Raw genomic sequence first — 115,132 nt, 5'->3', positions numbered from 1 at the left:
AAAGAAATTATCTCAACACAATAAAAGCCATATAGGACAAACCAATATTCAATATCATGCTGAATGGGGAAAAGCAGCTTTTCCCTTGAGAACAGAAACAAGACAAAGATGCCTACTCTCACCACTCCTATTTAACATAGTACTGGAAGTACTAGCCAAAGCAATTGAGAAAGAAATAAAGGGCATCCAGATTGGAAAAGATGAAGTCAAACTGTCCCTGTTTGCAGATGACATGATCTTATATATAGAAAAACCTAAAGACTCAATCAGCTCTAAGAGTTTTTTGATAAACAATTTCAGTAATGCTGCAGGACACAAAATCAACACCCAAAAATCAACAACATTTTTATACCCCAATAACATACTAGCAGAAAAAGAAATCAAGAAAGCAAGCCCATTTACAAAAGTTGCCAAAAAAAAAAATAAAATACCTAGGAATCAATTTAACCAAGGAGGTGAAAGATTGCTACAATTAGAACTATAAAACACTACTGAAAGAAATTAAAGAGGACACAAAAAGGTGGAAAGACACACCATGCTCTTAGATTGGAAGAATTAACATCATGAAAATGTCCATTCTACCCCAAACAATCTACAGATTCAGTGCAATACCCATCAAAATACCAATGGCATTCTTCATAGAAATAGAAAAAGCAATCCTAACATTCATATGGAACAACAAAAGACCCCCAATAGCCAAAGCAGTCCTGAGCAAAAAAAATAAAGCTAGAGGCATAACGCTTCCCAACTTCAAATTATATTACAAAGCTACTGTAACAAAAACAGCATGGTACTGGCATAAAAACAAAATTGTTAACTCATAATTTTAAGACTAGAACTAAATTATTTAATGGAGAATAGAAGAAAAAGTCATTTACTTAAAAAATGCATATATTTTCATCTTACACTTCTCATAGCAGAAAATATAACATTTAGATTCATTTTTCCATATTACCTAACAAGAGGAAATGTTTATTTCTTTTAAAATACTTAGCCTACTCACTAAAATCAGTACTTGAAAAACTTTCAATATTTGTTAATAATGAAAAAAATGTTCACGTTTGTCTTGAGAATAAGGAAGACCTGATTTCCTGTTTCTGTTGGTGATCTGCATCATGTTAGAAAGAAGGAACAGTCAGGGGTTCCAGAAAGGTGTGATGTCTCTGTATTCGGTTTAGTAGCTGCTGTGCCACAGGTTTGAATTCTGTTTCCCAATGGAGTTTGTGATAGTTTTTTAGGTCTTGGTCAAAACTGCCATCCAGTGCTAGTTCCTCATCTGTATCAGAAAAATTAAAATAATAGCAATTATTTGGAAATACAATTCTGTTGAATAGTTTAATTTTTGATGACATGAGTTAAACTCATCCTAGCTCATCTTTAATACCGATACAACACAAGATAGGATTGGGGGGTTAAAATGCTTTTCAATGAGAGAAGATCTTTATTCTTTTCTATTCTTCACAAATATTTTTAAATAAGTATATTTTAGTATCTTAATTTAAAAGTGCAGTAATTTTTTCAGAAAAACCTAGATTAAATTGAGCTCTTATTTCAGCTAATCTCTTAGTTTTGTACATGTAAGTTTGCATCCAAAAGTCCATGGAGGCTGGAGCCAGAAGCCCCCAGGGTCCTGAGGCAGGGGGCAGAGGGCCTCAGCCCCACCCACTGCCAACCACAACCAGCCAGCAACAGAGCCAGCTGTGTGCCAGCCCTGGCCCCTTTTTCCCCCTTACCCCACCAACAACACCTTAGAATGTACTTATTATTTTTTTTAAAAAGTCAGATCATGGAAATACTAGCAGCAGCCAGCCTTCAGACATGAACTGCAACATGGCTCTTCCTGGATCTCCAGCCTGCTGGCCTACCCTGTAGATATTAGACTTGCCAGCCTCCATAACTGCATGAGCCAATTCTTTAAATAAATACACACACACACACACACACACACACACACACACACACACACACACACACACCTATTGGCTCTGTTTCTCTGGAGAAAGAATCCTAACTAATACATCTTCCCTATACTCATAAAAAAAAAGTCAGATCATAATTTCTCAGAATAAACAAAGTATTAATAGTTCTATTTTCTTAGATGAACATTAGAAAAGTTAATTATTTCAGTGGTTGACAGATATAAAAGGAGTCAGGAAATCTTTTGGGAAAGCAGCTTGGTTAAATTTGACACTTTAAACATTACTGAAAATCAGAACTTTGCTGGCTTCAAAGAAACCAGGATATACTTCTTTGAAAAGACAACCCCTTATCCCCACACTCTCCAATAACTGTGAAACTGGGATATTTTGAGAATCCCAAGGAGTATTAGAATCCCAAATTAGTCCATAGATAATTCAGAAAAGCACTTGTAAAATCAAAAATATTAATTACAACTTTAATTTGATTCTTAATCTAAGGGCACCCTGAATTCCATGAACACCGAAAGTATATGCAACCCTAGTAGGAAGATAAATCGCCACTGAGGTTTCTGTGCTGACTTGCCACCAAATTTTTACTTGTTTATATTGGGCCTCATACCCTGTGAGGTGCACTTTCAGGGAAGTGCACTGGCCTGACATTCAGAAGATTGGCTCTGTCTCTTCCTAAGTCTGTGGCCTAAGGCAGACTTCTTAAATGGTAACCACTAAGTCCTGAAACAACCACAAATGTTTCTACTTAAGTAATTTGCAAACATTTTTTCATAGGGCCAATTAAAATCCTATTATAAAACGCTTCATTACTCTTTTTACATCAGATTTTCTACACTGAATATTTGTGTACACTGATATGTACTTCCATACCATGGATATTATTGTCTCTGTCCAGAATAAGATAAGGGAGTCTGGGATCCGGTTTGTACCTTCCCCTCCACTGCTCACAACTAAGTGGACAGCTATGCAGCTCTGAGATAAGTTCCAGGCAGACACAAACACTTCAGCAAAGTGCTCCATGGAGATCCTGTAAGCAAACCTGGATCTCACCACCCACAAGATAACCAGGGCCTTGATGGGAGGAGAACGCATATAGTGTTTTCTGCCTTCAAAGCCCTTCATAAGGAATCTGCTAGACTCTGATTTCAGATTCTAGATCATCTTCCTGTTCACCCTTTTCCAGATTTTCTGAGTACTGAACTCTTTGTTAAAAAAATGAATTATCTTGTTTTATGCCCTTCTTTTCCAAGCTGCTTAGTACTGGCACAAGCATTTCGCAGTCCTTCCCACTGCCCACGGCTTTGGTTGGATATGGTGGTTTTAGCAAAATTTCTTTTGTCTTGCTTTGTTTCTTAAGCTAATGTCAAGACTATGTTACTCTTCTTGAGTCCCAGCCAATATTTAGTTAATTCACACTTGGACCATATTAATTCTAAATTGGATTAGACAACATAACAAGGGTAGCCAAATAGCCACAGGTAAAAGAAATGTAGTCTGAAGTTTCAAAGTAAATACAGAAAATGCATTTAAAGTGCCATATTACACTGGGTGTTATACTTAGATACTTATATGCAAATAACAAACAAATGTTTCACAATAGAATACTTAGCCTTACTACATGTAATATATTCTGATATTTTCTTTCTTCGCTACTTCATTTTTTTAAAGATAGTGGTCACAACCAACTAAACTGATTTTATAACCCACAGTGTGAAAAGCACTGATTTAGATAACCAATCATTCTTAAGCTTTCTTTGTGCACAGCACACTTCCCAATACTAAAATTTGGACAAGGCATAGAAAGGATTAAAAGACTCAAAACAATAAATTTGTCAGTGACCATTATAGCACAGTCACGATTACAGTTGAAGTGTCCTGCAGATCAATAAAATCTTCTCCTATTCACTGCACTATTTCCTAGTTTGCTGTTCAGCATCAGGTAGCTGTTTGAGGAATCTACTATTGCCCTGACTATTTTATAAGGCAGAGCCTCACATGTTCCAGAAGTGCCTGAGAGTTTTTTGGCATAGGCTTGATGATGTGATTCTCCAACTTGAACACTGGGCCCCACTCTAGTCTTGTCACAAAACATAGGTACCAAGTTATTGTACATTCATCATCATGTACCTTATGATGAACGTACAATAACTTACTCTATGTTTGCAATAAATTGCACACACCAACCACTAGTTGCCAGCTCCTCTGAGAGGGGCTCATCGTAGACTAGAATGCCAGGCACACCACTTACAAACTAATGAGTTTATAAGAAGTGACTGCAGTACACCAGAAAGTTTCAGACAACATTCTTTTTAAGCCACTTTCCAGAAAGACTGTCAACATCCCAACCATGTTGAAAACCATTAAGTTCTCCTTTTTTCTCTAGTCACCCAGCAAAAAAAGTTAGGTAACTTATATTATGTATCAATTGCCTTGCCATTACTTCCAAAAACAGTGCTCATACTTCAACTTGGACCTTTGTGAATTAACAGCTCATCCTGTTTTCAAAATGGCCTGTTTTTTTAGCTATTTTTGTAAAATAATTGAATTCAAGTACATTGTCACCTGCATGTCCATTTCACTCGCTGCTGCCCGACTGGCCAGACACAGCCACAGGCCTGTCAAAAGTAAGGATCTGAGTGCCCACGCTGCTGAGAGAGAAGCCAGGAAGCAGCACAGACCATACAGCCCATGAGGCCCATCCTCACGGCTCATAAGGAGGAGCTCTTGATCACGTGAGAAATTTGTGATGCCTTCTATGGTGACTTGACTCCCTGATTGAACTGTGTTTATTTTTATGATCCATGCCACAGTCCCTTTCCGTGGGGTAGGGTGGAGTAAGGATGTACTACGTAATGGAACAGCAGAAAAACACAGGCCAGATGTTTATTTTCTAATGAAAAGTTCTGGCTTTGGTGCACTGTAACCTTAGGCAAGTCACTTAACCCTCCTAGACCTATTTTCCTCATCTGTCCCCTAGCCACTGACCTCAGAGAGATCTTGTGAAGATAGAATGAATGTACTTTTAAAAGTATATAACACTATTAAAATAAAGGTATTACTATCATTAGCCAATCCACAAGAAAAGACCTTTGTACAAGGCAATATCCTTTCCCTAAAGTAGCTCATAACAAATATGTATAATCAATTATTTTTTCAATAAAAAATAAAGTGGCTCAGTTGGAGTGGAAAAATAAGATAAAACTTAACTAAACAACAATACAGGAGAAGTTACAGTAAATGATTAATTGCTACATAAGAAGTATAGATTTCATCAGGCTATGACTATGGGCTTGAAGAGCTATATGAGAAGGGCCTGAAAGGACAGGCAGCATTTGGATAGTCAGATAGGGAACCTGGCATGTGCAAAGGCACAGAGGTTGGAGAAGCACAAGTAGAAGCCCAATCTGGCTATAAGGGAAAGTTGGGAGTGGAGCAGCAGACAATAGGCCTGCTACAGCGAAGTGCCTGCCAGGTATACTGCCCCTGCTGAGAAGCTGCCATGCCCATACCACCTTCTGATCAGTCCTGTGCCACATAGCCCACCATCTTTATTATTGATGACTGATTGCCTGAGACTTAGGTAACAAAGCCACAGATAGCCTGTCACAGAGGCAGCTGCTGCCTTTGCAGGAAAGCCCAACACCACGGGAGAGTGGCTCACTGAGTGAGCTCACATCCTCTGCCTGAATGAGACACAGAAAAAGTGCACCACAACAGAGGACACACAGAGACACACTAAGTGCAGCCAGTGGAAGCCTCCAGGTGGCTGAAGCCATGACCAAGCAAGAGCCTAGAGGGAGACGGGGAGAGAAGAGAACTTTTTCCAAAATAGCAGAGACAGAGCAGGACTGGGTCTCCCTCTCCCCCCACCTGCGTCCCAGGGACAGGGGGGCACAGTGGATCAGAGCCGTTCCTCCTTTACAATTAAGTCAGAACCCAGAAACACCCGGGTGGTGTCAGACAACCAAAGGATACCTGGGCACATATGTGCAATTACATTAGACAATAACCAAGAACACTTGGGTGTGTGTGCATATTTATATCAAATGCTTGGCAAGATTCTGAACATCTGAGGGGCCGTGACCGTTTACTTTCACTTTCCTGAAAGATTCTCTTGACTGAGAGTTTCTCTTGTCTGAATCACACCACCAGTGAGAGCCAGGAGGATTTGAACCCATGGCACCTAAGCCTTTCTACACAGCCCTGCTGACTCAACGCAGTGGCTAGGTAATGATTGGGACATCTCCTCCATTGTGGGAAAAGGATTATTGAAAACACTCATTTACTGACCCAAATCATTGTTTTTAGACCTAACCCAGAATGAAAAAAAATAATCCTAAAATAAAAAATTTTGTAAATGTAAGAAACAATCCTCTTTCCTTTGGTTTGTATCAGTGATTTCCTACCTTTCAAGGATATATGGACCCCATTGTAATGCCAAATAGTTTCACAGACCCTCCCCCACATGATAATTAACATAGCTAATTCATTAAAATGCATAGATTCACTTAAAAGCATGACTTAATTCAGAGTAGCTTTTGGCCATATTTCCTCAATTACAACAGTGTCTATATAATTTTTTTTTTTTTTCAGTGGCTGGCCAGTATGGGGATCCAAAGCCTTCATCATAGTGTTACAACACCAAGCTCTAACCAGATGAACTAACTAATCAGTGTCTATATACTTTTAAACCACAGAAACACATTTATGCTGAGATCTTGTATTTAATGTAGTCTATAGAAAATGTAGGGGCTTCCAGTCAAGATGGTGGAATAGACGGTCCCCAGTGTCACTCTCTCCCACAAATCAACATATTTACAACTATAAAAACGTAACATCAGCCAAGCTGGGGCCACTGGAGCTCAGGTGAAGAGGAGGAGAGACGTATGGAGCTCATGAAGGCGGGAAAAACCACAATGAGAGAAAGAAAAAACTCTCAGCATTTTGGGCTGTGGCCACTTTAATGCTGGAGCGCATGGAGCAGGAGCCTGCAGAAGCCGCAGCTGTGCCCTTTAGATGGAGGTACTTGGAGGCGGCAGGGGAGAAGAGGACTTTGGTGGCCCCCAGGATAGCAAGACCACTAATAGGGCTTCCGTGGACCCATGCAGGAGCGAGGAGCCAGAATAGCTGAAAAAGGGGAGCCATTCAGAGGCCAGTGAGTCATCTCAAGGGACCTACACAGGACCCGCCCTATGGGAACTATTTGGAGCATGGGCAGTGGGGGAGATGGGCCCACCAGGAGAAAACTGGGACACAGAAAGGACAACCAATCTCCCACCAATCAGTGCAAGACCACTCAGAGACTGGTCGGGAATGCAGAATTGCACGGGGTGCAATCTGATGAAAAAACTCAGGCCCAGATCAGAATGTTTACACAACCCAGGTGCACTGGATGTCTGGAGAGCCAGAAGTACCTATAAGGTCAACCATTGAACACTGAGCTGCACAAAAAGCCTTCCCTAGGGAAACAGTAGCAAAGCAACAATTTACTCAACCACACAGTTCAAGTACTGGTTCCCATAGGAAGTTCCTCCATGTTAGAAGTAAGCATAGGACAAACAGTTGGTTCCGGCCCAGGCACACCAGCAATGCCTTGGGGCCCACCACAGGACATGAGGCATGGAGCCAGGGGCAGGACCGCCACCCACAACCACTCACATGACCAGCACCTTGGGGCCCTGCCCAGGAACCCGAGGATTGGAGCCAGGGACCAGACCCCCTTCCCACAACCAGACACATTGCACCAGCACCTCAGGGCCCACCCAGAGTCTCGGGGCATAAAGAAGGGAACTGGACCCCCCTCCAACAACCAGGCACACTGTGCCAGTACCCCAGGGACCCGGGGCATGGAGAAGGGGATCAGACCCCACTCCCACAACCAGGCACATCTCGCCAGTGCCTCAGGGCCCACCCAGAGACCTGGCGCATGGAGAAGGGGACCAGACCCCCATTCCCATAACCAGGCACACCACGCCAGAGCCTTGGGGCCCACCCAAGTTCCTGGGGTATGGAGCCAAGGACCAGACCCCCCCTTCCCACAACCAGGCTCACTGCGCCAGCACCTCAGGGCCCCACCTAGGGGCCTGAGGCATGGAGAAGGGGACCAGACCCCCCCCCTCCAACAACCAGGCTCACTGCACCAGTGCCTTGGGACCTACCCAGGGACCTGGGGCATGGAGAAAGGGACCAGACCCCTCTCCCACAACCAGGTACATCTCACCAGTGCCTCGGGGCCTGCCTGGGGACCTGGGGCATGGAGAAGGGGAACAGATCCCCCTCCTGCAACCAGGCTCACCACACCAGCACCTCGGGTCCTGCCTGGGGACTCAGGGTATGGAGCCGGGGATCAGACACTCTCCACAACCAGGCACACCACCAGCACCAAGGAGCATGCCAAAATCATCTCCTCCACGTGGGTGGCCCATCAGAGCCACCATGATATCCATGACTGCTGCGAAGGCGGCTAGATGCCACAACCACCACACAAATGGTCCACCAGCCACTGGAGTGCATTGACACAAGAGTCAACAGCAGAGATAAAGAAAGGAGGAGGATGTCTCTCTCCACAAAGCTCATTTCAGAGGGACAGAAGAGGCATCTGCTCTATGATTGTATTGGGAGACCTGATCACACCTCTCAGTATTAGACAGATCATTTGGGCAGCAAATCAACAGAGTAACCATTACTCTTTCAGAGGGAGAGAAGAAATCTAGGGTGACTAGAGGGGGGAGGAGGGAGTGAAAGGGGGATGGGGAGGGATTGGACAAGGGGCATAAAGAATAATTACGATTTGTAACAATAAATATGCTAGTAATATTGATTTGATCAACATATCTCAATGTTGAACCCCCAAAATATGTATAATCAATTTTGATTCAATAAAAATTTTTTAAAAAAAGAAAATGTAAACCATTGAAGAAATCATAACAATATCCAATGAGTTAAAAGTCCTCCTGTCCCCATCATAAATAACATTCAGCCTCTTCAAGATAGTTCCAAATTATAATAATATTTAAAACACTCTTGTTGCTTATAGAAATATAGCCACCCAAATGCATACCAATATTTATACATATGGGTCACAGGAAAAAACTTTATCTCAGTCTGAAAAAACTTTCAGAGTCATCATAGTCAGGAGTCTTACCTAAAAATGATGACAACAGGACTAAGAGTGTGTTGGTGTCTTCATCTCCAAAACATGACGAAGCATTAGTTATATTTTCACTGAAATTCCATAAAGTTTTGCAAACCAAGCAGGCCAGCTGCCAATCAGTAGGACCAAAATCTCTTAAACAATCCACTAACCTGAGTTAATAAAAGTCAAATTGAAAAGTTATCAGGTCAGAATCTGTCTGTAATTTCTATATTTTTAGCATGATGATTATCTTTCTATGATATTTAATATGTATTATATATAACTCAGTGAGCATGTTAAATAACTTCATATCTGCAAATTTTACTGGCTCTAAAGTAGCAATAATCTACTTTTGAATTATTTTAAATGTTCAGTGGAACTTAAATCCCCTCTTTAGCCCTAGCTTGGTGCATCCAAATATTAAAATACATCTGCCCCACAGGAACGAGAGAGGGGCCCAAGCTCCCTAGAAAACTGTGTCTTCTGAATCCTGAGGGCCAGACTCCGTGCCTTGAAACTTACTTTTTAATGCCTCCTCCTTCTTTTAGGATGACACGTTTCTCTTTATCCACTGTGAGATTTAGGAGAACACCACAGGCAGAAAAGCAAATATCCTGATGCTTAGCATCCAGCAGTGCAATCATGAACTTGTGTACTGGGAGGGCAGAGAACAAATGTAAACCAGTGAAACTCATGGTTCCCAGCTGTACCTTGTTTTATAAATGGCAGTGGGGAAATGGGAATTAGCTTGCAAAACTGGAACTTCTGTTAGGGGACTTAACCCCTTCTTCCTAAGGCTTTATCCATCGCTAGGCAGTGGGTTCCCCAACATCCATTACTCCCAAAAGTCAGCTCCCCCACTCCTCACGTCCTCTGACCCAGGCAGCAGCCCCCTCTGTAGGGCAATGATAGAGCTCCTGCTGGTGGGAAGGAGGGAACACAGGTGACATTCATCTCTAATTTCTAGTTGTTCTCAAGAGCCTTTTGAACCTCCAGCAGCAACTCTCTTTAAATACACAGTCCTGGGGAGGGGAGTCGGCTCCTGGTGAAATCATCCCTGAAGTCTCCCAGGGCCACTAGAAGAGAAGACTGGTTCAGGCTGCTGGGAATCAATCTGTGGCAAAGCAGGTCTTCCAGCGTAGGGATGTCTCAGGGCGTAAGAGGCTCCCACCTGGGGAATCATTTTCCCTTACTCCTAGAAATGAAACTGGGAACTATATTTGTCCTGTTTTCCCACCCCCCAGCAGGGGCTGAGCAAAGGGTTGGGGGTGAGTGGATAAGGTGTGTGCTCTGTCTCCTCCCGTTACTGACTGGGGTGGGAGGTGAGCTTGGCAAAGGCTACCTCATATGTATGTATTCTTATGAGTGTAAAGAATGCACACCAAAATGTGAACAATTATCTCTGGGGTAGTGAGACAACAGGTGACAGTTTACTTCTGCTGCTGCTGCTGCTTTGTATATCTGTATCATCTAAATTTTCTATCATGAACATAAATAATTACTTTTTAAAAATTATTATTCTTATATAAAATATCTGAAGCATACAAAGAATATGGTTAGTAAAAACACTTGAGCACCTGCCACCCAGTTTAAGAAATAAAACATTACATTTAAAACAACACATTGTACACAATAAATATACAAGTCTAAGTATACCTTATATGAAATGCTTGGGACCAGAAGTGTTCAGCTTTCAAATTTTTTTTGGAATATTTCAAATATTTTTGGATTTTGGAATATTTACATTATACTTACTGATTCAGCATCCCTAATCTGGAAGTCCAAAATCCAGAATGCTCCAATGAGCATTTCCTTGGAGAGTCATGTCAGCACTCAAGAAGTTTCAGATTTGGGAGTATTTCAGATTTCAGATTTTCAGACTAGGGATACTTAACCTGTATACAATTCTTATTTTTCAGTTAAGTAAATAACTAAAACATTACAGATCCTGTTTTATGTCTTTGGACATTGCTGTAGATTGAATATCCCCCTAAGACTCATTGAAAATTGATCTCCATTGTAACAGTGTTTAGAGGGTGGGAAATCCAATTATGGTATTTGAAAGGTGGGGCCTTAAAAAGGTGATTAGATTGTGAGGACTGTGTCCTCATGAACAGAATGACTCATTCACAGAGTAATGGGTATGGTTCTGATGGTTTTATAAGGAGGGCAATTGAAAAGGTTAGCTTTCTCTTGCTTAACCCATTCTAACCATATGACACCCTCCATTGCTGTGGAGAGTCACCACCAAGAAAAAGGCCCTCACCAGATGTGTTCCTTTGACCTTGGACTTCCCAGCCTCCAAAACAATAAGAAATAAACTTCATTTCTTCATAAATTACCCAGTTTCGGGTATTCTGTTATAAGCAACAAAAATGGACTAATACAGACATACCTTCCCCTCCAAAGGTAAACTCTGTCTTAAATGTGGAGTTTTATCATTTCCAAATATCATTTATACTTTATGCCATTACTACATGAATACCTATACATAAATACCCAAGGGAGTTTTGCATGTTTTAAAACTTATATTGGTAGCATTATTCTGTATATATCCTCCTATCACTAGCTTTTTTGCTCCTACATTATATGTTTGGGGTTGATCCATGTTGATACATGAATGTCTAATTCATTAATTTTAACTGTTATAGGACATTTTGTTGCATGAATATGCTGTAATGTATTTATCCTCTTGCCTGCTGATGGACATTTAGGTTGTTTCCACTTTTCACTATTACAAGCAAAATGTAACAATTCTAGTACATAAAGGAAAATGTCTCTTGAGTCCATTCCCATGAGCAGAAATGATGAATGCAGATTATTTGTTTCTGTTAAACACACACACACCATTTCAGAACCCTGAAAGCCATTCATGAGGGAGAGGGGGACGCTGCTAGGTCCACCTTGGATCCTGAGCTGGGAGCCTTAGGAGCCTTATACAGGGAAACCACGTAAAGCACTACCTACCCATTTCAAAGCAGAATCAAAGTATCACATTGTAATGACCCAAGCTCCAAAACCACTTAGCTAATTATTGGCAAGAATTGAATGTTTATGAATGTTAAGTGTCATTACTCACCATTGTTCTGCACAATGAAATCGCAGATGTCATGGTCCTGGGAGAGATTTCCAAAAACTCGTACAGCCTCTAGGATTCCATCCATGTTGTTACTCACAAGAAGCTTTAAAAGCACTGAATTTGGTATCCAGAAAAAATCAGTGAATATGTTTTAATTTAAAGGCTAATGGAAACCAATATTATACTAAATAATGATAATTTAAAAATTAAAAATGATAATAAAATATAAATTGTAGGGGACAAACTGCAAGAACTAAGAAAATAATTTTTCTCCCTTACTCTAATTTCTTAGAATCAGATCAGGCTCTAAAATATTTTTATTAAAATATCTTAATTATTTCAGAAAATATTGTCTACAGTTCTGTGTTTAATTAATGAAATCAAGACCTTAAACGAGCATTTATCCAAACCCAACTTTGAAACTTACATTCAGCAATATATAGCCTTTTGTCTTGAATTATGGAATTCTTCACTTGGTAGTAAGACAAATTGTTGATTGTTGCTGTAGTGTTGATCACCAGCTCCTCACAATCATCAAGTGACTTGTATTCTAAAACAAAGTGAGAATAAGGCAGTCGAAAACTCATTTCAGGGGTAGAACCTATGACATCATAACTGCAGCAACAGCAGTGCCAGGGACAAGCCACTGTTCTTAGCAAGGTCTGCACAAGGGCACTGGAGGCACCATTTGCTGCTTTATTTCTTGTGACTCTTCCTTCAGGGAAATGCACCAAATGCAAGGGACCGCTCCTGGCCAGGGCAGGGAGAACACCCTAAGCTCAATCCCTGTGGCCAAAGGGTCTGGAAAAGTCAGGTTGATCTATGCTGTGTTTCCATAGTAAAACAAAGGGGCCAACACACCAATGAGCTGAGACGTCTCTAACCCCACATTTGCCCTGTCCTCAGGCTCTCCCAGGGGCTCCCCTCATGGAGTCCTACTCTATCCCCCACACCCCCACCTCCCTCCCAACAGAATGATCCTTAGGTCATGCTCCACCCATGACTGCCAACTCTGCCTTCCAAACCCAGAATCTGATCACTTCGCAACTTCTCTACTAGCACCCCAGTCCATCTCTCACCTCGTACTGGTTTCTCTTCTTCCACTTTTGCCTCCGTACATCTATTCTCACCTCAACACGGTGAACTTTAAAAGTAAGTCACACAACTTGACTCACCTCACAACCCCCTGATGGCTCCACCTAGCTTGGCCCACAGGCCCTACCTGGGCTGCCCAGTCTTCACTTCTCCCAACAAGGCCACTTCAGCCTCCAATGCCACCCACACTGGTCTCCTTGCTTTTCTGAACATGTCAGCAGGACCTGCCTGAGAGCCTCTGCCCTGCTGTTCCTTCTGTCTGGAGTATACTCTCCTTCCAGTTACCCACTTGGCTCACTCATGTCCTTCAAGTGGTTGCTTAGATGTCACCTTGTTCGACATACTTTCCTCAATCTTTCTACATAAAATCGCATCTGTTATTCTCTTTTCATCCTTAACCTGCTTTAATTTTTCTCCACAGTGCACAGGACCACTATAGGACGTTGTATATGTTTAATGTGTGTCTTCCAGCCCTGCCACGTTAGCTCCATGAGGACTAGGGATGTGTCTGTTTTATTCATTGCTGCATTCCCAGCACCTATAACAGTGTCTGGCACACATTAGGTGCTCAATAAATAGTTGCTAAATGCAAGAATGAACAAACAAATGAATGAATGAACCCTTTAGCTCAGCATTATAAAACCCTTAGTGATTTTGCACCTGCCTCCCACTCAGTCTCAGGCTCATCTCCTGATTGCTCTGGCCACAGTGCAGAGAAGGGCAGATACGGGCGTGCCAGTCTGGAATCTTCTGCAGTATTCCAAACGACAACAGAGCTTAGATGTGGGGGAACGGTGGAGATGGAGCAGAGTGGACAGATTGGATTTGATGAGGACTGGATTGGGGGCGAGGGAGAGGAATCACCCTGGATGATTTCTGGGTTTCTGGCTTACATAATTGGGTATATGTCTACCACATTCTCTGAATTAAGGGCACAGGAAGAGGGCCAAGTTTGGGGAGAGGTCATGATGTCAGCTTTAGATATCTCGAGGTACTTCTGAAGCACCCATGGGAAAGGAGGGGTAGGCAGTTGGATATAAGGGCCTGGTGATCAGAGGAAGAGTCCCTAGCTTGGAGATACTGATCTAGTTAAAGCAGTTTGAATGGGCCTCTGCCTCTCACCTCCCACCTCCCACACGTCCCCCAGTATCTGGATTGCCCTCTCTCCACTCTCCACCTGGCCATGCGGAAGCCCTGCCCAGCCTGGGCCGGAACCCCCAGTGCACACTCTTGGCCGTGACTTGCCCACTGTGTTTTATTGGATAGGAAGTGCCTTTTACCTTTGTATGAAACCAGAGTTCCTCACGGAACAAGTAGGGGCTATGAGCTGAGTAACAGGACTGTGCTAGTTCCTAAATTCTCTGATTTAATGATCACCTTTTTGTCCTTCTTTTACTTTTCATTAATCATTTCTGTTTCCCTCCATCCCCCAACTGATCACACTAGATCATGGGCAGTGTTTGGGGATCTGTTTTTTCTTTTGCCTTGGTAGGAGAATTAATTAGCTTGCCCAGAAAATGCAAGATGAATGTTATGTGTTCCCACCTCCTGTAGAACCACAGGTTTGACCAGCAGGAATGGCATCCGGTGTCTGGGGCAAGACGGTGGCACCCACAGCTATTAAGCATCTGTCACAAACAGCACCAAGCACTTTACACACATTTAACCCCACAAAAGTTCATTACTAATAATGCTTTAAATGCACTCACAAGCATTTAAACTCACAATAATTAATTCTCTAAAGGTGCATCTATCTCAGTCATCTCGGACTGCCATAACAAAGTACCATAAACTGGATGGTTTAAACCAACAGAAATTTATTTTCTCACAGTTCCGGATGCTGGAAGTCCAAGATCAGGGTGCCAGAACAGTCAGGTTCTGGCGAGGGCTCTCTTCCTGGCTTGTAGATGGCCACCTTCTCTCTGTATCTTTGAATGGCAAAAAAAGATGGAAAATTCTGGTGCCTCTTCTTATAAGGGCATTAATCCCATCATGAGGGCCTCACTAATCCCATCACCTCATGACCTCACCTAAACCCAGTTATCTCCCAAAGGCCCTATCTCCAAGTACCACCACATTGCGGGGTTGGGACTTCAACAAATAAATTTGCAGGGGACACAATTAAGTCCATAGCAGCATCCTAATAACCCATTTTTCAGATAAGAATGTCAAGGCTTAGAGAATACCTTGCCTGACTTCACAGAGCAGACATCTGAATCCAGGTTTGTCTGACTCAACTGTCCTGCTCTTTTGATAGCACCCTGCTGAGGCCAAAGACTGTGTTGCTGAGAGTTCCCATTAGAGCTGGCTGGGGCCATAATCTGCTTCCAAAAGCGTGAGAACCATGCCGCCCTCTGTATCTGACTCATGCATATAAAAGAATCAGAATTTGCTGGCTGCCACTCAGCAAATCTGAGTCTGGGGGCTCACCAAGAGGGCTAGTTCTTACTAGAAACATTTTTTTTTTTTTTCCTTTGCTGGCTGGCCAGTACCAGGATCTGAACCCTTGACCTTGCTTGGCGTTACAACACCACGCTCTAACCAACTGAGCTAACTAGCCAACCATTTTTTATTTTTAAGAGACCCTCTCCAATGACACTGGCATATAAAGGCGAGTCCTGGGATCCAAGCAACTCATCTGTGAGGGGAGCAGGGCTCTGGAGAGGCAGAAGGTGACAACCCCAAGGGATGCCACCTTTGCCATGCGACTGTGTGAGGAGGCCATGCAGCAAGAGCAGTCAGGCTGGGGGAGTGCTCAGCCCTCAGGATAAATCAGTGGCAGCTGCTCTGGCCTCAGGTAAGTAGGTGCAACTAGACCAGAGGGTGGGTACTTTCTGCAGCCACAGACTCAAAGCCTGCACTGGCCTTGGGCTGCCCTAAGCTGCTGGCCTGTCAGAGGTGGGCGGAGCTTTGAAGACCAGCTTCTTCCTCCTGGAATCTGATCTCCATCCTACTCGGATGCAGATAAACAACAGGGACCAGTGTAGGAGGGCTTTGGAGGGTCAGGAATTCACCCTGGCAGTTGAACTTCATAAGGGGAAGGTAGAGGTGGATGGTCCTCTGTCAAGAGTGACTTTTGCCCTCCTAGAAGTGTTTTGGGGGAGATAAAATCTTTCTGGACATAGAATAGACAAGGGATCACCTGCTCTCCCAAACAGTTGCCCGAGGCAGGGCAGGCTGGAGAGGCCTGAGCAGTCATGGTGGAGAGCAGGGTTCCTTCGTTTTGCTAACCTCATACGGGATCGGGCCCCTCCTCTGCAGAGACTGAAGCCTTTCTCACAGGAGGCCCTCAGCCACCTGAATCAGGATCAGCCAGGGTGCTTTTTAAAGTGCAGGTCACAAATTGTGAGGGTAGGGCCAAAAATCTGTGTTCTTAATAAGTTCCCACAAGTCTTACATGCAAGTAAGTTTGAAAGCCACTGGATTAGAGTTTCTTTGGTCATTTAAGAGCAAAAGAAGAAAAGTAGTCTGTTCCTGAGGTCCAGTAACCTCAAGGGGGTACCCCGGAGAAACCTCACGTAGGCATCCCCCAGATGACCAAAGCAGAGCACCTACCCTCCCAGAGGACTTGCTGATGGAGGCATGGAGGGGACAGGTGAAGGATGCTAGCCAGAGGACCTGAACTAGGTCCCCCTGGGTTAACCCTTTTATCTCAGGTCAAATCAGCTTCCCAGATTCCTCCTGCTGCCCAAAAGCATCACCTTCTTTTGAGTCAAAAGCAAGTTGTTCATTCAATCTTTAGTTTATAGGTAAAAATGTAATGTCTAAACTCATAAAATACATAAGACAAGGAATTTTCCCACTTTATGTGTGAGTACTAACAACTGTGGGGAAATGAATCCTGCGTAACTCTTCTCCTTAACAATCCAGGTGTCTGAGGTCTGGTCCTCAGACCCTTCGCAGGTAAAAGATTGAGCCTGCAACAGATGAGAGTTCGCGAGTGGGTTTCAGGCTTCTGTTAGTTCCTCAGGAGCCAGAGGGATAACGTGCTTCCCTGAAACACTGGGTCTCAATATTTAAGGGGCAGAAGAATCACCTGGGGGCAGGGGAAGGCTTGAAATGCAGATTTTAAGACACGAAAGGCATCCTACAGAGTCAGTTTCTGGGCCTTATTAGGGTATTTTAATGAGTCCCACAGCTGATTCTGAAGCAGTGTATTTCTAAGGATTGATCCTCTGGAAGGGGAAGGAGCTTCAGCAGACAGGGAAATGTTACAATCCAAATGCAAGAGGTCTGAGGTTGGTACAGAAACTGAATTTCTGTAACAGCTGGATGCATATTCTCCCGGATGGTTTAATGTGCAGTCAGCAGCTTGGAAGAGCATTCAGGACTAAATATGTAGATTTCTGAGTCACTGCGTGGAAGTGTTAAGTCATGGGGGCAAATCTCAGTTGGAATTTAGGAATCCTTTCTTGAGACAGGCGACTTGTAGAGCAAAAGAGCACAGGTTTGGGGCTTAGTGACTCTGCCACTCACTAACATTGTGACCTGTAAGTCACTATACTTACTGAGCCTCTTTCCTCATCTGTAAAATGATGAAAATAACAAAACCTTGCCTTCACATTGCTGTGAGGTAATAGATGTTGTAAAGCTACACAACTTATGCCAGCTGTCAGGTTGAGGCAATAGCTACACTAATTGTATGGCTAGGCATTTCATAACTAAAGCCAAAATGTTTCATTATTTTAGTTATACTGAGTTTCCATTTGCATTGTCAGGGCTAGGGCTCAGACCCTTCAAATCCATTGTACAGGCTGGGTCACCAGACCCCTCACACGCCAGGCTTGGTCACCAGACCTCTCACACGCAGGTCCACACCAGGTAATTGGGAAAGATCCCAGGAGCCATTGGCAGATGACATGAGCTCAGTCCTCAGCAGTAGCAGCAGCAGCAGTAGTAGAAGCAGTGGCGGGGCATCCCGGGGGCACTGGCAGCAACAGCCTCCAGCAGCAGTAGCAGCCTCCCGTGGCCCCCACCAGGGCATCCCGGGTGTGGGGGGGCCCGTAGATCAGCGCAACTTATCCTTTATACTTAAGTCATAACCCAGGACACCTGGGTGCACATGCGCAATTATATTAGACAATAACCAAGGAACACCTGGGCACACATGCATATTTACATCAAATGCTCAGCAAGATTCTGAACATCTGAGGGGCCCTGACCATTTTCCTATATTTTCCCTATAGATGGAAAGTGCTTTTTAAACTATAAAGCCCCATAATAAAGTAAGGCATTGTCACCCAAAAATCCAAAGCTGGGCCCTGGTTCCATCCCCTCAGCCCTCAAGCCCCATGTACACTTCACTTTTGGTACTTTTGCTTATTTTTTGGTGGCTGACCAGTACACTGAACCTGTGACCTTCGTGTTATAAGGCTGCATGCTAACCAACTGAGCTAACAAGCCAGCCCACTTCTGGTACTTTTTGTAAACTGTGTGGTTCCTTCAGATCCCCATACTGGCCAGCTGCCAAAAAAAAACAAAAACAAAAACAAAACTGTGTGGTTCTTGTCGACGCACCTGTTATTCCTCCACTGCACATGCTGAGTTCCTTGAAAGCAGCTACAACCAAACATTTTTAAACTTTGTCATAGACTAAGTATCTGTGTCCACCCCACCCTCCACCCAAATTCATATCTTGGAGCCCTAAACCCCAATGTGACTGTATTTGGAGATAGGTCCTGTAAGGAGGTGATCATAAGGGTGGGGCCCTAATCCAATAGAGTTGGTGACTTTATAAGAAGAGGAAGAGACACCGGAGTGTGGTCTCTTTGCCATATGAGGACACAGAGAGAAGGTGGCCATCTATAAGCCAGGAAGAGAGCCCTCACCAGACACCAACCCTGCTGGCAACTTGATCTTGAACCTCCAGTCTTCAGAACTGTGAGAAAATAATAAATTTCTGTTGTTTGAGCTTCCCAGTCTATTTTGTTTTGGCATTCTGAGCAAACTAAAACAAACCTGCAACACATAGCATGGGACTGATTATTCAGTAAGGACTCAATAAATGGTTCTTAAATTGAATAGCAGCAGGGATAGTTCACAGATTACTATAAAACATTATTTTTGTCAGGCATTAACCTTCCACAACAACGAAATCTTTCACGAGTCTGGTTAGTAGTGGCTAAATTGATTACCCTGGATTGCAGTTAATTTTCCTACACACCTGAAGGCAGAGGTGCCTGTGGGAAATGACAGGCCTAAAAAGTAGAAAGAAGGTGCTTTGCATTGAATTGTGTCTCTCTAAAATTCATATGTTGAAGCCATACCCTGAACATGATTGTATTTGGAGATGAGGCTTTTAGGAGTTATACAAGGTTAAATGAGGTCATAAGGGTAAACTCTTAATCCAATAGGACTGCTGACATTATAAAAAGAGGATGAGAGAGGGAGAGAGAGAGAGACAGAGAGACCCAATCCTCCCAGCCAAGTGATTGCACCAAGGAAAGGCCATGTGACCACACATCAAGTAGGCAGCTGTCTGCAAGCCAAGAAGAAGAGCCCTCACCAGGAACAGAATTGAGAATTGGCTGGCACCTTGATCTTATACTTCCCAGCTTCCAGAAGTGTGAGAAATAAACCTCTATTGTTTAAGTCACCCAATCTATGGTATTTTGTTATGGTGGCCTGAGCTACCATACAGGAGGAAAGGAGGAAAGATGGGGCCTGAGTGATTCGGGGCTGTTATTACAGATAATGTAAGAACCTGAAGAAAAAAATACATAAATTAACTTTAAACATGTGGATTGCCACAAAGGAATTTGGGATTTTGAACTCCTTGTGCTTAGTTTGGTCAATTTCTGTTCATTTGATACGTGTAATTTTTTTTAATTGTGCTATAATACATAAACCATAAAATTTTACCCTTTTAAAGTGTACAATTCAGTGGGTTTCAGAAATGATCTATGGAACAATGTTTTGTGTTTTCTCTTTCTTTCCTTTTTTAAAAAAAATCTGGATTACTTTTAAGGCAGTTCTGAACAGAAGAGGAATTTTCCTTCACAAATTATACTAATAAAGTCCTAATAAAACTATACCAATAAAATCCTCACCACACCCCAGCCATAGGACTGTCTTTGTGGCTGTAGCCAGCGAGGGGCGGTTCTCACCCAGCATTGTCAGCAGCAGGCCCACAACCCGACGGTTGGTGGCCAGGGCCGGGCCAACACCTGGGTGGATGGCGAGGTTGGCCAGCACACGGGTCAGCTTGATAAGCATGTCTTCCACCTCTGACGGTGGCCTCTGCACCTTGGGCTGCTCGGCTCTGTCCCCCGCCTGCTTCTGGGAATGCAGATCAAGTTGGTAAGACATGTGGAACAAGGACAGCAGGGTCTGGATGCTCCCTTTCTCTTTAGAAAATTGTTCCCGAGCCTGGTTATTTTTTGCTGTCAGGTTGCCAAGAATAAAAACAATACGAATGACTAAATCCTGCAAAAAATGGAAGACAAAGAGTTACAAATGAGAAGAGGCTGAAACAAGTTGCTGGAGAGAATACAGTGCTTAATTTATTTGTGATTTAATTAACAGTAAAACGGAACATGTCTGCTTTCTACTAACTTGTACAGTATTTGATTCCCAAGATTAGTGTGAACTGACAGAGGAGATGAAAGCACTTGGAGACTATGAAGGAATCCAAACAATTAATGCAATCAGCAAGGCCTGTTAACTTCAGACCCTTCATCTGCAGTTCTGGCTGGGCTTTTTTTATTCTTCAGAGAACAATTAGTTGAGTGGGATAGCATTACTAATAATGTGTCATGTGAATCTAAGTTTCGACACCAACAGGTTTGTTTCTTGAGCATCCAAATCTTTTTCTAAAAATTCACCTCCTGCTGAAGCATAGTGTTTCTAAAACCAGATGTTTCTGAATAGTGGATTGTGTTACAACAGGGTTTCTTAATTTTGGCACTATTGGTATTTGGGGCCAGATAATATTTTATTGTGAGGGGCTGTCCTGTGCATTTTAGGGTGTATAGCAGCATCTCTGGTGTCTACTTACTAGAGGGAGGACAGCAGCCCTCTCCAGATGTGACAACCAAAAATGTCCTACTATCTCCTGAGGGCAAAATCACCCCCAGGTGAGAACCAGTGTGTTTCGTGTACCACTTTATAGCAGTACCTGACAATTTTTTTTTTTTAAGAGAATGGTTGTTTGTTGTTGTTGTTAATTTAGTTTAACCTTTTTGGCAGCTTTATCTTTTTGGCCAGTACAGGGATTGAATCCTGGACCCTGGTATTATGAGCACCATGCTCTAACCACCTGAGCTAACTGGCCAGCCCACCTGCCAATTCTTGACCAAGGTGGTAGTTACATGAGTGACACCTTCATAACTATTTGCTAAATTGTACATGTGGGTTTTGTGCACTTTTCTGCATATAAGCTACATTTCACAACAGAAAAAAAATTTTAAAGCTCAAGCTGAGAACATTTTAAAATTTAAAAAGATTTTTCAAAAATGATGTTTTTAATTGGACAACAATGCACAAACCTATGAGTTAAGATCAGCCTTACCCATGGGTGGTGAAGGAGGTCATCTGGGAGGAGAAGACTTTAAAGGAATACTTAGTGGGGGGCTACAACGAGCCAAGGGGCTAATATTTATTGTGCCAGGCACTGTGCCATTTTACGACAAGAAATGTCTGGAGAAGCTGCCCAGGTCACATGGCTGGCGAAGGGTGGTGTCAGGATTTGAACCCAGGATTACCCACACTTTGGAGTCTTTTCTACAACCATGCCCTGCCTCCCACAAAGGGTGTGCATTTAGTTTATCTCCTACTTTGCCTTGCCTTCTTGCAGAACAGTTAAGGAATTATCTCCTTTTAAAATGCAAATATATTACCAGATGGATTACTAAAATCCTGACTTTGTTTATCCTTTAGTGGTTATCAGCAGCCTTAAGGAAAGGGGACAAAGGGCAAAAGGCTGGGCTCATTCTTTTTCACCAAGGAGCAGCAGGTCCAGGTGGGACCCCAGGGGCCCAGTACAAGGTACTGGGTGTGGTAGAGACAGCAGAAGATAAAGGACAAAGGACAACTTTTGGACTAGGACTACTCTGCCAATACCAACTTGTTCCTGCTTGTTCTGACCAAAAATAAGTTTTCCCTGCCACTCACTGGCAGAGAAGCAGAGAGGCTTGGGAACCATTTGCCAACGTTAAGAAAGGACAGAGCCTAAACTATGGCAAAAACTGGAGATGGTCCAGGAGAAAGTGCATTTTGGAAAACATTTCAACTCACGGCATTCTACCAATCCTAGCAGTTGTCCCATCAAGAGAACCTACTCCTGGCTCCACCCTGGGAATAGAATGTTAGTCCTTAAGATAATTGTTTAATGCCAGGGGCTGGGGAGACACACACACATAAACAAGCAAGAGATGCAGTGCTCTGAAGGGCAAAGACTAAAATGGATAAGCGAGGAGCTAGACATGCAAGGGGGACTATGAATTCCTGCTCCAGAGCCAGACAGTCTGGGTTCACACTTGTGACCTCACTTAGCCTCTCTGAGGTTCTATTAACTCTTCTGCAAAATGGGAAAAATATTATATTGTGAGATTAAGTGAGATAAAACAGGCAAAGCACAAATTGTATTGAGTAATGATTCAGATATTGTTCTGAACTCTTTTCGTGTATTATCAATAAAATGTTAACTAATTAATGCTCTGTGGGACAGATGTGATAGTCTTAGAAGAGTTCAGGAGAGAGGGATGCTCAGTGACTGGTGGAGGGGGCAGCAGAGTTACAAATGAAGACTGTGTGAAATGCGGATGTGTGCGGAGGTGAGGATCACGGCACACCAGCAGGGGGAAAGGAGTCTTGAGAAGAGTATCTGGGACAATGTCCTTCCTGGGGCCTGGGGTCTCCTTGTCAGTCTTTAATCATCTGACTGTTCCCTAAAGAAGCCAAAGCCTGTGGGCCTTACAGCTAAAACTAGCACATACAATTTGGCTATAATACTCAAATTCCACTTTGCATAAAACCAATGGGTACTTCAAGTAATTCCTGATGGCAAAGGCTCCTCTCTGGGCTCTGGAAATACAGCACCAAGCTAGTAGCTTTTCCCACACCCTGGCCAGACCCCACAGAAAAGCAGCTTTCCAACCAGGACAGAGTGTTTCTAAGAATTAAGCCCCCTGAAGGGAAATTACATTTTATATTTTCTAAACTGAGGACTATGAGTAAAATTTTCCTGTAAACTTCAATTCATGTTTTCTGATTAAAGACACACTGAACGAGTTGTACTTGGGAAAATCGTAACAATTAATTATAATAGTAGTAGCAGCAACTAACACACAGTACTTAGGATGTGCCAGGCATGATTTTAAGCATTTCTATATACCAACTAACTAATTTACTAAAAAACGATAACTTCCACTGTAATTTGAACAAAGCTATTCACAATCTCTTTTACAATCTGGATAGCAATCTCCACATACATGACAGCAGTACTGTGAACAATTTTTGGACTTTGGCATGCTCCCTGGATTGTGCTCTCCTATTTCCACAAAAGCATGTTAAATGACATTATGATTGATTTTAAATGACTTCTTTTTTTCTTTTTCTGGCACCTGGCCGGTAAAAGGATCCGAACCTTTGACCTTGGTGTTATACCAACACCACGCTGTAACCAACTGAGCCAACCGGCCAGCCCCTTAAGTGACTTCTTAAGGAATTTAATAAATAGTTGCATTCTGTTCCTAAATCATTCCAGGGACTAAGCAATTTACCTCCTGAAATGTCACTGCCATATTCTGAAGGATGTTCGACTGTTTTTTCCGCCCTTCGCCCTCTTCCTAGGCCTCGCTGCTTCCCCTCCATCTGCTTGTGCTTGTTTTTCTCTCAGCCGTACTCAGTAGGCTTCACTGGCCTCGCACCACCACCACCTATCACTGTTAATTTGCCAGGAGTATTGAGACCAATCCCTGGCTGTTAGTAAAGCAGGTTTCCTTAGTGACCGTCATTCTTCAAAATTCGTGTTACAGATGCTCCTCGACCTTCAATGGGGATATATCCCAGTAAACCCATTGTAAGTCGAAAATATCATAAGTCAAAAATGCATTTAATACACCTAACCTACTGAAAACCATAGCTTAGCCTACCTACATGTTCAGAACACTTCCATGAGCCTACAGTTGGGCAAAATCATCTACCGCAAAGCCTATCTTATAAAAAAGTGTTGAATATCTCACGGAATTTATTGAATACTGTACTAAAAGTGAAAAACAGAATGCAATCTCTATTATTTTAAGCCAAAACCATTGTCAGTTTTTTGAAAAAACAAACCAAAAAAACCAAATGGCAGCCCACAGCATCACAGAGTCAAAAAATCATAAGTCGAACCACCATTAGTTGGGGACCATCTGTACCACTACCCACTGTCACACGGGGCCTAATCTGAGAATACTAAGTGCCGTTTTTCTCTTTCTAAAAATTCCCTCAGGCCCGTTGCACTTCTAAACTTCTTGATTCTAATATCTGTGTGTCCTCGCGTGGAACAGATTCTTAAGCCTGAAGGGGAAGCAGAAACTCTAGGCTGCAGGGCAGGAAGAGTTAACACTGTCACAATAGCTCTTTCCCAGCCTTCAGATGGAAAAAGGAGGGGGTGGTTCTGGCAGCAGCGGTGCCAACTGAAGGATGGCGTGCGAGATCAACAAATGGGGTGGCAGATTGCGCCGTCTGCAGCACCAAACTTCCAGCAGCTGCCACACTCACTGTTTCTGGCCTCTTTCTCAGGGTTGGCTAAGGCAGCTTTTCTTTTCACCTTTCTCAAATATATTCTCCACGGATCTAGGGAGCATGGAATAGCCAAAATAGAAGCAGTCTCACAGGAGGTTGGCAGAGGTGGTGTTTCCTTATTCCCTTGCCAGCACTTGTCCTGACTCATCTGGAATGCCGGAGGGGGAGGCTGTGCACGAGGCCCTGTGAGGCCCCTGACCTCCCAAGTCGTGCACTCCAAAACTCTCCTAACTGAGCCCAGGTCGGAGTCGGGCAGTCTCGTGAACAGATTATCTGTTGTTCCACAGCCCAACCTATCGCAAGTCAACAAAATCTCACTTAATTAAATATCCTATTGAGCTGTGTAAAAATTAAACCAAGGCCCAAATCATCAATGTGTAGAGACCACCAATTCCACTGGAGAAAACAATTTCATCAATATGCAGCTCTCCTTTGAGGCACAGTCTCTTGCCCTTATTCTTAGACAATATCTGAGAATCATTTATAAATCAACGCTCCACTTTTATGGCATTTTTATTAAATTTAACACAAAGTTGCATATTCATACCAAAACTATGTGGTTTTGAAACGGCAAAGTGAAGATGAACCAGGAGAGAGAATATTTTTTTCCTGAAGAAGGCAGTCTAGTATAACCTGTTCATATAAAACAGAATCAGTCTAGCAACAGCTATGGCCAACCAGAGCTTAGACAAACAGATACACCTATTGTGAAAAGCCTGACTTCAACAGAGCACTCCAGTTATAGCCTATGGGATATATTCCTTAGTTTAGCATATGTGTACCCTAATGAGCAAGCAAGTTACTCAATCTAAATGGGCCCCACAAACCCCTAAATAAAATTACTTTAACTGGAACAAAACACAGAGCAGGACACTGCTGAACAGAACGAACTATGTCAAGTTCCAACAGCAGCAGCAGCTGCTGAATGTTACTTTCCATGTGAGAGACAATAGCCTAAAGCGAATGGAAGAGATTTTACCCATGCTCAGAGATGTTGAAACTGAGGCTTCAAGAGATTCACTTAACCCCAAAGACAACACTGGGAAGAGAAGAGGCAGGACCTGAACAATCACCTCTGTGCACAGATAGTTTCCAAAACTGCCTTCAGCCCACCTGCCCATTCCCAGTGACCCTCAACTTCCTAATCCCCCAGCCCTAGAGGCATCTGGTTCTTCTCTATCTCACTCCCCTCACCAACTCTGTCATCTCGAAATGTCCCCCAAGTCCCTCCTTTCCAAGGCCACTCTGGCTAATCTGTCTGTAGACTATTGTCAGAGATTCTGTACAGGCTCCTCCCTCTGTGATCAACATCAACACCACTCCTAGAAGCACAGCTCTTACATCATCCCTTTGCTCAAAAACATCCAGAGCCTATTAAATAAATGTCAATGCCAGCATCTAATGCACCGTCTGGCCCCTGCGACCACTTCTGCATTACCTCACCTTGCTCCCTGCCCACGGCCAGCCAAAGTGAACGCATTCCTCCCCGACTCCCACACCCTTCCTATCCTACCTTAAAATAACCGACGTGCATAATATTGACCGTGGGGAAGGAACCATATCAAGCTGTCACAGAATAAACTATGTTCAGCAGACTGCACTTACTTAGGAGAGGACTACTTCTACTAAATAAAGGAAAACATTTCAGAAAGATTTTCAAGAATGGGTTGAAACTGAAGGGGGTGTAAATGTGCTTAAAATCTGAACCCTCTCTCAACCAGAAAATTAAAATAATCAAAATGCCCTGTTTATAATTTGGTTAGAAAATTCTCATGCCTGAGAGCTGAACAGGATTTGCAATTTGCATCATTTGTCCAACTTCACAACCTTAAATGAAACCTAAACATTAATTGAGCTTATAGGTAGATTGAAGAACAGATAAATTTTACAGACAGACTGTGTACTACTGCAAAAATGGTAACTCACTCCAGGGCACTGAAAGTCAACAGTTTGCATAAGTGTCTAAGTACAAAAATGGAAGAATCTGAAATGCTGGAGACTCAAACCTAAAAATCTAAGTAGAAAATCATTTTGAAACCAGAAGAGATTGCACTTGATTCCTCCACCCATCTATCCATTGTGTTAGCAATCATTTATTGAGCACCCACTTTATTCCCTGAATGTGGCTGTCGTTCAGAAGGACCAGGGCCATGCTAGAGTTTCACTGTGCTCCTTTCTTTTTTAAGCCAGCAGACACAAATCAGGTATTTGGGTTCTGTGAAGAGCCAGGGAAGAGCCCGTTCCATAAGGGCAAAGTGGCAGGAGCTGGAAAGAATGAACAAGCTAAGGGCTTATTGTGCAGACCGCCTGGTCAGGGGTGCAGACCAAGGCCAAGGCTGAAAAACGGATCAAGCTCAGCCAAACGTTCTGGGCACCCACTGGGAACGTGCCTGCCGAGGGACAGGGAAGACAGCCACAGGGCACACTCCTGCCTGGGAGGGGGCAGAGGGTCGGCTAGAGCCAAGTCGCCGTACAAAGGCACCAGAAGAAGGGGTGGAGGCGCCTTCCCAACCAATCCTCAGTGGCCCCAAAGAAGACAGAGAAGGAGAGGTCACGTTATCTCTGCACTGCTGAACGGCTGTGGCTGCACTGGAGATGAACGGCTAGAAAATGGCGGATGTTTTTGCTTTCAACCCACACTGTCCGGACACTCCAGGTCTCATTTCCGACGCCACACACAATGCCTAAGCGTTCCGAATCCGTGTTCACTGTGCACACACGGCCGAAGACAACCGCTCACGCTAAGAGGCCTAGTGGAATGAGAGGAAGGACCTAAAAGCGGCACAAGCAAGGACAAGCATGGTGGTTCCCGGACAGCGTTTGGAAGGGGACGTACCATGGCCCTGCACTCGGAAGTGCTGTTCTAAAAACACCAAGAAATCAACCATATCTAAAAGTGGAGGGGGTTAAATAGACAATAGACCGATGTGTACATACGAGGGGGATGCAGATAAAGGTTGTTCTTTTTGGACTGTGACCTTTGCAAACTATTGCCAGTCTTATAAGTCTTACTTGAGGCATTTTACCAGATCTCTTGCCTAGTAGATATTTATGGAAGAAGTGAGGAAAATCCCTTCATGTTCTTCCAAACAACAAACCTAAACGTATGTTGCTGAGATGCTAAACGTAGCAACGCTGATGTCAGAGGCACCTCCTAGGCAGGCGCCGCTTCACAAAGGCTGACAGCAACCCTACCCATTCCTTCCTCATAAAGCCCATCTGTTTGCACATTTGGTTTGTACCAAATGCAGTTCATGCCATAAAGCAGACAATATGTGCATATTTCTTAAATAAGATTTGTCATTTAATTGAATTTTGGTCAGCATTTTTAGGAGATACTTTACCGAACTCAAGTTTAGCTTTCAAACTGCATTAAGCCGACTGAAATGCTGTTTCTGTCTGTTTTTGGGTGTGTGGGAACAGGAGTTATTAGTTGTACCATGGATCTTGGACAAATTAACTGCACGGATATGAGCCAAAGAAGTTTCCCTTGTTCTCCCTGTGGAAGTCCTTTTTGAGAACTGGGAGGAGTGGATTCCTTCTCCTTGAGACTGTTGATGAACCAGGAACCCCTGGCTGTATTCCACACCATCACATACAGACCAGGGCCACTTCGATGAGGGCCATGTGCAAAGAGAGGTAGTGTAAACCAGACCATGTTTTATTTTAAATGAACTAATCACTCTCAAATTTATCTGTTGCAAACTTAAAAAGTTTAGAAATGGGTATATACTGAATCCATTTGGGGTTTTTTTGGTGGCTGGCCAGTACAAGGATCTGAACCCTTGACCTTGGTATTATAACACCATGATCTAACCACCTGAGTTAACTGGAGAGCCCGTAGTGACTATTTTAACAATAAGATTTGGTGATCGTTTCACTAACAAACAAAATAACAACTCAACAACCTGTGTCAGGTAGGGTCCTGAGGAGAAGGCCCTGAGCTCATTCCTCCTGAGTGGCCTACTCTGACCGGTGCCTGTGCTCATCAAAGCAATGCCCGCCTTATCAAATTAGGTTTGGTCCCAGGACCACGTCTTTTAATTAATTATTTATTTATTTTCTAGCGGCTGACCAGTACAGGGATAGAACGATGGACATCGGTGTTATCAGTACCATGCTCTAACCGACTGAGCTAACTGGCCAGCCCAGGACAACTTGTTTTGACACAAGTTTGGCAGAGGAAATTCATGAAAGAGACTAACATCCCATCCCATTTTCTCCAGCTAAGAAATCACCCTTCAGATGCTGGTGCATAAAACAAGAGCCAGGTGGCTACAACCCTTACTGAGTGAACCTACATCAACACCTAGCCCGTGTCGCCAATTGGTTCCTACTTTGTCAGGGAGGTTCACTGTCAGCCACGCTCCTGTAGAGAAATACTGACCCTATGTGGCTGATTTGATTAATCACTTTAAAATCTCTTGAGGTTTTGTGGGAAACCCTCTGCAGTCAATGAAAAACAAACAGCATTTTATACCATAGGTTCCCAAGCCTGCTGTTCATCTGAAGCACTTCACGAGCCTCTTAACAACAGGTTCTTGGGCCCCATGCCAGACCTGACTCAGAATCTCCCAGGGTGTGGCCTGAGAACCTGTATTTTTAAAGCTCCCCAGGTGATTCTGATGATAAGCCAAGTTTGAGAGACACTGATTTAAATCAAGAAAAGATATAGAAATCTCACCACTTTAATACCCACTATCTATTTTTATAATTATTGCTTTTTAAAAAATAACATAAATCCATGTTCCTTGTAAATAATTCCCACAACACAGATTTGTAGAAAATAAAAGTGAAAACCTTAGAGCACAGCTTTATAACACCAAGGTCACAGATTCAGATCCCCATACTAGCCAGCCACAAAAAAAAAAGACAGAGAGTAAAAACCTCTCCCCAACCCTTCATTATTAACGGACTTGATACAGGTTAAGTACATTCAAAAAGACTCACTCCTATATGCCAAAGTCAGACTTTACCTTGACAAGAGATAAAAAATGTAAAAATAATGGGAAATTTCTTTACTTTTGGTATTTTCTCATATAATTTCCATTTTTCCCCCTTTAATGGAAAACAACCGCAGATGGGGAAGGAAAGAGTCTCCTTCCAACAGCAAGAAGCCCTGCTGCTACCTGGTTCAAAGCAGGATTTCCCCCTTGCTGAACTGTGGAAGCAACTGGCACAGTTTCCCGTGAAGCTCCCTTCCCACCTGATAAGATCACTTAAAGAGGTGTGTGTAGGTGACATTTCATTTATCACTATGAAGAGGTTTTTTTTCCTTTTCTTTCTTCCTTTTTTTTTTTTTTTTTTTTTTAGATTTCTGTTTCTATCTTCTTTGAAAGAAGAAGTTAGCCATAAACATGATTTAATTTAAAAATGAAACTTAGAAAAATGAAACCTATCCTGATTCTAAATGTAGTCCTCAGGCATATAAGACAGAATCAATACTAACCTCTCGGAACAAAGATAAGGTACACTGACTGTTCAACCACTTGGTGACAACTATGTATATTAACAGACTACAAAGTTTCCAAAATATATTTCTCCAACTCAAGTTAGTCTTACAGAAATGTTTCCTAGAGCTGAAACAAAAATAACTATAGGAAGTAATAATTCTATTTAAGTTGCTGGAGGGCTGATTTACATTTCGAAGATCAGTTCTAAGCCTCAAAGTCTAAGTAAATCTCAGGTCTAGCAAAGTTTTTAACCACTGCAGATCAGTATACTCACATCAAAACATGGTGTAGGATTTCTGGAAATTATTTTTATTTCTAAGGAAAGAGAAAAACAAATTGTATTTAACTGGCCACCTGAGCCAAGGGAAACATGAACTTAAGATGTTGTGCTGGTCTGAAGTAATTTAGAATCCATCGTTTCTGTTTTGCTGTTGTTTATGGCAGCCCACCAATGTGAAAATTGTGGGGAAAAAATCTTATTATTTCCTCCTCCACAGTAGGAAGAGGAAAGTAAATATTTAAAGAAGTACTTGATTATAAAAAAAAATTAATAACATTTTACAGATTCCAAAGCATTTCACATATTCAAAACTCATTCTTTTAGCATTTATCATGAGCCTGCTAAGCCAAGCATCATCTCAGTTTTACGAAGACAAAAGTCTGTGTCCTGTAGGAACTCTTAGTAGTGGGAATGGCAGCTACATAAATGATCATCATTTGGAGACCCACAAAAGAAATATTTACAAAGACTTATGGGAGCTTTTAGTTGGGAAGTAGTTGGGACTCATAACTACTTCCTTGTAGCCTGAACTCTTATCCTGCTCTTCTATAATATTTTAGTTTTGAGGAAAATATAAATTAGGTACAGTCTTTTTCCTGCTAGAAAAAAAATCAGCGATGGCTCAAAACTTTAACATTTTACTTTTTAATATAGGTAAAAGACAGTATCGAGTCAAAGTATAATTTTTAAAAGGTTAAAAACATGATTCATACAAATATAAAACTAACACATTTAAAAGTTATATATCTAATTAATGAGGGAGCCAATATGATAGTAAAGCTGGTTCCAAGAACAATTGGAGAACTGGGAATTTACAAGCATTTAAAAGAATGTTACAATAAGATTTCTAGGCTAGATATACACGCTGGCTAATATCCTACCAGGTAATAAAACTATAACTTTTGAGGTGATCCTGTCTGCCAGACAGAAATCTACAAACTAATGTGTAACTTCGTAGTGTCTGGGTTCTAATCAAATAGTAAATAGCAAAATCAAACACGGATACATTCTCCTAGAGAATTAAGCCCTGGGTGGGCCATTACACAGTGCTCCAGCGTAACTTGGTTAGGACATGCTTCCTCTCCCCCCACACCTTATTTCTAAGTTTTCGATAGTTTTTCTTAGTAATAGTGAAGTGGTTAAGATCACAGACATACTGCTTGGGTTCTTAGCTCTGGGTGTACTAGCTGGGTGTACTAGCTGTTAAAGTCATCAAAATAATATACCAATGGGGGAGGAATTGACTAGTCTTGGGAGGTTTCACAGAGAAGGAGAAATAGGAGCTACATCTTAAGATATAAATTGGCTCTTGAAGATAAGTGACATGAGAAATTTCATCGAAGAGTCACTCGGCCCTTTTATTTCAGACTTTTTAGGTGTTACTTTTAATAAGCTTTGTTATGAGGTTCCTCAGCTAATTGTAATCTAATAATTGCAACAGGGCAGGTAAAGATTGCCAAAGGCAGAGGTAGCAACCAAGAGAAAGGGAAGAGAGAGAAAATGTACAGAAACAAGACACAGACATTTTAAAAACCTCATCAATAAATGCAAACTCCCAATGTGGAACAATTATCATCTAGAGCAATAATTAATGCTTATAGTAATGACTTCTGGCATCAGTAAGAGGTTAAATTATTTTTAATATCTTCTAAGAAGGAAAGGAAATATGTAATATAGTGTAATATAGTTTTCACCACAATGATTAAAATAAGTTTTGTGATTAAAGGGAGAAATTATGCATTTCTTTGATGGTTCTGAATAAATATGTTACTGTACATAATTTGTGATGTGCTCTTTATTCTTTGGATATTAGAATAATTTTACTAGGAACACAAAATTATAATATAAATCAATACAGAAAAATGTGGATTTTAAACACCAATTTTGCTTTATAGATAACTATTGGTATAAAGTGAAAAGTAGTTTAGTGAACAATATGGTAAAATTTTATGCCAATTAAACTTTAGTACATTTAGTCCCTCAAACCAGAAGAAGCATACCATTAACCGCACTGACATCTCAAGTCTCTCATATTGGCAAGATACCAGTCTGTTTATTAAACATGGCCATCATCTACCACCGGGGGAACACTGGGGCACAGCAAGGACAGCCAATCTGCCCCCCAATCAGTGCAGGACCATTCAGAGGAGACTGGTCAAGAATACAGAATTGCATGGGATGCAGTTTGATGAAAAGACTCAGGCCCCAACCAGAGTTTCTACACAACTCAGGTGCACCAGATCTCACTAGAACTGGAAATACCTATAAAGTCAACCATTAAAACCTGTTCTGCACAAAAAAGGCTTTCCTAGGGAATAAGCAGCAATTTAGCTCAACCACAGAGCTCAAGTACTGGTCTCCACAGGAAGTTCCCCCATTTTAGAAGTAAGCAAAGGACAACAAATTAGTTCCAGCACAGAGTTTAAGTGGTGGGAACAGCAAATAGTCTAACAAAGAACTGAAAGAAAAAACAAAGTACCCACAACCAGAGACAAAATTTGATATTAACTAGTAAAGGTCTCATTTCACCAAAGAACACCTATAACACCTAGAAGGACTGGAAGTCCCCTGAGCTACCAAGTCAGAAAGGGGGGAGGGCTGGGGGCCTCAGCCATGCCCCCTGACACCCACAACCAGTCCCAATGGTGGGAGTCTCGGGCCTTGGCCACACACACCCCCACATGTGCAACCACCCCAGCGTCAACCACTGAGCTACTGCAGGAGCACCCAGGCTCTCCCAAGCTGGGGTAGTGGGGGACCGAAGCCCTCAGCCACACCTCCTTGACACACACAACCAGCCCAGCAATGACCACCGAGCTGCAGCAAGAAGGGCCCTGGGTTCCCAAGCTGGGGTGTTGGGGGGTGAGGACTTTTGCCACATACCCCTGACATCTACACCCAGCCCGGCAACGACCAAGCCACTGCTGGAAGCCCCCTGGTCTCTCCTGTGGGAATGAGGGGGGTGCCACAGGCTTCTATCCCGCCCCTCCTCCTCCCTCCTCCTCCCATCCCATTTCCTTCCCCTTTTCCCTCTCCCCCTCCCCCCCAATTGCTCCACAACATCATCATAGAATGTAAAAAAAATAATAATATTAATAAAATAAATAGAATAAAATAAACATGGCTATCATCTAAGCTACAATCAGAGAAACAAAACAGTATCTACTCGTAATGCCATAAAACAATAGGGTTCAATTGATGGATTTTCTTCCTTTTAAGAAAATTATAGGTTATGACATAACTTGAAATCAAACTGTTAAACAAAAGTATTCTATTTTATCCACAATTGAAAATTCCAGTGCAAGGCAGAGAGGTCTTCTAGGTCATCCAAGATCAAAATACCAAAGCAAAAAGAATAATGACGGTAAAATAAAATTATAATTAATATCCATAAAATTAAATTACAAAATAAAATATACAAATAAATCTTTTAAAAATATAACACCTAAAATAATTATTTTAAAGCTGTAATAAACAATTTTTTCTATCATTTAGATTTCTTTCCTTAAAAAAGAAAATCAGGAATAGGAGTGGATAAGTTTTTCATAAGGTTAATTCATTTGTCCAGAGAGTACAGTCCTGATAATACATTGTACCAAAATCCAAATTAATAAATGTTTAATGGACACTTAAATGAATAGCATATTGTGAATACCTTAAGGTAGACTAATCAAATTCATTCTCTCTTTTTTTTTTTTTTTTTTTTTTTTGTCTTTTTTCGTGACCGGCACTCAGCCAGTGAGTGCACCGCCATTCCTATACAGGATCCGAACCCGCGGCGGGAGCGTCACCGCGCTCCCAGCGCCGCACTCTCCCGAGTGCACCACGGGCTCGGCCCTCAAATTCATTCTTTAAGTGACATGGCAAATTCTTGCATCTTGAATTCTTTCAGTCAAAGTATGTAATTTACTAATTTACAGAAAATACAAAATACATAGGGGAAGGCATTTGTAATCTAAATACCCAGAATCAAAAATAAGATGCATATTTGTAAATCACTTTCTAAAAACTAAATAAACAAAGCCTTATTAACCCTTTAAGCAAGGTCTTATCTATAAAATGTAGTAATGATATATAATATGACCACAGAAATTTCCCTGTTATCTATATAACTAAATATAGACTGGTAACCTTCTGTAAATAGCTAAAATAGTGTAAAATTTGACAAGTTTAGTCATTCTCAGCAGAAGTACTTGGCTGGGTAAAAATAAGTGTAATACTATTTGGTGGCACGCAGGGATTATGTTTTGAGGTGGTCTTAATATGGCTAATATAAACAAACAAGTTTTAGATTAAAATATCCTTAGTATACACATAACTTGAATTACTTGGCCTTAAACTGGTGAAATTTATTATGTGACTTTGAAAATTTACCATTTTTGAAATTAATATATATTGTATTCATGTGTAAAATGTCTCAGTAAAGAACTGATGTCACTCTAATCATTTATAAAGGTGAATAATCATTTAATGAATGTTCAAAAACATAATAAAAATTAATATTTGTACTAAGTATTATAATTTTATCTTTATTTATTTATTTATTTTGGGTGGCTGGCTGGTACAGGGATCAAACCCTGGACTTTGGTGTTATCAGCATCATGCTCTAACCAACTGAGCTAACCAGCCAACCCAGTATTATAATTTATTATGGGGAAGTCATCTGTGAGTTCTTACCTTTTTTGTTTGTTTGTTTTTCGTGTTTTGTTTGGTTTGGTTTGGTGGCTGGCTGGTACGGAGGATTCTTCCTTTTTCTCAAACAACTATATACATTTTTGCCCCAAACAATTAAAACTAAATTATTTCATTTAAATACTTTATCTAGAAATTTCATCTTCTAAATACAACAGGGTTAATGAATTAGAGAATTTAAGGACTAACAATCTTCAGGGTACATCAAGTACTGGGGGATCCCAAACTTAAGTTTGCATCAGAGGTCCCTGTGGTTCTTGTTAAAATGAGGATGGCCAGGCCCCACCCCACCACCTGACTCGGCAGGCCTGGGGTGGAGCCTGGAAATAACCAGCACATTCCCAGCGCCACCCCAAGATGTCTCTCACGTTGGTGGTCTACAGATCACTAGGAGGAACAGCACTGTTGTAGTTTGCCACCCTCCTCCCTAAATCAGGAATCCTCCTGGGACATCGACATCCTATTGATGCAGTTTCTGCCTCAGACTCTTCCCTCCTCAACCCTTATAGGTAACTCACTGCCTGCGGGGGCAGCATGTTATACATATATTGAAAACTTCTAAAAGAAACTTATACATTCAAAACATGAAATCACTCAACATGGGCTTACACAAATACACCATTGTGAAGACTCATTGAGGAATTAAATGCATGAAGAACTGACCTGCTTCGTCTGGTATTTATTTATCAGGTTCAAAAACAAGGCATAACATCTGGAATAGTTGGCCAAGGCTGCACAGCAATCATGGTAAGAAGTAAGTTTGCTGCAGAAATGCCAAATGGGAAAATAAAAATAAACTTTGTTTTTCTATAAAATTCAAGTATACATAGTATCACTTTAAATGCACACCTTCAAATTGCTGTCCAGTTCATGAAAAGAAGTCTAGAAATATTCCACACACCAGTCCAGACTCTGGAGGGATGGAGCAGGGAAATAAAAAAAAAGGTCCTTTGAAAAATACAAACCTGAAGGCTGTAACACATGTATGTGGGTGTAAATCTACACTACCCACATGGTTAAGAAAACACAAGCTTTCTTAGATTTCTTACATGAAATCTGGTTGGATACGAGTGAATCCCCTGGGACCCCATCAGAAGCAAATGTAAAACTGCTCTAATATACTAGACTGGTAGTGCTATACTAATATCAGGTAAAATAGACCTTAAGGCCAAAAGCCTTAAAAATATCTTCAAAATTTCTAAGCAAGCAAGAAAACTAACAAAACCACAAGGCAATATTGACAAACCTACATCAAATTAGAAGATGTTTATAAATTTCTCATTAATGATAGATCAATAGGTAAAATGTCATTAATATTTTAAAAACTTGACCATGTACCAGGCCATAAACAAGTCTTAGTAAATTTTCAGAGCACTGGTATCTCACAGACCACATTTTCTTTTCAAAATGTAATTAAGTTAGAAACATTTTTAAAGATATATTTTTAAAAACCTATACTATTGGAAATTTAAAAACATTTATGGGTCAAAGAAACATGAAAATCAAAAAAATACTTAGATCTGAATAATAACAAAAGTACTACAAATCAAAATTTGTAGGAGGCAGCTAAAGCAGTATTAAGGGAAATTGATAGCCTTAAGAAGGCCGAAAAGAAGGAAGTTGAGTTTCTAACTATAACAGGAGAAAAATATATCCATGAAGAGAAGAAAAAAGGGATTAATAAGGATAAGAGCAGAGGGAATAAGATAGGAAACAAACATACAATAAACTGGATAAATAAATTTGTTGGTTCTTTGCAAAAACCAATAAAATTGGCAAATCTTTGGCAAGACTGATCAAGATATAAAGAGAGACATCATAAATAATCAAAATTAGGGGAAAAACCAATGTTAAATGCAATTTTAATTTGCACATTAAAAATCAATAAAGGACCGGCCCATGGCTCACTCGGGAGAGTGTGGTGCTGATAACACCAAGGCCACGCGTTTGGATCCTGTATAGCGATGGCCAGTTGGCTCACTTGGGAGAGCGCGGTGTTGATAACACCAAGTCAAGGGTTAAGATCCCCTTATTGGTCATCTTATTAAAAAAAAAATCAATAAAGAGGCAGTGTAATATAGTGGTTAAAAGTATGAATTCTAGAGCCAGACTACCTGGTTTGAATTGCAGCTCTATGACTCTCTACCTGTGTGATCTTGGGGAAACTACTGAACTTCTCTATGCTTCGGTTTCCTCATATGTAAAATGAAGATAATAATAATAGTCTGTATCTTAAAAAGTTGTTATAAGGATTAAATTAATTAGTACTTGGAAAGTACTTAGAATATTGCCTGGTATATAACAAGTATTACACAAGTATTTGCTAAAAAATAAAATAAATAAAAAGGGAAATAATTAGAGATGAAACAGATTAAAAAGATAATAAGAGATTATATGGAACAACTTTATATTGTTTGAAAACTTAGAAAAAAATAGACAAATTCCTATAAAAATATAACATTTTGAAACTGAACCAAATAGAAATAAGAAATATGACCAGATCTATAACCATATATAAAGAAATTGAATCAGTAGTCAACAGTATTCACCCACATGTGTGGGCACACATGCACATACACACACACCCCCAAAGATAAAAATAGCTTATTGAGCAAGCTCAAGAAACAGATAAGTTTAATTTTCACAAATCTTTTAGAAAAGAGAAAAAGTTAGAATATTCCCCAACTTATTTTATGAGGCTGGTATAAATTTAACACTAAAACCTGACAAGGACAATATGAGAAAAGAAAAGAATAGGTCAATCTAACTAACTCATGACCACAGATGAAAATCCTAAACAAAATATTAGTTAACCAAACCCAGCAATACTAGTATATAAAGGCTCAACATGAGAAAATCTATTAATGTGATTTACTATACTAATGGATTAAAAAAGAAAAATTCAAATAATCAAAATAGATTCATGTCAAGCATATTAGAAAAATTAACATCCATTAGTGAGAAAAAACCCTTCCTTAACCTTCTAAAGGGTATCTAAAAAAACCTACAACAAATATTCTTTCCAACTAATGAAACCATAAAAATATTTTCTTTAAAGTCAGAAGAAAGGCAGCAGACCCAACACTTTCACAATGTTGAACTGTACTCCTAAGGAATGCGATAAAGAGGATGTAGGATCGGGGAAAGGGTTGCAATGATTGGAGGGAAAAAAAGCCAAAAAATTATTCTTATTTGCAAGCAATTTGTACAGAAAATCCAAGAGAATCTATAGACAAACACTTGGACCTAATGTTTATCAAGATTCCTGTGTACAAGATTAATAAGAAAACATCAATACTATTCATATACAATAGCAACAACCTATGAGAAAATAATTTTTTTATTATCACATTCATAATTGCAGCAAAAGCCATGAAGGACCTAGGAATAAACCTAGCAAAAGATGTGCAAAATCTTTAGAGAAAAAATTATAAAATTTTATTGAAGGACATAAAAGAAGATGTTATAAATTTTATGGATGAAAGACTCAAATATCATAAAGATGTCAATTCTCCCCATCCCCACCCAGTTATTCTATATACTCAGTATGTTCCATTAAAATTCCAAAGTTCCTACCATGGATCTTAGCTGATTTCCCAATTCCCAAGGAAGAGAAAAGAACAAGAGTCTGGATCTTAAAAGAGGAAAAAAGTGAGGGATTCATTCAATATTAGAGCAAGACTTAAATGAAATCTATAATAGTAAAAACAGTGTGAGAGTGGTCTGAGTATGGACTAAATAGAATGCCCAGAAACAGACCTTAAGTATGGAAACTTGTGTGTGACTGGCAAAATCAGTGAGAAAACGATGGGTATTCAATAAAAGGTATTGGAACAATTGATTATCCACGTGGAAAAAATTTTCAATTGGACCTCTATGTGCTACCATACGCACAAATGAATTCTTTGTGATTTTACAATGCTTCAAAATGGGAGTATTGAAGTATCCAGAACAAAGCTCAGGAAAGTGCAGCACTAAAAGATCAAATCTGGATCACATCTTCATGCTGGCTTTGATTACCAACTCAGTCTTCAGGAATTTTGTATTTCTTTAAACAACTACAATATTATAGTTCAAGAAAGACCCAGGTCTCTTGAGAAGGATCATTATGTAAAAGTATGGGCAAAGAGCAGCAAGGAAAGAAATAAAAATGCATAATTTAAAGACAGTTCTGAAATTTAACATCTCACTTTGAGGCAACCTGAATTTAAATGACTCATAAGTATTGTTTCCAAGTATACCAGAAAGTTTGCCATGATTTTTCATACAGGATTTTTTTGTTTTGTTTTTTGCAGCTGGCTGGTACAGGGATCAAACCCTGGACCTTGGTATTATCAGCACCACGCTCTAACCAAGTGAGCTAACCAGCCTGCTGGTCTAGTTCTTTATCTCTAATAAGCTGAGCGCAAATTTAAAATACACAAACAAACAAAAACAGTAGGATAGTTCACAACTCACCAAAGACCTGAAGTGACTTACAATTAATGAGTTTAGAATCACATAGGAAATGGAGTCATTTGTTTAAATTATATATTCTAAACTTGGGCCACTAGATTTACCTTTTCTCCTAGATGAAGTAAAAAGCAAAAAAGAGAGGATTCCTTGCCAGTCACACACATAAATTTTAAAGATAACCCAAAATCTAAGCGTTAGCATTTTTGTAAGTCTACTTTATTTTCTTAGCCTACCTACCTGAATATTCTGGCAATATTCGTACAGACGTCCTTGTCACCCACATACTGTTCCATCACTGTGCAGAGCTGGGGAAGGGCATCAATGTTCAGGAACTTACTTCTTGCTAGTGGCGAATCAACCAAGTTTCTCAATGTAGCAGTCATCTAGGATAAACGCATGTTTGTGCCATTTTTTAAAACTGGAAAATATAGCCATGCTAAACAGCATGGTACAATTCATCCCATAAATGTCATTATACTAGTTGCTACATTAAGCCAGTTATCCATCGTCCCACCAGATAAGATGTGCCTACACACAAGTAGCAAGAAATGAAAACACCCCCCCCCAAAAAAAAATCTCAAAAAACAACCCTAGTTTGATTCAAAGGTAAATAGTGGAATATTAATACTAATAAGCAATGGTATACCAAAATCCAGGGTTAAACAAATCATCATCTGGTTTTATTAAAAGTCTTAAGATCTTCAATTAACCCTGCGATAACCACATCAGTTCCAAATCCCAGCCCCACCACTCAGTTATCATTCAGCCTCCCAGGGCACACTTTTCATGGGAGTAAAGGTTGGGTGGTGATAACTGCCCCAGAGTTGTGAGGATTCAATAAGATAAGAGACATGAATGGCACTGCCAGTGCCTACCTAAGGGAGCTCAAAGTCGTGTCTCCCCACCTTTCCTGTGGGACTCCACACCCAAAATGCACAAGAAGAGAGAACACTGGTCTTAGAGTCAAATGATGGGGACCCAAGTCCCAAACCTGTTCCTAGGCATGTGACAGGGGGCAGTCACTCACTCTTCAACTTCCCTATTTCCTCATCCGTGAAAAGGGGGTTACAGTCCCTCCTCCCTTCTCAGGGTGTATCAAATGGAAAACATGTAGCCATGTTTTGGTACACTGTAAAGCAGCGTGCAAATATAAAGCATTATTATAGCCACAGTTAAACTTTTAAAAACAATGATTAAGATGATATGTATCTTTGATTAGTTTTCCCTTGTAACAACAGCAACAAAAACATTTGAAGTTAAAATATAGCTGACTATCTTGAAAGCAAAGAAAATTTTAAAATGCTTCAAATAAATGTGTACTAGGCTTCTGTAATCAATTCAATTGTACAACAATTCAGTAAATTTTTCCTTGAAAGTTGCAGTATCCTAAACACTGGAGGAGAAACAAACTACTCAAGCTTTTCACTTAACCATGGATCTACAATGTAGACTTCTAAGCTAAGGAATGGGTCTTGTGTGAAGACTGATGAAACATTCTAGGAACTCCAGGCCAATGCTGCCATAAAATGGAAACTTCTCATCCTCTCAGCCTGGCTGTACCTGTTCTCCTTCTTCTGACACAGTCAGGCACTCAAGCACTGGTGGTTTACATCAATCCAAAGAATGACTCACGAGCTGTCTGTCCTCCATGGAGACCAAAGAGCACAGATGTCGTGTGAGACTCCTAGGCAGACAGAGACCACGGGAAACTGTAGAACACCCATTCCTGTCATGCACACAAAAAGTTCCTTTTCTCTGGCCCCCAAGGCATCCAAGATTGAGCGCCCTGATCCATAGTCTTCTTGCTCCACACATCTAACCTCTAGCAAGGGATGTTGTCAATAGAAAGGACCATCATTTTTTTAGGAGGTTTTTATTTTCTTGTTTCAACCTCAATTTTTTTCTCCCTTTCAACCCTTTTTCTCCCAAGACAGTTCAAGGTTCTTCTGCCCCAAATACACAACTATTATAAATGGCCCAGATCTGGAGTGGGAGCATACATCTATATGAGATACACCATCTGATTGAAGTCCCTATACATTTACTGCACATATTACATTGTGTGGAGTGCCCACAGTTAAGTGAATGAGGTATGATAACTTTGAATATTTCCAAATTTGTCAGTCATGGTGCTAGTAGAAATAACATTCATGAAACATATATCACACATTTGAAACATACATAGTAACACCTCAATATGTGACACCACCATCGACCTAGTAGCTCCAGCCCCAAACCTCAGAGACATCCTGAATCCTGCCTTTCTGCTCTCTGTTACTCTCAGTCCTACTGGCTTTTTGTCCACAGCTCCCAGGATAAGAGTCAGTTCCCTGACCATGGTCTACAAGGTCCATGCGATCTGGTTCTTATCTAACCCTCAGACTTCATCTCATACCATATTATGCCCCCCCAAACTCTACTTGATGTTAGATTGCTTAATATTTATTATGTTTTACTGTCTATCTACTCCTCGAGACTAGAAGCTTCAATGAAGGCATAAGCCTAGTTTGTCCTTTACCATTGGACTTGGTACCCCAAGTCCAAGTCCACTGCCTGGCACACGGTGGGCCCTCAATAAACATTTATTGATGGAATGAATGATATAAAGGAAAAACTGGGTGTGAACAGAAAACCACGAGTTAATCAGACAGAATCTCTGAGATACATTGATTTTAGGATGATTTTAACGGAGCCCAGGAATAAAAACTAATGGATGACAGAACAGAAAAGCAGACTCTGCAGGGGGACTGGCTCCTTGTGCATTCCCCATCCTGTCATTCATGACAGCAGCTCTTCCCAGGCTCCTAAACTCTGCTCTCCCCCCTTTCCACACCTGATTGACCACATGTCCCACCTCTCCTCCCCATCACCGGGGTCACTGGCTCTCATCTCTCAGCCGAACTCTACAGCCCCCTCAATGGGCTCCTTCCACAGTCTCCCTGTCTGGCTCATCTCCCCACAGACACTCACTGCGGCCAGCGGGAGCAGCGTCTCAAAACCCCAGCTTCCCTGCTCAAAGACGACTCCGACTTCTTGAGGCCTAGCAGGCAAGTCCACATCCTAAAGGCTCTTCACCCTGAAGTCCAGCCCACCCCTCCGAGCTAGCTCCTCCGCCCCCTGTCCTCCCTCTCCCCCGACACCGGCCATCTCTCTCCACACGCTGTCCTTGCGGGTTCACAATCCCATGCCTTCGAACAGGCCATGTCCTCCGCTCAGAATGTCCTACCCCATCTCCCAGCTCAGGCTCACTTGTCCTCTGTGAAGACTGTTCAGTGGCCAAGCAATCGCTTCCTCTTCCCTGTTAGGAAATCATTCCTTCCGTGCCTCCACCCGTCACAGAATCATCCCCACTTGTTTCCTGCACCTGCTCTCCCACCATGAGCTCCTCTAGCGTTCAACCCATTGCTTAGTCCTCTTTCTACTCGGAGGACAGTAGGTGTGCCCATGATGTTCAGCTGCTGGGTGGCTGGGTGGATGGGAGGGGGAAGGAGCAGGGAGTGGCAAGGAGAAGGGAAAGGGAGCTCTTGCCCTTTAAGAAGACCCTGGCAAGAAAGTGCAGGGATCAGCGGAGGCCTGGGTGGACCAGAGCTTACAGCCCTGAGACCCCCATTTTGAGAGACTGCCACCAATTTCTCTGCAGGGTGGGGGTGGGGGGTGCTGGATGCTCAGGCCAGTGGGTTTTTCTGGGAAAAATGTAAAAAGATGGGTGGGAGGAGAGTCTAGTTAAACAATGTAATAACAGTAAAGGTGAGTTCCAAGTCAACCCACTTAACTCTGAACTTTGCTTGAACTTTTGAGCTCACTGTATATGAGTGAAAATTAAAAATCAAATAACTCTTAGTTGAGTAGGGATATATTTGCACAATTATAAATGAGTCCTGGGCCGAGCCCATGGCGCACTCGGGAGAGGGCGACGCTCCCGCCGCGGGTTCGGATCCTATATAGGAATGGCCGGTGCACACACTGGCTGAGTGCTGGTCACGAAAAGGACAATAAATAAATAAATGAGTCCTGCCCTTTGCAGCAGAGTCTTTGTTTTCTACCCACCAGGCCTGCCCCCAAAGCAGGAATTAAACAAAGTCTAAGCTTTATGCTTGGAGAAATGTATCCATTTCTTTCTTAACTGTCTAATTTATGTTGTTCCTAATTCTACTTAGACACATATTTTTCTTTTTTATTGTATATAATCTTTTAAGGCATCTCAAATCCTTTACTTTAAAAAAAGTATAAGTTACGGCCAACCACCAAAAAATAAAAATAAAAAATATGTAAGTGAAATGAACACAGAGATTTATGTTTACTGTTTAGCTTCTAAAGTATTTACTAGAACAAATTCCCAACCTCTTAAGTGTCATTACACCAAGAAATAGAAAACTGAAAAACATGAGTTTTATTTCTTATTTTTCCAATCTCCTAATTTGCAATAAGGCAACCAGTGGGAAGAAGAAAAAAGAGAAGAAAATGGAACTGATAATCCACAAAGAGGATTTTAAAAAAATGTGTGTCCTTGCTTATTCACAGTTGTTAGATGATGTCTGGGACAAAAGGGGGACCTAAATTTTTGGTATATATCAAGAAAGAAATATTCTATTGTGATTCTAGTTAATAACTTACTACTGGAAAGTACCTGAGTTATACTCTATCACCTTATGGTGCCCACTTTTTCTGAGGCAGCTTCTCCTCTGTGTGTTCCCCAAATTCCTCGATCATGGAGGTACCACACTCAATCAGGTAAAATGCCTAGTGAGTGTGACAAAGCTGCCTACCTCACATTGAGTTAGTTTGACCTCAAAGTTCTCATTGTGCACTCAACACTGGGAGACCCATTTTAAAGGGAAAAATTATATTAGGGAGAAATCTAATTTGTAAAGGTTCAAACATCATTTTAATACAGCAAAATTACGACTCAAAAAAGTTACCATCTATTTTTCCAAATTGACTTAGGTACTCATTATCATTTTAAAATTGTGTTTTCAACTATTAATTAATTGAAAAACCTTAGCAGACATATGAAATCTTTGCCTTAAAATATGAGGCCCTCCTGACTTAGATCTGATGACACAGGCCCAGCAACTGCGGCCCCTTCCCCTGAAGTTACTGCAGTGGGGCGGGTGCAAGGTGGGGAGGGCTGCTGAGTCGACCTCAGCCTCCGTACACTGCTTATTTCCAGACTGGATGGTCCTCTCTCTCCCTTTTGCACTCTTCCTCCATGACAGGCCTCAGTTCCCACAGTACTCACCAGATTCTGCCCTAGAAGAAAACCAGCCACAAGAGTTGACCCAGGATCAGAGGGGCTCGTGGCTCATAGCCCACCACAGAACTCCTGTTTAGGTGCATCAGAAGTTAAACACATTTTTTAGCTAACCCAGGAACTTCACCGTCAATCATGACATTGTTCTTTGGAAAAACATTTTCCCAATTAAAAAAAAAAAAAAATAGCTTTCAAAGAAACCTTCGGAACATAATGCAATTGAAAAATACACCAGTAATAGTTTGAAAGTTTTTACACATCCTCAACCAAAATTAGCATCAAGATTCAGTTTTATTTATTTTTATATATCGAATGCTATTATGGAAAGGATCAGAGCAGCTACTTTATGGGTTATAAAGCTATCTCATTAGTTTTATCTCATTTGCGCCCTAAAACAACCCCATGAGGCAGACAGGAAAGGTATTATGTGCCCCATTTCAGATGAGAAAACCGAAGCTCAGAAAGTCTAATTTCCAGTCTAACTGCCAGGTAGGCTGGCATCCTGGGCCTCTGAATCCTCGTCTGTTGCCTTCACAACTGTATTTGGAGTTTGTCTGTAAAAGCATTCATTTTATTTCTCAGTCATCTGGAATATCCATAACCAAGATCCCTCGAGTTTTATCTCAACTTAACTGCCAACTGCAAAATGGTTCACTTCCCACTGATGATGTGAAAGAATAAATACAGCTGCCAGAGACCGCAAACAGTATCAAATGATTTAAGACCAAAGCCACACCATTTTCCAACCTCAACTAAACCATTTCCCTCTTATTAATAAAAGCACATTCATTTTTCGGATTTGTGCGCAATTGTGACCACATATATGCCAAAACCAGATCAGCGGAGGTAACCCAAGAAGTTTCATATTGTCTCATATATGATTAGTACAGTCTGGCTGAGACAAAAGAAACCAATGGAACTACTGGTACCAAAAATTTCTAAGCATTTTACTGGAGTTTTTTAAAAAAGATATATGCCTATGAAAGTAATACTAATTCATAATCCTTGATAACATTTGATATCTGGCCATGGAGGCCTGTTTGGACATTCCTACCATGGGTGTCGTACTTCAGCAAGAAGTGGTTCTGTCCTCCTCAAATTCCCAATGCCCTACTTTATCACTGTTTCTCCATTTACTGCCTCTGTGTCAGTTACCTTGGCAAAATGAGTAGGCTATTATATAGGAGGGCACTTCAAAAGGTTCATGGAACAATTTGTACTCTCTTTTATTTTTCCATGAACTTCGTGAAATACCTTCATATGTCAGTATAGGAGAAATTTTGAATGTCATATAAAGTAGATAGAATGCCAAATGTGGCAAAATAAGGAAAAGGAGTCTGAGAAAGATAATGCATTAAGAACCACCAAGCAATGACAATGGTTTTTATAATTACATGTTAAAGTTAGTGACATTTCTTTGTTGCCACAACTGATGCACCTACAGTGAAGAGACGAGGCTGAGCAGACATGGCAGTAATTGAAAGTGAATGGCTCTCCTGAAAACAGTAGCCCTGGATATTTACTTCCCACCCTTGATCTTCCTTGCTGCTGAGGAGACAGCCATTAGCCTGGTGCTCCTGGCCACATGCCTCCCCTCGCTTCCTGATTGGTGAGCCTGGGATATGGAAGCAGGTATCCGCAGCCCAGCCCCTTCCTGGTCCCTCTCCTCGTTTAGAAGAAGCTGCCATCAGAACACAGGGTGTGCCCCTTTGCTTCACCAGGGACAGATGTGGCCTGGGACTGGGTGGGCAAATCTAACTGGAGGGTTCAGGATTAGAAAGCATGCCTGCCTCAGCTATAAGCCACATCTTCCAATCACAGTGACAACCTTCTCCCCAACCACATCCTCCTTAGTCTCTTATTTCCAAGTTCAAAACACAAGGCATTCCATGTTTGGGGTCTCTGAGTTTTCCCAAGTCTTCAGATCTGCTCTCCTTGGGGAATCAGAGGAGAACATGATCACCTGCAGACATCTCCTTCCCAAGAAATAGAAGAGAAGGGAAGAAGGGTCCAGGCTCTGAATGCCAACTGTCATGCCAATTGGGCAGGTGAGTGCTGAGTTACACCACTGGGTATTCCTTTATGGGAAGCAAACCTCACAAGCTGAAAATTGCTGTCCCCTTCATCATTTTCTGAACCCTCCAGGGTCAATTTGTCTGAGTCATCCTTCTTTAGTTCACTTTTTTTTCCCCCACAAACTCTAAAAACAAAGTGAAGAATGGAGCCTGGACTGAAGAGGTGAAAGGATCAACATTCCTGGGAAACTTCCACTTAGAAAAGAGGAAGAACATGACACTGGTGGGGTACTGAAAAGGGAGAAAGAATTTGGATTTGAAGGAGGCTCTGGTGAGATGCTTGCAGGCTTAGAGGCCAGAAAAGTGGAACAGCGGCAGGAGGAGGGTCGGGAAGGCAAATCATGTTACCTGGGGTACTGCAGAACAGTTCTGACTTCAAAAATAGTGTGTCTAAAGCAGGGAAAGAATACATTCCTCTAAGGATTGAATTCAAAATCAGGGTCAGGCTATAAAGAAAAAAAGGTTGGAAATACAATGAATCCAAAAAAGCAGGAATGCAAGTTCAAGTCAATCTGGGTTTTAATAGTTACATTATATACCTATAAATTACCTAGCTATACATGGGAGTATATTGAGATTTTCTTCAGTTATAGCAAAGCAGCTTCATACATGATGTTCTCAAGACACAGAGGACAAACGAGATAGCAGGGGAATTTTGCCTGGTTGTGATTATGACGCAGACAGAAGACTCTTTGCTATTCCCAGGAAGCAGACATGAAGACCAAAACAGGCTTCTGACAGAGGTGACTCTAGGAATTGTCCTCAGCTCCTGCATCATGCCTCCCTGATTGCTGGCCTTTAAAGGTCAAAGATGAAGCCCAGCACTTCCTGAGACTCCACTACCGATCAGCACTGACAAACCCCTATTTCTGTCTGTGTCACCTCTGCAGGGGTGCAATTTACTACTGGCATTCTGGGGCCTTGCCTTCTAGCCAGCCCATATTTTTCCTTTCCCAAGTTTCAGGGAGATCTCTCTAACTTCTAGAATTCTAGAATTTAGTGAATATGCACAATTTAACTTGCTTTACTCATAATTTTACATGCAAACTCACGTCACCAGTTTTGCCAGCTTGGAGTATGCATACTTTGACTCAGTGCACAGGTGGTGGCCCCACAGTTACTCTGAACATCTCAACCTTCTCAAAATGCTATTATGTGTCTGATGTATAGAACTGAATGCAACGTTGACCATGAGGAAGTACCACGGTTTTGGAGAAGAATAAGGCATTGGATTTCTATTATCTGGACACAGGGATCAGCAAAAAGTAGGTCTTACTGGCAGCTATCTTGTTGACCACTGTCTTCCTCACCACCCAGGGCATGCCTGGCACAGAGCAGCCACTCCACAAATACTCGTGAGATGAATGTCTCTTGATTTCAGCTGTGCAGTGATAAACATATATGCAAGTGTACACATAGACACATACATATACATACACATGACAAACAATACAAAGAAAACCTTCAAAAGCTCAACACTTTAGTATTTTTTCCTCTAAGCCACGTTAGTCCATTTGCTATGAAGGAGCTTTTCTTTCCCACCCACTCCTTTATCTCCATTATAATCAGTCTTCAATCTAACTGCAGGAACACCTCTTAACTGGGGCTACTGTGTCTGAGATCTTAACCCTCCCATCTGTCATATGCCATGGACATCTCCTCCTCCCACCGTTTTCCAGCTTTTTGGCCTTTATCAGTTTTATATCTTACGCACATTCATTTTTCTCCCACTCTGATCTCATCTCATCCTCCCCATGCCCTGAGCTCCAAGTGCTCCCTGTTGTCCCAAATTCATACTCTGCAGCCTGGTACTCGAGACCCCTGACTGTACCCTCTGCATCTCATCTCCCATGCCTCCCCCAGAATCCTTCTGCCCTGGAGAGCCCTATCTCCTCAGCATTCCCCAAACATACCTTATTTATTTCCAACTTGAGTATTCAACATCCTTTTCCCTTTGTTCCAGTTTCCCAAATCCTATACAACCTTCAGGGTCCAGCTTCAGAAGATGCATAACTAATGAATCTACAGTGAAGAGATGAGGCTGAGCAGACATGGCAGTAACTGAAAGCGAATGGCTCTCAATTACCACTCATTCAATGGGCTCCAGCTCATTCACTGGGTTCCAACAGGGCTGCTTTGGGGAAACAGGATGGCTCTAGCACTGTGCCAGATGCTAAATTGTACAAGGTTTGTAATAAGAGGTCCCCAAAATGTGTGCTAGAGCTACTAAGATTCTCCAGGTTGAAAGTCATAAAGAAGACGCAATCGCACCACCCAGCATTGCCTGCTTTTAACTTTTTTGCCCTTGTCATGTTCTCTCTGGCTTGCAGATACTATTTTATTATCATTACAGCCACCACAAGTAATTTATTTATTTTTTCAACTGAACGAAGTTGCTTTAAAAAATGCCTCATGATCAGGGGATCAAGGGTGCAAATCCTTGTACCGGCCAGCCAGGAGGAAAAAAAAAAAAAGCCTCATGAACTGGAGGTACCAGGTTCTGAAAGCTGGAGTAAACAAGCAATTGTACTTGTGGCAGGTCTGTCTGGCTGAATTTGCACTTGAACTGGCTGGTGAAGAGTCAGTCAGTGTTACATATTCATAAGAATAGAGGTTTTCATCTGCTCTTGTAGTGAAGTCATGTTGCTTACATTTTATCATTCATACGATACAAAATAGATTTTCTTGGTCTTAATTAAGTGTGAGGGAATGTGCAGTTCAGGGGATTCTGCAAGTGACAAAGCCTCAAATAGTGTGTCCTTCCTCCCCAAATCTGTAAACACACACACAGTGATACGGTTAATACAAATAGCATTTGGTGACCAAATCAGGAGCACATTCTCAAGTAGTGCCGGTAGTGGGCTCCACTTTCTCCTGCTGGACAAGGGTGTGGGTGCTGTGGCCCAGGCGGAGGCCTGCCCAGGTGAGATCCTACGCAGTTCAAAGGAAAGCTTTGGAGACGACACAGAACCGACTGTCATCAGGAGGTGGTAAGTTGTATTGGACGTTCTCCAGCGCCCCTCTAGGGAGAGCTAAAGGGGATCTGACCTGGTGAGTCAGTCTGCACCTGAGGATGTTGAATCCAGGAAAAGAGGAAAGAAAAGAGGAACACAGAGAGGAATGCACCATAGCTAATGGCACACCAGAGGTCCCATTTCTTGATGTGATATGTTTTTTGGTCACAATAACACTCAACACTCCTCTATACAAACAGATAGTGTGTGTATATATGTACATATGAGGGTACTTCAAAAAGTTTATGGTAAGGGCTGGCCAATCAGCTCAATTTGTGAGAGCGTGGTGTTGGTAACACCAAGGTCCAGGGTTCGATCTCTATACCAGCTAGCCGCAAAAGAAAAAATAGTTCATGGAAAATTTTGTATTATCTTTAAATTCTATTTTTCCACAAACTTTTTGAAGCATCTTCATGTGTGTGTGTGTATACATATGATTACCAAAATGTCAAAGGTATATTAGTGTGCTATCTCAGAGTGAGAACATTTCAGGTGATTTTTATATTCTTCTTTATACTTTTCTGCATTTTAACAGTAAATATAATCGGTATATAATCAGAAATAACTGTTTTCATTGAGGAAAAAATTTGAATGATTCAATAACACTGGTAGAATGAAAATAATGTTTCTTAAGTCTTCCTAGCTAAAACATACCATACTAGAAGTTTGCATCATTCATGACTAAAAGAGGTTTTCACAATCTCTTCAAAATGGAGACAGACCACAAAGTCCAAAATTAATAATCATCATAAATATTTTAAGCATCTTGTAGGCAGGGCCTAAATCTAATTTTTAACACACTTTCCCAATGGCATAGAGCACTCAGAGTGCTCAATGGATCTTCATTAATTGACAAGCATATTTCAAATCTTATGAATTATTATATCAAAGATGCTATTATTTGATATACAAAGGCTATTAAAGAGTAAAAATCTCATCTAAAAAAGAAAATGAGAGGTAGAGCAGCTCCAATGAAAATAATTTAACTATGAAATTTAATCTGCCATAAAAGAAGTAATAAAACTCTAACAATAACAAAATTTTTCTTCCTGCTTTGGTCATATTAAAGGTATCCAGTTTTGTTACCTGCATTCCTATAGTCTCATGACTCCGTGTTATATACAGGCCCTGCTCACCACAATGACTATCCACTCAATATCATTAACTTCTGTGTATTATTGTAGATACAAGAGTCCTGACATTAGCTACCCATCATCATAAGCAATCTCCAGTCCAGGCATGTCCTCAAAATTATAAACTGCCTGTTAAAATTCTGATGAAAATGTATAGTTGTTTGCAAAGAAGTGCAACTTTGTCTTTCTTCTGGGCCTACCTTCTCTGTAGGGCAGTGAAAGCCCACGTGTGTCAGCTGCATGGAGAGCTTCTCTATGAAGAGCCCTGGAATAGCCTTTCCAGGGAAAATGGGCACCAGGCACACACAGCGGGGGAGGGGAAGAGGAGAGGAGGTGGGCAGAGGTTATTGCCCTTGATCCCTGAGGCCAGACACAACCACCTGTCTGATGGGCTGAACTGGTATTAGGTAACATGAAAACTAATTTTACATATCTCACCTTTCAAATAAAATACTCACCTGGACTAACAAGTGGCACGAATTAAGCAAACATGTACCACATTTCTTGGTGTTTTCATTTATCTGCTTTATCAAATTCATCAGTATTTCCAAAGCACCTTTGCTGATCATTTCACTGAGAAATCCTGGATTTCCAGAAATAAATTTTATAGTACCCATACAGTATAAAAAAGCTTCAATGTTAGTTTGCAAGTCTTCACTTCTCAGTACATCTAATAATGAGTCTGTCAAAAAGATGAATTATTATAAATATATGAGTATAACAGCTGGAGAGAAATATATTAAAGTGCTTGTATGCGAACATCAAATACAATTTGTGAACTATGTTTGTCAAAATCTACATTCAAATGCTTGTTAAGGATTACTCACATGGTATATAAAGAGAAAAGCTTACTTTTAGTTAAGGCAAATCTTTACAACAGTTAATGACAGAAAAATGATGGGATTATTAATATATAAACAAGAAAGTATTCTTTTAATTAAATGTCATTCCTTGCCTCTTATTATTATTGTTTACCAGCCTTTATTTTTAGTTACAAAATTCTGAGTTGTGTAGAACACTAATAATTTAAAGCAATTTAAGAGTTAGAGTTCATCAAACCTTTAAGAATACATTTGTTGCTGTATTAATGGGAAACTAATCAAGAGATAGGAATTTTCTTTTTAAAATCTCAATCAGCATAGAAAGGAATAGTTTCAGTATAACATCCACCCTTTCCTGTCAACTTCAGAACATTCATCCCAATAACATACAACTACTAGGTTTTAGAAGTAAACCAGGCAATGCTGATAAGGTTGATAGTGCATATCTCACATTTAATTTTATTAATGTCATCATTTTCCAGAATCTTTCTTTGTTTTCAGTCTACAATTCTCAATTAGCTGATTCAATGTTAGACATTTCTTTCAGTACTGGATTTGTCCCTGTCTGCTGGGGTTAAAAAAAGACGAAGAGATCATTATCCTATCTTGCAAAAAGAGGACTCAAAACATTTTACATTATGCTGCCTTCTCTGTATCAGCAATACTAATTCATAAAAGATTTCCATTTAGGTAACTATTTAAGCATCTTAATTACTTAGGAGTATGACAAGAATTAGGCATTATTAGCTAGGTAGTTAAAATGTAATAAAACTTTTCTACCTACATATTTGAAACATTTTGATGTCAGATTTCTGGAAGAGTTATAGACGTCTTTCAGTTTTTACCCATTCCTATTATATCAAAAGACTAAAAATGTCAATTACATCAAATACATTTTTCTAATAACAAGTCCAAGTCCAGGAAATGAATTTTTTAAAAGGAAACACTTTGTAAAGTCAGATGTTACTATAGACACTGGGGAAAAATAATAATAACAATAAGCAGACTATCCTACTAGCATCCAAAAGGAGACATTAAACTGAATGTGAAAACACAGAGGACAGAGCAAAAGTAAGCATCACGCAACTTCTGCATTTTACTGGAATATATAATATTCCCACTGTCATTAACTATAAATTTAATCCCCAAACTTTTCACTTGTATTCAAGTGCAGCATTTGGTCAGTGGTGTCACTGAATAATACTCACCCAGAATGCTGTCGTTTCGAATCACAGAATCATACTTCTCGCTCCTGCTAATTTTAAATATAAGTTTGCAGATATTAAGGAGATTCTTTCTACTTACTTTAAGCTGCAGAAAAAGAAAACACATTTCTATTGCAGAGGGAAATAAAGACATACCATAACTTTTTACACTAACATATATTTTAAAAGCAAATGCAGGCTGGTCGGTTAGCTCAGTTGGTTAGAGTGTGGTGCTAATAACACCATGGTCCAGGGTTCAATCCCTGTACCGGCCAGCAAAAATAAGTAAATAAATAAAAGTGAATGCTAAATTCAACTTGTATAACAACAACAAAGTACAACAATAGTATTTTAAAACAGTATTTTTAAACATAAGAAAAAGTTTTAAAGACATCAGCTTTGAAAAGTTTAGCCATATATTTGCCAACTATGGTATCTATTAATTCAATTTTAGTAAATATAAGATAAATGTTCTTTAGAGTAAAAACAATTTAATGACAAGCATTTATTTCTTACTTCATAAAGTCTCCCATTTATATGTGAGATTATTAGTTACTTTTAAAAGAGTATATGAGGAAGAAAGGGGGCAGGACAACATTAATAAATTTAATTATATGGAGCAATTGCTTTAAAACACAAAAGTAAAGGAAGATGGATACCAAAATTTCAGATCAAACTAATCTAGAAAACGATACATAGTGGAGGTGAAGGTAAGAAAATAAAAAGGGAAAGTATAATCCTCTTTACTATTTACATAAAAGAAAATTAAAAATAATACTGTTTTATTAGATAATACATATATTATTTTAAGACTACTTCTACAATGCTTTGAGATAATCACAAGTAACATCCAAAGTTTAAAATTACCTTCTAAATCATATAAAAATATCTAAGTAAATTAAACATAGGGGCTATTGAGGAAGTACACTTTTTAAAAAAGCACAGTATAGGAAGACTAACTGAATGAAATGGTCTAAACTAGCTGAGTATTTATCTAAAGGTAGTAAAAATAAAAATAAAAAATATCCTAGATGTCCAATATTAGAGAATAAATAGTTTAATAAATTGTGGAACATCAATAATATTCATATTAAGCAGTCATAAAAAAGTAAAATTGTGAACACTGTTTAAAGAGAAAAACTTAGACAGAAACATTGTGTGCCATCATTGCAACAGTGTAAAAATATGTTTACAGGAATGAGGTCATCTGAACAAATAAATGTTCCTGTGTGAAAAGAATGGCATATAGCTTGTTATTTTTTTATTAAAAACTATCTTTAAAATTATCTTTAATACTATTTATTAATGAGTTTTCAGTTAGTTTTAAGAAAAGAATTTGTCAGACATATTTGTTAGGAATTCATTCTGTGTTCGATCCACACTTATTTACTGAGCACTTATTGTGTGCCAGGCACTGTGCTGTTCACTGCAGAAGATCCCAAGACAGATATGGTCAGCCCCATTGCAGGGGCAAAGGGAGAACCGTCCATGGAGCAGCTTCTGTGTGCTCCTCCTGCCTTCTGCACTGGGCCCTTCACATCAGTTATATCAGAGCAACCCTACAAAGTCTCAGACAGGTCACAGAACCCTCTGGGCATCACCTGGGCCTGTATGCAGAATCTCAGGCCCCACCCAACCCTACTGACTCAGAATCTGCATTTTAACAAGATCCCCAGGGATTCATGTGCACATTGAAGTCTGAGAAGCACTGGTGTGGAAGCCTTGGAAACTGTTAACACATGGCAGAATGGAGATTCCTTCTGTTCTCAGGAGGAAAAAAGGAAATGAGAACTTAAATTTTTTTTTTTTTTTAATGATTAAGTGCTTAAAACAATATTGTTTAAAAACCCAGAAGATAAGCTGACTTTAAAAAAACAAAAAACATTTCTATATCAATGGAAATACATATTGTTCTTAGGATTTGGGGATGTATTTGAATCAGTTGACTATCTTCCACTAGACTGTGAGTCCTTGAGGTCAAAACCATGTATGGTATGTAACATGTGCTTCATACTGAAGAAAATTTGTTGAGGCTGGCTGGGTAGCTCAGTTGGTTACAGTGTAGTGCTGACAACACCAAGGTCTAGGGTTTGATCCCTGTGCCGGCCAGCTCCCCTGCCCCCAAAACAAAACAAAACAAAACTACCACAGAGAGAAAAGATAACCATACATTTAAGAAAGAAATAAAAAAAGAAAGAAAAAAAGAAAACTTGAATAAATGAATGAATACAAGTCATTTCACCCCTCCCCCACCCAAGTCTTACATTTTTAGCAAGAAGTCACAACAACAACAACAACAAAAAACTGGTGTCAGAGTTTTTATCAAAACAGAACAAAAAAAGAAAAGGAAAAAAGAAAGTTAAAAGAACGACACCCACAATTTTCAGGCCCACTATAAAGTCAGTTTACATTCAAAGCAAATTCCTATAACTTCCCCATTGACAACTATAAATGATGACTTTAAGGCATGAAAATAAAATATTATATGGAAGGAATATAGACAAATACAACCCTTCCCCCATCACTCTGCACTCCCTTTACCCTGCTTTATTTTCTTCCCACAGTGCCTGCCACCCTATTTGGCACTTGTGTTTCCTGTCTCTCCTGCTGCAGTGCCAGCCCAGGGGACGGGGTCAAGAAGAGTCCCCGGACAAAGCAGGTTCTCGTGGTAGGGTAATTTTCTTATTAGGTTAAAAAGAGCAGTTTATTCTATTTAAAGCAAATCTGGCAAATTAAAGTATGAGTTTAAAAATCACTCATAATACTACCACTATATATAATCAAAGCTGACATACTAGTATTTCTTTTCTGTTTTTTTCCCCTGTGCATAGGGTGCTAGATTTTTTCCCCTCCTGAATATAGTTGCATTAATACTGTATATATGTTTGTGTTCTTTAAAAAAAAAATCTTAATATAGGGCTGGCCCATGGCTCACATGGGAGAGTGTGGTGCTGATAACACCAAGGCCACGGGTTCGGATCCCTATATAGGGATGGCTGGTTAGCTCACTTGGGAGAGCTGACAACACCAAGTCAAGAGTTAAGATCCCCTTACCAGTCATTTAAAAAAAAAAAAAATCTTAATATAGACTGATATATTTTTGTAAGATTTTTTGATACAAAGGCTAAAATTAAAATGGCTGCCTGGCAACCACCCTTTAACCAGAGTGTAGGAAATCAGAACAACTAACATGCTCACTGAATGTTTTTAACATAGAAAGAATTTTAAATGTCTGAATTATAATACTAATCTGGTAGATGGGATAAATATTGGCAGAAAGAGGAGAAATTGTGAAAAGCTTCTTAGTCTCATGTATCTTTAGTTTTTGCTGATTTTTCTTCTTCAACAGTTCTTAAGATGTGGTCCTTTTAAAATTAACATAAAGCCCCATCACCAAGGCCTAAACTAAATAGGATCTTGCCTAGAATGTTGTAAAAGATTCAGGCAGTGAATGGAAACTTGGGTTTGATGGCTTTGAAAGCCTCTTTTGACCTTGTGGTTTCATAGTTAATCAGAAGGCAAACCTACCCCATTCTGGATTTTAGACTTTAGCCTGGAGAATCTTGCCCTGATTCAGCAAGGCAGTCAATATCACAAAGATGGCTTTATCTAATCACATGTTCAACTCAGAATGTGTTCACTGCCTAGCAGATCACTTAGCATTTTGCCCTAAAATAGTTAAATTGTGCCATGTACATAATTAATTTGAATGACACCATTAATAACCAAGATAATATAACCTCTGCAAAGCATTATGAATTCATTCATTTCTCTTTCTTCTTTTTTCGGCTTGGTATAAAACAAAATGTCTAGGATACAGATGAAAAAACAAAGGCAATCCTGGGGCAGCTAGCAGTCTGGGTCCTGCCAGGGAAGCTACACCAGTAGAGCCCTGGAATGAAATACAGGGAAATCACTATTTCAAAGAAATATTGCAGGGGCCAGCCTGTGGTTCACTTGGGAAAGTGTGATGCCGATAACACCCAGGTCACAGGTTCAGATCCCTATATAGGGTTGGCCGGTTAGCTCACTTGGGAGAGCGTGGTGGTGACAACACCAAGTCAAAGGTTAAGATCCCCTTACCCTTAAAAAAAAAAAATATTCCTTTCTGAGTCACATATCACAATTTCTAAAAAGAGAGTAAATAGTTTAGGATGACAGCTAAATAAGAAAGTATCTTCCCCCCAAAATTATACAATATATATAGTCAGAATATTCTGCTTTGTGAAAGATTTCATTATCAAAAGAAATGGTGGACACTCTTATTAAATTATTGGTAAGTACGCAAGGTTTACCTTCACTGTGTACTTTAAGATTTTTATATTATATGAATTGTGGCGTGTCAACCTAAGGCTTTTACTTTTGTGAAACCAGGTAAACAAAGCTTCGTTCATTTGTTTTAGCAGCTCTCTTAGAATGAACTATAATAATTGTGGCTTATCTTTTGGGTACAACTGTTTATGGCTGTGACAACAAAGTGTTCCCTGCAAACAATGGTATCATTTTGTTCAAGAGATTTTCTGCAAACTTTTATTTGGTGTCTGGCCTTTTCTTCTCACATCTTATGAGAACCTTCTGTGACCACTGAGGTACCTTCCCATGACCAAATGCAGCCATTTTTCTGTTTCACACTGGTTCATAAAGCACTTGGCCATTGTATCCATAGCCTAAATGACTTTAAGTTATTTATTAAATCATATGACAGAATCAAGCAGAAACCACAGGGCAGAAATCGCAGCCTGCACGGTGTGACACTGATCTCCAACCAGGTTAATTGAGCAACTGTTTTGAACATATTTGCCTATTATTACCTTTTTCTTTTTCTTTTCTTTTTTTTTTTTTTACACAGTCAGTCCAAATGTAACAGTCTGTTTGAACATGGTTTATGTACTTAGCCTTAGTTCCTTAGATAATACTTTCTAGTCAAATTCTGGAATGTCAGTTTATTACCTTAATTTTTTTTCAAAATTCTAAACAAATACACTTCATTTCTAATTTTCTTTGTAATATTTACAAGTAAAGCATTAAACAAAAGTTTTATGTGCTATATAGTCTACTAGACCGGAGGAAAGAAAAACTTACTGCTAGAATAATTTTTGCGAGTTTAAGGCTGAGCAAGTCTGAACCAACATCAACTAGTTTATATAGAGTCTTCAGGAGAATACTTCTTCTCTTAAATTTGTTTCCAAGCATGTTTCCTTGTTCTAAAGCATGATGAAGTTGTGTGCAAGCAGCATAAATCGTTTCAATGTTTTCTTCTGTCAGAGCAAAGAGAGTAAAGTAACACTTATTAAGGTCATTATTTCTCTGGATATCTTCAAATTCCTGAACTATATTTTTCCCTTCTCTTATCACTTCCATCCACCCAACTTTTTTCATCTCTTTGATCCATCTCCTCCATGTTGACTTATTTACCATCAGTCAGTTAGCTTATCTAGAATACACAGTCCTACAGAGAGTGCATGAAAGAACGGAATTGCCACCTGTTTCAGTTGGTTTCTTATATTCCAAATGCCCTCCACCTCCACCTGTGCTTTGTTCAGTCTCACTTGCATTTGACCTTCAACCCTTTTTGGCACAGTGCCACTGGCCTAGAATATTCTTCTTGCCCTCATTCCTACAGTTTTTCGTCCTTCAAGGCTCTGGCTCCTCCAGAAAAGATGCACTATTCAAGATTCAACAAATGCTACCTTGTACTGTTATTTATTTATTTATTTTTCCTCTTTTTTTGGGGGGGGGGGGCTCCTGGCCAGTATAGGGATCTGAACCCTTGATCTTGCTGTTTATTGCTAATTTTTCACATACATACATGTGTGTGTTGTGGTATATGCCCAGAGTCCTCAAACAGATGTCATGCTAAGTGAGTAGGACCCATGTCTTACACATCTCTGTATCAACAGCTCATGGTACAGTGAGAATACTATACAGACAACCTGTAACAAATTTCATACATATTCATTTTCTAATATATCTATTGCTGGAAACAATTACCAATATTTTTCTATGAGAACATTGCTCATCATCTGAGAAAAGAGGTCTCTAATAAAACAAAAGCTTAAAATGTCACTAAACCCACCATTATTTAGAGGTGGTTATTAGGAAAGAAGAGAATAAAAAGAAGACTTTAGTTAGGAAACAGGGAGACCTAGAACATCTTATCTGTAATTATGATTTGGAGGAAGGTAATAGCCATACTAATGGGCATACGATGAAGTAAAGTAGCACGCACAATGGAACACGCGGGGAAATAAAAGAACCCAAGGCATAAGGCATTCTGTTGGAAAATATTATCTCTGATAGATTCCATCACAAAATTTAAAAGTAGGAAACCAATCTTAAATAAATACCATAACATGCTCTTAGAAGCCCGCATAGAGGAAGTGTGTGCCGGCAGAAGGAAATGACTCAGGCCATTTTTAGCTCTTTTCAACAATAACATCTAAGAAAAAATTTTAAACCTGAATAGCTAAGTAACCTTCAATATCTTTCAGTTATGCCCTTAAATAAATGAATTGATGGGAAATGACTTAGACTAACTTTAAATAAAGGGAAAAACCTGAATTCTATTGTATGAAACACTGGTTTTGTTTTATTTTCTGTGACTGGCAGTTTCTCCACAAACCCTAAGTCCAGTCCCTGGGCCGCTCATTGGCAGTGGGTGGTCCTCAAGATGTTTTTCTAACACTTCCCTCCATAAACTCTTCAGCCTGGTGGGAATGACTCAAGAGTAGTTGTTTTAGCTTTAAGAGAAATTAAAAAGGAAGGCTCAAGCATCAAATTTTAAACTATTGATCAAATTAACCCTTTATACCAATTAGTTTGTTATAAATGCCATATAACCTCAAAAGACAACTCGAATCTAAGCACTTTCAAGATTCCCAAGGGGCTAAAGCTAGTGGGTAAAACTTTCATTAGAACTGAAGAGTGACATAATCTCAAAGTAACTTCTCCCCACAAGATACTTATTAATTACAAAAGGAATATTAGCAACTTTACAGTGGATAAACCTGGCAGATACCACCCTCCCTAAGTGACCGACGTTCACATCCAGGGCTGGCTGGTCAGCTCACTTGATTTGAGCACACCGTGATAACACCAAGGTTAAGGGTTTGGATCCCCAGACCAGCTAGCCATCCCCACCCTGACCCTGGCCAAAAAAAAAAAGAGAGGAAAAAACAAAGTTCACATCCCCAGCAACCAAACAAATCAGTGTCATGTGCCTCTTGACACAGGCATTGCAAAGGACACAGCATCACTTAGGTGATATACCTGCCCAAAATGCCTAACCTGGATCTCTGTAGGAAAACACAACAAACCCAAGTAAGTCAAGAGCATAAAAGAGACATGACAAATGATTGGAACCTGTGATCCAGGATTTTTTTTTTTTTCTATAAAGGAAATTATTGGGACAATTGGCAAAATCTGAGTAGGATTTGTATAGTATTGTATGGTAATTTCCTGGTATATAAGAGAATGCCCTTGTTTCTAAAAATACATGCCAAAGTACTTAGGGATATGGGACATCATGTTGACAATTTGTTCCCAAATGGTTCAAAAAAGAAGAAAACAATGTGTGCATATGGAGGGGTGGGGGCACGTAGGGAAAGAGAGGGAGAGGAAGGGAGGGAAAGAGAAAAAGGCAGGGAGAGATTAATAAAGCAAATCTGGTGAAACAGTAATGTCGGGGGGGGATGTGGGTGAAGCATACACAGGATTTTTTGTACTACTCTTGCAACATTTCTGCAAGTCTGAAATTACGTCAAAAGAAAAGGTTAAAAAAAGGAAAAGAATCTCAAGGGGTCAACTAATGCAGCCTGGGCAGCATCTGCTGTTCTTCAAGTTTTCTAGGGAGAGAGATGCCACACTTCAGTGCTTACTAATCCTTCTGAGAAGGGAGAGCCATCCATATTTCAAATCCCCTGTTTGAATGTACATGGTGGATGGAGCTACATTCTCTGTTGATGTACATGGTGGATGGAGCCTTCAGAGCCCTCTTAAATCCTTGAGGCTGAATGAAGACTTCTTCCATGACAGGCCTTTGCAATAGATACTGACTTATTCCCCATTGAATGTTTCCTAATACGCTTTCTCTTTAAACCTTTACCCAGACTCATTGTTCTTCTGACTAGTTTTTGCACACATCTCCTAAAATAAAGGGCCCAAAGTTAACTGGCACACAACGTGAGGGTGAAAATGAGTAATTCTAGACGAGAAAAAGTCACCACATCCACGTTCTTAAGATTTTGAGCTGCAGAGGACTTTGGAGATGATCTAGTCTCATCCACCTACTCATCTGGCAGGTGAGGATATTACTGTGCTTAGAGATTAGGTGATTCCCCACAGCCCCCACATGTTTAGTTAACAGCAGCACCAGGACCAGAAACCCTGCCCAGGGCTCCCCTATTAACCATGACCACAGCCAAGCACCAACAGAGAGCCAAGGAGGGATGAGGTCATTTGAAACTTTTAGGAGTTAGACCTTTTGCACAACTCCCTATTTGGTTTCCCAGGAGGATTTATTTACCCTGCTTCTCCTAGAACGCTTTCTGTGGCCATCATGCTGGTTTGCTCATCCACAGTTCCTAGTAAGGGCCTACTGTGCATTGTGTGCCAGGCAGTGGGCTTAGCCCCAAGGCTGTGATCACAGATCCAGAGAAGCCTGATTCAGCTTCAGAAATGGAATCCCCAAGGAGCTGCAAAGGGGGAGAAAGTTGGGGTGGAGTGGGGTCATCCCCTGACAAGCTTGCCACATCCTGCCAGGGACCCATCAATTGTAGACATTCACTTCTGGAGCTCTTCAGAGTGCAAGGGCTGGGCACGTCCCAGGCTACTTCCCATGCTGTGAGTAGCGTTCCTGACAGATGTCCTCGACCTCAGGAGACTAGGACATGCACACAGTTGGACCGGGAAAACCATGACACACCTGCCAAGGAGGCCAGTCTATGAGACTCAGTTTCAGAGGACTGAAATTTGTTTTAATATTTTTCTTTCTTGAGTATGAACAGCTACCCTAGAGAGGTAAACCAGCATTTCCTCAGGTAGAGGAAATGAAAATTAATCTACATCACAAGGGGAATTTTTAGAAGTCAGCTCTCTTGGTGCATTTAAAGTATAATTTTACTCACTAAAGATTTGTTTTACAAAATGTAATATTTAACAAACACATTACTGGGTAAATAATTAGATGACTTTGTTTTTGAACATGTTCAGAAAAATGTCAAAGTGTACTAAAAATATCAGGGCAATGGGGAACATATAAATAACTGCAAATATTTTTGATTAAAACAGAAACTGCTTTTTTTTTTTTTTTTTACCCTTTTCTAATTCATGCAAAAGCGGTACAATCCTTGTATTCCAAAAGACTTCATCTACTTCTATTTCGGTATCCTTTTCTTGCAAGTTGGCTTTTGAGACTGCAAAAGAAATTCAGAGCAGAAGAGCCATGAAAGAATTGTAATGGAAAAGTCTTTACTATTCATCACTAAAATGAATAAACAATAGAATTAAACTATGCTTTGCCCCCAAGCATGACTAATTCTAATTAGAATTTCAGGTCTTCTGATCAAATCTCCCCAAATTAAACTCAGATAAGATAATGTAAAGAAATCACAACTTTAAAATATGATTGGGACACTTCATAAAATATTAAGCTTTGTAATATGTTGATGACTATCAGTAAGGCAAACCATTTTGAGTTATTTTTTACTTAAATGTATCCCTCTTTAATGTGGAATAGAAAACTATAGATGTGTAAAGAATAAGGATTTTGAAAATGTTTAATGAAAAATTTTCTAAAAGAGAGGCCAAGAAGGACCTTCTTTTCTACAGAAAATAAAATGTCCACACCATTATGGGGCCAGTGGCTTTAATGCCAAGTGACTTTGAGTTGTGTGATGGGAAAAGTCTGTGCTTTGGGGGCTGACAAATCTTGACTCAAATATCAAACCCATTATTGACCCACTGGGGGTCTAGTTTTCTACCCTTTCTGAACCTCAGTTTCCTCATCAGCAAAACAGAGATAGGAATATATGCCCTAAGAGTTGTGAGAATTAAGACATGATTTAGGGAAAGCTCTGAGCCCAGTGCCATGCACCTCGCAACATTCGATATATATGAATTTCAGTTCCCTGATTTAAAAAACAAACAGGTAATGCCTGTCTGTAAGGTATCACAGCTGGTGATACCACCAAATCATCAAGCAGATGCTGCCCGTGAACCTAGGCTATAGAGTAACAGCTACCCTTGACTGTGTGCTTCAGATGCAGCAGGTGTGTATTTCATTTTTGTAACAACACTACAAGGAGGTCTCCAAATTGTTCCTATTTTGCAGATGAAGAAAGTGGAGCCCAGGGGTACTGAGTTCTCTTCCCAAGGTTGTGTAGCTCCACTGCCCTTGTACTCATCCTCTACGCTGTTCTGCCCTACAGCAACCAGCAGACTAGAAGTTAACACTGAGGGGAAATAGAAATCATACTAGGAACTGCAAACCATGATTACATTCTACACAGGCAGTATCTCAAGATCTTTTTTTTTTTTTTTTTTCTGAGAAGCTGAGCTGTTTAATCCTCTCCTTGGCCAAACTCAAGGCTGTGGTTGCCCCTGAACAACGCACACCTGGAAGCCATTCAGAGCAGCTGGAGACGTTATGGCCTTGAGTCAGAGGATGAGGATGAGCAGGAGAGCTTTGGTGCCTCTGACTTGTCATCCTGTATCTCAAGATCTAAAACACTGTCTGTGCAGCTGGAAGAGGCACCGCTGTACAGAGGCATTCCTGAGCACTGTTAGAGACCTATCCCTCTGTCTCCCTTCTCTGAAGTCTACCCCTTAAACCCTCACCTGGCACTCAGTCTATATTGGGTCAGGGAGTCCATGCCCTCTCAGGGTAGACCCAGTACCACTTAAGTGCCCACACAGTGGATGCCTGTACCCTAAAAATGTCACATAAAATGTTAGAAATCATAGGGGTAATCAGTAAGTTCAAGAAGGTGGGGGAGATGGAGAGAGAAGCAAAAGGGTATATGGTATATTTTCAGGTTGTTTTAACTAAAAAAAAAAAAGTGTTGACCAGGGAGGCCTGTTAAGTACACAGTGCTAATGTCACCCAGGAGGAGCAGGGAAGCCGTGTAATTTATAATTTACCATTCGCACCCAACACGCCCTCTTCTCCTACTGCATTATATGCTAGAAAGAGCCACTCCCACTGGACTTGCCATTTACCGTTGATGTGGTGTAAACAGTCTTCACAGCAAGGTTTCAGATAATCTGTCTAGCCCATAAACAAGCCTTCACCACAAAATACTAAATTGAATTGTCTTTAGGACACCATCAGGTCAGTACAGGTTCATAATCCCTTATGTGTGACCAGATGTGGTTTGAGATTTAGAAATGTTTGAATCTTAGAAAGGCGATGTGATACTCACACTGTATATTACATACCATCCCAGCAGGGTCTCCTGGGGCAGCACCCTGAAGCAAAATATATGAATATTCACACTAACAAAGACTATAATTGGCTTCCCATCCCCTCGTCAGGCATTTTTCAACTTTCAGAGCTTTGGGGATTTCAGAACTGCAGATAAAGGATTTTAGACCACCATCTCAATCTTTTGTATCATTGCTTTTACAAATCTGCTTTAACTTTGATAAATTATGGATACGGATTCTAAAAGTAAACATGAATATTCAAGCAGTGTAAAACACAGTTGCTCTATTCCCAGATAACTAACCTATTCAAAGTTCAAAGTATATAAATAAAATCAATATTTATCAAGGCAAATGAAAAGCCAGAATATTATAAGTCAGAGAAATCAATTTAGTTAACACATATTTATGGCATACTTAAATTTACTAGAAATACAGACTTCGAGCCCAATAAATCAGCATTTTTACCTTCTAGGCAATATGCTCTTTAATACAATAGCTCTATGAGAAACCGTGATTATCAACCTGTTTCTCAGGAAAACAAAATCAATAACATGGTCACTCCAGGAAGAGTGCAATTACAGGGGTGAGCCAGAAATCAGAGGACAGCTTATTTAACCTCACGGGCTCTGCTGAACGTTTCTAAGACTTCTCTCTTCTCAGAACAGAAGTTAGCCAGCCAGACATTGTGGTGTAAGGGTTTCCTTCCAACCCTCTCACAGGAACCCCTGTGTGCGCAGCTGTGTCTGGCTATGGCCTTTCCACCTCTTCATCCCCACAGGCCTCCCCCCACCTCCATTTTATACCCTATCCCTGAGTTACTCTAGAAAGCACAGAATTATGTTATTGCTTTTTAAAATCCACACAAAAAAATAATAATAAAATTTCTCTCAGTCTTGGTCAGCAACCTAATATTTTAGAAAGCACTTTCATCTAGGTTCACAGTTTGCTAAATATAAAAAATTATGATTCAACAGGAAATTGGGTAAGTCAAGCAAGAATTTCAGCATGTTTTTGAAGATTTTGCTGTCTCAGTGGTTATAGCTGTTAACCACAGCTTTGAGTTCTGGACCCAACAACCTGAAACAATGTTTGGATTGGCTGGTGTTTTTAGCATGTAAATGTAAAATCCTTAGCAACAATGCTGACTCGGAAATTAGAATATCTAAGACTTCCTGAGTATTACAGAAATTCCCATGTGCCACAAAGGTCATTTCACTGATAAGAAATAAGTTTTGAAGATAAAGATTTTTCTAACCTAATATTAGTTTGATGTTATAAAATTTCATGTGTACACAAAAAAAAAAAAAAGAGAGAGAGAGAACAAACAACTGTGTACCCACAACTAGTTTGGTCAAATATTAATATTTTGCCTCATTTTTATCCTTTCCTTTATTTAATTAATTTATTTATTTGGCAGCTGGCCAGTACAGGGATCCAAACCCTTGACCTTAGTGTTACTCTTTATTTTAAAGAAATAAAACATTACAGACATAGTTGAAGCCCTCTGCCCATCTACTCGCCTCTTCCCTTTCTCTCTGGGGGTTACCCTCACTCTAAATCGGGTGGTTTCTGTTATCAGGCCTCACTCTCCATGTCTGCCACATAGATCTGTATCCATAAACAATATGTTGTTGTTTTTGCAACTTAGTTTGTTCATCTAATTTATGTTTGTACTTATTCCACTCAATATTATAAATGTACATTAGTACATTTTTCTTACTGCAATATCCTATTGCATAAATATATTTTGTATCATTTCTAGGCTGTGGTTTATATTGTTATATGTTTTCTCAAACAGTTTAAAGTCCCAAAGAGCTGTCTTAATATAGTTAGTTTTACTTAAGTGATCAATGATTTTTGAACTCAAATTTTGAACCCAAGATCTATGTTGATGTCAAGTTTTGCAACTTTCCACACGCTTTTAATTTCTGTTAAAATCATTAAGACTGTAACCTATAGATGTTTGAAGCATTAGAGCTGGGCAATGGTAAGAATAGGAAGACCGTTGTCACAGCAATAACAACTTTTAAAAATAAATGTTGATCTGTGACCAAACTGGACAAAGTTCCCGGAGTTTTCGAACAGTGAGCCAACATTAGACATCTTCAGTACAAACGTGTTCCCACGAATGCAGGGGCTGCGGGTGAAGGGGTGGGAGGACTCCCGGAGCACAGCCCTCACCTGGTTTGGTTTGTGGCCTGCTCAGGTCCGAGTTGCTAGGGCATGGTGAGGCCCTCACACGCCTCTTCCCCTGGTCCCTAGGAGGAAGAGGAAAACACAAAACACTCAGCACAAATGCCAGAGCATTGCTCTTTTTGTAAATGACAAGAGTCTGCTGTATACAGTTTCTGAAGAAACCACAGAGAATTGTTTCTAAGATGGGCTTTGGTGCCCTATATCCTGTTTTAATCAACCTTTGATTTCCAAGTAAGACTTACCTTCTAAAAAGAGGTCATATTTGCTTAACAATATGACATATAATTACTATAAACAATAAAAAAAAAAATCAAAAGTTTACTTTGCAAAAAAAAAAAAAGATTAAGGATATAAACCACAAGAGGTCACTGTTACAATAAGAAAGAACTCTGATATGCTTGACTCACAAAAGCCTAGCTTTGGGAGCTGGGGAAGACCTTCTCTCCCTGTGGATAAGGAAACTGGTCAGATGTGCCCAGGTCACACAGTAGGGTCATAATTTACAAATTCACTGCTCTTTCCACTGCATCACAGTATGCCATTTCCATTTAAAAATTAAATTAATATTCTCTGAAAATGTTTTATTCTTAGAAATATTTGAAGTGTTAAACAATTGAACAAATTCAGGCAGTCCCCAGATGCCAAACATTTAGTATTCCAAATAAAAGAGTGGTGGCCCCCCAGTGGCAGGATTATACATTCAGTTGTTCTAAAGTTACATTTAATGTACAGACCCTCTCTGAAGGATACAATTTCTTTAGCTACACCTGATACTTAAAATTACTTACTTTTAAATCTCTGTACAAGATTCCAAGGTAAAAAACACTGAGAAAGAGTGCAAGTTTCATAGCAAAGTTTCTTTTTGGCCATCAGATATAATAGTTGCTCCCCAAATCACCAAGAATGCACATACATGCAGCCATGGGCACCCATGAACATCCGTACATGCCACTGTTGCTCCTGCTTCCTGTGCAGTACGATCGGCAGTGAATGCTCAGGTGCTGTGTCTCAGCCCTAGGCCTTTACTACTGCCCCGAGGATTAGCTTCTCCAAATATTATTTTTTTCTACAAACATGTTCTTTTTTCTAACTCTTGATTTAATACTTCCTTTCATCATAAAACAGGGAAAAGATCAATCTAAGTTTCCAAAAAATGTCTAATTATTTCTCAGAAATAGTTGTTTTATTTTTGTACACAATAAAAACATAGATCTGGTAGCAAGATGTCCCTAGCCAATCAAAAAATATGGGGATGGAGTCCTCTCAAAGAAGGCAGAAGTAGAGGAAATCAACCATATGTGAAGTTCCTCGGCCTCACGCCCTGTTGAACTTTCAATACAGAGTGTGAGGCTAAGGAACTTCTCTTATTTATCACTTCTAGAAATAACAAAAATTTGTGAGAATAGAGGCAAGGCCTTCCTTTCAATATATACTCCTTTCCTAAACAACTACTGAAATCAGGCAAGATAGTTTTCAAGTAATGGCCTTGCAAAGTCTCTGGTCCATTCTCCCTGAGGTCACAGCCAGTGACAGGTTGCCTCTATAAATACCACATTTATGTATCCCCACTTCTTAAAAAAAGAGAAAGAAAAAAAGAAGGATCCTTCTTACATACAAAAGCTCGGCAGTCCTACCAGTTCTCAAGAAGAGCACAGGACTGGACTAGCCACCACTCCGTGTGATCATCTGGTGTGGTGGTTGAGTGTGCCAGCTCTGAGCCCGAACTGTCTGGGTTCAAACCTTGGATCCAACTTTCATCACCTCTGTGACCTTTGTCAAGTTACTTGGCCTTGGCTTCCTATTCTTAAATCGAGGGCTATGCCTCTGCTTAGTACAGGGACTGACACATTGAAAGAACTTAACAGTCAATATTATTTTTTTCTCTTTCCTTCTGTCAACAAGCACCTGTCTGAGCGGTCCGGTGCTGGATGTTATTGAGCTCAAGAATATGTAAGGCATTGCCCTGATGAAGTTTAAAATCTACTCTTAGGAACTAAGGAACTATTTTTTAAAATGGAAAAGTCCAATAGAGTTTCTAATTAAGTGTTAAATGTGAAATTCAGCAGGTTACAAGAACTAGGGAGATGGTGAGAAGGAAGTGATTAGTGAGTGGGAGAAGTGGATTATAAAGTGGGTCTTAAAAGAATAAAAGTTGAACCAGCCAATGACAACCCTACTCTCAAAAGAAGACTAGCATGAGTGAAGGAAAGGGGCATGAGAAGCCTAATACTCAGGGCAGGGGATAATCGCACAGCACTAGCAAGACAGGCATAGAGGTTTCTGCTGGCAAATATTGGAAACAGCGCCTGAAACTTTGGGCTGAGTAAATAAACCTGATTTGATGGCAGGGTAAGGAACTGTCATAGGTTCTTAAACAAGGAGTGTGGGATTTGGGGTTATACAATGACAAGAGTATTTAGGAGACTTGGAGAGCGGTAACAAGGACTAATCTTTTGAGAGTGACAATGGGACTGGAAAAGAAGGAACAAATTCAAGAGATCTTATAAATGAAAAGTTGATAGGATCTGGTGTTTGATTTCAGATGGGGGAAAGGACAGAATGTAGACCTGGAGAAACAGGATAGCAGGGTTGCCATCAACAAAAATAGGTTAGGTACTAGAACAGCTTGAAGCAAGTCTGGGTTTTGCCATGTTGAGTTTCTGATGAAAAGTGGAGCATCTGCAAAGGAGATATGGAAATCAGGGAAAGGGCTCCGTTAAAGATCAAAGTAGCACACAGGAACCAGAGTCATTAGAAGAGTGGCTCAAACTTTGGGAAGGAGAGAACAAACCTAAGGATTCTAGAGATACAGGGAGGGAGGGAAGGGGTTTGGGAAGTGATAGGTCTGGCAAAGGACATAGAGAATTATCATGATTTGTAAGAATGAATCTGCTAATAATACATTTAAAAAAAATTTTTTTAAAAAGAACAGTGGCTCATAGAGTACAGACTTGGGACAAGGCCTTATCAGATACTCATGGGTAAAGGACAGAAAAAGGAGGAGTCCAAAGGAATGAGAGAAACAGAATACGCCTTCGTGCAGTCCAAGCATGTTGAGAAAGAAGACTTGATTAACACATCATAGAAGACGAGGACTGAGGAAGAACTGGCAGCCTGGCCAGGGTAGACCTAACAGGGTGTCCATGCAGCAGTGCCACTGAAGTCCCACGTAAGAGCGAATAGAAAGAGAGACATCAGGAAAAGGAAATCCCCCCTTGGCGAGAAGAAAAAGAAGAGATGGCTTTGCTTACTCCAGAGAAATGTCTGCCTGTAACTTCTACTCATTGGTCGATTCTGTTCATTGGAACCACATGAAATAAATCTTTATCTTTCTTCCTCTTATAATTATTTAAAGATGTTGCGTTCACCACCTAAAGTCACCTCCTACGGTTTACATCCTGTGATTCTACCACTTATAGCTGAGTGACCTTGGATAAGTTTTTGACTTAAGCTTTCATTTTCTCATCTGTATACAAGGGGGTGGTAATACCCCTAATTTAAGATTGTTGTGGGGATTAAATGACATAATGTCTAATTGCTTAGCACAGTTCCAGGTACATAGTAAGTACTCAGTAAATGTTTACTGCTGTTGCTGTTGTCATCGCTGATGTGATGAACAAACTCCTCTCGTTCCTTCAACTGTTCCTTATATTTCAAATTTCTGCCAGACTATTCAGTTACTCTGAGTGAGTGTCAATTTGTCTGGATCCCTTTTAAAGTCTGGAACCCGGCACTGAGCTAAAGGTATGGCCCGAGGAGCAAAGTGGAGATATTCTAGATAATGTAGTCTAGAGCTACATTAGCAGTTTTGGTAGTCACATCACAGTACTGGGTGACTCTTATCTTTTCTCACATGTGCAGCTATGGCAGATTTTCCCCAACCATGTTGGACCTTTAGTTGTTCTTATTTAATTCCACCGTGTTGTATATTTGGCAAAGGGTTCCTGCTTATCAGATGTTTTTAGATCTTGATTCAGTCATCCAATGTAATTGTTCTTCCCAGTTTTCCATGTTATTAAAGACCATAATTAAATATTTTACAATGATTTTTGATGTGCCAATAATAAAATTATTACTTAAAGCTCTTCCGTGAAATTCTTAGAGGCAGAACACCATCATTTTATTTGTTAAGATATCTCAATCCACAAGTAACAAAAACCAAATTTTGACCGACTTAAACAATTGTTGGAATTTAGTGGCTCACATAAACCAAAAGTGGACAGGTAGGGTGGATTTCAGGTATGGTGTGATCTGAGCTTTGGCTCCATCTTTCTGCAATTCTCTCAGCTCTGTCCTTCCCTCAGTTCCATCTGTAATCAGGTTGGAGCCCTGATGAAAGCGTAAAGGACACAACATTCCCAGGCCTCTCATCTTCATGTTTCAGAGCAAAAGCAAAGTCTTCTCTTCTCAATCATTGACAAGAGTCCTACATTTCACTTTGAACTTTGTTACTGCTGAATGTCCATGAATCAATCACATGAGCAACATCTACCACTGGACCCAAAGAAATAAAGGTGTATTTCTTTTAAAATATTATAAAATTCAGATTTTGCTATAATTCTGATAGTTCTTCCAGTTATTATAACTAAGGTTCTTTGGTCAGAGGTCAGCAAACTTTTCCGTAAAGGACCAGATAGTGTATATATATCACACTTTGTGGGGCAACTGGCAAAATCTAGGGTCTTATGCAGGAATTTGCAACCATATAAAATGTAATGATTTAAAAATATATAAATCATTCTTAGTGCAAGAGCTGTAAAAAGACAGGTGGATGGCCAGATTTGGCTCCTTGGCTAGAGTTTGTTGACTCCTGCTTTACAGCAATAACCAAAAAAATATTAAGATGTAGATTAAACAGGATTTGGGATTAAGGAGAAAACAATACACTTAGTTAGAAAAAAATACAGTAAGGGAATAGAAAATTTTAAATGATGCTTACAGATTTTGAACTAAAATTTTCCTTCCCTAAGAAAGACATTTCACTTTTACTTTATTTTTTAAATTTTTGTTTTGTTTTTTTTTTGACAGCTGGCCAGTTTGGGGATCTGAACTCTTGACCTTGCTTTTATCAGCACCACACTCTACCGAGTCAGTCAACCAGCCAGCTCGACACTTCATTTTTAGAATTAGATTCAATTTTGTAGATTCAAGGCAGGTATAAATATTTTAGGCTTTGCAGCCACACAGTCTCTGTCACGAGTGCTCATCTCTGCTGCTGTAGTATGAAAAAGCCACAGACAATAGGTAAATGAATGAGTATGTATATGTTCCAATAAAACTTTATTTACAAAAACAGGTAATGGGCTGGATTTAGCCCATGGGCCTTAGTTTACTGACTCCTACTTTACAGTCTCTTAGGTACATTGACTGCAGTTTGGGAATGCCAACACAGGGGTGGGAGTGGAGGAACGGTCCCATCATCAAGTCTTCATAGTCTGAATCACCAGATACAGTTTCCAGGCAGATTATCACTCTTTCTTAATTACTAACCTTAAAAAAAGAATTCTACTTAAACAGTTACACACAAATACAATAAAATGAAAGGGATGTTCATGAGATCAAAATTTTAAGAAAGTCTTCCAGGGTATCTATAGTGTTGTGTGGTGGCTCAAGACTAAACATACACACACCTTAGTACCTTTTTCAGTAATCACTAACTGCTTATTATTCAAGTTCTCTCTCTATATATAAACTTGTTTAGATATTGCTTTGTAGCTAACCATGTTAGCTTAATGTAGTTAACTTTAAATTCTCTTAGCTTAGAGGAAAAGCCCATTTTCATGCTTCCCTTTATATTCAGGGCTCCACAGTTTCAAGGCACCTCATATGAAAGTCCCTTGTACCTTGGCTGCAGCTATAAGGACTTCAGCACAGGGAATCACTGCAACTGCCCTATTCCATATGTCACTGTGGTGACTGATGCTGCAGTTTCCATATCCTCTGTCCATCCCTAAATGCCCTAGTGTCATGCTCCACCTTACACAAAACTGTCTCCCACCAGAACCGCTACACCTGCTTCCCATTGGTCTCCTCTGTCTCAAATTCTCCCCTCCCTAATAGTCTTCACTTTGCTGCTGTCCCGCTGAAGACCTCAGTGGCGCCCCCTTATATACACAATGGACTCACATGCCTGGGAAGGGCATTAAGGGCTATCCATAGTGTGTCCCTAACTTCCCTTCCAGGCACACTGCTCAGCTCTATGCTTTGTGGCCTCAGGATACCTCCTGCTACCTCTGGCTTATGCTGCTCCTTTAGCCAAGAACACAATGCACCATCCCTAATGAAAATCGGCCTTCAAGAGGCATTCCAAATCCCTCCCACTCCAGGAAACCTCCCCTGATCCAGTCAGCATTAGGTGCTCTGACCTCTAGAGTCCCAGGATGCTTTCTTTCAGCTCTCCTTTCATTCCTCCAGCATTAGAGTTAAGCCTTGAACTGCACTTCTCAACCTTTTGTGTACATTCAAATTACCTGCAGAGCTTGTAAAAATGCAGATTCTAATTCAGTGGGTCTGGGCCCGAGATTCTGCATGTCTAACAAGTTCCCAAGAGATGCTGATGCTGCTGGTGCAGGGACCACACTTGAGCAGCAAGGCCTGATAAGTCTGGAAGCTCCTCATGGACAGGGTCCGTTTCTATGTCTCCCAACCCCCCTAGCACAGGGCTTTGCTCACCAAAAAATGCTTATCAAACAGAAACTGTGGAATAAGGTGGGCTTCTACAAAATCATTCTGGCCAATGTCTGTCTTTTCCAAATGGAAAGAGTTTTTCAGCCACATTACCCTTAGTTTCTTAAAAGAATAATGACTTCATTGTTTTTGAAAAAATGATGTATTTATTATTTTTTTAAAGGCCAGGCAATATAAGAAAATACAAAGAATATTTTAAAAAATCATCCAGGATCCCACCACCCAGAAATAAACATCATTAGTAGTAAACATCATTCCAGATGCATTTTTGCATATATTCAGATGAAAAGATAGCAGAATGAAAGAAGAGAAAGGTGATTGGAAGCGAGGGCAGGTAAATGGATACATATAAAAGGAATCATACCATACATGTTACTGTAATGAAAAGTATTAAGTATAAAATTTGCTTGAATTTAACAGAGAAACAGAAATTGAGGCGAAACTGAAGGAATTGTAGAACTTCAGATGAATAGGTCTTCACAAGAGATATTAGTTTCTAAAAGATCTCTCTAAAGTTAAGAAAAAAATAATAAAAACATTAGGATGCTGAAATCATTATTTTTTTAAACTACATATTTCAATTTCAAACTATAGCTACTGACAATCTATTCCCTATTACGAAGGTGAAGAAATTAGTACTCACACTTCCTCCCAAGTATCAGTCTTGTTTATTAATGTCACTATCACATTGCCAAGGTTTCTGTTCCATAACCATCATTTTCAGAGCTGTTTAGTTTTAATTCAATGTGAAAACAGAGTCAATATACTCACCACAATGCTTTTACCACAACTTCTTCATTTCTGAGTTTTAAATTTTGACTCACCATTTTGTTGTCTAAGAGTTTTCTGGAAAGTGCATGAGTAGTATACTCACCATGTTCATTCATATTTGAAAGTGTCTGTCTGTCGCCTTTTTCAGAAGTACAGCTTGGCGTTGATAAAGTTCTTGGGTTATCCTGCCTTGTACTTAGGACTTCACAGAAATTACTCCACTGTCTTTGGCACTGAGTGATGCTCCAACAAACCCAGAGCCAGCCTGCCTTTTCTCCCTTTGTGTGGCTTGCTTGTTTGGCCTGGAAGGCCACAAGATACTCTCTCCATTTGCCCACTCGATCAGCAGTTATCAACTGAGCATGTACTGTGCACTGGTGGTGTTTTAGTGCTGAGCATTATTGGAAACGTCTTAATGTGGATTATTCCATATCAAATGGTACTGGGACTCCATGTGTCCATTTGAGCTTCAGATTTAAGTCTCTATTCCAAAAGGTTATCTTCTGTTATGTATTAGTATTTCTCTTGTTCTTTTTGTTCTGATCTCCTCTGTCCTCCATGGGTTGATGTGAACATTAAATGAGCTAATGCGTGTAAATCACGTAGCAGAGCGCCTGGCACTCCATTCAAAGGAAGGGAGTGCTAGGAGGGGAGGTGGAGGACGAGGAGGAGGACCCTCTCCTTCAGGAATACAACTTCGTTCTTCTGTATCTATCTCTCTAATTATTTTCATAGCTTTATTATTACTTCTTTTGTATGGTTTCCTCTAGCCTGTCCACCAAGTCTAACTGCATTTCCAGCTATTTTTGTTCTAATTTTTTATTCTAATGTGGATTTCCCCTCCATGTTTATACACTTTTTTTTCATTTCCTTTTTGAGTACTGTAGTCTTGGTTTTCAGCTCCTTATGTGGGCTTACAATCTCTAATTTGAATTCTTGTCACCCAAAGAAGAGCTTTTTTCCTTTGTTTTTTTTTAAAGAGAGTGATCACATTACCTGTAATTTCTTTGGGACAATGGAAAATTGTTTTGAACTCTTTCCAGATTTTTGGAGGGTAGTACTTTTTGTGACCTATTTCATCTGTCTTTTGTTATGTTCTTTCATATCTAAGCTCAAGTCCCATGTTAGTTCTCCCAATATTATTTATCTTTAAACAGAGCTATTTACTTGCTGAAGCTGAATAGGATCCACGAGGGAGAGAACTGGGGTACTCTGTAGCTTAAGCTTTAGTTTTCTTGAATATCCAATCACCAAATCCATTACTTTTGTTGATCTGGGAGTGTGTAGTTTGTGTGGAGCAGGTTGCTATGACTCACAGAAAAGCCCTTTTATAGCTGGACAGTTAACTCACTCACTTGGTTAGAGCATGGGGCTGAAAACATCAAGCACCAAGGTCAAGGGTTTGGATCCCCATACCGACCAGCTATCATTAAAAAAAAAAAAACAAACAAAGCTGTTTTACATGATAGGCTCCTTAAGTTCTAATCTATCAAACCCCCTCCCCCAAATACACACACATGCAGACTGGCTTATAGGTAATGAGGAGAGAGTGGCATCCTCATCTCTGTACTGTGCCCACCTTCCACCCCTCTTTATGATCTGAATCTTGAACAGTCTTTTACAGGGGAATCCTCACTTCTCCTGTGGCCTGCCCAACACCATCTCTTTAATTAAAGACTATTGGGTACACCTTTCTGAACTAAAAGACTCACTTTTAGTGAAATCTGTTTCTTGCTCAAGGTCTGAGGAGGTATGTATCCACTCTCAAATTACCCCTTGTTTTCATCTATGTTTCACAGAATCTGGCAGTTTAACTAGACTCTTTTGATTGCAGTGTTCCAAGTAACAAAAACCTAATCTGAAGTACTATAAACTGTCCCTGTCAAAAGAAAAATGAAAGAAAAGGAAGGTAAAAAAGGAAAGAAAGGGAAGAGAGAGAAGGAAGGAAAGAAGGAAGGAAGGAAGGAGAGAAAGCAAGGAGGGAGGGAGGAAGGGAGGAATAGAAAAAAAGAAAGGAAGGAAGGAAGAATAAATAAATAGAAAGAAAAAAGAACATATTGGCTCATTAAACAGCAGTTTACAAGGTGATGTGATGGCTTCAGGTACAGCTGGATCTAGGGGTTTACAGATCATCCTTGAACCTGATCACTATTTCCATTCCTTGGCTCTGTTTATTTATATGCCTCTTCCCTCTCAGAGTCTCTCTCCACGAGGCAGTGAAAGGGCCTCTGTTAGCTTCAAGACCACATCATCTTTATAACTTGTGAACCTGCAGAAAGAGCACTTCCCCCAAGGGCTTTGGTGAAAGTCCCAGGGAGGAACTTGATTGGCCTGGCTTGGATCATGTGCCCATCTCTGAACAAGCAGCTAGAGCTGGGGGCTGGAGAACTCTGATTAGCCAGCCCTGGGCCACATAACCACCCCTGGGAAGGAGGGCAGGGAAGGCAGGGTTAGACCTCCTCCAAACAGGACTGATCATACAAGAGAGGACTTGTTCCCCAAAGGGAAGTGTGCCAGGCACACACAAAATATCAAGCCCATACTGCAGTGTAAAGTTTGCTTCACATTTTGTATGGAGTTAGAGCCATTTATTTCTGTTTCATTGATGATATTTATTTCTCTATTTTTCATTCTTTGCTGCTTTCACTGAGTATTACAGAATGCCCTTTCCTTAGCCCCCTTTAACCAGAAGCCCCTTTTCTTACTTTTTATTCCAACAATATTAAGAGCACTTGATAGTTTATGAATAAGGCTTCCAAGCTTTAAGTAATCATTCCACAACCTACAGTGAGGGCTAGGGGGAGATGGAAGTGAAGGAGCATGGTTATTTCCACTTCATAGATTAGAAAACTGAGCCCCTGAAAGTGTGAAGAGACTTGCCAAGGGGCATACAGCTAAATAAAGTGGCAGAGAGAGAACTGAACCTAAATACAGAGATTCTGGAGCCCAGCGAAGAGTTCTTGACTCTCCCCAATTGACTGCTCTTGGGCTTTCCTCCTAAAGATCATGTTCCAAACCATGACTGTTTGAACAACATTTACCCAGAAAGCTTGAGAGGTTTTAAGCAGACATATAAAAAGGTTCATCAGATTGGACCACTGGATGGATGGAGATGTATACACATACTTTTTGTTAATGGCAGTTTTGGTATTTTCAATCCATCTGGTAATGCAAAGTAGGAAATAGTGGAGTGCTGCTGAGGAGTGGGTCTCCCAAACCTTCCATGGTCCCTAAATGGACACAAAGAGATTGTCGTATTGTTGGCACACGGTTTGAGGATGACAGTTCCATAAGGGCTGGAGAGAGTGTTCTCTTTCAGAAAGTTAAATAGTCCCCAATGTCTTGTCTGCAATGATACCTTGCTTAGCAAATCCTTCTTCCACCATAAACAGCATACAGTTAAACTCCAGTCCATCCCATTATCCAGATTTTAAATTAAGGGTGTACAAATCAATGCTGCTTCACTGAAATCAACAGCTCCTTTCTCTCCCCAGCCGGAGAAACCCCCAACACAAAGGTGGTGGCTGCTGTCACACCAGACCAGCCTGGGAGGACCCTCCACTGGGAGCGTGTCCTCACTGCTCTGTCCCCTTTCCACGATCTGCTCATGCTTTTTCAACCCATTGTCATCTCAATTCCCTTTCCTCCCTTCTCCTGCCAGCCCAGCTCACTAACAAGAGACTTCATTTTCCACTTTATGGTCTAAAGATGAAAAAATGTTAATTGAGGGTAGGGCTCTAGCATCAAAACTGGGAATACTCTACTGCATAGCAAAGATCATTTCTTGGAATTATTCACTTAAATGTTTACAAGAAATAATTATCAAGTGTCCCAGACTGATTCATAAATGTAATTAATGAAAGAATTGCTAAGAGTTTCCATTTTCTGGTTTGTTTTAATCCTACTGTATAAACTTTTTTTTGGCACCACTTCAACAAAATTCCACCCAATGATTAAAGGAGGTAAAGATTCATAAAGAAAAAATGTTATTGAAAGTTAAACTTGCCAGGGTCTATTGCAAACCTAACTCAGACACAATCATTATACAATGCAAAAACTGTCCTAACAAAACAAGGAGAAAACAATTACTGCTGCTGCCAACGCCTCATAATTTTGGACAGTCAGGAAGAACTGCTTCCAGTCCCTAATTGATTTGTCTTCTGCTGTTTATGGGATAAAATATTTAACTGAAAATGCCCTTGCTGTCCTAAAATGAAGAAGACACAATGAACTCTGGCTTGCCAGATTATTCTGCAACATCTGAAGGTTTGCAAAAATCAACAAGCAAATTAAATAGCTCTTGTCTGGTTTTTCTAGTCAACTTTCATTACTGTAAGGATGGATGCTGCAGGATAAATGTTTCCTTTTTACTTCAGTAATGAAAGAAACGCAAGTTTTCCTACTGCCTTTTATGTTTGAGCTCTGAGGTCCACAGCCTATTCTTATTCACCAACTGGAAAAGATTCGTCTGCAATGGCCAGTTTGATGTTTTGTGCTCAATTCCCAAAGTCCCAATTTGAAGTCATTCTCTTCCACTTAAGGAGACATTTCATTTTTCTTTCCATTTAAAAAATGTTCTGAAATGCAAAGCGACATTACAAGGGCTACTAGGTTGCTTAATATAAATTCCGTGTGTGTGACTAGTCAGCAGACAAGGTCAGTTGAGCTAAACTAACAAGCTGCCAAGCAGCCACTTTGGGGAAATGTTTTAAGCACACTATATGTGTACAAGCCAAAGTCAGACCTGAAATCTAAAGTGACTGCAACAAGTACTCGGTCTTAAAGTGACCCATGGAATGTAAACTTGTTAAGCAAATTTGAAGTGGGCTGTTGTCCATGATGACCCAATGGAAAGTCCTAGAAAAAATATCTTTAACCGAGTGACCCTGTCCGGTCCAAGATCTTCTGCCTATCTTAGCATCATTACTGGCTGCGACTGGAAAACAGAGCCTGCTCTCTCCACTCTATTCCCTACTCCAGTCTCCAGTTATTTGAGACTTCTTTAGTAAAATAACAGAGTAAGAGAATTCATGTGGTCCATATAGTGAATGTTTCTCCATAAATCGTTAATATGGTAGGAAAATTGCTTCTCAAGGAAGCCCTATCTAGGAGTGTGGTAGGAAATAAAGTAATTCCCAATCATTATTTTATGAGGGGTTAATAGAGGGATATCATAGATAATTGAAATCTACTAGACTCTACTGTTTTAACCACTAGTTTGCAAAATAAATATGTAATCCACGTTTCTACCGGAAAACTAAAGTAAGTGTCTACCCTTGTGAAGTTAACAATAGACTAACCCAAAGGAGGGTAACAAGAGATTCTAGGCCAGGAAAGAATCCCAAATAATACACAAATAGAATGTTCAGTCCTCAGTCAAGGACTGACTGGAACAGTCCAACTAAACCTCATTCTGACAGACCTACAGAGGCAGCATTTTGGCAGTTATGAATGAAAGTTTTGCTGAGGATTAATTAGGTAATGATGTAAAATCAGTTCCATTCAGCCATGAGAACTCTCTCCTACTCATGCACTATTAACTTAAAACTTGTTCATACAAATGGAAAAAAGCAAATGAATTGTTTACATAAGATAGAGAACAAACTGGTAAACGATAGTTATCCTGACCAGAAAATTGAATAAAAAGAATACTGACCCTCCACTTGTGAGATGTGATGATGAGGACATTGCTCCTTTGAACATTTCTTGCTCCTTGATTTCACTGAAGCCTCCATTGTAAGTCAGCTGCAGTGGGTGACTCTTAAAGTGGCCAATGGCATTTGATTTTGTTAAATAAATCCCATTTATCTTCACCATAGGGTTCCCCATCACAACTGTTTCTTTGGATTCCACTGTCTTCTTGGCTGTAATAACCAAAGAAATGTTTTGTCAAACAATTTTTTATTTTAGGAATCACTACCTTTCAAATGTTTTTCTTCAGTCTAAGACCTTATATGATTTAAGAGTTATACATTGCTTATAGTCAAGTCTAGAATTTTACAGCCAAGGCCTCTCTGGACATCCATAAGACCTCATCATTCTTTTGGGCTTGGCACCATCAAATCTGCAGGTAAAAATGAATAGGGTCTTATTTCTATTAGCTTAGAGTATATTTGAAGGCAAACACTTGAATTTAGGTTTATGAACTACCTAGCCTTCATAAGTACTATGTGTCTGGTAACAATAACTCTTCTTCCTGAATTGGATTACGTTAGTAATTTTTCATTAAAAAAAAAATGTATTGAGTGCCTCCCCAATGTCAGGCACTGTCCTGGGCACTTGGGATGCTTTAATGACAAAATAGAGATCTCTGACCTCATAGGGCTTACACCCTAACAGGTATAAACAGATAATAAGCAATACACCGTAATAAATAAGGTATATGATATGTTATAAGATAGTAAGTGCTATGGAAAAAAGCAAAACGGAAATGGGCGCAGGTGGGCATGGCAGGGAGGGTAAACCTTTAATGGAGATGAGGCATCAGCCATCAGGTGATGAGGCACAGGAGAGGAGACACAGGTTGTCAAGCAGAGAGCCTAGCAGGAGTGCAGCGTGTGACGGGAGAAGAGGAAGAGGGATCAGAGGGTGGGGGCAGATCGTGAAGGCCTAGCATGCAATGGGAAGGGAAGGGAGGGCACTGAAACACTTAGAAGGCTTTCCAAAGAGGAGTAACATAAAGTTGTAACAAGACATCCTGTCTCTGAACACAAATGTGTATTGTGTTTATGAATGCAGATTCTTAAACTTACTATACAACACCTTCTTTATCGGTAAGTTGACATTAGAAATAGCTTATCATCTATGCTGCTACTAGACACCAGTCTGTGTTAAGACATTTTGTCAAAGGGGAAGAGAGAGAAAATCTCCCGTAGTATAGTGGGTGGGTGGGGGGAATGAACTTCGTATAGAAAAATACTGTTTTGCAAGTTTCTCCAAAATGACTCAAGGTTTCCTTTTCTGCACTTATTTAGAAACCAAGAAACCAATAAAAACTAACAATAACAAAACCACCCTCTGACCAAGCTCCCTGCTTTCAAAACACTGAATTTTAAAGCTGAAAGGAATCTTACAGATTGGATAAGCCTAACCTTCATCTTTCGGATGAGCTTACACGACCTAAGGTCACAGGGAGAGCCAGGACTATAAGGGTGGGAAGAGCACGGGCTTCCTATTCCGTCAGGCTGGGGTTCAAGGACAGGCTTCTGGCGCACCAGCTTTGTGATGTGCTTAGGCAGCTCAACTTTTCTCTCACCTTCTCTGATGGTCCCCACCTCCTGGAGCTGTGGCGAGAATTAAATAATGTGGCTTAGCACAGTGACTCATACGGTGCTAGCACATTAAAAACCTACAAGTTTTTGTCATTATTATTATTGGAACCCAGGATCCTGACTTCTGGTCCAGAGCTCTATCCATAACACCATGCAATCTTTGATAACGTTACTACTGAATTACAAAGCACACATTCTGTTTTAGATTATAAAGTACTTTTCGCCTATCACCATATTTTAGTGTTTGTTTCTTTCATTCATTCACTCCATAAATATTTATTAAGCCCCCACTACCATGTGCCAGCTGCTGTTCCATGAGCGGGTGATCCTGTGCTGACCAAGAAGTCCCAGCCATCGTGGAGCTTCTAGAAGGGGAAACACACCTTTCTTCTTCACAATTTATTGGAGTGAGCTTGTTGGTTATGACTACAATGAAGAGCTGCCCTGGGGTTCACTCTTACCCCTGATGGATGTCCACCATTAAACCGAGCATGTGTACCGATGTTCTGTGTCTCCCTGGCAAATATTTGCAGCACACTGTATTAATTTCGTAATGAATTATGGGCAGACTTCCAAAGAAGACAACCACCAACAGCATTACCAAGCAGGAACAGTTCAGTTTCACTGATTTTTTTTGATACCTGCTACACATCACACCTGTTTTAGGCTCTCAGGCTACATATAGAGAAAACCGCTTTTCCTACTGACGTTGCTCAGTCTAGTAGGAGAGAAAAAGAGGAGATGTGCAAAGATATAAATGCAGTACAGTGTGGCCCCAGCCAGGTAAGGAGGAGGCTTAGAGAGTGCAGAAGCTGTGAGGGGTTGGGAGTGGTCAGGGAAAGACTCATAGAGGAGGCTGAGAAGCATTTTGAAGGGTTAATGGGAGGCAAACAGTTCAAAGAAAAAGGAACAAAAGTCAGGGGTCAAAGCCAGCTTTGTGCGTGGACATGCACAAAGAGCCCCACATTCTCATTTTGCACCAGGCCCATCAAATTACACAGCAGGTCCCTCCTGAGGCTTTAAACAGCCAGAAGGGCGTGGGGAACTGCAAGAGGTCCCATTCTGCTGGTGCACTGACCATGGGGGCAGGCAGCAGAGAGGTGAGAGGAGGGCCTGGGACATCAGGCTGGGGCCAGATCCCAAAAGAGCTTACAGGCAAGGGGGCTGGGACTGCATCCCCTGGGCCAGGGTCCACAAACTACAGCCCCACCAGATCTGCCTGTCTCCTGTGTTTGTGCAGCCTGAGAACTAAGAACGGTTTTTATATTTTTCAATGGTTGGGAAAAAAATTTTAAAAACAGTATTTTGTGACAAGTGAAAATTAGATGAAATTCAAATTTCAGTGGCTGTAAGCCAATTGATGGCTGCCCCCACTCTCCACTGGCAGAGTTGAATAGGTTAAACAGAGACCATACAGACCACAAGGTCTGAAATATCTACTGTCTGGCCCTCTACTGAAAAGGTTTGCAGATTTCTGTGGGAGGTTAGCGTTTTCCAAACTGTGTTCCCAAAAGACAGATTCCAGTCAGGTAGGTTTGTGAAATGCTGAGTTGAATTAAAATAAACCAGTCTGCTTTGTCAGATGGCTTCACCAGCCCTTTCCTGTGCTCGTGTGCACCACGACTGTCCAAGAGGGCAAGAAGCCACCAGCGCTTCCCTGACTTATTTGAGTACTGAATACTTTTTCCAAGGAAAAGCTATTAACGTTTTGCCAAAGTGTTCCCTGGAATTCCCTGGAAGTCAGTTTGGCAAACGCTGGCAAGATGATTCTATCTGATTTTTATTTGCTTCCCGACCTCTTGTGCTTTATGGAACACGCAGAAAATGGTCATTTTTCATGGTCCACTAGGATGAAGGGGTAAGGCCACTGCTCACAGCCGTGGCTGATGGGAAGCTCAGCTTCCCCGGGCTCTGACAGCTGCTCCAAGGGCTGAGGGTCACTGCACCCACACACCTGCAGCACCCATCCCCCCGCCCCCGCAGCACCCCAGTGAGCTGAGGGCAGATTTAAGAGGAGCAAGAGAGGGACAGGATGAAGCAAGAGGGGATAAAGACAGTGTGGCAGTGCAATGCAGACTCAAGAGAGCGCTTGGTGATGGAAAGTTTGACAAGGATTGGTGAGAAGGTAGCAACCACACTGAGGTCTCTGTCTGGCTTGAATAACTGGGAGGCATTAACAACAGTAGTGCTACCTCCAGCCAAAACCCCCACCTGAACACAAAGCAAGTACACTGCTGGCCTTACGGAGGTGACTCCACACATCTCTTCCCCTTTCATTTTCTCAAACCAGGAATTCAAACCTCCACCACACCCCAGCCCTGCCTGAGGGGTAGTGTTAGCTACAAATGACTTCACACCAAGGGAAGGGACGCACCCTCTTTCTCCAGGCACGGTTGCCTTTACAGCCTCAGTTACCCAACAAAGGTAACTACCTTTCCTAAACAATGGAGACACTGAAACAAAACCCAGGGAGCTCCTGTATAAATGACAGTGAGAAAACAGTCAACACTGGAGAGCTCAACTATTTTTTTACATTGGGCAATATGTGCTTTTAAAATGACAATGACTTTTTAATGCCATTATTTCCTGAGTGCTGACACAGATCTCACAGATGATCCCAATGGTGAAACGGGGCGACTACAAACAGGTGGATAAAAGAAACGCAACAAAGACATGCTTTGGTTCATCTTGGAGGTGGGAGGCTGGCCTCAGCACTGGGAAATGACAGCTGCAGAGGGCACCTCCCAGAGCACAGTGGAGGAGCCATGGCTATGCAAGCAATGGCCAGGCAGCCCAAGGGGGAAGGAGCTTGGCCACTGAGGAAGCACCAAGGCCCAAGGATGAGCATGGGGGGTAAACCCTGGCCTCTGCAGTCACCGTCACAACAACACGATCAGCTCAGCAAGCAGCAGAGTTTCAAATGTGAGCTACCAGGAGTCATCAGCGTTAAACACGTCCACGTTCCGATCCAAGAACATAAAAGAAACTACAGGGTATCATTTCTGCCATCCCTGTGGATAAGACGTGACCTTGGGCTCCAGAGCCCCGCCCCTCCCCTGGCAGGCACTTTGCTCCTGCAATACCAATCCTTGCTGACTTAACTGCTCTGACACAGGACCCCTTTTGAAAAGTTCCTCAGTTGATTCTAATGTGCAGCCAGTTGAGAACTGCTGGTGAAGAAAAAATATGTCAGGTTGTCTCTCCCTTTACCTCAACCCTGCTCTGGCTTTTCACAGCTAGCAGAACGAAGTCCAGTCCATTTCTCACGTTCCAAGGCCCTGCCAGCCCTCTGGCCTCAGCTCCCTCCACCTTCCCCGGCCACCCACCTGGCAGCCCCGCAGGCCCTCGGGCCTCCACCACCTGGGCTTGCTGCGCTCTGACCACAGATTCTACATGGCTGCCTCCTTCTCATTATTCACATTTCAACTTAGATGTCACCTCCTCGAAGACACCTTTCAGAGCCACCTAGCCAAAGCAAATTACACCTGCCACGGTCACTCTCTATCCCACTGTTTTGTGATCGTCACAGCATTCGTCAGAACACTATATATTTCTTCCCCTTACTGTCTATCTCCCCTCACTAGATTGTAAGCTCTCCAAAGGTGGGACTCTGTTGGCCTAGGATGGTGCCCAGCACTTAGCAGGGGCTCAGTAAATGTCAGCTTGACTGTGTTAGAAAAGAAATAAATTGGGACATCAAGATAAAGCAAGTTGCCTAATAACACACGTGGTTAAGGCATCCTGGTGTGACATGCACACCCTGCACTTCCTCTTTGTGTTGTCTCCTTAATCCCACCTCTTCATCTACAACAGGAATCAGACAGATGAGTGAAGCGGGCTGGGGGACATGGCAAACTGCATGTGGACACTCTACCGGGGTGGGCACTACTCAGCCCCAATCATTCCCCTTTGGGGCTACACCAAATGGAGACCCAGGGTTGCCAGATCTCCTGCTTTTTCACAAGAAGTCATAAATCTGGACTCTTCCATGAGATTCTTCTACTTTTTAAATGTTGGAGACTAATTAAAAGAAAATGCTTGTATATCAAACAAGCGTGGTGCTCAGGCGGAGGCTTGTAATCTTTGAGATCCGTCTCCAGACAGTCGCTGTCTCTCTCTAAGCCCAGCCATTTTCACCAGTCCTTGCTGACTGAGGGAGGGCCAGTTCTCTCAGCTCCTGGCAGAGTTGTTTTCCAACTCTTTGGACCACACACAGTAATAAATCAATTTATGATAAGACCCTGAACACACATCGAAGACAAAAGTAAGGGCTCCTGCGGCAATACTTACCCTTATTGTATGCAATGTACCCTGATATTTCCCATTATATTTTATTCTAGTTCATGTTTTTAAAATGCTGGTGTGATCCACTAAATTGTCATCCCACTAGTGGGTCCTTTCCCACAGTGTGAAAAACCCTCAGTATGCCCTGGATTGGGGGTGATTCCAGTTGGTGGTGTTACTGCTTAGAATGTGAGGTCTTTCGCCTCTCTGTGCCAGTTTAGAAATCTCCCAGCAATTCTGTGGCAGCAGGAAAAGTCCCATCTAACTTTTTCTTACATATTCACATGGGATCAGAAGGGCATTTTCCAAGACATAAGCTTAGTGCACATCATAAGAATCTTATAATACTCATTGATTTCTAAAGAAATTAACAACTTTTTAAATTCCAACTGAAAAATCATTTATTTCCGATATATGTGAACCATCCACAAGGAAACAGTTATCCTAATATTCATTTCTTACCAAATAATGTTTTTAAAAAACTGTGATATTTATGTATTCTTTATAAACACTCAGAAAACTACATGAACAATGTTTCTTAATCAGTTTTTGCCCAATATCAACTCAGTTAATGTAAAAATCATCCAAGGTTAGGAAAAATCATATAAAAATAGCTTTGTGAACAAATTTAAGAAACATGCCTGTCCCCAGAGATGAAAAGATGTAACTGGGCCTTACACTCAGCGGGAGGAAGGGATCTGTCTGGCAGAAGAGCCCCTTGGGAGGCGGCCCTGAATAAGCGTGCCCGGGCACTGCTGATTCTTCTGATCTTCGCGGGGTCCACTGGGGGCTTAGGAAAGGACACGCAGCGATCCTCTTCTGTGCTGGGAGATGCCAGAGCTTTTGGTTTCTGGAAAGAGATTTTTTTAGTGATTGGCATGAGTTTCTGTGTCTCAAATAAGACTCATTACCCTGGAGCTGGCCCTGACCCTTCTGGAAGAGCACAAGCCCTACTGGCTTGGCTTTACCCTGGCCTCCTGACTCTCCTGTCAGGTTGGCCATCTTACTTAAGGTGATATATTGTTTTTGCCAATTATATCATATTAACTACTCTGCTGCACTACTTAGCATATTTGGAAAAAACAGGTTACCCATGCTGGCAAACAGGTATTATCTGTATAAAAGATATAGAATTAAAGTACCATAAAGTACTTAACATGCTTTGCAAATTTTTGTGGTCAACTAGTTCAGAAAACATTTATTGGGCACCTATATGTGCCAAAAATTATGTGAAATGTAAGTGCTACCTTTACATATTTTGGGGTCCACAGAAGAATTTTTTAAATGGTGTCAAAATTTTTAAATAATTTAGATTAAAAAGTCAAAAAATGTAAAAGCAAGAAGTCTTGGACTTATGATATAAAAATGTTATATTTTTTACCTCTCAAGAATTCTATGCTAATACTCTAGAAAAGGAACATTACTGGCAAAATTTCAATTCCTTGAAGACCTTAAAAAATACTTGCACCAAGCTCTGTGCCACCCAGAGCTCCCTCTGGTCTAACCTCTAAATGGCAGTGGCCTCCAACCCAGTGCCAAAACCTCACAGACGACTGCGCTCCCAATTTTAGTGTTAGCTGGTGGTCCTATCCTTCCTGCCTCCAACTTTAGCACAATTATTTTTCTATGAAAAAGCAACCTATGGCAGGAAGTGCTTTTAGCTTTTTAACCCCAAATAATCAAGTTAAAGTTCCTAAAGTAACTTCCATAGTGTGTAAAGTGATTATATTTGCTTTTTTTTTTTTTTGTCAGCTGGCTGGTACAGGGATCTGAACCTATGACCTTCATGTTACCAGCACCATGCTTTCCCAAGTGAGCTAACCAGCCAGCCTATAATACGTAAAATGAGTGACTCACCGTACAATAAGTTAATCAACTTTTTTTTTTTTTTTTTTAATTTAGTGTGAAACTCAAGTCAGATAACTTGGAGAAATGTGTAAGGTTATCTATCATGTATGACACATAATCTCAAACATTTGTTTTCTCACATATGCTAATAAAACGTAGACATCTATATTAGAGTTCTCCTTCCAAGAAGTGGCTTATTTCAATAACAATGACATTCATCAAAATATTTTTTATTTCCTGTTTATTTGGATCCAGAATCAGTTTATAAACCAGACAACAATAAATAATGAGGTTTTTTTTCTTTTGGCAGCTGGCCGGTACAGGGATCTGAACCCATGACCTTGGGGTTATAAAGCTGCGCTCTTACCAAATGAGCTAACCAGCCAGCCGATAAATAATTCATTTTATGGCTTTGGAGATACATATTTCTAGACACAATTAGAAAAAGGGTAAATAAAATAATCAGCATAATACATAAGAAAGAGTAAAACACTTTGGGATCAAACAGACCTAGAGTGGAATCCACTTACTAGTTACATGAACTTGGGCAGGCCATTTATTTCTCCGAACTTGCCCAACTATAATACAGAGACAGTAGACCCCTCCTTAGAGGGATGTAGACATTAATACAATTCCTGTTATGAAAGCTCAAGAAATGCTAGCTCCCTTCCCTATGCAAGTCGCTCACCTCTTATTTATCAGATTTGGTTCCAAATTATTTTTAACTCTTCTCAAAAGTCAAGGCCCTGGCCTCTGACACAACCTTGTTGGAATAAAGATACTAGATTCTGAGGGGTTTCTTCTAATAAAGATAACACGCATTTGTCTGAATAAACTGTGCTATATTTCTTTAAGAGTCACTTTACTTTTTAGCCTCCCAGATTTGTTGCAAAATATTCATAAGAATGTGACTGAGGCCATGAAGCTAACAGTAACCAAAAAGCTGAGTATAATACAAGAAAATAAGTGCTTTATAATTAGGAAAGGTAAAATACTTAAAGATAATCTCAAGTTTCAAGATGGCGGCGGCTGCGGCGGCTGGCGCGGAGTAGCTGAGGTGGAAAAGGTGGCCACTGGGCCTCAGGCAGCCGGGAAACTTGTGGACCTTCCTCTGGCCATCTCTTAAGGGAGGACTGCTGCTGCTGGCCGGTCGTGGGGGCTCAACGCCACTTTGCCCCCGGCAGGAGAGGCTGCCTCATTTACAGGCAACAGCTTTGAAGTGTGGAGCAGGAAAAGAACTGATTCTTAGCTGCAAAAGTGAGTCTTGAAACAGGGAACACGGCGCCAGGGCTGCTGTGGATGCAGCCAGGATCCCGGAGGCTGGGGCCGCACTGAAGGCGGCCAGCTGCCCTATTCAGGATTCGAGGTTTCAGGCCGGCATTAAAGAAGATTCCTGGGAGCGCCCGAGCGGCGCCGCGACTGAACAGCCCGAGGCGGCAGCGCCGAGAACACGGAAGGCAACAAACCAGAGACAGAGCGAGCGCCCGACCTGGCACAGCACTGTGAGTGATCCCTGGCACAGCTCTGTTCGGGGGGTGAATGCCCACGCGGCTTCTGCCTGCACCACCAGGCCACTCACTGCCCCGGTGCTGCCTCCATTTTCCCAGGTGCGGGCAGCTCCGCCCTGCTCGGCCATCACTGAGCCCATTTGCTTGGCCTGGCGCGGGGCTTTCCGGACCCTGCGGGCCGACCTCCTCTCCCACTCCCTCCGCGGTTCTCTGGCAGGACTGGGGGTGTGGGGCGTCCCGACCAGTTTTGGGAGGGCTAGGAAGTACGTGCGGGCCGACTGTCACTCCACCACACCCTGGACTCCGGCCCCGGTAAACTTCCTGTTACTGGGAGGGAGATACCATCTCTGCGACCACCAGTTTGGAAAAAAGCCTAACGAATTTCTGGTTGGGAATAGTGTGTGGTAGGAGAGTTCCCAGGTCCGCTTGAACCTGCCGGAGAGCAGGCTGCAGGCGGGCACTAGACTCGGTTTATACCGGGGGGATACAAAGGTGAACAAGACCCGAGAAAGATCTACACAGTGCTACAAAGGCACCCAGAGAGACCGGTCGTCTGTGCCTAGCAGAAACCTGGTAGACTTCCTGGGCGAGGCGGTGCTGAGCAGGGTCTTGAAGGCCCAGCTGATAGACGAGGGGTGCAGAAGACACGCCCCAGCCCAGCACAGTGTGCACAGAGGGGGGAGACATGCGGCCAGGGAGGCAGAGTCTCGACAGAAACCACACACCCGGTGGGGTCGCCACTGCACGATGTAACAGCCTGGGCCAGAGCACACGGAACGGGGAGAAGTCCTGTACAGAAAGTGAAAGCTCAACAGAGATCACACACCCTGTGGTACGTGATCCACCAGCCCAGCAGAGTACAAGCTGACCAGAAAGGTGGATCCCCGGAGAAGCCCAAGACCCGAGGCAACCACACACACAAGACACTAGAGGCCAACTGAGCAGTCACGGCGGGAGCCATACCAAATTGGCAACCACAGCAACATCCTAGTTAGCCATTAGTCTTAAACCGGTGGACTGTGAAACCCCCTGCAACAATGAATAAACACCAAAAAAAAGACACCAGAAATACAAAAAATCAAGAAAGTACACCACCAAAAGTTAATAAATCTCATACTCTAGATCCTATAGAACAAGAAGCCCTTGAAATAACTGACAAGGAATTTCGAGTGATAATTCTAAGGAAACTGAATGAGATACAAGAAAACTCAGCTAGACATCATGATGAAATGAGGAAAAGTATACAGGATCTGAAAGAGGAAATATACAAGGAAATCAATGTCCTGAAAAAAAATGTAGCAGAACTTGCTGAACTGAAGAAGTTATTCAGCGAAATAAAAAACACAACGGAGAGTTTAACCAGCAGGCTTGTCGAAGTTGAAGAGAGAACCTCTGAACTTGAAGATGGGCTGTTTGAAATAACACAAGCAGACAAAAAGAAAGAAAAAAGAATCAAGGACATGGAAGAAAATCTGAGAGAGATATCAGACAACCTCAAGCGCTCAAATATCCGAGTCATGGGTATTCCAGAAGGGGAGGAAAATGGAGATTCCATTGAAAACATATTCAAAAAAATAGTGGCAGAAAACTTCCCAGGTATAGGAAAAATCACAGATCTTCAGATCCAGGAAGCTCAACGATCTCCAAACGTATTCAACCCAAAAAGGCCTTCTCCAAGACATGTCATAGTCAAATTGGCAAAACTCAGAGACAAAGAGAGAATCTTAAAAGCTGCAAGAGAGAAGCGTCAAATCACCTATAAGGGAGCCCCAATCAGGTTAACATCAGACTTTTCATCACAAACCCTAAAAGCTAGAAAGGAATGGGATGATATTTTCAAAATACTAAAAGACAAAGATTGCCAGCCAAGAATACTCTACCCTGCAAGGCTATCCTTCCGAAATGAGGGGCAAATAGTATATTTCTCAGACAAACAAAAACTGCGGGAGTTCACTACCACACGACCACCCTTACAAGAAATCCTCAAGGGAGTACTGGGTTTGGTTCCTGAAAAATAACTACCACTGCCATAAAAACCTAAGAAAAATCTAAACCCGCTAGTACAATAAAAATGGCATTCATGAAGAGAAAACAAGCTAACAAAAACACTATCTACAACCTAAGGAACAAACAAACAAAGAAACCAAACAGTAAATCAGAAAGCAAGGAACAAAAGACACCTAAGACAACCAAACAACCAATAAAATGCTAGGAATAAATCAACACCTTTCAATAACAACTCTTAATGTTAAAGGTTTAAATTCCCCAATTAAAAGACACAGACTGGCTGACTGGATCAAAAAGCAGGACCCAACTATATGCTGCCTACAAGAGACCCACCTCACCCATAAAGATTCACACAGAATAAGAGTGAAAGGATGGAAAAAGATTTACCATGCAAACAGAAAAGAAAAACGAGCTGGAGTAGCTATTCTTATATCTGACAAAATAGACTTTAAACTAAAAACCATAAAAAGAGACAATGAGGGACACTACTTAATGATAAAAGGACTGATCCATCAAGAAGACATAACAATCATAAATATGTACGCACCCAATGTTGGAGCAGCCAGATTTATAAAACAAACTCTATTAGACCTAAAGAAGGAAATAGACACTAATACCATAATAGCAGGGGACCTGAACACTCCACTGTCAATATTAGACAGATCATCTAGGCAAAGAATCAGTAGAGAAACACAAGATCTAAACAAGACTCTAGACCAATTGGAATTGGCAGATATCTACAGAACATTCCACCCAACAACCTCAGAATATTCATTCTTCTCATCAGCACATGGATCATTCTCCAGGATAGATCACATATTAGGTCACAAATCAAGTCTCAGTAAATTCAAAAAAATTGGAATTATCCCATGTATCTTCTCAGACCACAATGGTTTAAAACTAGAAATTAATAACAAACAAAACTCTGGAAACTATACAAACACATGGAAATTAAACAGCATTCTACTTAATGACATATGGGTCCAAGAAGAAATCAAGCAGGAAATCAAAAAGTTTATTGAAACTAATGAAAACAATGATACATCATACCAAAACCTGTGGGATACTGCAAAAGCAGTATTGAGGGGAAAATTTATTGCATTAAATGCTCACTTCAGAAGAATGGAAAGATGGCAAGTGAACAACCTAACACTTCACCTTAAAGAACTAGAAAAACAAGAACAATCCAATCCTAAAGTTAGCAGACGGAAAGAAATCATTAAGATCAGAGCAGAACTGAATGAAATTGAAAACCAAAAAACAATTCAAAAGATCAATGAATCAAAAAGTTGGTTTTTTGAAAAGATAAATAAAATTGACAAACCATTAGCATGGCTAACAAAAAAAAGAAGAGAGAAGACTCAAATAACAAAAATTAGAAATGAAAAAGGCGATATTACAACTGATTCATCTGAAATACAAGGAATCATTCGAGACTACTATAAACAACTGTACGCCAACAAATTTGAAAATCTGGAGGAAATGGATAAATTTCTGGACACACACAAGCTCCCAAAACTGAACCGTGAAGACGTAGAAAATCTGAACAGACCAATAACAATAAAGGAGATTGAAGCTGTTATCAGAAGGCTCCCAACAAAGAAAAGCCCAGGACCAGATGGATTCACAGCAGAATTTTACCAAACATTCAAAGAGGAATTGACACCGATTCTTTACAAACTATTCCAAAAGATTGAAACGGACGCAAATCTCCCAAACTCATTCTATGAAGCAAACATCATCCTGATACCAAAACCAGGTAAAGATATAACCAAAAAAGAAAACTACAGGCCGATATCCTTGATGAATATAGATGCAAAAATCCTCACTAAAATACTAGCAAACAGAATACAGCAACACATACGAAAAATTATTCATCACGATCAAGTGGGATTCATCCCAGGGATGCAAGGTTGGTTCAACATACGCAAATCAATAAATGTGATACACCATATTAATAAACTCAAACACAAGGACCATATGATCATCTCTATAGATGCTGAAAAAGCATTTGATAAAGTTCAGCACTCATTCATGACAAAGACCCTCTATAAGTTAGGTATAGAGGGAAAGTATCTCAACATAATTAAAGCCATATATGACAAACCCACTGCCAATATCATCCTGAATGGGGAAAAGCTGAAAGCTTTTCCTTTAAGAACAGGCACTAGACAAGGATGCCCACTCTCACCACTCCTATTCAACATAGTGTTGGAAGTACTAGCCAGAGCAATCAGAGAAGAGAAGGAAATAAAGGGCATCCAGATTGGAAAAGATGAAGTCAAACTGTCCCTGTTTGCAGATGACATGATCCTATATATCGAACAGCCTAAAACCTCTACAAAAAAACTGTTGGAATTGATAAATGATTTCAGCACAGTAGCAGGATACAAAATCAACACACAAAAATCAGTAGCATTTATTTTCTCCAATAGTGAACATGCAGAAGGAGAAATCAAGAAAGCCTGCCCATTTACAATAGCCACCAAAAAAATAAAATACTTAGGAATTGAGTTAACCAAGGAGGTGAAAAATCTCTATAATGAGAACTACAAACCACTGCTGAGAGAAATTAGAGAGGATACAAGAAGATGGAAAGATATTCCATGCTCTTGGATTGGAAGAATCAACATAGTGAAAATGTCCATACTACCCAAAGTGATATACAAATTCAATGCAATCCCCATCAAAATTCCAAAGACATTTTTCTCAGAAATGGAAAAAACTATTCAGACATTTATATGGAACAATAAAAGACCACGCATCGCCAAAGCAATGCTGAGCAAAAAAAATAAAGCTGGAGGCATAACACTACCTGACTTTAAGCTATACTACAAAGCTATAATAACCAAAACAGTATGGTACTGGCATAAAAACAGACACACTGACCAATGGAATAGAATAGAGAATCCAGAAATCAACCCACACACTTACTTCCATCTGATCTTTGACAAAGGCACCAAGCCTATTCACTGGGGAAGGGACTGCCTCTTCAGCAAGTGGTGCTGGGATAACTGGATATCGATATGCAGGAGAATGAAACTAGATCCATACCTCTCACCGTATACTAAAATCAACTCAAAATGGATTAAGGATTTAAATATACACCCTGAGACAATAAAACTTCTTAAAGAAAACATAGGGGAAACACTTCAGGAAATAGGACTGGGCACAGACTTCATGAATACGACCCCAAAAGCACGGGCAACCAAAGGAAAAATAAACAAATGGGATTATATCAAACTAAAAAGCTTCTGCACAGCAAAAGAAACAATTAAAAGAGTTAAAAGACAACCAACAGAGTGGGAGAAAATATTTGCAAAATATACATCTGACAAAGGATTAATATCCAGAATATATAAGGAACTCAAACAACTTTACAAGAAGAAAACAAGCAACCCAATTAAAAAATGGGCAAAAGAGCTAAGTAGGCATTTCTCTAAGGAAGATATACAAATGGCCAACAGACATATGAAAAAATGCTCAACATCACTCAGCATCCGGGAAATGCAAATCAAAACCACATTGAGATACCATCTAACCCCAGTTAGGATGGCTAAAATCCAAAAGACTATGAACGATAAATGCTGGCGAGGCTGCGGAGAAAAAGGAACTCTCATACATTGTTGGTGGGACTGCAAAATGGTGCAGCCTCTATGGAAAATGGTATGGAGGTTCCTTAAACAATTGCAAATAGATCTACCATACGACCCAGCCATCCCACTGTTGGGAATATACCCAGAGGAATGGAAATCATCAAGTCGAAGGTATACCTGTTCCCCAATGTTCATCGCAGCACTCTTTACAATAGCCAAGAGTTGGAACCAGCCCAAATGCCCATCATCAGATGAGTGGATACGGAAAATGTGGTACATCTACACAATGGAATACTACTCAGCTATAAAAACGAATGAAATACTGCCATTTGCAACAACATGGATGGACCTTGAGAGAATTATATTAAGTGAAACAAGTCAGGCACAGAAAGAGAAATACCACATGTTCTCACTTATTGGAGGGAGCTAAAAATTAACATATAAATTCACACACACACATACACACATACACACACAAACCGGGGGGCGGGGAGGAAGAAGATATAACAACCACAATTATTTGAAGTTGATACAACAAACAGAAAGGACATTGTTGGGGGGGAGGGAGGGGAGGGAGAAGGGAGGGAGGTTTTGGTGATGGGGAGCATTAATCAGCTACAATGTATATCGACAAAATAAAATTAAAAAAAAAAAAAAAAAAAAAAAAAAAAGATAATCTCAGTATCGAAGGTAGATATGAAGATTTTGTATTTCAAAATGTCTATACTCCGTAGGTACCTTGAAACTCAAACTTTAAAGATCAAGAAGTCTGCCAAGTAACAATAATACGGATAAAGTAAATGGCTCCTTTTACAGATGTCTGAATTGTTATAAACATTTTAGGTACTAAATAAAAGATCTCATAAAAGCGGGAAAATATGGCTTAGAAAACTAATTCTTCCCCAAAAGAGAGTAACTGAATTATGAGTATCTCTGGAGGGCAAGATAAAGCCCCATAACTGTTCCTGGATAAAAGACATTATTTTCCTAGTGCAAAATTAGTAATTACTTATACAACAAAAATTTAGTTCCATTTTACTATTGACCTTTAATAAATTATTTGTCCCATTTAAACATTATCTCACTACTTAGAATATAAAGTGATACAAGTAAAGCATTTTTAATTTTTCTAGAGAAAACCACTAAACGATTCAGCAATTTCTTTCATGCCAGGCTCTACAAAATATTCTTTCACTTTGTGGAGCAAAATGGCTTTCATAAAGAAAACCAGTAAATTATTAAAGTTCAAATAATTTTAGAAATCAGAGAGTGTTGCAAGTAAGTTTAAATCTTCACTTGAGAACCTTACCTCCTTCACGTGTTATTTCATGGCACTAACCAGTGACTTGAGTATAATCAATTACACTGGGAAAGCCAAATTTTAAGATTTGTTCTGGCTGATGAAACTGCTAGAATCTCTTGAAGACACAAAGACTGTTTTCATAGAACAACCCAATCAAGGAAGATACAATTCATGGAACATGTAAGGGACCCGGCTGGCCATCACTCATCCAGCACCATGGCTCTTGACCAATTCTGCCCTGCTCCTCAGGATCACCAGTCTGGAAGGTGGGGTCTCCCCCACCCTACATGAAGACAGGGAAAGGGAGCCAGTGACATTCTACCTGGGAAAGTTGCTCAAGATTGAATTTGTAAAGCAACAGAACACACACAAACACACAAACACACACACACACACACACAATAAAAGACCTCTTGAAAGTCAGAAAGCAAACATTAAAAATTCTCCCAAGTATGTAACCTTTGTGATGTGGAAGTTCTGCATGATGTTCTCCACAGGCACTCTGGGCTCCTCTGTCACTCTCAGCCTGTGACTCACAGCTGTAATGTTAACAATCGTTTCAGAAAGAGAGAGAAAAAAACACTGCTTTGACTCTGCTTTATCTTTTCTTACCCTGGATTGCCCCCAATCCCAAGGGATATATGAGTTCCTAAGTCCCTCTCTTTTTGTAATATTTTAAATTTTGTTTCACTTGTCAAATACTTGGAGCTTGGTTCAGGTAATATATGAAAAACAGCTCAAACTAATCTACACTGTTAGAAGTCAAGAGAGTACTTGCCCTGGGGAGGCACTGGCTGAGAGGGGGCACCACAGAGCTTTCTGACCCCAGAAATGATCTATTTGATAAGGCTTGTAGTGATTTTTTTTTTTTTTTTAATGCTGGTACTGACTGTGTTTAGTTTGTGTAAATGTATCAAGCTGCATGCACTCTCATGATCTGTGTATTTTTTGGATGTCAATACAAAGTTGAATAAAAACAGCTGGGGTTTAAATAACTAGGCTTTGTGAGTTTAGGAAACAGAGAATTCTGGTTTGACAATAATGATGAAAGACAAAATTTCCTATTTATTCACATGGTCACATCTCTTTTCTGACTTTTTACAATCCAAAGAAAGACAGTTATTTCTGTATACAAATGTGAACACCATCTAACTAGAGTGGCAGAATGAAAAGAAGAATAACTACCACCCAACTGCCCAGGTCGCAGTGCTGGGATGGTAGGGAGACGCTAAGAAAGAAAAAAGATGTACCCCAGCATGCCTATACAGCAGGTAGATATGCATGTTAATGGGAGACTGCAAATTACAATGCCCGCCCCACCTCACAGTCTTCTAAGATGACAGATGCTAACAGGAACCCTGGTGAGACGGTTGGCCCAGCAGCCAAGGCCTGAGCAATGAGGAACCAGGAGCACCAGCTTTTCCAGCATTCGCAGAAGCCCTGAGCATTCCTGAGTGTAGGCCGCCCATTGCCTGCTGGGGGTGCGGGGGTGGGGGGAGCGCAGGAAGGGGAGAAGTAGAAGAAGGTAAATGCACAAGAGCAAAGGGTTTAGCTCCTGTGTTCAACGCAGGAGCTGAAATGGGCTGCTCTCCGGGTCCCTCTTCCCTGACTGCTGGCTGAGGAATTATCCAAAGTTAAACTAGTCTGAGAAGGTGTCCCAGATCCAGAAAGCGCTGAGATTCAGTTGGTTGGGCTTCCCAAATGCTTTCGGCAAACGTGTCCCTTAACTGTGAGACACTCCCCTCCACTCTGCCCCTGTCTCTCTCCCCCCCTCTCTCTCCAGCTCTCTCATTTTCCCCACTCCCTCTCCCTCCACCCAAATTTCCCCTTTTCTCCACTCTTTGTCAATTTACTGGTTATCAGAGTTGAAGCGTTCCTTAAAAAAAAAGGTGGGAAGGCAGGCAGCATGAAGCCATTTTCAGAATTTTTTGACTGGAACCCCAAATTTTAATTATTACTTCAAATGAACTCTACTTGAATCATTGTACAGTCTATGCATGTACTGAAACAACATGCTGTACCCCACAAATATGTACAAGTAAATGTTAAAATAAAACAAAAAATAAAATAAAATGAAATATACTTAAGACCCTTACATAATTCGCTATAACAAAAAAATTTCATACTAAAGCAGTCATTTCAGTTTACATGGGGATTTCTTAGGCTATTTGTACTTTGAGCACAGCACCCAACCAATCTGCAGCAAAGAAATTTAATTTCAATGACCCCCAAGAGGGGCAAATGCCAATATTATGGTAGCCTAACACCTAATCCTACAGTCCAAGAACTCCACCAGTTTGACAAGCACCAGGTTAACTCTAGAAATAGAGATTTTTAGGAAAGAGTAGGCCCAAATTAAAAGTCTCCCAAAATTACAGTAATTTTAAAAGCAATTTATAGGAGTCAAATCGTAGAATTGTAGAATTAAAGAATCATTCTACAATAAGGTAGACCCATTAGGCTGCCAAATCCGTCCCTCATGCCATAGCTGGCTCAAAACCCAAGTGGTTTCCAAGGTTGTAGATGCAAGAAGCCATGTGTCAACAGCTGGCAAATTATTTACTGCATATTAGTTCATGCTTACTATTTGGGGATCTTATTTTTAATATCTGCAAGATAAGAACAAGTATAATCTTTCTCACAGAGAAATTATAATAAGTACTTTAAAAATATAAGATACATTTTGAGACAACTGCGGTCATTTGGACATGAATTATACATTAAATAGTATTATTGCGTAAAGCCAATTTTCTGAGCTGTGATGACAGTATTGTGGTTATGTAGGAGATCATTCTTGTTCATATGAGATGCACGGTTGAATTTTTATGGATGAAGTATCATAATGCCTGCAACTTACTTTCAAATAGTTCATCAAAAACATACATACAAGCATATACACACACATATAGTAATAAAAACTGAGAAGCAGATTGACTAACACCCAGTTCCATGAAAGCCTAAGAAACTGGTATCAACAAGTACTTCTGGTAGCAGAGGTATAGGGGAAGGAGTGGTTAAAATAAACTAAATAGGCTGAAATTCTGTGTAACTCCATCCCTCGCAGCTCCCTGTAGTCAGGCTACTGAACCCAGGGCATGGGAGGTATGTTCTCTAGAGAGGGTAAAACAGAGTGTCTCTAACTGGGGTCATTAAGTAAGGGTACCCTCACAATAAGCACCTTTATCGTTCAGGGTCAGGGTACTTATTATAAATACAAATGTTAGGTGAGCATTTATATACTGAACGCTAGGCATTCCTGCCTTCTTTTCCCACCCGGCTCCTGGAAGCTAGCAACCAACTTTTATCTTCCAGGAAAGAGCTCAGAAGATACTTCTTCTACAGGGAATATGACTAGCCCATGAGGAAAGCCCTTAAAGATACTGCCACTGAGGTTTTCGCCAGTGACACAGCCCAGCCAGATTCCCCTAATTGTAGGTGTGGGTAGGTATCACCTGCAGGTTGACCAACCCCATCCACATGTCCCTACTCTTAAGAGCAGCCAAATAAGCAGCATGCAGCATGAGAAGAGAGCCTCTAGAATGGGAAACAGAGACAAAAACAAACGTAAAAACGCAACAGAGGCTATAAAGGGAAAAGTAAACTTAGTCAAAAAAAGAAAATCAAAAATATCACTAATATACTCAGATAAGATACTGCAACCATGAAACAATTACAGAATACTATATAAAAAAGGATAATTTAGAGGGGAAAAAAGAGCTTTTGGAAATTAAATATGATAGCAGAAATGAAAAGAATTCAGTAGAGGGATTAGAATATAAAGTTTCTTCCAAGAAAACGATATAACACAGAAAAGAGAAAATAAGAAAATTGAATTGTTGGCCCAGAAGATCCTACATCTGAATAATAAATTCTAGAAAGAGCAAACAGGACAAAAACGTGGGGAAGACACCCTCCAAATAAGTAAAGGAAATTTCCCAGAACTGAAGGGCATGAGATTCCTCACTGAAAAAGCCCTTCAAGTGCTCAGCATGATGGATGAAAACAAATTCATGAAAAGCCCCATTATCATGAAATTTCAGAACACTGGGAACAAAGGGAAAAATCCTATAAACTTCCAGAGAGGGAACAGAAGTCAGGTTCTCAAATAATTTACTTCCCATGCACCCTTTCTCAAGAAGCTATGAGAGGGAATGCTTTACCAAAACCAGAGTAAATCAAGAAAGAAAAGTGCTTGGGATACAGAAAATGGGGAAAAGCCAGCATAAGAGGTAGGAGCTGCCTCCCCAGGAAAATGGTGAGGGCACCCAAGGAGAGCTGTGCACCAAGTTCCCAGGGTAAGGGTTGGGTGAGACACGTGGAGAGTTCTCCAAAGAGGTAATTGATAGATACCTCACGTCCCTGAACATACAAAGGAGATTTACACCGCTGGGGAAGAATTTGGGGTTGAAATAGTAATAATAAAAAACTAAAAAAGCAAGGCAATTATTAATGCCAGAGAAAACAAAAAGTGGTGCGGGGAATTAAAAGTAATCATCTTTAGTCATCATTAATTTAAGGTTCAGCTATAAACAGGTTTATGTAATCACAGACACTGAGAACAGATTTCACCAAAGTGATGCTATATCTATATTGGGAGTAGTAGTGGAGACAGACAGGGCGACGTGCTGTGATGGGAGGTGATGGAGTTTGGATGTGTTGTCGCCTCCAAAACTCATGTGGAAATTTGATCTCCAATGTGGCAGTGTTGGAAACTGATTGAGTCATGGGGGCGGATCCCTCATGAATGGATTAATCCTCTCCCTGGGGGAGGGAGGATTAAAATGAATGAGTTCTTGCTCTACTAGTTCCCGAAAGAGCTCCTTGCTTAAAAAGACCCTGGCACCTTCTCTCTCTCTCTTGCTTCCTCTCGCCATGTAATCTGCTTGTACCCGCAGGCTGCCTGCCACTTTCCGCCACGAGTAGAAGCAGCCTCAGGCCCATGCCAGATGCAGCTGTCCCAGAATTGTAAGCAAATAAATCTCTCTTCTTTATAAATTACCCAGTCTCAAGTAATTCTGTTATAGCAACACAAAACAGACTAAAAACAGAAAATTGGTACCAGCAGTGGGGTGTTGCTAAACAGATACCTGAAAATGTGGATGCATCTTTGGTACTGGGTAATGGGCAAAGGTTGGAGGAGTTTGGAGGACTTAGAAGAAGAGAAAAAGACGAGGGAAAGTTTGGAATGTCTTAGAAACTTATGTGGTGGCGAGCAGAATTCTGATAGAAATGTGGACAGTAAAGGCCATGTGGATGATGAGGTCTCAGACAGAAATGAGGAACTTATTGGGAATTGGACAAAAGATAACCCTTGCTACACCATAGCAAGGAACCTGGCTGCATTGTGTCCATGCCCTTGGACTTTGTGGAATTTGGAACTTAAAAGTTGTGAACCAGAGCATTTGGCCAAAGAAATTTCTAAGCAGCAAAGCATTAAGGACACTGCATGGCTACTTCTAATAGCCTACTTTGAGTTATGGCAGCAAAGGCATAACATAAAGCCAGAATTTAAAAGGGAAGCAGAGCATAAAGACTTGGAAAACTTGCAGCCTGGCCATGTGGTAAAGAAGCTGAGAGCTCCAGAACAATGCAAGGGTGAAGCAGATACACTGGTTGCTAAAGACATTATCTTGGCAGTGAGGCAACCAGATGCTAATAGTGGAAAAAATGAGAGGAAAGCCCTGAAGGCATTTCAGAAGTCTGGAAGGGTACCCCACCCATCACAGACCCTCAGGCCTAGAAGGACTGAGTTATCCTGGAAGACAGACCTGGGGTGCAGCTGCCCTCGGGATCCTGCTCCCTGCATCCCAGCTGCTCCAGCTGGAGCGGCCCCAAGTGTGGTTCTTGCAGCAGCCCTGGAGAGTAGAGGCCTGCACCTCTGTGTTAAGTCTGCAGGCCAGGAGAATGTGAGAGCAGTGGAGGCATGGCAGCCTCCACCCAGATTCCAGAGGATGTATGGAAAAGCCTGGGGACCCAGGCAGAGACCTGCCGCAGGGGTGGAGCCACCACAGAGATCATCTACTAGAGCAATGCCAAGCAGGAAAATGGGGTCAGAGCCCCCACAGAGAGCTCCTACCAAGGAAATGTCTAGTACAGCCAATGCAGCAGGGCTGCTGCCAGGACCCCAGAACATTGGGGCCACTGATAATGTGCAACGCAGGCCTGGAAAAGCTGCAGGCAAGGCTAAGCCTGGCAGAGCTGTGGGAGCAAGGGTGCCCAAGGCTTTGGGGGCCCGGATGCCCCATTGTGCCCAGGATTTGGAGTCGAAGAACATTATTTCGGAGCTTTAAGACATAATGTCTGTCCTGCTGGATTTTGGACTTGTTTGGGGCCTGTTTCTCCTTTCTTCTGGCCTATTCCTCCTTTTTGGAATGGAAATGTATACCCAATGTCTGTTCCACCACTGTATCTTGGGAGTAGAGAAATTTGGTTTTGTTTTCAGGTTCACAGCTGGAAGGACTTTTGCTTTTACTCTCAGATGAGACTTTGGATTTTGGACTTTTAAATTGGTGCTGGAGCAAGCTAACACTTTTGGGACTCTTGGGATAGAATGATTGTATTTTGTATATGAGAAGAACATGAGTTTTGGGGGGCCAGAGGCGGAATGATGGAGTTTGGATGTCTTGTCCCCTCCAAAACTAATGTGGAAATTTGATCTCCAATGTGGCAGTGTTGGAAACTGAGTCATGGGGGCGGATCCCTCATGAATGGATTAATGCTCTCCCTGGGGGAGGGGGGATTAATGAGTGAGTTCTCGCTCTATTAGTTCCCGTGAGAGCTCCTTGCTTAAAAAGACCGTGGCACCTTCTCTCTCTCTCTCTTGCTTCTTGTCACCATGTAATCTGCTTGTACCGGCCAGCTGCCTGCCACTTTCCACCATGAGTCGAAGCAGCCTGAGGCCCATGTCAGATGCAGCTGTCCCAGAATCATAAACCAAATAAACCTCTCTTCTTTATAAATTACCCAGTCTCAGGTAATGCTGTTATAGCAACACAAAACAGACTAAAACAGGAGGTGAAAGGACAGACACGAGCTAAATCTTTGCCTTCCTTAGTAGGAAGTCATTAGATAATTTCTCAAGCTCCTACACCAGAGAGTAGCAAGACAATGAAATGCATTACTAGCACTATAGTAATGCATCACTTAATGGAGGGGATATGTTCTGAGAAATGCTTCGTTAGGTAATTTCATTGTTGTGTGAACATCATAGAGTGTACTTACACAAACCTAGATGGTATAGCCTACTGCAGTATAACCTATTGCTCCTACCAATGCTGTATGTGTGGTCTGCCATTGAATGAAACCTGTTGTTATTCAGCACATGACTATATTTAGAAATTTGATGTAAATACCAAAAGAATGTGCCGAAAGAGTTTAAACTGAAAACCACTGGGGAGAGAACAATAAAGAATCAGGGGACAGGAGAACACTGAGTTTTTGTTGGGATTTTGGTAACAAATATTTGACTCACTCTCTCTCTCTCTCTCTATGAAATGTATACATAACTTAAAATGTAAATTACATATATATAATTTTTGGTATATATAACTGTTAAAAAGAAAATACATATATATCTGTTTTAAAAATATTGTGACACATTCTGTTTACTAAGTTACTATCTATTTTTTAAATTCTCCTTTATTATCCAACTATACGTAAATTATAAAAATGTTTCATTATATATTAACCATTATATTTGAAAAATATAGAAGAATCTGCTTTCATTAAATTACTAGTACATTTAAGTCTGTGTTATAATTTTCTTAGCATACACAAGTGCTAATTCCAAGTATTCTTGGCCAATTTCGTTTCCTAACACTGGTGGTAGTATAAAGTACTCACCAGATCTAGTGGACTGAGACGTGTGCCAGAGATAGGCCTGGAATCGGATGACTCAAAACTGGACGCATGGAGGCTAGCATAAGAGATGGTGCAGAGTATTAATTTGTGAAAAATCATTTCTTTTATTTCTAGTATGTTAGTTAACTCTAGCTGAAAAACAAGTAAAAGCATCTAATGCATAAGCCTTGAGGAAAAAGCAATTTTAAAATGTTACAGTACTTGAAGCATTTTATTAACAAGTCTTTTTACTACTTTCAGGAAGATTAAAAAATATTGAATAATGAAAAGAAAAAGTGCATACAGTAATTTTTTTTTTGAAGCTTTGTTCATATCACTTTATAAAGTTGGTGTGATAACTGCAATTAACCATTTCATTCCTAAGTAGCTTCCTGGACCCAAGGTCTGTAATTATCTTTAGGAATCTTGAACAAAAGTCAAACTTAAGAAAACAACTGTCTTGAACCTAAATTAAAGTAATGCATCACACCAACAAGCTAAAGAAGAAAAACCACATCAATAGATCATATTAATAGATGCAGAAAAAGCATTTGATAGTATCCAAAACCCTTTCATGATAAAAACTGTCAGTAAACTAGGAATAGAAGGAAACCTTTCAACCTGATAAATAATATCTACAAAACACCTACAGCTAATATCATACTTTAACGATGAAAAACTTAAAACTTTCCCACCAAGATCAGAAACAAGGCAAGGGTGTCTCTTCTCACCACTGCTTTTGAACATTAAAATGGAAGACTTAGCTAATGAAAAAAGACAAGAAAAGGAAATACAAAGCATACAGATTGAGAAGGAAGAAATAAAACTGTCTTTGTTCACAGATGACATGATCATCTATGTAGAAAATCTGAAAATAATGAACAAAAAATTCCTGAAACTAATAAGTGATTATAGCAGGTTTGCAGGACACAAGGTTAATACAAAAAAGTCAGTTGCTTTCCTATATACCAGCAATGAAGAAGTGGAAACTGAACTGAAAACACAGTAACATTAATATTAGCACCCCCAAAAATGAAATACTTAGGTATGAATACAGCAAAACATGTGCAAGACCTATATGAGGAAAACTAAAAAACTAGATGGAAGAAATCAAAGAACTAAATAAAAGAAGAGATATCCCATGCTCGTGGATAGGAAGACAATACTGTCAAGATCTCAGTTCTTCCCTACTTTATCTGTAGATTCATTTTGATCTTAATCAAAATCCCAGCAAGTGATTTTGTAGATATTGATAAACTGATTCTACAGTTCATATGGAAAGGCAAAAGACCCCAAACACCTAACACAATAATGAAGGAAAAGAACAAATTTGGAGTACTGACACTATCTGACTTCAAGACATACTATAAAGCTCCAGTAATCAAGGTAGCGTAGTAGTAGTGAAAGAACAGACAAATGGACCAATGGAACAGAATAGACAAATAGATCCACGTAAATACAGCCAACAGATCTTTGACAAAGAAGCAAAGGCAACACAATGGAGAAAAGACAGTGTTTTCAACAAATAGTGCTGGGACAACTGGAAATCTACATGCAAAAAAAAAAAAAAAATCTAGACACAAACTTTATACCCTTCACAAAATTTAGCTAAAAAATGAATTACAGGCCCAAACATAAAACACAAAACTATAAAATACCTAGAATATAACATAAGAGAAAGTCTATATGACCTTAGGTATGATAATGACTTTTTACATACAACACAAAGGCATGATCCATGAAAGAAATAATTGATAAGCTATACTTTATTAAAATTAAAATTTTCTGCTCTGCAAAAGACACTGTCAAGAGAATAAGAAGAAAAGTCACAGACTGGGAGAAAACATTTGCAAAAGACATATAAGATAAAGGATTGTTAGCCAAAATACACAAAGACTTCTTAAAACTCCACAATAAGAACATAAACAATCTGATTAAACAATGAGCCACAGACCTTAACAGACACCTGACCAAAGAAGACATAAAGATGGCAAATAAGCATATGAAAAGATGCTCCGTATCATATGTCATAAGAGAAATATAAGTTAAGACAACAAGATACCACTACACACCTATTAGAATGGCAAAAATCCAGAACATTGACAACACCAAACGCTGGTTATGATGTGGAGCAACAGGAAGGCTCATTCATTGCTGGTGGGAATATAAAATGGTACAGCCACTCTGGAAGACAGTTTGGTGGTTTCTTACAAAACTAAACCTACTCTTACAATATGATACAGCATCGTACTCCTTGGTATTTACCCAAAGGAGCTGAAAACATGTCCACACAAAATCTTGCACTGGAATGTTTATAGCAGCTTTATTTATGATTGCCAAAACGTGGAAGCAACTGAGATGTCCTTCAGTAGGTGAATGAATAAATAAGTTGTGGTACATCCAGACAATGGAATATTCTTTAATGCTGAAAAGAAATGAGCTAACAAGCCATGAAAATTCATGGAGGAAACTTAAATGTAATTACTAAATGAAAGAAGCCAGTCTGAAAAGGCTACATACTATATGACGTTCTAGAAAAGGCAAAACTATGGAGACAGTGAAAGGATAAGTGGTTGCCAGAAGTTGGGGGAAGGGAGGGATGAACAGGCAGAGCAAAGGATTTCTAGGGCAGTGAAACTACTCTGTACGATACTGTAACAGTGGATACATGTCATTATAAACTTGTCCAAACACATAAAATGTCCAACACCAAAAGAGAACCGTAAGGTAAACTATGGAGTTTGGGTGATAACATGTGTCAACACAGGTTCATCAGCTGTAACAAATGTAGCACTCTGGTGGGGGATGTTGATAATGGGGGAGGTATGCATGTGTGGGGGCAGGAGGTACATGGGAAATTTCTGTATCTTCCACTCAATTTTGCTATGAATCTAAAACTGCTCTGAAAAATAAAGCCTATTAAAAAAAAAACCCAACTGTCCATAACTACAATTAAGGAAAACTGTAATCTGGTGGCTTAAATATCTGAGTGTACATGAAAGTGAAATGTCAATATACCTGAAGGAGGAAGGAGGTCTATTTTCTGGTGTTCTTGAAGATGTGGGTCCAAACAGCTTTCTTTGGTCTTCCCGCGGTGTAAATGGTCTTTGGGTTCTAACTGTTCTTAACGCATTTCGTGCTTCACTTATGATTTCTGCACTGGTCTTCTGCTTGGACAGTGAAGGTTGATAAAACAGATCCAGTCTTTCTAATTTTTTCTCATTTGGAGATAGCATCTTTCCTTTTAAAGCAAAATGTTCTTCAGATAGACACCATATCCTGAAAATATATGGTACAAAACACATCAACTGTTTTTAGTCAATACTTTAGAAAAGAATGCTTAACCCCATCCATATATTAAGACATTCCTCTATCTTAAGCTTGGAAAAAAATCATAAATAATTTTTAATTTTTAATTAAAGGTTAGAAGGTTAGGACAGGAAAACAGCTTTCAAAAATATAGGCTGCATAGCTGTGCCTATATGCAATCAAGGGAAAAGATGTGCAGGGAGGAAAGCCAGGATGAGAGCTACACCTGGGGAGAAGAAAATAAATCATGAAAGAAGACAGAACAGGAATAGAGAACCATCTCATATTCCTCCACCTACAAAAAAACACTGGGGGTTCTATTAGAATTTTTAACTAGTTTCCTTTTCTTCCCCACTGCCCTCCACCCAAAATGCTAATAAGGTTACATTTTAGACAAGTGGGGCCTATTTCCAAACTACCTTTACTTTTACAACAAACCACAGAGAATGGTTCAGCCCCACATTTGTCCATGATATACTTGAATGAATTGATTCAAATCTCCTTATATTTGAGACAGTGTCCTAGATGAACAAACACCAAATATCAATACCAAATAATGCTTTCCTAAGCCCTTTACCTCAATTGAAGAGTTAAAATCACATACAAGGGCATGAGAGTGTTGGTGTGTCCCATGGAAACACATCTAAACTTTAAAATACTACAGATTTTTAAAAACTTAATTCTAATTAGTATATGCTATTAAGTGTTCATTTTTTAAAATAAACTCTAACCCCATAAAAATGTCATATCTCTAGAGAGAAAGAGCTCTATAAATTATTCACGTATTCCAGCTGCCCGATTTTAGAATAACTTCTGCAAAAAAATTGTTTTGTGGCAATATGCCCAAGGAAACTAAAATGATTCCATTTGCACAAGTGACTCCCTAGACAAATAAAGATCTACTATATTATGATTCTATATATTAAGTTGTTATATAACAATAGAAAACAAGAACATTTGTTTAGTTACCCAGGACCCACCCCAAGAGTTTCTGAGGAAAAGAATAAGATGAAAACTACAAGGAATATGTCATTCTTTTCATATGGAAAGGCAAGATTTTGAGCTAAAATATTAAAAAGTGACTGGATAAGCAATACTGCCTTAAGAATTTTTGATACAGGATTTTATTTTATTTTTAATTTTCTCTATTATTGTTTTTTTGTAATTTATTCAAATTTTTATTTTTTATTTTTTGGCAGCTGTCTGGTACGGTGATCTGAACCCTTGTGATATGGGATTTTAAATTTAAGCAAGGTCTCTAGAATTATGTTCATTAATACAACTATCAAAAACTATGGCAGGCCTAGTACATTTTGCTTCTAATACTTCTGATATGATTAGCTCTTTATTTACAGCTAATTATAAAAAATATGTAAAGTATTATACATACATATAAGTATATTATTTTGGATGCATAATATAAATTCAGTCCTTATATTAAGTCCTTCACTTAATATAAATTAAGTAACCATGACATATTTGTTGGTTTATTTGTAAAAGACCCATTACACTAAGAAATTACACCACTTAGTTAGAAGAAGTTTCTGTACAATGAACAGCTTTTTTCCGGAGCCTAAATCAGATTTGCCACCCCTTTGGCCTCACATGGCACTAATAAGTCTAGCAATGTCTACAAGTAACCTGGCAAACCTAATAAAGATTAGAGAAAGGGCTTTGGGGAACAATAACAGACTATCATTCCTGACCTAAGGTTCTCCCTGGCTACCTTTTAGTTTGCATTGAAAACTATACTCTTTCACAGAGTAATGAACCAGGAACATTTACTCAGGTTAAATTCCAAGAATTCTGTAAATTATTTGGGCATACAAGAATGTAGACTGACCAAATACTGATGAAAACAGTGTAGATGACGGACCTAAAAATCTGTCTGTAAATTTTTACCATAAATTCTAACACAACTTTCTCTATCCCTCTTCTTCTTTTCCCCCCAAATCTCACTTTAACAGTTACATTATGAGAAACTGATATAATAACATAAGATCTGCACAGTTAATCTATTATTATATTAATATTAATCTATTATTAATTAAATCAAACAGGGAAATGTTTAATAATACACATGAACTGAGTTAAAAGAGGGTTTTGGGGGAGGGAAGAGAGTTTTTTATTTATACTGGTTAAATTACAAATTATTATAGACAGTTTTTGCCAACTTGAAAACACTCAGTTTGAAAGCTTGTCTACTTACAGTAAAGCTTACCCAAACCATAACACACTAGTACCACAGAAATTTTAACCTTACAAAATTTTCCTGACTACTGGAGGAAGTCCATTTATCTAGTATTGATTAACTGTTTCCTGTGTGCAAAGCCCTCCGTTTGGATTTCCGGAAACACAGAGAGGAATAAAATACTGTCTTCACCCTCCAGCAAGAAGGACCCCTATTGCTAAACATTTACTTCAAAAGCAATCACTATACTAAGTACTCCTGAGTACATTATCTCAATTCATCCCCACTACAATTTTGTGAGGTGGGTAGAGTTCTAAGCAATAGCAAAAAAAAAAAAAAAAAAAAGTATGACATATGACCAGAGACAATATTCAAACTATTACACTAGATGGGGTGGTGGGAGGTGGGGCACTCACAGGCCTTGGGGCTGCAACTACTGACCCACTAATAGATACGTAACAATATCTACACAACAGGAGCAACCTTCTGGGTGTGTACCCGTTGAACATTGGCACTGTTTGTATCTGAACAATTTTAATACAAGGTAGAAACTGATGGCGGCAATAAAAAAAAAAAGAGAGATAAATTACCACGTGTTTCCAAAGGAGGAAGAGCTTTCTGACTGGGAGAGGTAGACTTCCTGGAGGAGGTGGTGCTTGGGCTGGGTTCTGAAAAATGGGTTGAATTTGAGTAAGTGGCAATAGCTGGCACTGGGGCTGGAATAGAGAAGAAAGTTCCAGCAAAGTAGTAAGTGAGCTAAGGCACAGCATCAAGAACATACAGAGCTTGTGTGGACAAGAAGGAACTCTGAAAACGAAGACTGGAGGTGGACCAACTAAACTAAACGGCAGGTCAAGAAATTAAATAAAAGTTGATTAGCAAATTAAGTAAAAGATTTTGAGGGATGATGTCATCTGACAGAGATGGGCAGGAAGGAAGGAGGAAAAAGACTAGAAGTGGTAAAATCAGGCAGTTCTTATATAATCACCCAGCTAACTCTTAGAGGTCACTTCCTCAAGGAAGCTTTTTAAGTGCCCTTTCTCCAGGCTCTACAAGGTCCCCAGCTGTTCTCTATCACTACACCCACCCACAGTATTAGAATTGCCTGTGCATCTGGTGTTGCCCCATCAGACCATGAGCCCCAACCCTACATGTGAGGAACAGCTGAAGGTCAATGCTTGCATAATCTCTGGACTCTATTTTCAAATACAGACTTGAGCTAAGAAATTTTCAGATGAAGGCTGTATGGTTTCTTTAATTGGAGATATCTGTTACAGTGCAGTATGAATGCATATTAGATTTTATTTCAAATGGCATATGATTCTTGATGTCATATGGTAATATGAGTTCAAATTTAGCTCCTGTGAAGGTTAATTCTAGGTGTCAACTTGATCAGATCGAGGAATGCCGAGAAACGTGGTAAAGCTATCTTTTTAGGTGTGTCCATGAGGGTGCTTCCAGCAGAGATTAGTATGAGAGTCTGAATAGACTGGGTAGGAAAGACCCACCCTCAGTGTGGGCAGGAACCATCCAATCCATTGGGGGCTCAGAAAGAAAAAAAAAAAGAGAGAGAGAGAGAGAGAAAAGGTGAAGCTCTCTCGATCGGCTGGAGCTGGGATAAACTCTTCTCTCCTGTCCACGGACATCAGAGCTCAAGAATCTTCAGCTTTGGGTTCCAGGACTTACACCAAGGACATCATTGGCTTCCCTGGTTTTGAGGCCTTCAAACTTGGACTGAGCCACACTACCAGAATCCAGTTTGCAGATGGCCTATCATGGGACTTCTCTTCACAATCTCGTGAGCTTATTCCCCTAATAAATCCCCTCTCATACGTAACATATCCTATTGGTTCTGTCTCTCTGGAGAACCCTGATACAGTCCCATTTCCCTTTCTTGCCTTTATTTTGGGTTTCCTGGCATGGAGTAAGACTCAATAAACATTGGGATCAGGGAATGGAGAACAGAAAGCCTGACATACAGGAGTGGAAATGACATAGAGGTAAGAAGAGAGACAAGTGAGGTGCACTGAGAACAGAAGAACTAACAGGATTTGGCATCTGAGAAGACAGGAAGAGGTGAGAGGCAACATGGGGTATGCAAACCTAACGAGGTCAGAGGGCAAGGGAATCTTTTAAAAGAAATGGGAGGGGAAGTGGACTTTGAAGGGAAAGAAGAAAGAGATTATGTTCTATGTCACATCATACTGTCCTGAGTCTATGGTATCCACCGGACCCACTAGAGGATGAACGCCACCAGCAATAGGAAATCTGAAACTGAAAAACTTTTTAACAAAATATTTCTTATTGGTTTGGGGGGAATTCAGAGTCATCATTTATGTAAATTTATACTTAATTATCTTCGCTTCTAACAGCCACCTGAACCAGAATCTTCTTCTTAAATGAAACACTGTGCTATCAGAATGTTTCCAACAGGGGAAGTGCTGGCCATATCCACACTCTTCTCCCTGCAAATCAAATACTCAGGACCTTTTCCATGATTCTGAATTACTTTTGTGTTAATATGAGCATCCAAATAGGCAGTGGTTTTTAAATCCTGTCTGACAGTTCACAGCTATGTGACCTTGAGTAAGGGCTCTAACATCTTTAAACCTTACTTTTCTCATCTGTAAAATGTGGATAGTAATAATTGTCTTACAGAATTATTTGGAGAATTAAACAAAATAGCCCATGTAAAGTGCTTTAGCGTGGTGCCTGGCCCTTAAAAAACATTAACTACTGCATTTAAAAAAAGAAATTGCAAAAGAGAGGACGACGTTTGTTCTGTGTTTTCATACATTTCACACGTTTTAACATTTAAACGGGGGGGGGGTGCTTTCCTTTATGAAAATAGAGAATTTTTATTAAGTTATTTTATTGAATATCAGCTATGCCAAATCAACATCAACAATCAACCAGAATCTTATATATTAACAAATCAGGATACAAATGAAGAGTTCTGCTTGCTTTTCTGCCAAGTTAAAATAATTCTAAAACAGGGCGGGATGGAAGGAAGACCTGCTGTGATACTCGTGGGAATGGGTCATAAAAGGCTTTTTGTGTACATACGATGTATTTTAACATATGTTAAATATTATTACACGTAACATTTATTTATTGATTGGGGCCCTATCTGTCGCCTAGAAAAGTCCAGTTACAATCTGTGTGACTGTGGCCAGGTCACTGCCTGTCTAGACAAGCCCCTCAACCTACCAGTCTCTCATTCAACAAACATTACTGAGCTTCTAGTAAGCGCCGGGCACTTGGCTTCGTGCTCAGTATATAGAAATAAAGACAGCGCGCCCGACCCCCGACAGCATGCACAGGGCACTCTCACCGCCTCCCTCCCTCATCCGCGGACAGAAAGGCGGGCGACTGCAGGAGGGGTCCCCGGTGAACCTGCGGGGGACGACTCAACTCAGCGCAGACAGTGGCTCCCCCATTCCCAGTAGTGCCCGCTCCTCCACGGGTCCAGGGCAGAACGCAGCGGCATCCTAACCCCGCCCGCCCTCAGCTCTGCCCGGCCGGCCGCCGTCTCCATGGTAACCGTACACAAACCACCTCCCGCCGCCGCCCGGGTCCCCATCCTACAGAGCCAGGCCGCCGCTGGGCGGGAGGAGCGGGCCGGGGAATGAGTTGGGAGTGGGCGCAGGGAAGGGGGCTTCCGGCCTGACCCGAAGCACCTGTGACGAACGGGGGCGAATGCAACAGCTGCGGAGGCTCAGCTCATCCTCCGGCGTTCCCCAGGCAGCGGCAGTGGTGGCGGCGATGGAACAGGAACGGCGTCCCCCCGGGCGCCTCTCGGCCACTGAGCCTGCGCCGGTCCCGCCAACGCATGCGTAGAAACGCCGAGGCAGGGCGGTGGCAGGCGGGGCAGTGGGAGGAGCCTGGCGAGGGCTGGGGGTCGGGAGAGCTGGGACTGGGCGACCGGAGAGAAGGAACGAAGGCGAGCTCCGCGTGCAGGGGCTGTCGTGGGGAAGCGTCTGCTTTTAAATTAACAATTTACCGAACCACAGATGTCGAGCCCCTACGAGAACAGTGCCTCCATTAAATAACAATAGGCAGGGTGGCAGTTTAATGCTTGGGGGTAAGAGGATTTACTGGTTCAGACCGCGGCTCTGTGTAAGCTGGGAACAGTTACTTATCCTTTCAGTTTCCCCACGTGTGAAGTGGAGGGAAATAATGTACCTAGCGAGGTCTTGGGCTGTTGTGAAGATTGAATAGGAAAATAGATACAAAGCCCTATGCACTTGTCAATCAACGAATGTTAAACTGTTGGCCTTGCATTTGTACAGCACTTCAGTGTTTACAAAGGGTATTCAGGTATCTTCCTCTTACAGCGTCTCTGCGACTCGAGGTAGGTAGCCTGGAGTCCCCCATTCAGGAGAGGAACTAGGGGCCTGAGGTCTAGTGAGTGGCAGAGCAAGATGCAAGTCTACCTTTTCCGTGGCCAGTCAGTCCTTGTTCGTACTGCCTCACGCTTGAATGGCAAAAAGAACCCCATTTATATGTTTCTAGTTTAAATTCTGTTCTCTCCTATTAAACCCTAAACACTCAGCAACACTTTACAGTGTTAAATACAAGTGAGACCATAATCGCTCTCCTTTCAGGTTTGCACCACGTTTTATAAATATGGGGATTTTTCAGCCAAAGTGTTGTCAACATGGGAAAATGTCGCGTCCCTTGGTGCTAAGTATCTTATAAAGAATAATTAAGTTGAAAATATTTTTGAGCACAAACTTTGTGTAAGGCATTGTGCTAAGTGGGAAATGATACCAACCTGAACTAAAGAAATGTAAATATTCCTCAAAGTGCCCAATAGTATTTCACATAACAGTCTACAAATACTGATTAGATGACTGGATAATTTTAGAACCTGAAACAAAATATTTGTGTTTTTCAGTGTTAAAATCTTTTCCAGTGACAACATGATTTATATCAACAAGTCCCATTTACTGGCCCCTGGACTTCATTGTGCAAAGGGACCTTTACCTGTTTACATGTAAGCATGTAACTAGTTTACATGTTAGCATAACTAGTGTTTTGTGTTCACGACTTGTGAGATGTGATAAAAATGCAACTTTATTTTGGTCTCTCACTGACATTTTAAAACGTATTCAGTGCTGGTTATCTTCTCTTGTCCGTAAATAGAAATTTGGGTAGAGCCCTTAAATTTTCTGCTAATTCTTAAATAATAGTCCTCTAGTAACTAAGGCTCAGTAACAGCTTCATTCCAAAGTTATAATATTGGATGCAAGATATAAACAAATGCATCAAATTTCACTTGAAAGTAAGTCTTCATCCCCTTATTCCCACACCAGGCTTAAGGTCTGTAGTTGTTCTTCCCAGAACGGATGCAGTTGGCTCAGGCTTACCCTTCCCATATTTACTAAGGGCTGTTTAAGACCCAGCTTGGCTCAAAGTGGGCAGGGAGGGGGGAAAAGGAAAAGGAGATGGAGCACTTCTTCCAGGAGTTGAGTGGCTTCCAGCTCACTGTACTGGTCTACGGTTAAAGAGAGTCAAGTGGGTCTTTCCTGGGTCCTTTGAGTTTC

The 115,132-nt window shown here is 40.6% G+C and overlaps 1 protein-coding gene and 1 non-coding gene across 2 annotated transcripts; one reads left to right on the top strand and one right to left on the bottom strand.

The window, feature by feature from the left end:
- Window positions 1-1,118: 1,118 nt before the first annotated feature.
- ARMC2 (armadillo repeat containing 2) lies at window positions 1,119-113,376 on the bottom strand. The gene is made up of 19 exons (XM_063097778.1): window positions 113,264-113,376; window positions 110,174-110,251; window positions 107,102-107,362; window positions 104,087-104,159; window positions 86,661-86,832; window positions 80,084-80,291; window positions 66,955-67,031; window positions 62,664-62,762; window positions 58,432-58,607; window positions 53,353-53,455; window positions 51,782-52,005; window positions 40,088-40,233; window positions 36,059-36,158; window positions 20,347-20,665; window positions 12,573-12,695; window positions 12,146-12,259; window positions 9,589-9,721; window positions 9,076-9,236; window positions 1,119-1,276 (listed from the first exon to the last, which is right to left on the bottom strand). The coding sequence occupies exons 3-19, from the start codon at window positions 107,317-107,319 to the stop codon at window positions 1,119-1,121; spliced, it is 2,604 nt and encodes an 867-aa protein (XP_062953848.1). The 5' UTR covers window positions 107,320-107,362; window positions 110,174-110,251; window positions 113,264-113,376.
- Window positions 53,551-53,624, top strand: TRNAI-AAU (transfer RNA isoleucine (anticodon AAU)). Its single transcript has one exon. It is a non-coding gene; the product is annotated as a tRNA-Ile (tRNA).
- Window positions 113,377-115,132: the final 1,756 nt, after the last annotated feature.

The sequence above is a fragment of the Cynocephalus volans genome, chromosome 5 (genome assembly GCF_027409185.1).
Source record: "Cynocephalus volans isolate mCynVol1 chromosome 5, mCynVol1.pri, whole genome shotgun sequence".
Classification (NCBI taxonomy): Eukaryota; Metazoa; Chordata; class Mammalia; order Dermoptera; family Cynocephalidae; genus Cynocephalus; species Cynocephalus volans.
Note: the sequence above shows the minus strand (reverse complement) of the source record. Positions and strands in the feature narration are given on the sequence as shown.

Bases quoted from the DNA above. Each gene is read 5' to 3' on its own strand.
- ARMC2 (XM_063097778.1), bottom strand. From the start codon at position 107,319: ATGCTATCTCCAAATGAGAAAAAATTAGAAAGACTGGATCTGTTTTAT. The intron at 36,159-40,087 runs GTAGGTAGGCTA...GCATTTCTGCAG, and splicing joins AATATTGCCAGAATATTCAG to CAAACTTACTTCTTACCATG. The intron at 12,696-20,346 runs GTGAGAACCGCC...ACTTTGTTTTAG, and splicing joins CCTGCTGCTGACAATGCTGG to AATACAAGTCACTTGATGAT.